General features: G+C 35.3%; 1 protein-coding gene across 2 annotated transcripts; it reads left to right on the top strand.

Annotated features, from left to right (window-relative positions):
* Positions 1-30387: 30387 nt before the first annotated feature.
* Positions 30388-114217, top strand: LOC149550700 (Amino acid dehydrogenase family protein). Of its 2 annotated transcripts, XM_089786264.1 has the most exons (18): positions 30388-32027; positions 32240-32572; positions 33417-33690; positions 33959-34045; positions 73894-74023; positions 74197-74398; positions 87851-87937; positions 88107-88166; positions 88257-88343; positions 89737-89808; positions 89976-90031; positions 90247-90332; positions 108614-108704; positions 108982-109139; positions 109248-109339; positions 113027-113098; positions 113339-113412; positions 113596-114217. In XM_089786264.1, the coding sequence occupies exons 1-18, from the start codon at positions 32016-32018 to the stop codon at positions 113669-113671; spliced, it is 2049 nt and encodes a 682-aa protein (XP_089642390.1). In that variant the 5' UTR covers positions 30388-32015; the 3' UTR covers positions 113672-114217. The 2 variants fall into 2 exon arrangements, with proteins under 2 accessions (XP_089642390.1, XP_089642391.1); XM_089786265.1 differs by lacking the exon at positions 33959-34045.
* The last annotated feature ends 29962 nt before the right edge of the window (positions 114218-144179 follow it).

Genomic DNA, 144179 nt, shown 5'->3' with positions numbered 1-144179 from the left:
CAAGCAACAACTTCCATTGAATTCCACTATCCATATGGATGATGACTCTTTTTCCTTACTGGGTGCTTTTATTTCAAAATCTTCAGTTTCCTGCTCATTCAGAGTATCTTCAATAAATAGCATGTAATCGCTAAATTCTATTTCTTGATAGAGAATTTGGGCCTTAGGGTCATCTAACTTCAAGACTATAAATCTTGCCTTGTCCTCGGGTTCCAAATTAACTTTCTTACTCCCTATAGGTATGACTTCTTGAGACCAATCTAACTTTATCTCACTCCCTAGATCTTTGCAAAAACTTCTGCTTAAGAGCATTCCATAGCTTACCAGAATATCTACAATCAGGATGGTCAACAATAGTTTCTTTTGCAGATGAGAAGCTAAGACTACTTGAGCATCTTTGATTTGTCCAAGCAAGGGGACTTGTTTGGTGTCCATAGAGTAACACCTTCCATGGACATTAGTAAGAGTGAGACCTAAGGCTTTAGCTATAGAATAAGACATCACATTATCTGACGCACCTAAATCTATGATGCAATTACTCAATTTGCATCCATTAATATATAGTGAAATATAGAATGGGTTAGGTTTTTTCCTAGGAGAAGTTGCTAGGACGGTGGAATCCTCTTGATTAAACAGGTTAGATGTCAAAGTTTCATCCCCTTCTTCAATGGTTACACTATGATTCAAATCTAAGTATTTTCTTTACAATGATCTACCAATATTTTAAACTTAGAGAGTTAAGATTTCAAATAATCTATAGAGGAGATTTGAATTTTTGACTCTTTACAGAATTGGATGAAATCAAAAGGGTCTTGTCCTTACCTATTTGAGATGTTGATGCTCCTTGATCAATATGAATATTATTTGATGAAAAGGTGGGGTTAGTTCCTGGAGCATGACTAGAGGATTGATTCTTGAGCTTTTGACCTCGAGTCAACATTGTGTATGAAGTTCCATCAATGGTTGCATAACATCCACCCTTTGGTTTGGAGTCGAATTCATATTCTAAAAATAAGTTTCTAGAGTCACCATTTGAGTATGAGTTTGACTCAAATCAAGGGGTTGTGGTACTCAATTTTTTGGTGGATAGTAACTGCATCATATGAGCAATTTTTGAGCATCTTTCACTATCATGATCCATTGTCAAATAGAACACGCACATGTTTCCTTTCTTTGGTGCCACTTCAATCGCTAATCTTAGCTACGAGCCTATAAGTTGTGGAAACTTTCCATCATCGTTCCTTCCTGGTGGGTTTTGATAGTTTTGTTGGTAAGAATTACTTAACCCAAGTAATTGTCTCTCTACTACCACTACTTCATTCGATAACTTTTGAATCAATTCATTAGATGAGGTGGTATGAGTAGAACTTCCCTTGTTTTGGAGTGCTCTTTTCCACTTTTTGGCAAAGATCAGGTCATCTTCAAACTCAACCGCTTTCTTTTGTGTATCTACTAAATCTATGGGATGAGACCTTCTTAGGTCATAATTGATATCTGGTAGCATTGCACTTATAAAGAATGTTTTCAAATTGCTAGCAGTAGGCCTATCTACTATCGAGATTTGGCTTTCTTATTAAAAGTTGCAACAAAATCCCTCATACTCATGGTGGGTTATTTTTTAATGGATGTCAACTGTGTTAACAAGACATGTTCATCTTCCACAGTCTTTTACCTACTTTCAAACATCATTCTCATTGTGTCCTAATTGGTAATTGAGCCATTATCCAAGTGATAAAACCAGTCTGCTACATTTTTTGTCAAAGTTTCAACAAATAGCCTTACAACTATGTCTTCATGAGCAACTCCTAAGATGTGAGTAGCTACAAAGAAGGCCTTAATATGTTGATATGTGGTAACCTTTGCATCACCTAAAAAATTTAGGGAAATTCTTCCTTGAACCAACTAGAAGCAGGTGATAGCCTGTTAGTGCCAATGGGCCTGTTGACGTGGCCCAAGGGGCAGCCATAATTGTTCTAGCAAGGTATGGCAGAAAATTAACAATGGGAGGAGTAGTTACTCCGTGCAAGGCCAATACCTAACAAGTAGAATGTGAATAGATTTGATTTCTAATGGGTGAACGTGGTCTACTCTGACTTTTCTTTTCACCTTTGCACTTAGGAATATCTAGGATGGGAAAACCAAGTTTTGTGAGTTTATCAAAAATAGGATCTTGCCCACCCTGTTCTTTGGTACTTCTGAGGAACGTTGTTTGTTCTAGGGTGTTAGTTTAATTTTGTCTTTGAGCTTCACATATCAAATGTCTTTCTGCCCTTTGTCTCTCCTCTGAATAGCTCTTTCTAATGCTTTCACTCTAGATTCTTCTTCTTCCAATACTTGGCTAGCATTCCTGTAGTGTTCAATGTTCCTCCTATTTCTCCAAACAAATGTATTAAGAGATGAAATTATGTCTTCTTGGTCATCTTGGAAACCAAGGTTAGATTGGAGCACTAGGACAATAATCTCATGAGGTACTACCATTTTCCCTCATGTTATAAGGTTTATTTAGTCAAGCGACTATTTGTTTCCCCAATAGAGTTGCCAAAAATTTGTTGGTAAACAGACTTTTTCTTTATGATTTTAACTCTTAGATGCCCTAATTCGTGAACAATAATTGATTACAACAATTGGAAAGTTTCTTTTGAAAAGACTAACTTTCCTCTAATTTATTATATACAACTCCCTATTGCAGATTTGCAATGAATTTGTTTATTTCTAAGTCTAAATAGGGTATGTTCTTAACTAGAGAACAGGAGAGGTAAACCAAGCTAAAACTATACAAGTTTCAACTGAGGCTAGAAATTATTTAGAAACTTAATTAAGTTTTATGGACTCACACATCTTATGAACTCATAAAATTTAAGTATTCAATGGTGCATGCCAACTGATGCTAAACTAAACTAATTAGAAACATAAAATGTAGAGAAACTAAGCTTAACTTGAAGGTAAAAACACTTAAAGGACCTCTTTGAATCTAAGATGACAATACTTATCACATTCAGATCATTGTTTCAAAATAGGGGAATGAAGCTCTGATCATTCCTTTTTTTAATCCAGACAAAAGAGAAAGCTAATAATTAATTACTAACAGAATGGAACATGAAATAATTGATACAAAATACCATTCAATTGACTCTGCAACATCAAGTACTTCACACCAAAAATTAGCCAACCTTTTACTAATATTTCATTTCAGTACATATAGGATTTTGAGATGACCATTACAATGGAAGTTTAATCGATTCATCACCTCAAAATGAAAAATGGCAAGGATCCAGTGCGTCTAGTACAATGATTACATAACAAAAATGGGAAAAGGTAGAATAAGAATCACTTCGCCTTCATTCCCTTTTCTGCCTTTTCACTATAGGCTTTGGCGGCAAAAATGATTGGAATTAGCTCTTCATGCTTACGGATATGCACATTTGTGTATCTCAAGAGCCACTTAGAATGTTCCTAGGCCAGATATTTAAAGGCACCCAATCGGTCTTGTAGTTCTTCCATGGCTATGTGCACACATCTACCAAGATTTTGAAGCTCAAAAATTCTATCTTGGTGACTAGAAGTCATTCCCATCAACTCATCTATGAAATTCATGAAGTTTTCCTACATGAAAGTTACTCCAATTATTGCCTTCCCTTGTCCACTAGACTGTGAATTAGTTTGCAATCCTCTTAGTAGTTCATAGTCTATGTCCTGCTCCTTCTTCACCTTGGCTTTAGTTTCTTTAAGTCCTTCTTCCATCGCCATAATAATTTTAGATTTCAACTACATGTTTTGAAAAACTCAACTAGAGGCTCATCTCCTTTGGGTAAAATCTTCACTTCAACGACCTCTTTCACTTTCATCTGGATGATCATTTTCAATAAAGACACACACATCATCACTCTTGACCTTTTCTGCAGCCAAGGTGGCCCTATTTGATGATATATTATCCATCTATGTTTCCAATCATAGAATGGAATTACCAATCTGGTCTATAATAGAGAGTCCTTCCACCTTGATCTTCTCACTCCATTGTTTATTGATTTGCCCAAAATGCTTATCTTCTTAAGGTTGAGAGATAAGTGCCTAGACGTCTGTAGTATTGGGATTTCTAGTAATGGGCATCCTAAAAATACTTGCCAAAGGGGTGGCTAATTGCCTTATGAAACTATTCAATTCCTATATTTCTACTTTCATCCAAACCTTTGACAACTTGAGGCTTTCTAGTTGTCCTTCAATCACCTTATTCGTGGACTTCCATAAGCTGACTTTGGTATCATGTCTAGGTTCCTCGAGATATGTTGAATGCATGGTGAAATCATTTGTAGTCATATCCTTAATCCTTCCTTCTTTGTTATGTTTGGCTATATCCATTTTTAAATGCCTTGTTTCAAGATCTTGCCCAAGAATAGACAAGGTCTTTTGTTTCTTGACCTTAGTCAATGCAAATTCGAAACAAATGACAAGGGATAAGGTATCCTTGTTGGGGTCACTTTCATCTTTCCTCTTTCTCTTCCTATCAAGAGTGTCTTCCAACCATGAATCTGTGACTATAACCTTTGAGGTTGTCCCAAGAGAATCAATACTAAACATTTTCCTTTTGACTGGAGTGATTGCTCTTGCGATCGAAGAGAAAGGATTCTTTTGAGCTTGAGAGAAAAGATTTGAGGACTCCTGGCCTTTTTTTGTCTCTGTAGTCTTCTTGACTACTTCATCTGAATCAGTGGACTTGCTATCACTACTTCCTCCATCTCCTAAGTCCACTACTTGCACATGAGGACTACTTGGGAGAAGAAGTGCAGGGCTTGTAGATAGAACTGGACTGCTAGCAGGTGAAAGAACCAAATTAGCAGCACTATCTTTTGGCTCATCTACTTTCTTCTAGATTTCTAGCTAGGCACCAATCACTGGGAGAGAACCGTCATGGCAAGTATTAGCTAAAGGGATTCTCTTATCAGGAGGCTAGTCACCTCTACTGAATGGTTGGGCTGGCCCTTGGGTAGTAGGTAGTGTAACAACCTATGTATCATCTTGTGAGGAATAAGGAGGGGCAGATGCTGAAGGAGCTTGAGTAGGGATGCTTTTACTTTGGCTTCTTTTTCCTGTGGTCCGTTCGACCCACTTCTTGATCCTTTTAAAAATTCAGGCCATCATAACCTCTAGATCATCCCTATCATCTTGATAAGGCTCTAAACTAGTAGGAGTATTTCTTAACTTTGTTAAATATGTATTATTATAAATGTTTTCCCATCATCTTCAATTCCTTCAACATCAAGGTTGATTTTATACATTTTCACTTGATCGACTATGAGCCTGATGAAAGCACGATCACGGATCTCAAACTCATCTCTACAATCTGCCCAATAGTCTTCAATAGTGGTGACATTTTTTATCACACTACCAATCTAGAGAACATCTCTTGCATGTCCATTTGGATCAAACATAGGTCGCAAGACCTTGTACGTATCTAATTGATAATTCATTTCGAACACCTTTAACATGTTCTTTGCATCAGAATGGGACTTGCAGCTAAAAGCTCCCACCTTCATCAAAAAATCGTAACCTTTCTTCTTCAGACTCCCGCTCAACACATTCACTTGGATGGCTTGCCTCATGATCTTGATCAACACAATCATATCACTTGGATACCTCAGCAGCTTCAAGGGGAACCCATCAAAAGTTGCAAGACATAAATATGAAAAAGATGAGAATTGGATGAAATATCTTTCAAACTAACTAATAGCTGCCATTGCTTCTAGATTGAATCTTCTCTCTGGGCATCCTTGAAGCTCCCTAAAAATTCTCATTGTAAATGCATCATTAACTCTTATATATTCTACATAATTATTTTCTAATTGCAAATATAGGTAGAACTCATAAGGCTTTACATCATCAGGGAAATTTTCTACCCTTAGGAAGGCTAGCCATAACTGCAGAGAAGCTACAATGTAAATAAGAAAAGAGGACATGTATAAGGTGTTGTAGAATTCTGTAGCACTAAGAGCATTGGATAGGTTTTTTCTTACCTTGTGAGCCCAGTCAATATATTGGGTATCTGAGTAGATAACTTGTACCAAAAAGAAATATTGCTGAATGAAATTTAAATCTTCTACCTCACCTTTCAACCTATGCAAGAGAACTAGGATGTCTATGATCTTGGGCTTGAGATTAGTACCAAAAAGGGACCTTACTCTTGGTGCTCCATGGCTTTTGAAACCATGAATGCATAATCTCATTTTTCCAGACCATTTTCTTTGCAAAAAACTCAAAGACGGCTCCACCAATTGTCAAATCTGAAAACTCTTGTTGCTCTAGAATTATGAGGCAATTTACTACAATTTTCTGATCACTGGAGATTAAGACTATGTCATCTGGCAATACAATTTGTCTTGTGTCCAGGTTATAACAGTTTATCATTCATATATCAACTCCGGAGCTTGAACTGCAACTGGAAAACCCACTGCTTCAACTAGCCTGCATCCTCAGAGCTTTTTAGTAATGGGATGTATAGGCTCTAATCTCACTCTCTTCTAAAAGTATTGCATATCAAAGAAATAGAGAGAGGTGTCCATGAAATTCTACAACACAGACTTGATTCCATTCAGCCCATCAAAATACACAAATCTGGTTATCATTCTGTTTAGAGATGAATTGTGAATGTAGAAAGCAAAAGGAATAGCAAATGCACAAATACTAGCTTTTGAAAAAGTTGTGCAATTTTAACAGAATAATAGTTCAAGAAATAGTGGTAGTTTTGTAATTTTTAATGTTTCCATCTATATAGGAACTTCAATTCATCCATTGATCTCTAGAGTTCGCGCCACACAAATGAATTAAAGGAGAGATCTATTGAAACAATAAATGCAAGGTTTTAATGGATATCTTGGTGTCTTTTCACTGTTCCGTTGGCCCAATGGTAACTTTCTATTCTCACATATTTACTTTCCCTGTTTCCTATTGAGTTTCAAAAAATTATGAACGGAGTACTCCGTAAGGAAATATCCACCAAATCAAATTCTACTTAATAGATTTTTCTCGCAGTAGTTAAATTGTTTCCATTATCATCTCAAGATGTTTTGCATACAATTTGTTGGTCCCATCTACTTACATACTTGATTTCTTTAAAATGCGAAAAATCATCCTCATGGGTTGAAAACCCACTGAGGAGAAGACAATTTTCATTTCTTTGCTCAGGCTTTCCTTTTGACTTTTCTTTCTGACTTATTCCTTCCTTTGGGTTCGAAGATATCCATAAGAAGTGTGGAGCTTCATTAGGGACCCAACTTTTGTTTCCTTTCTTTTAAAATTGCCTTTTGCGAAAAACAAACTTTATGGGTTGAAAACCCGCTAAGGAGAAGTCAATTTTGAGTTTTTTGCCTAGGAAAATTTTGAGAGCTATGATGAATCTTTAATACTTCCTGAGGTCGATAATCATAAATGAAATAGGAATTTATCGTAAGGTACCTCGTCATCTTCTTATTGTGGCTTGTATGGATCATTTGGTGCTCTTCGTAGGAAATCACCTTCATGGGTTGAAAACCCACCGAGGAGAAGGTGAAGTCTAAATTTCTGCAAGCTTCTCTTTTCATGGAGAAAATGATAGGCCACAAGAAAATATGACTCTTGTGAATAATCTTTGCATGCTTTGTGAATCTCCATCGGATTAGGTACTAGACTACCCGCAAAAACTCACAACACGAAGGAAGACCACTTGGCTATGAAATGTGGGGAAAGGGGAGATGAAAAATCTGATGAAGACTCCCTTCACTTAAGAGGACTTAGACTTAGACTATACCCAGGACTTTGCTAAAGCACAAATTTCCACTTTACAAATTAATTAGAGGGTGAAAAGTGGGGCAACATAACCCATAATCTTGTCAATTAATCTCACATGTGTTTTTCTTATGTTTTCTACACACACACCTCTCCTATCCCATGTAGCACCAATATTCTTCTCTACTTCTTTCTTTACAAGATTTTTAGCTACAGGTACAATATCAGTGTTACTAATTCCAATTACTTTATGAATGAGGTTATTGGCGATCATGATTGGACAATCTCCTATCCAAAACATGTTGTCATGATTTTTTCTTAGTACTATCCCAATCCACTCAATCCCATCAAACTCTTCATAACTCATGAATTCTAGAATGTTAAGGTTTTATAAATGTTCATATCCTTGTTTAAGTGACCTCTCCTCATAACAAAGTTTCTTTAGGTCTAAATAGATATCACTGTCTCTAGTAATTTTGAATTTACAGTGGATATAGGTTAATATATTTTCTACATGCAATACTCCTTCAGGGGTTTGTGAGAAAGCTCATGTAGGATCATCTCCCATAGAGATATATGGGGGCTTCTTGGTTGATAATTGGGTCTCTCTCACATGTTGAATACAATAGGGATTGTCATGATACCTAATCTCTTCAAGTAATTCAAATTCAATTCTTAATATGATCTCACAAATATGATAAATACATTTAATTGTAATGTGGCTAGGGTATGAATTGAATTGCTTCCAAATGCTCAAATTCTCCTCCAAATATATATGTGGGCTCTAAGAACAATTTGTTTGATCAAGTGGTGCCAAATCCCTTCGATTATAACCCCTTATATTCTTTCAAAATTGGATTTACATTAATTACATTCAATATTTTAACCAAAAATATGATCATGCTTACAAAACCCTTCAAATCATTAGTGGCCTTTTGTACTACAATTTTTTATTTTGCAAACTAAGATATAGATTACTCAGTACCTCTTATATTGTATCTAACTACGTGGAACTTAATTCTACCATTCAAGGGTATAGTAATTTTCTAGTGTAATATCCCCTATTTAAGTTAAATAATGACAATTCGTGAAGATGTAGAAGGTTCAATGCTTAGCACTACTTCCACCTTATTTTTTGAAGATTCCTTTGAATTTTCCATCCATACCTTTACATGCATTGAATCTCATTCCTTCACAAATCTCTTATCTAATTTTTTTACCTATGTTATGTTCACATTCTCATTCCCTCTTCTATTTTCACATTCCTTCTCATATTAGGTGTTATCATGTTGTTATTGAATCCATTAACTCTACAAAATCTTGTTGTGTGAGATAGGTTGTTCCAATTATGACATGAACCAACTTCATTCCAATACCCTGGGCCAAATTGATTGATCTATAATTTGCAGCCCCTAGCAATGTGTCCAAAGTTGTTGCATTTGTAACACATAACTCCATTGTTGATAATGTCGATCATTCCCAAAGGTCTGCTAGTTTCCATGTTATTCATTATATTCATTATATTCATCCTCATATTTGATCTTTGATTAGTCTTCCTATAGTAATTTGATTTATGTCCATAGAGAAAGAAAATGTAATAATAATCAGTAAAAGATTTTGTATTCAAGTTACCTCTACAATTTTTCTTTATATGGCCAAGCTTGTTACATGCAAATCATTTGTCATTAAATAGTTTTATTTGATCTCTTCATTGCTCAAATTGATTAATTACTTGCTTGTCCTAATTTGATGATTAATTAGGTTCTTTCTCATTTTCATGCTCTTATATGATTTTGTATTCCTTTGATGATTCCCCTTCAATGTGGCCAATTCCCATCATATCTCCTACTGGCTTTTGTGTCATTATTGCTCATCAAGTTTCTTTGTGCTTGTATATAACTTCTCAAGATGTTGCTTGGTTTGTACAAGTTCTCCATTTATAATGCAATTATATTTATCAAGTTCAAAAATTTTCAATTTAGTATCCTCTAGATTATATATTACCTTAGTAAGATGTGATCTCAGAACTGCATTTTCAGCCATTAGATATGTCTCTACTTTTTGTTTATCTAACATCAAACTCATCTCTAGTTTTTGGATCTCAAGTTCATGCCTTAGAGTATCATTCTCTCTTGACCTCGGTAGCTCATTCAAAATCCTTGATCTACTCATGTAGTTCCTTTCTCTTCAATTTTGAATTCTCAATCTGATCTTTCAATTCCCAAATGAAATCTTGTGCATTTATAAGCTCGAATTCAATCTATTCCTTTTATAATTATCTTGATGTAACTACTCAAGAGCTTCTTCAAGGTTCTTATGAAAATGTATTGAATCCATAGTGATCTCCCTCAAGTTGTTAGGCTCCTTCTTAGTAATTGTGCTCTGATTCCAATTGTTAGAAACAAGGAATAATGAAGGGGGCAAGTGGTGAGGGGTGGGCGGGGGGGGGCGTAGGGAGTGGTGAATCAATATCCCAAAACTTTTTTTCCAACTATGAATATCAATTATAAACCTTAAACTTTCATAAATGATTAAATTTAAGAGCAATAACAAGAATACAATTAAGAATGCCATATTTTGTGAACTAGGGAAAACCTCAAATGGGGATGGTACCCTACAAAATGATCCACTAATGAAAAGTACATTATGAAGGTGTTAACCTTGTTAGGATTCCATTACATACATATAGTATATGTGTTCTTGTTAGAGGACTAGGCCTTGTTAGAAGCCTCAACCCTATTAGAAGTTGTAATTTAAAAAGTGGTGATCCCACTACTCTTTACAATCATACACAACTTTACAAGTTGTATAGACGTATTCCAAAACCTTGAATATGTTGATATCTTTATATTGGACAAGTCCTTTGTAGTTCCTTACATTCAATCATACATATAATTGTCTGCTCTTCTCTAACCATAAAAAATGCATATAACCAACAAAAATAAAGCATGCAAATAACAATCATGTCATTATATACACTTGGCATATTTACTAAACAAAAAATCTTCCTTTATACTAAATTCTTCGATATGTTGGCTCTGCACTTAACCACACATTACCCAAAACATGATATCTCATTTTCTAGTTGAGGGTTACTATATAGGATGTTGTCCCTACCTTGTCAAGTTCTTGATTTGACAAGTGAAATTAATTCCTTGACCATATTTCCAATGCTCTATCAAGTGCCACATTTCTGCAATGTCAAATGTTTAATTAGAATATCTATCCAAATAATATGAAAGACATAGTATCAAGTTTAGCAACCTTAAACATATCTTCTACATTTTCTAAACTGTCGTCCCTCAAATTTGTAGCCTTGTACTTACTCTCTATAAAGCTTGCCAAATCAAAAAATATGACTATACACTATAAGTTTTCTTAATACTTAGAAATTTTTCTTCACTAACAAAATCAAACATAACTTTATCTTTTAACAACCTTACCCAAACATAATGTCGTCATTAATGACAACTCCTATCAACTTACCTCAGCCAAATTGCCAACATTAACAAGGTTAATGTCGCATATGCAACATTAAATCTCTTAACAAGAGTAGTCATAATAGGATGTTGATACAACTCACATTTTATTAGTCACTCTTCTTTGAGTGAGTCACTGAGAAGGTGACATGTTGTAAGATCTGACAATAAAATTGTTTCTATTGTAGTGAAGATGTTGTGAGTATCATCCCCCCAAAATGTTTCCCTTTGACCAAGAGTTTCTACGTGACCAATAAATTGTGTTCTGGGTGTGTGGATCTTTTATCTTTTATATTTTCATTTTTCATCATGTTGGTAATATTGAACACGTTATTTGTGAACTATGACATTAAATTATATGGTTGAAAAGTCAAAAATAAATACAAAATTTTTAGTACTAATTCATCCCCCCCCCAAAGTACATAACCTTTCCAATTAACAATTGGTATCAGACCTTAGATCTCTAGAGGGTAATATTAGCTTGAGAGTAGATCTAGGAATATGGAGAGGTATAGGAAATAAAAGCAAACAGAAGAAGCCCTGGATGAAGCATGTGCACAAATTAATGATTTGAAGAACAGGTTGAGAAAATCATTTGCAAAGAGGAAAGAATTATTGGAGAGATTAGAGATAAGTCTGGATAATATTGAAGAGCCATGAGAAAATAGTACCAACTTCGAAGAAGTTGAAGTTGTAGTTGTGGATTTGATGGAAAAGAACACATAACTGGAGGAAAACCTAATGAAGCCCAAAAGGAACTTGAAAGTCAAGCCCTAAGAATGACTAAAATAATTGAAAAAATGAAGACTATCAAGGAAGCTAAAGAAAGCCTAGAAATTGATAAGAAAAAATTGGGAAAAATGATTAAAGACGTATGACATCATCGCATGGCTACAATAGGAAAACAACACACTAATGAATATGCCAATGAGACAATTGAAGAGAACAAGCATATACTCACTAAAAATGAAAAATTGAGAAAGGAAGTTGAGTATATAAAGTATAATATAAAAGTTGAAAAGGAACTCAATGAAAGACTAATGAATTTTGACCTCAGTATACAAAAGATTGATGAGCAATTGAAAAGCCGACGAAGATCAGGATACATAACTAGTATTGGATACATTGGTATCAATAAATAACAAATTAGTGTATTATCTCAATCAGTAGTAGAAGATCGGCCAAATAAATCCAAGGAATCTAACATTGTGCAAGGTAAGAAACCTACGTAACCTACTTATTTTTAATGTGGAAATCTTGGTAATATGCCAAATATTATTTAAAGAAGATCAATAAACACTCCAAGCAACACACCTTTTAATGATTATTGCTACAATTTCAATAAGTATGGACATAAATAAAAAGAGTGCACATCAAGAAAAAATGCTATTTCACCATAAGGAAACTTTTTAGGATATTTCTATACATGCAACCAATTTGGTCACAAAGATGAATATTATAGATTGAGAACCTTGTCTATAAGGAAACCGATAAGCACCATATAGATACAAAGTTTAATTTATGTGTCGGTTCAAAGATTCAAGAAGAAACACAAGACCATGGAGATTAGAATGAATATCATGCTACATCTATTATAAGTATGGAAACACAACACAAAGCTGTAGGTATCAACAAGCTAACAAAGATAACTATAAAGGAAAAAAATTAGTGAATCAAGAACCAACCAGAAACAATATGAAGCAGATTTGGGTTAAGAATAAAGAAGGGAAGGCATCCATGAACAACTCTTCAAACTCAATTCGAGAGTATTCGTCATCAAACTAAGTGTTGGTGAATAGATTATCTTTCCCTTATGAAAGTTGAATAACTTGTTATATACCTAGGATGAGAAACCAATAAAGCTCACAACACTTGGCCGGTAAACTTTTCTTTAACTATTTCCCTTTGAATTTTAAGAGTAACAACTCCCTCTAATAGATTATAAGTGAATTTATATCTAAAGTGAAATAAACACATACATGCACTCTTACTAGAAAGTGCCTAAGGATCTCTCATGCACTCTTGGGTATGGAGGTAAAATCCACAATTTCAAATGTATAAAATGACTAAGAACTTTTAATAGAACTTTTAGGAAAAACTAAGATATTCAAACTGCATAGAATGAAGTAATAATTAAAAAGCATATGGACAACAATTTAAAATAGTAATCAATGTCATGAATAATTTGACACAATGGTTCAAAAAGTAACCACCACATCAAAGTTCAAACTCAAAGTCTTCAACTATAATATGTATTGATAGATATATAAATGTAACTAAAAGCTCAAAGTCTTTAAAGATAACATTCACATTATCATCTTTACTTTCCATTGATTACCATCAAAGAAAAACCTCAAAATAATACTACTACTAAGACTATTTTATCCCCATTTAACCACTAACCCTTAATCAATTTTATGCCCCAACATATATAGTTTTAGAATCTAGTAAGCCTCCAACCCAACCATCTTGGTTACAAACAATTATCAAACATAACCAGTTGAAACAATTTTAAAACAAGAAAACAAAAATAATAACTACCACATAACTAAATATTTTCATCAAGCTTATCATCCTCTGACTTAGCTTGCTTAATCAATTTCTAGCTCCAAAAAGCACTTGCAAACTCCTAGGCTACATGAGAGTGTGGGTTATTTACTCTAAGAAATTTTGATCTGCAAGCATTCTTTTACCACTTCAACTACTTAATTATTTTGCTCTATATAGGCATGAGTTCCTTGTTTAGATACAAAATATACTCCACATTGGCCACAATAGTGAAATCCTGGGAAGTAAGAGTCTTATTGTCCCTGATCTCGAACATGGTGCTTGGAAACTCTTTATCAAGGTTTCTGAGTCTGTGTTTCCATCCTCAAATTGCAGGATACTTGTAGGGTTAATTATTTGCATGTCCTTGAGGATTCCTTTATGCATCTCTTTGATCTCATTCTTGATCACCCGCATTTCCTCTAAAGCAGCTTTATGTAGAGAATCTTTCCACTTCATGTTGCTTTTCGATATGAAAAGCATACATGGATCCACATTTTTCATGGGTTTTTGGGAGAGAAATTTTGTTATGCGATATTTTTCCACCTCATGCACTTGGAAAACAATTTCCTAGCATTGAGTTTGATTTGTTTCCCACACAAGAATGAGAGTTTGGATTTTTCCAAGTAGCACCTCTCCCTCTATGTATGCAGTGGTAAAATTCGAGATGAATTTACATCCATCTTAAACGACAGACCCGATCCAATCATTCATTGCCTCTAGAAAAAAATCTCCCTCTTTGCATTTGTTTGACCATTTGCTGGCTATCAAAGGAGTTAGGATCAAAAGACTATGGAACCTGGATCAAGGGAAGTGTGCCAATGTTTATCAGGGAATTAATAAATTCAACCATAGTGATGACTAGTCATTTAAGCTCTTTATTCTCTTTGTTATCCTTTTCTAATTGATTCAACATGTGGCCAATCGAGAACTTAAAGATGTGATTGCTAGTGTCCTTGGTAAGGACTTCCAGATCCATGGTGGTGACCTTAAAATCTTCAACTTCCAACTCATACGAACCTTCTTTTTTCTTATAGGTAGTCACCTATATAGTTACCTTCCCTGTGATAGGATCTTTAGTTAGGTGAGCATAATTATTTACTTTCTTGTTCTTGGGAGTGTGAGTGACATATTTTGTGACTATATCTTTAATAGGCATGTAGACAAGCTTGAAGCTACGCTTCGTGTTCATGAAATTAGATAGCCAGAGAGGTATGGTACTTGCGACTATCACCCCTTTGCTAGTTCTAGGGGTAGTGAGGAAGCTTGACTAAATCACATTTGTGGTATCTACCAATTTTGTATCCATCTCCTGATTATCTAAAATTAGATCCATAAGTTTGGGCCCTTGAATTATCATTTGAACTAGTGTTGTAGACCTAATCTTGGACCTAGCTCTAGGGATTGTCAATTAGTTTGGTGATATCACTTCTTTCTTCCTCTTAACTTTAGAAACATAACTTGTATCATTGGATGAAAGGGGGATGCCAAAAGTCAAAGATTTAGAGAAAGAAACAGTCTTTGCAAGTTTTTCAACTTGCATTACACTAGTTGACTTGGTTCTCTTTCCTCTTAACCAATTATTTGTGCACTCAATGATGGATCTAGATCTAAGGTTTACATCATCTTCCTCATCTTAGTCCCAATTAACTTTGGGTTGAACATGTCCAATCATTTCTTTACAACATGGTTTAATGACTTCTTAACTATCTTCAGTAAGCCCTTCCAATTTTAACTTCAACTTCAGTGAGGTGATCTGAGAAAATGCCAACCTTGAGTGGTCTCTTCTAGTAACCTCTTGTTCACTGCTACAGTCTTCCCACAAATATTCAAGGTGAGGCACTGGTTGAACCTGATCTACTATACCAAGCACTTGTCTTGCAAATCCCTTTCTATCAAAACATCTTCTTTCTTGGTAAAACCCCAAATTGAAGTTCACTAGGTCACTCCCGATTGTTGAAGCATTGATCATTGTGTTGCAAGCTAGGGGGATTGGTTTAATGGGGAATACAAATTCCCATTTCTCTTGAGGAAGGTTATCCTTAACTATAGAGAATATTTGTCTGCATATTTCGGCCAAGATAAAGCAATCCAAAGCATACCTTGGTAACTTAATTAGCTCTTCTTTAAAACCCCTTATTCTCAAATAGGTGAATCTAGGGAACTAAATGTAAAAACTCCCATAGGTTTGAATTAATCTTTGAGCTTTTAGGGACATCCTCCACATGGGAGCTTTAGCAAGGCTAAGGTCTACATTTCCTAGAAAAACATCATGCACTTTCCTATAGTCCTCTAATACTTTGTCTTTCTTTAACAAGGGACAATATAGATATATTGTTATGCCTTCACTCCAAGGTTCATGAGGAATCGCAGTGAGATCACTCATGCATGCGAGAAAGTAAGTCAAATAGGAATACATATGAAATTATTGTTTAGAGGCTTGTGAGTGCTTAAGTTGATTCCTTAATGAACTAGCTATTAACTCAGCCCAATCAAGAAATTGTTTACTAGTTAAAATAATATCTATATAATGAAACATCCATTCTTCAAAAACTAGGACATCAACTGACCCTCTTACTCTGTGCAACAAACACATCAAGTCATGTATACGGGGTTTCATGTGATCCTTAGTGAGAACTTTAGGCAGTCTTGAACCTCACCTATAAAAGGTTTTTGTCCACTTCATGGCCATCTGGTTACAATACTTTGAAGGGTTTTCTCAAAATTGAACTAAAGAATAGGTAGTGTTGTAACTTCTAAAGGAACACTTTGGGAGTTTTAGGATAGACAAAATGGTCTCCTTGGTAATAGATAGTAAAGGTTCCTCACTTTTATTCAGTATGCTCTTACCTTTGATGTCATAATGTCTACACAATATTGGAGTAATTTTGGGCTTAGTAATGCAAGAGTGAAAATAATTGCTTTGAGAAGACCACTTGTTAGGATTTCCCAACATCCTTTAACCTCATCTTTCTCTAAGAATATTTCTTGTAATTTCTCAAATTCAACTCCTAGTACATTAATATCAAAGATTATAGGTATTTGGCACTCAAGACTAGAAGTGTTTTCGAAAAAAGTGAATGACAGATTTCATCTTTAACAAAAAAAAAAACTTCCCAAATCTTTCCTCTGAAAGAAAAATGACAATAACAAAGTAGAAAGGAAAGATTTTCTAACCCTCGCCTATAAGTCATTGAAAAACCAAAATACTTCTCTATCTTCTCCTGATATTTTGCTCTTGATTTCTTACAATGTAGGATAAAAAGAAATGAGCTTCAGACTTAATTTTTAAAGAAAAGCAATCACACTAGGGAAAGTACCACTAAATGATGAGGTTTTAATGGTGATATTATTGTGGGCTAGTACACACACTTCAAGAAGTTGTAATGTTTCTTCATTAAATGCTCATTTTAAGAAAGTTTCGCAACCATCATTAATATTCCACTGACAGTACGATTTAGCCTTCAATAAAAGATTTGACCTTTTCCACTTACGTCGCCAACTTGTTGCCCATACTGGGGTGATAATGATTTCAAGGAGATGCTTACATCATCATCAGGGCATCATCTCCTATTCCTTTGGAACAACTGTCTTGTTAGACACTGATTACATTCTTTGGTGCTAATTTTTAATGTTTGAACTACTTTGAACCAAGGTTCAAAGAGGTTTGAAGTAGTTCAAAGGTAAGCCAACGACAAATTTAGAAGGTCCCACCTGCAAAGAAAGAGTTAGTCCAAAAACCTTTGGTTGAACTACTTTGAACCAAGGGTCAAAGGCGATCAAAGTGGTTCAAGAGACTCATTCACAAGCATTTGGCAATAATGGTTAGACTTTATGTGTCTAAGTTAAAACAACCTCTTGAGGGGAACAACACATAGTTCAAAAAGGCAGACTTTGGCAAAGTGAAAAGAAAATAGAGGATAAATTATGGTGACTCAAAAACTAGGACTAACACTAAGCAAGTATTTTTAAGGGACCTATAAGGAATCACTAAATTTATTTATCCCTTACAAGAAGAATAGAATGAATATAAGCTTATGCATTAGTTCTTGTAGTTAATACAATACATGAAATAATGGATGTTATTGTCTTGCTAGGTTTTCAAGTATATAATTATTGGTGTAAAAGAATGTTTATCAAAAGTTAAGGAGAACTATTAGTAAAGAGAAATCACTATTAGATAAAGAGAATGTCTATCAACAAAAAAGTTACTATGGAGGAGCATTTATTACCAAATTAGCCATTTATGCACTTTTTGGTTAATAAATATATTTTAAGCTCATTCATTTGGTACCTTACTTTACTGATGCTATCATTTGAGCAAGAAACCTGGAGAGCTTAGAGTAATTATCTACCATGATCTATCAACGAATCTTACATAAGCGATCAAAAGTGTATTTGCGCCCTGGTTTGAAAAAATAGTTGGAAATTTTATTTTAGAAGAATTTGTTGGATTATCAAGTTTCATTGAAATATTTTGAATAAGTAGTAACTATAGTTCAAACCCTAGTGGTTTTAATAATTAATGATGAGCCATAACATAAATCCAAGTTATTCCTTTGAAAACTACAGAGAAATATGAGACATGAGCTTTGCCCTTGCTATAACGAAGGGTATTATTAATTAAAGATGTCATGTCTTTCATTCACAATAAGATATTTTTATTGGGCGGTGTAGAGATACAAAAGATTTATACCAAAGAACTATGTGAAAAATAGAGTGCTAAATATCAAGTTCAAGCACTTGGAAGCACAAGGTTTAACACATATGCTTTTCATGCCCAAAGTCTTTAAGAAGGAGTGGATTAAATATGTATGGATTAAAAATTAGAACTTATTTCATCTAGGTGATGCTCATATAGGTGAAGCACAAAGAATTCCCAAGAGGTCACTGATAATAACCTAGATGTGAACACTTCTAAGTCTTTCATTCATTCTCATGAGATATGGGTTAATGTAAACAACTACTCATGAAGTACATGTCAATGATATGAGTTAGAAAACTATACAGTTGAATCCTAATAAAAATATCACAATTTACAAGAAAAATAGGCCTATATTTGGACTAGGGAATTGTACTTAAAACACAACCATAAAAGCTAAAAAATGTTGTACGTCTTCCAAAAGTTTATTCAAGATGGAGATCATTTCGAGAGATTTTGAGTGAATCACTCAAAACTAAAAACAAAGGCCTAATTGGGATTAGTCCTACCAAGTTTGTTTTACTTGTTTTGGAATTTAGTGAACCTTGGGTTCAAGAAACCATCAAATTACCTTGGACCAACTACATTAGGAAGTAAGCAAGGATAATCCACTATTGAATGAGCTATTGGGGTAGTTGGGAAAGGGTTAAAAAAGCACATGGAGATAACCTTGGTAGGATTATTCATGTATACCTATATTAAATGGGAAGCTCTTGGAGAGATCTTGTAGGGGATTCAATTTACCCAAATATTGAAGAGTTATGTCCTTAGCATTGAAAAAGAAGCATAGGTGGTTCTGATCTTGTAGAGAGAGTTCAATAAATATTGAGTTCCTAGGGCCTCCCTATTAGAAAAAAGAATAACATTTTTATCCTTTTAAAATGTGAATAGGATCTCCATCCTAAAAGCATGCCATATCTGGAAAATTTTATAGGTTATTCTAGATGAATTAACAAATAGGGCCAAAGCCAAGAAAAAGGCTCTGGCCTAAAAGGCCTAAAATAATCATGGATCTAGAGCCAATATTGTTGAGCTCTTTTTCAAAACCAAAATATATGCAAAAGTATTTTTGGTTTCCCACAAAAAGAGTATATGGGGTCAAGGACCCCATGTGTTTGAATTTGGAACCTAAAGGCAACCCTACAAAAGAAAACACGAAGAGAAATGTGCAATCTCAGGTTCCATGGTGTCAAATCAAACAAAGAGAAGCTAAAGTCTCTAGTTATTTCCTAAGAAGACTGCAAATGTCATTGTTGGTTAAGAATGGTGATCATAGGTAAATGAGGCACTAAATATTGATAACTCATATTGGGTTTGTCATGAGAAAGATGAGTCCAAGGATACCACTCCCAATCCTTCTATCACAAACTAACATAATGTATACTGAGATTATTTAACAAGTATGAAGGCAAATCCAAGGCCAACATGTTATAAGTTTGTCAATCTAGGAAAGATAGACTAAATAGGATCAGTAGGTCCTCCCATAACAAGATGCTCATGGTGAATTTAGAAAAGAGGTCCTTTGGTGTTCTTATGCCATGTTTGTGAAAATGCAGAGCACTAACACCCTAGATATTAGCAAGAGAAAGCCTTTGCAAATTAAAAAGAAATGATCACTTGATATAATGTTGGTTCATGGGAAGCTCATCATGGAACCCATCTCTAGCCAATAGAAGCCAAGGCTAAACAACTTATTAGGCCTTCCAAATACTTTTGGAAATAAAGGTGCCTTGGATCTAAACTTGACCATTCATAATGATAAGGGTTTGAAAGCTAATCTCCTTTCAAGTAGGTCCATTAACCAAAAAAACCTAATGAAATACATTATTTGCAAAGAATTTTCCAAGCCTCATCACTGGGAAGAGATCGGATAACCCATTTGGCACAAAGAGATAATCCTTGTTTCTGAGTGGAGAGAATGCAAATCCCTCTAGAATCTTTAGGAAGGTAACAACTATCCCAAGAAATGTTGTGAAACCCGTGGTGGTCTACTTTAGAAGCTCAAAAGGAATCACTCAATAACTTCTCCAATTTCATGTAACAGACCTTCGAAGGAGCCCAACAGAAAGAATAATAAACATGTGTGACTAGTAGGACCTTGGAATGAATTAAAAAATTTCTAGCCAACAAAAGAGGCTTGGTGATCAAGTAGGTCAACTTCCTCACATTCTTAGCAAGCACTACGGTCTAGAAATCTATTAAAGAAGATATGAGGAATGAAGGGATGCCTAAAAAGTGAAAAAAAAATCTAGTTTGTACTTACTTCCATATGTACAAGAGAATACAAGGTAGAGCCAGAAGAAAGCATTTTTTGTAGCATTGAGTCCTATGTCATTGAATGACAAAACAAGAATCCAGGCAAAAGGTATCAAGACACTGAAGATCAACCTTGATGTCTTCCTCGTCTTTGATGAGAGTAAGAAGGGATTCACCAACAAAGTGGTCATTGACAAATTGAGTAGGTGACTCGAGTAGGGAAAATACTCTATCAAGACCAATAAAGATGACATTAGCAAGTAAGTATCAAAAACCTTCAACAACAAAAACATATAAGGAAGGGCCCAATGAGAAACCCTGGTGAATAGATTTGAAAAGGCCAAAGGCATATCACTACTAACCATTAGTAGTGATGCAAGCATAAGCATTACCAAAAGTATCTGGGCATACTGAATGGATCTAGGGCCAAAGTTGATGGCTTTAAGCAATGAAAGAAGGAAAGGCCACTCAACACAGTCATATGCTTTAGAAAAGCCAATCTTTAATTTTTATTTTTAGATCCCCTAGCCCATTTTGTTCTTTCCTAGAGAAAAATAATGTTGTCAAGGATGAACCTAGATTTAATAAGTCCAATTTTCTCTGGTCTAACAATTAATGGTAGGATATGGTGAATTTTAAGAGCCAAAACTTTAACAATAATTTTGTATGTGACATTAAGTAAAATGATGCATCTCCATTGCAAATATCCTCCAGATTTCCTGCCTTATGGATGAGTTTATTATTTCCCTTGTTGATAATGTCTCCTAAAGACTACAAATTAAAGGCTTCCAAATAGATATTATGAAGGTTAGGGCCAACACAAAACCAAAGAGCCTTGTAAAATTTATAATTAAACACATTACACCCAATAGATCTGTCATCCGTTGTGGAAAAGACAACTTCCTTAAGATGATCAGTGTAAGCATCTGATCAAAGAAGATATTTTGTTCCACAAAAAGTTATTTGGGCACCACTAGCATTAAGCACTCCTTCAAATCTTGGTCCCTAAAGAGAAATTTTTCGTATGCAACAAACACCTATTCATAATGTTGAATGAAGGCTTGAATAATGTCTAGAAGTTCGATGAGAAGAGACCGACCTTCCTTAATTCTCTTAATCTCCACCACAATATGACAATCTCTTTGAGCCAAGAATAATTCTTTAGAAGCTCTATCACCCACCTTCAACCAATGAAGTTTGGCTTTGATCTGAGCTCCTCTAATAGACTAACTATTAGGTGTCAAATACAGGCAAACCAAACTTGTAGATCCACATTGAAGGGATTTACAACCAAAGCTTCAATGATAACACATAGGTCCTTGGTAGTTGCATCATATGAGTGTTTGTGGTACATTACAAATTATCTACCATAAATGCAAAGAAACCTTATAGTGCAAGTGATGGCATCATTCCACCACTTAATGTAATTGGTGGGTTGATGTGGTGTGTGTTCCAAGTTCCAAACCCTTTTGAATGTGGACCACAATGAGCGACTGATTCAAAAATGAAATGTTTATATAGAACATGTCTTCGAAGGATGCATTTGATTTGGCTATCAATAGATGCATAATTTAATGAGAAAATGGTCTTACACATTACATTAACAAGATCAATGACATGCAATTACTGATCTTCATAAAAAAATAAAAAAGATTGAGTTGTGATCATAGTATGATCAAGCCTTTTAATTTTTTTGGCAATGTCAACCCTAAAACCAAACCAAGTATGCCAAACCCCATTAGGATGATGATAATTGAAATTAGGATAAAAAGGCATAATTTATTGCACGTAAAACTAGGCTCCTCTCTTGTTAGTTGCCTATTAAAAATTCAAAAGCCCATCCTTATCTAATGTCACCTCTACTATATTGAAGTCCCCACTTTAACCTAGGTTGCAAGTGGAAAAGAGTTCACAATCCAATGCCACATTAATGATCTCTCAACAACATCACAAGGAGCATAAAAAATAACTATCCAAAGCGATGATTATCCATGGACAACAAAACCCATACAATCCTCTACATGGGATCAAAACCTTGATGAATAATAGAAGAATGTGAACAAAGGGAAATAAGGGTGACAACTCCACCTTGACCAACATCGTGGTAAGAATAAAAGACAAGGCTATTCAACCAAATAACATGACATGTACCATTAAGCATAAAACCCACAATTTTACCCTCTTGGAGGCAAAGAACATCCAAGATAGCAACATGTTATCAAACATCTCTAACAAAATACTTGTTAGAGTAATTAGATATTTTCTAATTAACTCTATCATACTTAAGATAAACTTTAGGCATATAACAATTAATTCTTTTATTAATTATTATCATGCAACTTAGGTCAATTACCTTTTAGAGTTTTGGATATCCTTTTATAAGGATTGATTGCTCTTAGTAATTCACATTCATTCAATACAATTTGCAATTTTTTTTTACACATCAAGAATGTCCCATCTTCAGTTGATCTCTAAATTCAAGCCTATATAGTTTTGCTCCTCTCTTTCTGTGATAGGTGTTTGCATGTAGTGATTCTTGGGAGCTATGGGGTTAAGCTTTTATCAACTTCAACATGGTATCTCCTTTTTTCTAACGAATTGCATGCATTTGGAATTCAATGGCCCACCTTCTATGGACTTGGTACAATATGAGTGACCTCTTTTCCCCCTTGTGGAGGTCTCCTGCCACATTGATTTTGGTTCAACAATTTTTTATTTTTTATTTGTAAAGGATCCTCTTTTGCTTTGGTGGAGTGGATTTGAGGGTTGACCTCGCCTGTACCCATCCTCCTTGACTGCGAAAAGCCCTTTTTTGGGCACCGTGCACCACATACTCCATTCCTCATGCGTAGATTTTATTGGTGCATGTTTATTTTTGGAGTTGGCATATTAATGACTATATGGCATTTTTTTCTCAAAACTTCTCGACCCATATTTTAGGCTCTCCTTGATTACCGAGACCTTGGGAATTATTGCACAGTCAATGGCCCTTGCACATGTGCACCATTTTGTTCTTTTATATTGACATTTTTTGTGATTGAAAGGTCTCATTTTTTAGATGAGTCATAGATTCTTTTTTTGACACATGTCAATTATTATGGCCACTTGAATCTTTCTATCACTAACTACTCTTTTTTCCAACAACTCCATGCTTTCCTAACATTTGGTTTTTTCCAGTGAGTTTTTTTAGCAAGGAGACTTTTTGCTAACCCTTTTTTGCCACAAAGGCCATTTGACCAAAAGATTTGGGCTCCTCACTTGTTCACATTAACACTGTATCAACATGCCCTACAAGCCATTCTGGCTCAGTTTGGACATATCTATGGTTTTGTTTCCATAACTTGCTCATCTAGACTTTGTTTTTGGCAAATAAGGTATTGCTGAAAAGCTGGTTTTGAGCTTGTCATACTGTCTAGGTCATTTTCTGTTTTGATGCTTTTGTGACTACTTTTTTGCTATCAAATTTAGGAGTTCTATTTTTCACTCTGGGAGACATATCTTGAGAATTTGATCTTTGATTTGGGAATTCTTTATATCATTGGAAAGGTATTTCAGAGCTCTTTCTAGTGATGTTGGTTGTTTTTCTAAATTTTGCTCTAGGAACATTCTATTCAATTTTTTACTTTTTTGCATTCTAGTAGATATCTTCGTTGTTTCAGGTTTGGGGATCGATTTTGTTGCTTTGTTGTACTATCTATTTTATTAGCCTTATGTCTCTTATGGTCTTTGTAGACATCTATTGTATGCATTTTTGTAATCACACTAAGATAAAGTACCACATTGCATTTGTATTTTCGTTTTAGTTGTTTGCATTATTATTCGAGCAGTGTCATCTGACGACACTGATACAGATTACTGTATTATTGGGATTCACCACATCTTGTGCCTTATTATACATGTACTACTCTAATTAAAGTGCCATGTGGGAGTTGATTTTTAGCCTTTGTTTTCCATCTAAGTATCCCTTTTGTGACATTAGCCTCATCATGCATCTGAGATTGATCACAACAATACACACATATGTATTCTTTTGTGCATATTGATTGTGGTTCCTTGACATGCAGTTCTTTTGGCCCACTTTTCCAGTTTTCTGTCACCTCACCCTTGTCTGCATTGTGGGGGGGGTTCTTATATTGGTTCTTACACCTGCTTGGTTTGATGGAGGGATCTATGTATTTAGTATTTGTTCCTTTGTACTAGGCGGATGTAGTGGTTGGGTACCTATGCATTTTGGTTAGATGGATCATTTACCATATAGACACTTCTTTTTGTTCCTACTTTGGTTGTAGTCTTCCATGTTCAATTGATCAACTCTTTAGACCTTGGTGTTTCATGCCATTCGTATCTTTTAGTTCAATTATTCGCCTTTATGTGCCTCTTAGCTTGAGTAGGGTCTTCTGAAAGAACTCATGTAAATTATAGTCTTCTCTACCTGGTCAAGTTCTATTTTAGTGGAGGTTCTTCAGATCAACAATTACTTTTGATAGAGTTTTGCAACTTCTACATGGTGTTCTCCATGAGTAACTCTTTTGTTCCTATTGTTTGGGACATTCTCTAGTTTGGAGGCTTCTTCAGTCCTTCACTAGTTCTTTCAACATTTTTTTCCATCTATTCTTGGAGTAAGGTTTTTTCCCAAGTGGTATTCTTTATTTCTCCTCTTTTCAAAGATTTGGTTATGCTTGGGTATCTCATCAGACTTTGTTGTCGGGACCTAAATCTACTTTCAGTAGAAGTTTCTAGGTTTAAAGCTACTCCCTAAGTTTATCTTAAGAGGGTGTTAGAGTAATTAGATATTTTCGAATTAACTCCAATCTATTAAGCTAAACTTTATGCATCTAATAATTAATTCTTTTATTAATTATTATAATGCAACCTAGGTTTTATCTTTTAGGGTTTTGATCTCCTTTATAAGGATTGATCTCTCATTGTAATTTATACTGATTCATTCACTTTTGATTAATGAGTATTTCTCTTTTTGCTCATCAAGAATGTATCATCTGTGGTTCAGGGAATTCTATCCTCCATAACTTTTGCTTCTCTCTTTCTATATCAGGTGTTTGCATTTAATCACATCCAATGAATTTGAATTTACCTAAATATGTTCAATGTTCTTTGTTGTAAGCTCGAAGTTATTTACTTATTCATGACTTCCCTATTTTTTGATCAAAGGACCATCCTTGGTCTTGTGACTCTCTAAATGACACCTATAATAGGTTTTGGAGAGATTCAAATAAAACATCTTCTGGGTGATTGTAATGATCCCATCTTTTGGCCTTCACATTCTCCAAAGTCTAAGTGGAGGATAAGAAAAAATGTATATTAGTTGATTTACTCAATTTCAGGCATACTTACTATTTTTAGTAAGTCGGCAGGACACAATGCATGTCAATTTTGGTGATTGGATTCGATACTCCTCGGTGAGAGCTTTCCGATGAGCTATCACTCGCATTATTCAGAGTCTGATTGCTAATACATTTTAATGCTTGAAGTTTTATTAAAGTAACGTCTAATTTAATTGTAAAATATTAAAGTGTTACTTTAATATTTATTTTATGGTGATGTGTACCCAAGGGGGACATAAGGGGTATTTTAATATATGCTTTATATATTACACATCTTTTATCCCACATTGCCCATATGAGTTGAGCGGACCCTTGGGAATAGAATAAAAGGAAGCATTTGTGGCTTCATTAGACAGGTTGAATATGAGAAGAAATTGGTATGTGAGTTGCAGCTCCGTTCTTGGCATTTGAGGACGTCTATCCTCTCTTGTAACATTCTAGACGTCATTCCCTTGGGGTTTGGCCTTTGGAATTCTTTGTTATTGGCTTCATTATCAGGCAGTTTAGTTACATTTCCGGCTACAGGCAGATTTGATATTTTGCTCATATCTTCTTCACTACTTGTCCGACGCTTATGCCGCTTGGAGGGAATGGTATTATGAAGGTAGTGGACTGATTGGAGGACAAAGTATTGTAGCAGCAAGTTCGTAAGCATGGGCTAAAGTATTATGACAATATTGCTGAAGTAATTAGTGAGTTGATAAATCTGCCATGTATTTGGTTTTATGAATTTTGAAAATAACATTTTATTAGCAGTAGTTCATTTCCACTTTGCATATTATTGTAGTTTCTTTCTTGTTTATGTTGTATGATACCAATTCCATGCACAAAACACAACAAACAAATAAACGTTTGATTTCCAGAGTTATAAGGGGTTTTAAGAAGTTGAATGCAAACTGTTTGACATAATTCCTTTCAGCAATTTGGTTTAGTTTTTTGGACATCCAAGGGTGTCCATTACAGTGGTATCAGAGCTTGCTTACAAAGTGTTTCACGAAGTTATAACCAGTAGGTGCCTATTACAGTGGTATCAGAGCTTGCTTACAAAGTGTTTCACGAAGTTATAACCAGTACGTGCCCATTACAGTGGTATCAGAGCTATAAGTCCTGCCATCCTGTGGAGATCATATTGATAGCTAGATAAAGATGTATATTAGTCCAGATCAAGATGTGATGTTCAGATAGTTATTGGGTACATTAGAGAAGGGGCAACATATGCAACAGGAGCAGAATAGGCGAATGGATATGATGTTACAGCTTATGGCTAGACAGATGGGTGTCAACATTGATGATTTGTATGTTGCTCCAAAGCATAAGGTAGTCGATTTCTCAGGTGGGATCGAGACATGTATAGAGCCAGCCAGCTATGATGTTGGTGATATGGGTGTTTTAGTGAAATCAGTAGAAACATGTGCGCAAAGTCAGGAGACCACATACGAAGCTTTATCGGGAAATGATGCTACAGTAATAGTGGGATTAGGAGAACATGAGGATACTACCATATCAGCAGCCACTTCTATGTCAGTTGAACCATCCAATGAGGAGTTTAATGGTATAAATGCAGTGGTTGATGTATTTTCTAATGAAGCCACACATGTTGATGATTATGAGTTTTCATCAACTACAAATTCAGTTCAGTTTTCTGTTGCAGCAGTTAATGTTGTTCCTATGTCCATATATTTCGATGCGGCAACACCTATTGTTGATACAATTAGCATGAGTACATATGGTTCACCTACAGGTACATCTTTTTCAATGCATGATGGTGATAATATGCATTCCAGACCAATATATATTATGTGGATGGATAAAGGGAAGAAGACGTTTCATAGATCTTCTATGGAGTTGCCTTATGGTGACATTCTGACTTCATCAGCACAAGTTTTGAATGCTAGGCTATAGGGGTTGGTCTTGAGGATGCAGATTTGCAGATGGTTTAACTTCCATATGGATATCACCTATTGGGATCCAGGTGGAGGTTGGAGTCCATTATGTTACTTAATTGCTTGAGGACAAGCAATTTCAAGGAGGGCGGATTTGTAATGATCCCATCTTTTGGCCTTCACATTCTCCAAAGTCTAAGTGGAGGATAAGAAAAAATGTATATTAGTTGATTTACTCAATTTCAGGCATACTTACTATTTTTAGTAAGTCGGCAGGACATAATGCAGGTCAATTTTGGTGATTGGATTCGATACTCCTCGGTGAGAGCTTTTCGATGAGCTATCACTCGCATTATTCGGAGTCTGATTGCTAATACATTTTAATGCCTGAAGTTTTATTAAAGTAACGTCTAATTTAATTGTAAAATATTAAAGTGTTACTTTAATATTTATTTTATGGTGGTATGTACCCAAGGGAGACATAAGGGGTATTTTAATATATGCTTTATATATTACACATCTTTTATCCCACATTGCCCATATGAGTTGAGCGGACCCTTGGGAATAGAATAAAAGGAAGCATTTGTGGCTTCATTAGACAGGTTGAATATGAGAAGAAATTGGTATGTGAGTTGTAGCTCCGTTCTTGGCATTTGAGGACGTCTATCCTCTCTTGTAACATTCTAGACGTCATTCCCTTGGGGTTTGGCCTTTGGAATTCTTTGTTATTGGCTTCATTATCAGGCAGTTTAGTTGCATTTCCGGCTACAGGCAGATTTGATATTTTGCTCATATCTTCTTCACTACTTGTCCGACGCTTATGCCGCTTGGAGGGAATGGTATTATGAAGGTAGTGGACTGATTGGAGGACAAAGTATTGTAGCAGCAAGTTCGTAAGCATGGGCTGAAGTATTATGACAATATTGCTGAAGTAATTAGTGAGTTGATAAATCTGCCATGTATTTAGTTTTATGAATTTTGAAAATAACATTTTATTAGCAGCAGTTCATTTCCACTTTGCATATTATTGTAGTTTCTTTCTTGTTTATGTTGTATGATACCAATTCCATGCACGAAACACAACAAACAAATAAACGTTTGATTTCCAGAGTTATAAGGGGTTTTAAGAAGTTGAATGCAAACTGTTTGACATAATTCCTTTCAGTAATTTGGTTTAGTTTTTTGGACATCCAAGGGTGTCCATTACAGTGATGGTGTGACCATCCATCCGAATCTCAATAGTTTCTTTGAGGTCGCAAGAGAGGTTGAGCTCAACACAACCTTCTTTTGAGGATGAGTATAAAAAAGGTCAGTCTCAAGATAAACCACTTTGCCTTCTAATTGAGAAATGAAAGACCAATGAGGCAAGGGAAGACTAAGGAACTCAACCCACACAAAAACCCTCGTCTTTTTTTTATTTGAGACAATGAAGTCTCGAGACCAACATTGAAAAACCAAAAGTGAGGACCTAAAAGACCATAGCTCATGAGACATGATAACCTCAATATGGAAAGGGTTTGAAAAGAAAAAACCAAAAGAAATCCTTTCTAAGGCCTTAGACGTCATCAAGTCAAACTCCATGAGGAGTCTAAGCATTGGCCACCTATTCACACAACATGCTTTCACAAGGGATCTACCCTCAAGTAACCTATCAAAGTATATGTTTCTAACCACTCACAACCATTATCAAAATGTTGAACAAGAAGCACAACATTAGGTGATGACATAACTCGTGACTTTCAAAAATAAATAAATGTAAGGGCATTTGTTTGGGGAGCCACAAGCATTTGTCATAAGAACCCCAACACCATTATCAATTATTGAATCAAATTTAGTTAAAGCCATAAAAAACCCTATGAATCCTGTAATAAGATTTCAACTTCTCATCAATTACAGTCCACTATGTGAAAGCTGTTACTGCTATGTATAAATTGAACTACTATTGAGGTTCCTAATGTCTAGTATTGGATGACACATTCTTTACCCACTTTTTGACCTATACTCATGTAATGACTTCTAGAGAGTGGACCATTACTAATAAGAAGTAAAACCTTAGCTTTAAGCAAATAAATCACATACAAGAACAACCCAAAAAAAATTTGAAAAATTTCAACATCATTCAATACTTCAATTAAACATATGAAATTAACTATAACCACTACTAAATATCTTCGCCTCCTATATAAATTTAAGTTTTCCTTATTTTCAAAACCTACCTAACAAACATCCCCCAAACCCCACCCAAAAAAATAAGAAATAAATTTGAAACATGGAAAAACACATTTTGGGGAAGGAGGAAGGCACTCACAACATCAACAAAACAGAGCACCACGTGCTCCAATTAACATAAGGTGCAGGACCCACAGTCGCAGACCCACGATCGATCCCTGGCAGTATCCTCTCATTCCTATTTGCAATAAATCACGCAGACGCTCTAAAGCTATAGGCTATGCCTACGTCATTTCAATTCCAAAACATATAAACACGAAAAATTTCGGATTTATATCAGGAGCAGCTTCATACGAAGGGCAAATCTATATATATTTTAAAGTAGCAGCGGAAAAATAAGGGAAAATTCTCACCTGGGCTTGTTTCACATTGAAAAGAAGAGGACGTACTTAGAAGTAGCTTTAGTGGCGGCATTGACATTCTGCTGTTGAAGAAGATGAAATAGGTAAGACTATTTACAACCTTTCTTGAGAATTTATCGTTTGCTGTATATACGAAGACAGAGTCGATTGATTTTTGGAAAAAAGCAAGGGTTATTTTCTCGCATCTGCTGAGGGTCGATGTATTATTTTTCTGGGTTGATTTTAAGTGATCAGTTTTCCAAACAAGGACATTGGAGGCATTCTAAGGGTTGGAATTTGTGTTTTGCATCACTTGCATAAGTGAGCCCGCAAACCGATTGGTTCGCCTCGCAGTATTTTTGAATAAAAAAGAGCAGGGTTATTGAGTACACAACCAATTGCCCTGCCTTTTCTTCTCCATTTAAAATAAAAAACAGGCAGAGCTATCGAGGCCTCAGACCGATTGTACTGGTTGTTCTGCAACATTTTTGAAGAGCAGTGCATGACTATCGGCTTCGTTGAAATCGCAGCTCTTCGGTGAGAATTGAGTGTTTTTTCGTGCAATTTAGAGGAAATACTTACAAATAAAATTACAGGAGCACATGAGGTCATTGCCGAGAGTTGAGTTTTCTGGTATCTATTGTTTTTCCGTGGTGAGAATTAAATATTGTGGCAGATTTTAAGGAAGGAATTATTATTGGTAACTCTTTAATTCATATTAAGCTCGTTGGTGATATTTGAACAGCTTGCTAAACCTAGGATTTGGAGCAGATAGTTTAGCACTATGCCATATTTTAAGAGGGAGAGAGCTATAGGCAATCTTGAAGGTGTATCTTCGCTCATTGGGTAAGAGTTAAATTTTATGTGTAAGTTGGGAATCGAAGGAGTTGGTTGACTATTTTGCCACATATCAAGTATATTGTCACACATGGTGTGGCTATTTGGTGAGAATTGAGTATTCCGAGGAATTGGAGATTGGAAAGTACCGATTGAAAGAGGCAAATAGTTACAAATAAGGCACATGGTAGTTCTTTAGTGAGAGTTGAGTGTTCTGAGAGACTGGAGATATGGAGCTGGCTGAAGATTCTACCATATCTTGAGAAGAGGATTATAACGGATAATCTGAAGGTGCATCACAGGTCTTTGTTGACAGTGGAATATACTTTGAAATCAGAGTTTCGAAGGAGCTGGTTGATCAATCTGCCAGGTTTCAAGAAGATGATTATACAGCACCTCAAAATTCTATTTTAATTTTTGGTGAGAGTTGAGTATTCTATGAAGCCAGAGAGTTGAAGAAGACAGTCTAGTATTCAGCCAAATTACAAGGAGGAAATGACTATAGATAATATTAGAGATGAATTACGGTTCTTGGTTGAGCACTGAGTTTTCTGTGAAACTAAGACTTAAGGATTTTACAGAATCTGTGGTTTGAAGGATCCATTTGAGTATTCTGCCAGACTACAAGAACTACGTGGCTATAAATGACATTAAAGGTGCATTCTATTTCTTTTGTGAGAATGCAGTATTTTGTCAAATCCAAATTCTGAAGTAAATAGTTATAAATAATATTCTCATGGGCCAGAGTATTCTGTGAGATTTCAAGAAGGAAATGATTTTAAGCAACCTTAAAGTTGCTTTGTAGCTGTTTGGTGAGAATCTTGTATTCTCTGAGATTAAATAGTAAGTTTACTTTCTGTTTTCTAAGGTGGAGGAAGGTACGCTAAGGTTGATTGAGGAGATGAATTCACCCATGGATGAGATGAATCTTCTGCGCCAGGCGCAGAGGCATCATCATCTCATGGTCAGAGAAATGGGGGAGGAGATTGATCTTGAGATGGGGCCAGGGGACGATGATCCCACCTTTACTGCCCCAGCTCTTGTAGGCGGCCTCCCACAGGACCACCCAGATGACCACAAGCAATTGATCATGGGTGACCATGGGGACCTGGCTGTAAAGATTCATCAGCATCATCAGCAGCAGCAGCAAGGGCTTCAGCAGCAGGGCCTCCTTCAGCAGGCACAACGAAAAAAGAAAAAGGTTTCGAATAAATATTTGCAGCTCATAGTGTTTGTAATAACTTATTTGGGTAAAGCTGTATTGTAGTCTGTTTATTAAGTGAGGCTTACTTGGAAAAAAAGCTCAATTTATTTTAGGTTTTCTTGGTTTTTATAGTTCGTAATTAGTTCCTAGTTTTCAATTTGGTCTGCAGCCTACCGGCGTACAATGCCTTGCTGTAATTCAATTGTTGGGAGTAAGATTGAACCATGTCTAGATGAAAACAGAAAAGATGCCTGCTAACTCTTTTAGCAGGTTGTTGTCAGATATTTTGTCCCTACACAGTATAATTAATTATATTAAACTTTCTGTATAGAATTGTATACAATAGTTACACTTTTCAGGATTTAAATGCATTTTAATAATTTCTTGGATATAAATGTATTGATGTCTTTTAATCAAATGTGTTGAAGTGAAAAGGGCTAGGATTTTGGTTTTTAACAGCACACAGGTTATTTATGAATCTTTTGAATCAATCTGCATTGATGTTTTGCAGTCATGTCCAGTGAAAAAGTCAAATATTTGAGGCTTTTGTAGTGCAGAGTTTTTCACAAAATCAGTTCTAGATAAGACCTTTTTGGTTTGTTTTTAATTGTATATGTCACAGCAAAAGAGATCAAAGTTTTAGGCTTTTACAATACATTTTTTTGGTTCAGCTTTTGGGAGCAAATTGTGGTGATTTGATTTAATTGAGAATGTCTTAGTAAAAAATTTCAAGATCATAGCATTTAGCTGTGCACTTTTTTGTAAGAAATGTTATATAAGGCTCTTTTGATGCTTTCGGTTATAAAATTTTAGGCCTAACTTCCTGACACTTCTTCTGCAGGTTGTGAAGAAGTGGAGAGATGAGTGGGCAGATACTTATAAGTGGGCCTATGTGGATGTGTACGAAGGGACTACTAGGATTTTCTGTTCTGTTTGTAAGGAGTATGGGAGAAAGCACAGAAGAAACCCCTATGGTAATGAAGGCAGCCGGAACATGCAGATGAGTGCCTTAGAAGAGCATAATAATAGTCTGCTTCACAAAGAGGCCTTGCGCCTTCAGGCTGCTAGTAAAGATAAATCCATTTCTTCCTTGGAGAGGCCAATTTATGTGAAAGGTCGGTGCCTTTACACTTTGATCCTTTATTTTAAAGAGTGAAGTTCTAGTTACTTCATATGCAAAGATACTAACAATAATTTGCCCTGAAACTGAACAATGTAGAGCAAGTATTGGCTGTGAATGTCATTCATGGCACTTTAAGAAAATTGGACATCTCTGTATTCATTTAAGGAAAATATTATTAAATATATTTTGAGCCAAATTTCTGGTGCTTGTATTGTGCAAAAGGGATGTAGTGTGGTTTATAGTTTAGGTGTAATCCCCAGGTAACCGGGATCACCTGGCCTCCAGTGACCGGTGCGAAGAATTTCTCTGCAGCCGAGCTTTGAACTCAGGCGTCCTAATAAATCCAGGTTAGCCTTTGATTCACATTATTGAAACAACACTATAATAATATTTTCATTCCTTTGAAGCCACCTCATATTTGTACTTTCTTGACATTCTCGTTTCCCTGGAAAGCCTCGTTTCCTTGTTTTTGGGTAAATTTGTGTGCATCATTGGACAAGTGCTCCTCAATGAAGCTAGGACTTAAGTTGACAATAAATTTGCCCAATGTACAAACAATCTGTTGATTCTTGTCATTGCATTAGTGGTTCACTTCAATATCACTTTAAAAATAAAAATCTCAAGCTGCACTAAAATCCAAAATCTCTATTTGAACAGTTTGAATCAGATTTTGGCATTTGTTTCTAGTGGTAACAAGAAATATATGCAATAAATCTCCTTAAATTATAGAAGACAATAGCTAGGACATAGACATGGTTAGGCATATGAAAGGATCAGAGAAATGCCCAACCACATCAAATATGAAACAAAGCTAACAAACCATTTATGAGTGTTTTCCACCCCCACTAGGCCCTTTTAGTCCATAAAACACATTTGAGGCGTCCTTGGACATTTTACATGCCAGACTACAGCCATTCACAAACTTCGGAAGTCTTGCACAGATTTGGGTGGGTCTCACACATACTTTGGATGATTTCATAGACTCAGTCAATGGTTAAATGAACTTATTTATTCAGATTTGAGATCAGTTAGTATGTCTGGTAACTGTGCTATAAATGACACAACCGACTTTTTTGCACATGCCACCATTCTCATAATGCACCATTTTAGGATAGTCAAATTCAAAATTATTTTATTACATATTGAACACTTTTTCATACAGAGGTTATATATATCTTGAAATTGAAAAAGGCGCAAAACTATTCAAAAATCTTAATTATTTGGACTATCCATTCAACTTCAGATAAATATTACCATTATTTAATTTTTTCCGTTTGCAAGTTGAAATCATATTGTTTTTCTGAAGAAACATGTATTCCAGTGGTGAAATATTTTTTTTAAGGTACAACTGTACAATTACAGTGGCATAAGGGAGTGATAAAGGCAATTAAATTCAATAACAGCTGAGGTGATCACTTTGCTTTTTTTTTTTGTGTGGGGAAGTTAAAAATTTTCAGCTACCATTTTTTTTTGTCATGCCAGAATTTTATGGAACAAAATAAAAATATGAACATGGGCATATTATGTTAAGTGTGATTTGACCATGTTCTTCTCTTAACCGTTTTGCTGAAATATTATAGAACATAACACTTTTGTTAGCTATTTCATTTTGGATAGTTTTTAGCAAGAAGATTAGTGACCTATGCCAACTATGAAATTAATAGAATCTCAAGGGCCATAGCTTTCAAATTGCTCTTATATTTTATCCATTTATGAGTCAAGAGTTGTCATTGATCCTCAGTTGTTTGCAAATATGTGAGAGGGAACTAGAGACCTTGTAATATCCCCAAATAGCAAAACTAAGGCACAAGAATTCTGAAATTTTTTTTGCATGTAAAAATCTCAATTTCAGTCCTAGATATTGTGTCAGAATCATATCTGATTTTACCAACTAAAGAAATAGCTTTCAGATTATTTTCTGTTTTTTTAGAAACATACAACAATAACCGTACTATCAGCCCAGAAATGCTCAGTACTGAAATACATCTTCCCTTACATTCTGTGAGATAAAATAGAGGTAGATGCAGATTTTAATACCCAACTTGCCCAGAAGTCTGCTGTCCACAAGCGAAAATAAATTATAGGATTTATACATACCAAACATGCAAAGTTGTCCTTGAAATGATGGCCAAGTTATAACGCCCCAAATGAGGATTTCAAATCGCGGTGCAATTAATTATGAAGGCAAATGCAGCTCCAAATTTATGTGCTCAGGACTGCTGTGGAAGTGGCTAGGTTTTGCTGCTCCAAATGGTGAAAATGTCTTTGAACAATTCAGAAGTATCCGTCTTATAATCATACTCCAATCTTAGGCCAATGCCCTTATCAAATGATGATACAACATACAAGCTCACTGTTCCAAGGATGGTGAACAGGCCTGCCCCAAATCTGAAACTGAAATTAAACCCTAGGCTCCACAAAATCACCCAATTCACCCACTAAGACAAAGCCACCCTTGTTTTACAATGTAGCACTTCAAATCTAGGGTGACTCTAGGTAAATAAGAGCTGAACTCGCCAAATGAAGAAGCCCTAATATCTGATCTTTAAATCTGTTCCAGAATTTTTCTCTTTTCACCAATCAATCAACAATGAAGCATGAATAGGTCCCTGTCCTAACTCAAGCATATAATCAAGCTGAACTGCAGCATGTTGGTTCTCATGGCTATTGCAGTACTATATTTTTTTCACTTGTATGCTAGACTGAACTAAAGGATTTTTGTTCAGGTACGTCACATCCATTCCATAGCATTAGAAGCTTGGACTTAATCAAAAAGAAAATTCTAGCTTCATAACCTTCAAGAGTGTTGGATTTTGAGCCCAAAATATAAGATGATAAACAACAATAAGAAAGAGCCAAAATTGAAACAATAAACACCAGAAATACCCTGAGAAAACTCTTCTCAAATGAAGGGAAAAACCCAGCCACACAACAAAAATATCAGTTTATTGATCATAAATGTTCAAGTGTACAATGCCTTTTGCTAAATGCGATATATATAACTCAAGAGAGACTACACTTACAGTGAAATGTCTCTTGAAATTCTCAACAATACAACTCTGTATTACAAACACAACTCTTTGTATTTCCATGTCTTAATGCATGATGAATGTCACATATCATTATGTTTAGTATTACAATCATCGTAAATGTCCTTTTCAGCTGAAGGTGACTATAATGGAATTAACGCCCAGAGATAAAGATTTCTATTGCAGCTAGAAACTCTAACACTCCCTCTTAGCGAGAAAGAAATGTTTAGCTTAACAGTCACACAAGGCTGCAACCAAAATGTCAATGATAAAATGAAAATTTAATCACCTAAATCCTATAAAATCTCACGGAACCACTTGACATGAAAACCCTGCAAGAAACACAAACAACATTTATCATGAGGTTGTCGTGGAATCTCTCAACATGACACTACGAGAACAATATACTCATTTTTAATAATCAAGGAATCACTCAACATAATAGACTTGCCAAAAATCAAAATCAACTATTATCACGGATTCACTCAACATGATGTTGTCATGGAATCTCTCAACATGACAAGTTAGTAAGATTTACAACCAACATTTTATCACCGATTCTGTCAACGTGATCTATTGTGGAATCTCTCAACATGATATCCAACTCCCATCAGGGATACTCTCAATGTTATGTCATCATGGACTCTCTCAACATGATGTTCACTTTCCAGAGTGAAAGAGTTATCAGATTGTCCTTTCTAACTCATTATGAATAAGAACTCCCAATCAGCAAGAAATGCAATCACACCTAAGACTTGTTTCCATTAAGAGCCTCAAAAACCTACTATACCAAAATATTTACAACATATGTAAGAACGAAGGGGATTCAAAGACTCTTAATCAAGAACTACTTTTATCACCAAGAAGAGGTAGCAAATGTATCCTCCCTCTGAATCGCAAGCTCCCTTTGAATTTAACATCTCCCTTTGAATATGAAATTCTTATCTTGTTGTATCCTGCAACCAAGAGAGAGAAAAAATCAACACATCATATATATATATGCTCAAAGAAAACATCATTTCTAATGCAATCATGCAAGAAATAAACCTAGGATACTTATCTCTAGTTTTTTTCTAAATCAATAAACTTAGGATACTTTATTCAATCTGGTAGTTGACTTTCATCAGGTTGTATGAATGGTTTAGATTGTGTTAAGTTTGTAGCTTCAGTCGGATTGATTCGATCATAAGATACATTGTTGATGATAAATCATAATTTAGATAAATATTCTTATATATATATATAGTATAATAATATATTATATTATAATATATATATATATATATATATATATATATATATATATATATATATATATATATATTATTAATATATTAACTAATGATGATTAACCATAGAGACATGTCTCCTCTCAAATTTATGAGTCTTCATATCTGCATTTGGAACACACCAATAACAATGGCAATGTTATTACATTTTCAGAAAACAATCCTATAAAAATTAACATGGTATTAGAGCGGGACTGCAAATGTGAAAAGTGGAAGACTAAAATATAGGAAGAATCAAGTAGGAAGGAGACTTATTTATCTACTTCAGATTTATATAGTCATTGAATGTCTTGATACAAACACAAACCATTCAAAGCAGACAAGATGACTGGAAAGAGCGAAGACGAGATGTCCTACTGAATAATCAGTAAAGTTGTTTTTAATGTGGGTTGTAAGTTATAATATGGCGCTGAATAATATAAGAGCACACTCTTATTGAAAAGTTCAAGTTTCAAGCAAAAAACATTGCAGTTCGAAGATAAATATTTGTCTCGATAATAGTTCTGAGGTAATATTTTTATGAAGACATTGAATCAGACGAGCGTAGAAGGGAGGATCACAAATATCCTTTCAGTTATAATAATGCATGAGGTTTGATATTAGCAGAGAATAAAACACAGTGGAGCAAGAATTAGGGGATTATATGACAAGGGGAAAGATCAAATCATCGAACAAATTTTGAAGATAACGAAAAAGCACATTAATAGGCAGAACCACCATATCTGCAGAAAGTAGGAAGGTCACATCAGTTGTTTCAGATGGCTTCATTCCTTGTTGGAGCCCATCGCACTCTGCTCACACTCATCTACTAGCAAATATATAAACATAACATTATATTATTGTTCGATGGTATATCGTTTTGAAAGAGGCAATAAAACTAACTTGGGCAACTCATGGATTGATCCATTCTATTTAGAACACAACTTAAGGAGTTACAGATGGAAAGCAATGGATGAACAAAGGGAGAGAGCACGTCAGTCAAGGGGAGAAAGGCCATTCCACATTTCCTGGTCAAGGGGTGTGAGAATTTCTAACAGATTGACATAAGACAAACAAAAACTATTTAATGGGCTGTCGATGATTAAAACAATTTATTAGCAATCAATTGTGTGGGAATTTGGAGTACGAAGCAATTAAGACTACAATAAGAATCAAGAAGCTACAATTGCTAGTCATCCCAATGCTACGAAAAGACACCTTTTACACTAACAAAGCTAATGGAAGAGACATCATTCTTACCAAGGCGAAGTCAGCAATGAACCTAGTATGCAACAAGAGAACTTGAGGACGGAAAAAAGTAATGGAGTAATACCTATCCAATTCAGTCCTTACGCGGGAGAAACAATAAAGAAATATATTACCATGCAGTGAATAATAATTAAAAGGTCAATTAGACTTTGAAAACCAGATCAACGAATAAGGCTCGTAATAATAATATCCGAACAGCAAGTCGAGATCACATTCTATGGGAAGAAACATAACTCATCGTCATGCTCATCTTATGTCATACAATTAGCATCATGCAGTCAGTGCATTACAAGGGTAGAGTCACCAAGTATAAGGGTCATCATCTGACTTTCAGAATGATAGAGTAATGTTCAATAATAACATATAGGGCTAATTCCCGTCAGAAATGAATAACTTGGCCAACATCATTGAATACGAGATCAACAGCCTGCTCATCATTTGTTTACATTAGCACTTTGATCCAATTACAAATAACTAATACATTAACCCACAAGCTTTATGACAAGCATGGTGAGGAAACTTGGCAAGGTCTCGCAAGCATACCAGCAGATGTGACATCAAAGACCAATGTGGTAGGTAAAAACAACATTGATAGAAGATGGGAGGAAAATCAAACAAAGATTTGTAGAGAAAATGAGCTTTAATATATAAGGTGAAAGGACATCTACGTCAAATGAATATGTAACTGCACCACAATTCTCCCTTAACGTGAGGAAATATATAAGAGATCCGAAAATAAATAGTATCATTGATTTAAGAGAATAGATTATTAAATGGAATTGAGGATCAAATATGGAGGAAGCAAAAGAATCAGAATAAACGCCACGCATATATATCAAGATTAATCACGGAAACCATAAGCAATAATTGTAAGGGAAAGATTGAATTGTAAATGTTATATGACCCTGAACTTCTCAGAACAGAGCAACTTTCATATCAAAATCAAGACTTGCATTTAGTTCAACTTGCAGATTGCTATAATGGAAATCATAATTTAAAAAGCGTTCAATGCGGTGGATCGTTGCAATGGGCATAACTATATAACACACATGTAAAGTATGAATTTGGTAAAGCACCATCATTACAAGTTACATGGATGATTGATGTGACACTTTATTGCTATAAGAGAAATACAAGGCGGATAATACATATGATCAAGATTAAAAATTTCATAATAATGTCTTCAACTATCAACGAGTAACTATGGGGACATCACAAAGCTCGACTAAAATGAGGACATGGAATGGTGATTCATGTAGAACGCAAATTACAGTAATATGAACTATACTTAGATATTGGGGTAAAGATAATACTATTATATCTATTAACATATCATACTGGAAATAAATATGAGCAAAATGAAAGAATCCTCCTTCTAAATTAGAGAATTGGGTTGAATACTAAGTTATCCTCTCAAGGTACATTACAAAACGTGTCAGATATTATAAATTGGACTGCTTCAGTGAACACACATGCGCTGATTATATGTTATTAGGCGAAATAATATGAATTATGGTGAGGAAAGATTCAAGAAGGTTGAGGAGGAGGACACTTCAATTCTCAAATTCATTAGGGAAGATTAATATGTTGGATGGTGTTCTTGTTATTACTGAGAATATGGGTATAGAACCAGAGCAGGAACACAAGAACCATCCTGAGAGGATTGAATAGGAATATAATTATGGATTTTCATCTACAAGTGTAAGTGATCTTTTCAAAGCTCTTTGAACTAGGCCAGTTGATGGTTTAAATTGATAGCTCTATGAAATGAAATATGTGGGAATTTTACATTGCGGGGGGGTGGGCAAATAATGACCTTAACCAATGTTTCATTTCCATTGGAAGCATTTTCTGATTTGATGCATATGGACTTTCACTGGAGAAATTAGTATCAAGGATGTTGATGTACAAATAAGTATTTGTTAAGCATTGCACTTATTTATATATTATAGTCTCTTGCTTATATTTATGAATAATAAAAGTCATGTGCCTTGATGTACTCTTGTTCTATTCTTTTGTCTCTAGGGATTCTCTTGCATGAAGAGAAGAATGGTGCATTAGGTATGCTGCCAAGGCATTAGTGCAAGACTCAATATGAGTTTTTTTTTCTTCGGAGGAAAAATATCTTTGATGATTGGGACTATGTGAGATCAGTATTCTTCTATATCAGTATTCTTCTATATTAAGAGGAAGTTTTGACAATTTTTCAAGGCAACACAAGAGCATGGAAGATTGATATTCTGAGGGAGTCTGGAAATACATGTGTATGATGACATGATTTTGATGGGCCTACTCCTGTGTACATCACGAAGAAGCAATGACTTATCACCAGAAAGATGGAAGATCTATATTAGATTTAGAGGGAGCCCAACAGGCATCCTTGGGTGAAGAGAGCCTTTAAGGGAGTAACTCAAGACTAGAATCCCAAGGATCATTGTTTAGTGGGAGAATTTTGAAGTGCAATCCATTGTAAATGATATCTTCTCTATGAAGGAGAAGTTCTCAGTGAAATTCTTTGTAATGCATTCTCCTCTGTGAGAGAGAAGTTGAGGTGAAAGCCCTTGTTCACCCTCTGTTGGTTCATGGTGGTTACTATTTTGCATGTGTGGATTATGTCATGAAAGGTGATGATCTTTCATTGATTAATATTTGGAGGGTTGCTATTGCAAGGTGACAATGTTATCAATAGCTTGATCTGTTATCATGAAAAACTACATTAAGTTGCTGTCCTGAAGTGCTGGTAGTCATGGTAATGAACTTATCATGACCAAACTACATTAACTTGTTGTCTTAGAGTGTTGGAGATCATGATACTCGTGATGATAGAGTTCATGACATGTTGATTACTAGTTATTTGATCGACTTCATTAAGTTGTTGTCCCAGAGTGTCGGAAATCAAATAAATCATATGCTACTAGGACATAACATATTCTTTTGGTAGGCATCAAGGATTTGATGCCAGTGCACATACCGAAATAATATAAGTATGGTGACTATCATATGATTGATATTTCTTGTTGAAACATACATCGGATTATATTGAAATATAACATCTAAGTTGGTGGATATATGTTGATATCCTTAAATATGTCATTCCAAGAATATCATACTGAGATGATATCTATTCATATACTCGAGAGAATAATGTGTTCTATAACAATACTCCTTAGCTAAGAGGGAGTGTCAAGTTTGTAAGTTTAGTCAGATTGACTCGATCATGAGATACATTGTTGATGGTAAATCATAATTTAGATAAATATTCTTCTATATATATTATATTATAATATATATTATGTTATATATATATATGTTTATTTATATTATGAATATATTAACTAATGATGATTAACCATAGAAACATGTCTCCTCTCATATTTATGAGTCTTCAAATCTGCATTTGGAACACACCAATAACAATGGCAATGTTATTACATTTGTAGAAAACGATAAAAATTAACAAATTGAAGCGTATAAATTTAGAAACTTCTCATACTATGACAGGTGTTATTGTTGCCCAGAATCCAGTGACTTCATACGCTCAAATTTGCAAGAAAAATGGTCAATGACTTCACATTAGAATTAAATCCACGCTCAACAAGAAGGAAGCTGGCTCACTGAAACAAAAATTCCTGCCCTAATCAACACAAACCTAACTATCCTCGCCATTGCATTTTTCTTTAATTGTTACCAATCCCTTGGATTGAACCCTATTTGTTCCAATGAACTCGACTTGATCTGAGAATTTTGAAAGTCTATACTCCTATCGACTGCAAAAGATTTGCACTTGCTATAGATCGCTAGGCCAATTTACTAGAAGTTAGATTTAACAAAAATGAGAAGGAATGAATATAGGGCCCATCGTAAACAAGGAAGGCAGGTATAAAATGCACATTCATAAAGAAAGGGGAGTAGATGAAATTCCAGTGTTAATCAACTTGACGTCTTGCTTGTGATTGCCAAGGGAATCGTGATTGATATTCAACCAGATTACTTTCACAGTGGTAAAGGAACCTGACAATAAAGGTAAAACTGCTTCCAATTGCAAACATCATTGCCGAAACACGACATGGACAAATGTTAGCCAAACGAAGCTTAATCATCTCGATCCAGAGAAAACGAAGGTAGACCAGATCGATATAAAAAGATGGCAACCATAAAAGTTGAAGGCAAAGACAACTATCGGCAGTAGAAACCGTAACAAAAAAATCAATTAAAGAGGCATGAACAGTAAATGAAAAACCATGCACATCATATTATTTCTATGGGCACAACAAGTATACAAGGAAGCGACACAAACATCACAATGATGTTCCGTTTTGAAGCTTCCTTGTTACTTCACATCTATTGATTTCATACGTTAGCCACTGCAACATAAAGACGCAGTCATGTAACCCATGCAAATTAAAAAAGAAACAAAATAGCAATCAACACATGGCATCCATGATTATGATTCTTTACTTTGTGAGCCAAACTCATGACACTCCACCCCAAAAATTTACTTGCCATTACAAAGCAGCTATCAACACAAGTCACAACTTAGATTCGATCCAGAAAAAAAGGAAAAATGATCGCAGCAAGAATAAAGAGTGATTGATACAGAGATCCATTGCATGTAAATACACAAGATAATAAAAAGAACCGATGACAATGGAGGCACTTAAAATGTGAACCAATTTGATTATGACGAAGGATGCTAAACCAACGCAGATAAAAGGAATTGCCAGAGAAGCATAAGAACAATGCAAGCCCTGCAACATTGGTGCTTCGGCCATATACAATCAGAAAACAATGGAAGAGAAACTCCTGACATTCTTACAGAAGGAACGACACCTCCAAAATATAACCCGAAAAATGAAATTTAATAATACGAATGGAGCCAAGACAAATATAAGAGCCATGACATCAAAACAAATATAGAATACATAAGAAACATTGCACATGCATACACAATAAAAGAGATGAGAAAGCTCTTCCTTTGACAGATTTCAAACATAGAATGAACTAAGTCAATTGAGATTTGAATAAATTTCTCACAACATCCAGAATACAAGACAAATTCCTTATTGATGTTATCAACTAGGCTCTGATACCATGTTGGATTTGAGCCCAGAATATAAGATGATAAACAACAATAAGAAAGAGCCATGATAAACAACAATAAGAAAGAGCCAAAATTGAAACAGTAAACACCAGAAATACATGGGAAAAACCCAACCACACAACAAAAAATTCATTTTATTGATCATTAATGTTCAAGTGTACAATATCTTTTGCTAGGTGTGAGATATATATAACACAAGAGAGACTCTACACATTACAACGAAAAGTCTCTTGAAATTCTCAACAATATAACTCTTTATTACAAAGTCACTTTTCGTATTTACATGCCTTAATTCATGATGACACATGTCATTATATTTAATAGTAGAATTATCATAAACTTCCTTTTCAGATTTCTATTGCAGCTACAAACTCCAACAAAGAGCATCTTCAACATATGATGCATATCAAAATTCTATCTCTGATGCAGTGTGTTCACCGTGATCATCATTATCCTCTTCGAGAGCTAAATTAGTTTTTTCTCCACTTATACATTTACCAACTTAATTATCCAAATAGAACTACATATTAATATCAACGTTGTCTTTGTAGGCATCAAAATGTGGGAGTATACCAAATAAGGAGTCACATTCTTGTTCTTCAAATTGAAGACTTACTGTCAGTATCATTATTGTCGTAAAAAATGGATCCATCAAGTTTAACGCAAGTACTTATATTATAACCACCATCTACATGGCTATAGCAAGGTGTGAAGCATCCTTCTCATTTTCTTTGGAAATATATCATCAACATAGTCACCAGGAGTAGTGCACCCATTTAAGAGGAACCATCCTGCAGATCCTTTGAAACTGCAGAGATAATATTACGGAAATTAAAAGATGTCGCATAGACACTATGAAACCTCATTTCCATTGCTTACACAAACTTGATCTATTGTTTTAGCTTTTTAGGGTTCAACTCAAGCGGAATAAGGCTTGTGCTAGGATGGGGGGCATCACAAAATCATTCAGTGCATTCTTGTTCACTTAGCCTATGACAATTGGGTATGACAGTCAAAGCATCCATAAATGTTTGACAAAACATAGGGACCAACTCAGCATCTTTCTTTCTGATGCTTGCTAGTTCATGGACAAGAGAGAAATGGTCAACACAAAGTGAAAACCACTCATTGATGGGTGCAGCTAAACTATTCCAAGAAGAAAAATAATGACTGGAAATCTGCATGGTCATTTCTATGCATCTTTAATTAGAAGCTTGGCAAAAATAATCTCATCAATATTGTACTCAACATGCTTGGAGTCTCGGTATGTGTTTCCTTTTGTTAAATTTTTGAACCAGAATAGTATAAAACAGAAGTAATTTCTCAAAAACAGAGAATGGGTTACTGAAAAACATCACATACAAATTTACCCTGGGAAAACTCTCCTTCTCAAGGGAAAACCCAGCCACACCAAAAATTTATCACTTTATTGAATAAAGGAGTCTGAATATTATAATCCTTTTAAACTGAAATTATACTAAATATTCTCCTGAATCATTAAAGCACCTAATCACAACTATATAACATATACTAAGCAACAATGAATCTGCAAACTGAATGCTTTATGGTGACGATTCTAGCATCACTCAGCTGAAGATATTCACAATAACATTAAACATTATAGGCTACAGCAAAGACCCTTGCAATCAGCCCTCCAAAAATTGGAAGCTTAACCTGCAAAATCATATACTTGCATTCACTACCAAAAGTAAGCACTGTCCATAGACCCCAAAAAAAATCTACAGTTCAATAGACGTGTACAGTGAAGGAAAGGAATATGAATGATGCCGAATATTATATAACCATCCCGGAAACAAGAAAATATAATAAGAGTCACCCAAATCACACAATACTGGGCTCCACTTCACTGTCGCCGGAAATAAAAGACACTTCATGTTCTGTTGGTGTGCTGGCATGACTCTTTGGTATTAAAGAACTGTCAGCTATACACATGGGAGTCTCTTCAGATTCAAGGAGGGTGATGTTACTGTCATTTGATTGCCACACCAGCCACGTATACAGCAGTTACCAAAGACTTTTTGGATTTTAACAGCTATGCATCTTTGTTGTTACAAAAAGGAGACACTACCTTTTGTGAGGTTATTCAAATTTTAAAAGTCATTTACACACATGACATTAAGAATACCAACAATATCCAACAACACCCGCAGTCTAGCGGTGAATTGTGGTGACCTCCATGTAGGATGTCTTAAGTTCCACCCTCACCTATATATATGTGTGGCACGACCGATTGAATAGAGTATCCCAGCCAGCAAACAAGTGAAAACTCAGACACTGATTGAGATGACAATCTCCGATGGAAATAATATCACAAGTATGATAGATAGCTCCTGCAGCTACACAACTTCAACACGCTTTAATAAAATTGAGTTCATCAAACCTGGGCAATTGGAAGTGAATCTCATTTGTCATAAACATGGTAACAGATGAGGGGATGTATGGAAGTTTGCTTCTTTGGATTTGCTGACATATTTCTTCATGGCACTAATCTGTGATTCAGATTGCAGGCTAGATTCAAGCAGCTTAATATGATTCTTTATGCTGTCAAATAAGTTCATTTAAAGGTTCGATGATGAGTACGTAGGTGTGCATGGAAATTTAAACAGCATGATTAGGCATGTGAATAACAATATATAATATAATTATATATTCATAAAAGAATACAATAATGAAATAATAATACGAAGTTTTTAATAAATATCAACAACGAATAATAGTATATCAAATATCATCATTGTTGCAACAACACATATATATATATATATAATTAGTACAAATACTATATATTATATAATATAGTATATCATCATATGTTATAATATAAATGCTACATATATTATCATACAATAAATATTATCTGTATCAAAGATATTAAATATATAATTATTTGGTATGTCATCATAATAAAGATTTAAAACATATAACTATATTTTACGAAATACATATATTCGTATATATAACCAGCATAAAATATGTAATATAATAGAAAAGTTAATGTATAAACATGACATTTTGGAGTTCGCGAGTAAAAGTCGCAACCGCAGGGAAGCCATTAATAGCACAATTGCTCAAAGGAAATAGGGGAATAGGAATGCCAGATGGAGTTGGTAATCATCTATTAGTGCTGTCAAAGGAATTAGTGAGTTTTTGCAACCTGTTTAAATTGCTTGAAATTCCTACAAAAGATCATTGAGTGGACCATCATTGTTGATGGAAGAATCACAGCAAAGAAATGTGCTCTCTTCTCGCATGTGGGGTTTATACAGAGACAATAATAATATGGGCAGGATGCAGGGGGCATGACACCCAGTCAAACTTTCCAGAGACCACAAGGAATCATACAGTGGATGTTTTGAATTTGTAACTGTACAAAACAGGTATTATTGGGAGGCTTATTGTCAACCCCAGCAACAATATTCGAAACAAAGAAATGAAACCTAAACGGCAGAGAAATCCAATCAGTACCTTGTAAACATTATAGTCAGCAAGGAGATCTACACAGATAACAGCAGGATATGAACAAGAGGAGGTTGTCATAGCTACTCAGTAGCAGGGACCAAAACAAAGCACAAGGCAGCAGACATACAAATAAAAGTTATGCAGTCAGAAAAAAGCACACACAGCATCCTGATCAGCATTTGATGGAGTTATAGTCAGTGCATACACCATATAGGATAAGGATATAAGATATATTCATTAGACAAAACAACGAATGATCACTTCAATTCCAAACACAGTCAGCACTTCAAAACATTCAACTGGTAGTCTTACTTTCCAGTCAGGGATTAATACAAATTTACAGTCAGCCATGTACTATACAGAGAGATCCTATAATGTCTACAGTCAGGAATTAGAGAGCGATCAACAAGGAGGAACCAAAAAATACCATTCCCATATTTGGCGAAGAATATTGAGGAGATATCATTTACTGTCGATAGTTCCAGATTGATACCTATAAGTATCTTGCATTCATTGTGTCAAGTATTTAATGAGGTTGGTTAAAAGAAATCTCTCCTAAAGGCAATTACATTATCGTCATCTCAGTATAAAGAATTGAGATAAGAGATTCATATCAGAAATATTGTTGATAATAAAATTGTTGCAGACCAGTCTTCAAAAGTATTAAATATTTGCATTAATCAAAGTCCAAATTCATTGTATTAAGGATATTGATACCTTATACAGTTATGATATTCAGTAAAACATTTATCACATAAAGGGAGATTTTCTTGCAAGCTATTGATTGAGACAAGTCTCTTACCAGTTGGATTGTAATTTAAAGAAATAGTCCAAACCTTTAGTAATCTTTTAAGAGGGACGTTATAATTAATCAAGCAAGTTCATTAAGCAATCAGCTTGACTTTGAGGAATTGTGTTGCAGGAGTTGGAAGGATGAAGACCCTTTCATGCTCTAGGGCAGGAGGCCCTTTGATGCTTTAGGCAAGCTAATTCCGAAAGATTGGTCTGATTATTATCTTTAATTTCTGATGTTTGATACGTCATTGTCATCTTAAAGTAAGCATTATTGTTTAAGGTAAAGAAATCAGGAATATCCTGAAAGGATCTTTACATGGATTTGGTCAATTTTTTTTTGGCCCTGGCTTTGTTTTGGGTTTGCTCATACAACAGCATATAAAAAATATACACATATTTCACTTTCATTTAATCCAAATGCTCAAAATATCACCAAAATGTTTATATTTGTAATTGAAAATCAGAAAAATTCTCTCCTAAATAGATAAATTAAAAGCATATCTATATTTAGTATTCCTATATTAAATATCTTTCCTGAATAAACGGAAACACCTATACTGCGATAGTCTAAAATTTTAAATGTATCGAGTACTTTGTATAAAATCTGCCTAAGCTCGAAAGAGAGAAAGTTTCATATAAAAGTATCGAATACTTAGTACACATTGCATATGGTAAGGAATGACATCTTTCTGAGACTATTTGGTGTTAGCATTATTACATTTTGTTATTCTATGTCTTGCAAATGATATCTTCGTTTGCCTCGCACAGTTTTTGGCCAGTCTCCTAAGGGAGTAAACATTTTGGCACTTTCTTAGAACAATAATGACTCCCCACCCCACTCACCCCAACAATTCCCAATGTTCACATGCATAAACCCCCTAAGTTCACAAGGAATGTATCAAAGGATCTTGAGCGAGATTTTAAGATGTAAAACTATATGGTTGACAAGTGGTCAAATTGATAAAGATTATTGGCTAAGTTCATATCTTGTCATGTTATGGGAATAGCCATTAACTGTTTCTCGAAGCTGGAAGATGAACTCATAGAATCTAGGAGGACTTTAAACTCTTGAGGGGCGATAATGAAATTGTGGAATTTTTTTTATAACACCAAGCAAGGGAAACATCTAAATGCACGAACTTACGATTGTAGGCTCAAGGAATTATTGGGTAAGATTGAGAACTGACCAGCTTGTTGATGTAAATAAATATTCACTAATTACACTTTACATTGGTTTACGTAGGATAATGCAGTTTCATATTAGTTGTCATGTAGATGAAGGAGTTTACATTTCATGTTAGTACATGGTGTAGGAAAATCCACTTGAGAGTAAGTTGTATCTCATACCTTGTTGTGTGTGAGATACACCTTTAGTGCTCTTATCACATTTTATCCTCTCATTATTGCACATGTTGCATGCACTTTGTTGTACAATGAAAGATGATCCACCACCAGTGGACGTGATTACACGTTGTCTAGTTGATTAGTGTTGCCTATATAATCAGGCACATCTACTTTGTATTCTTTGATTTGTATCCCTTTATCATTTAATCAACTGAATCAATCATCTGATCATATCATTTTGTCTCTCTTATTTGTGCTATCAATTGAGCTTCTAGATATTGACATTTTTATTCTTTGCCTTAGGCAAATTCTTCCATGGAATCAGAGCCATATGTGTGTCATTGCAGAGCCATTAGAAAGCTATTTGCTTCAACTTTTCAAGGGTCACAATTCAAATTGGGATGTGCAATAGTTATTGGGAGTCTCTAGAGTAAGATCTGACCTCGTCATTGCATAGGGATGGCCGTTTTGATGAGTTTGTTAATAAATTTTCCTACATTGGGGAAAAGCCAAATTCGGTGCAATTCGAGCTTGTACAAACCGCTCTGCAAATTTGGAGTGCTTTGGGCCAGATCTAACACTACCATCATGATAAAAAAGTCCAAAAATCCAAAAATTGATTGTTCATTCGTGAAAATCGGATAATGTCTCTCGTAGCTTGAAAAATCTCCCCTCTATTCTGTCAGACAGATGCTACAGATTGGTAATTAGTTTTTATTCTTTTGGCTTTTCCTTTTCTTTTTTGGTTTTAAAAAATTGGAAAAAATTAAATCAAAATTTATTTTTTAAAGTTTCTCTTTTGTAACTAAAAAGTGTTTTTTTAGACCAGATTGGGTGTGGGGAGGGGGGGAGGTGGGCTTTCTATTTGTTTCGTTAAATTAGAAAAAGGTTTTTAAATTGCAGTTGTAATGTACCACTGTGCAGTACCATCTACGCACTGATACTGTGCAGTACCACTTGCACATTGCTAGTAGTGCTGTGTTACTGCCTGTGTAGTCATAGGGATACAATGGGTAGGTCCTGAGATTTTGTGTGCTAGTTTATCCACTAGCAATGACTCAATCATTGTTGCCCTCCCAACCATAAATATTAAACGCTTATTGTTCCCCTTCAGCACTGATGTTCTTAAGAATGCAAATTTTGTGTATAGGTGTTTTGTTATTGAGAGAGGAAGACACATTCTTCCTTTATACCCATCAGAGGTGCCCCTTCACAAAGAGATGCCACTCATCCAAGTTGGCCCCAGTAATTAATTATATATATATATACACCTGTGAATGAGTGTTTTGGGGTTTTAATCCTTCTTCTTCCTTGCCTAATGTGATTTGTTCGGAAAATCCTAGATAAGGGTGGTGAAAATGTAATTTTGTTGGGTCTTTAAAGGGGAACCCTAGACCTTTTGTGCACGATTCATTGGCCGCAATTCAAAGGCTGATCTTACTGCATTTTGAGGAAGTCGTCTTGTGGATGACACAAATAATGTGGTGGAAGTTGAAGCTGCTATCGTGGCAATCAGAGCATCCAAGAAGTTAGGGACCAAGAAACTGAACATAGAAGGTGATTCTCAAATTATTGTAAATGTCAACATCAAAGGTGACGCAGAGGCTTGTCATCTACAAAACCACATAGTCCAAATTAATGATGAATTGGCATCTCTTGCAGGCTTCAAGATATTACATGTCAGAAGACAAGGGAATTAAAAGGCTGACATCATGTCCAACTTGGCATTAAGCCTAAACATGTTCGAAGTTGTCGTTGAGCATTTCCAAGATGCTAGATTTGAAAGAAATCACAGTTAATTCCAACAATTATTCTCAGGCTCAATTTGGTTGCCACCATTCTTCCCCGTAAATGCATCATGCAGGTGATGACTTTGATGTGATGGGTGGATTGCATGTGGAGAGTTGGATGTGAAGTTTTTATGCCATTACCATCGACAATCATGATAAATGGTTGAGGTGTTTGCCTTCAACTTCAAAACATAATTGAACAACAATGACAAACCATTGAAGTTTTGGGTTTGTGTTTGAGTAGCAATGGAATCAGCTTTCATCTTTATCTGCCTTAGAAACAACATTCCTTCTATAGACACAACAAAATGGTGAGAATGGACAAAATGTTTGATTTTGTACATCACAGGTTCACCATGATCATTAACATGCTGCTGGGAGAATTTTTTTACAAGGTGGAAAAATCGCCACAGGACAAACATAGATATTTATTCATTGGTTATGGTGTGGGATTTGTAACTTGGAGGGAGTAAGGGCCCGTTTGGTTGCTGGAATACAACCGGAATAGGAATAGGAAATTAGAATATGATTTGTATTCTTTGTTTGGTGCGTGGAATAGGAATAGAGAATAGGAATACGTATTCTCATTTTAGCCCCAAAATGAGCTTTTGTCCATTCCAAAAAAAACCTGTAATTGGAATTGCTATTCTTGCATTCATTTTAACTTTCTCAAATTTGATTAAATTTTCAAATCCGCTTTGACCTGGGGTGATGTAATGTCCCCTTTTTAGCATTCATAGCATGATGTTGTCGTTAGCCTATTTCCCCACCGTCCCGTAGGCTAACCAGGACATTAAAGGGGCTTAGAGGTCATTTGTCCTAGATAGTTTCAGTTGTAGGTCTTTCTGAGGGGTTTTGAGGCAACTTTGAGGATACTTACTATTTATAGTAAGTCATCTTGGGCATGGGTGGACATCCAGTGGCAGCGGTATGTCGATGGTAATTGTTTAAAATCAGCAAGAAGACTTGTTTATCATTGATAAGATTTGTTTTGCATTGATAAAGCTATTTTATAAAGTTAAATTTAAATATTTAACTTTATTAATGCATAGACTATAGTTTGTGGAAAATATTTAAATTAAAAGAGTCCCCTTTATTTTATAACACATTGGAGACATAAGTTACATAAAGGGAGTTATGTTTTATCCCACATTAAGAAAACGAAGGATGAAGCTCTTGTGAGAACACTATAAAAGAAATGGAAGAGCTTCTTTTATTCATGGTTGGAAATATCAAAGAAATTGGAGAATTTTCCAGGAGGTTATGTCTCAATAGTTTGAAGGACGAAATCCCTTCAAGCTGAAAATCTTGACGCCATTGAAAGATATGGTCTTGAGATTCAACAGGGTAGCAATCCGAAAAAGCAGTCCGAAAAAGCGGAACCGAAAAAGCAGGCGGAAAAAGCGGAATCGAAACAGCAAGCGGAAAAAGTGGAATCGAAAAAGCAAGCGGAAAAAGCGGAACCGTAAAAGCAGGCCGAAAAAAGCAGTTCGAAAAAGTAAAGCAGAAGGGGCAACATTGAAGGAAAATTATTACAGCCATCTACAACTAGGTTCCTTTGTTAGTATTGTTTTTTTTAGGGTATTATAAGTTTCAGCTGTAAGTGTGCATTATACCAGTATTGTCATTTTGTAATCCATGTAAATGCGAAAGTCTTGGCCATATTTCATGAGCATTGTATTAGAAATTTGATTGCAATAAAAAAGATAACAGTTGCTGGTATCATTTAAGCAATTCAATCTCATTATTTATCAGCTAGAGAGTTTGCATACCAACTGTTTGCAAAAATGCCAGTTGGCTGTAGGTGTTCATTTCTCATGCTTAGATCATATATATGCATTGAATATTGTCAAATTTAGGAGCACACTCATGTTAGGTCATTGTGTAGTCCATTGTAGTCTTCTAGCATAAGATTCTCATTGATGCAAATTGAAGAAAAAGTCATTTGAAGCTAGCTGAAATACTATATCAGTCATATGTCCCTTGCATGTGAATTGTTTGATAAAATTCTTTGAGCTTTCATCAGCATTTTTTTGAGGGCAGATTTGAGGAGGGTTATTACAGTGGTATCAGAGCTTGCTTGCAAAGTGTTTGACGAAATGTCAAACAATTGAAGTATAAAGATTTTTGGTATTCGAAGAAGTTATATCCTATTGGGGTTATTATAGTGGCTTGCAAAGTGTTTGACGAAATGTCAAACAACTGAAGTATAAAGATTTTTGGTGTTTGAAGAAATTATAACCTGTTGGGGTTATTACAGTGGTATCAGAGCGGTTTCCTGCTATCCTGTAGAGGTCTTATTGGGAATTTGGATTAGCCAGATAGAGAGAAAAATGTTTGACAAAATGGATGCCAGTCCAGATCAAGGAAAGGAAAGATTCTTTCAATTATTAGACACCTTAGCACAGGGACAGCGATCAACAGAGCAAAGAGCACAGGAACAGAGTCAGAGATTTGAGCTTATGATGCAAATGATGGCTCGTCAAATGGTGTTGAATGCTAATGTGGTTGGAGAAAATAATCAAAATGGTAATAATTAGGATGGGGCACATAATGGAGGCGAACAAGTTGAGAACAATTTTGGTCATGCAGCCCAACAAACTAGGATAGTGAGTTCGAGGCCCATGGTTCCCAACATTAGAGCAGCCCGTACCAGAGCCCCAGATCACTGATATACAGGACCAACTGAGGAGAGATTGGGAAGCCGGAGGTCCAAATTTTATAGCTGCAATTACCTTTAGGGAGTATATAGATGTGCGGATGAAGCATATGCCACGTGGACATGACAAGAACTAGAGCTATGAGCTACGGAAGAGAGTAGGGAAACTTCAGTTACCATATTATGATGGCTCGGGGAAGTCTACGGCAAGAGCTTGGGTTCAAAAGCTTGACACATATTTTCAAATGAACCCTATGCCTGAGGAAGAAGCTATTAAGTATGCAGCAATTCACCTGGATGGGTTAGCACACAAGTGGTGGCATCATGGCATGGTCACTATGGGTCATGCACACATTACCTCCTATGTGAAGTTTAAGGAGAGACTGATTGAACGTTTTGATAGGCCTAAGGATCGTACCTTCCCTATGACAGGCAGAAATTTGTATGAGGAGTTTAACAGACATGTTGATTCAATACAGGGAGACATTAGCACATCTTCAGGTAATGATTTATTTGCATCATCTTCACAGGTAGAAGGGGTTTCAGATGTTGTGCAGGTTGAGCCAGTTGCATCAGAAGGTGATATCATAGGCACACCGGATTGTGTGATTGACACAAATAGTTATTCCAGTACAGTTGGGCTGGATGAAGTTATAGCTGTTGAGGATACCGTCATGTTTGAGGATAGTACAGTTGATCAGAAAGTGAGCATTTAGGACTTTGCAGAAAATGAGTATCAAGCACAGTTGGATGCTTCTTCACATGAGATAGAGGCTAGTAGCTCTTCACTTGGTTTGGCAAGCTAGCTGAAGACAGGGGACAAGGATATTGTCGTGGCTTTATCTCATCATGACAAGATGCATGGATTGATTGAGAATCACATTTGGATGATTCAACTGCAGGAGAGATAGAAAGGAGTCACAATAGGTTCTGCTTGTGATGACTTACAGCAGATCAAGGAAGGCATGGAGGCAATGAAGGTAAGTTACATACACCTACTTTCAGATTGCGATCATCTCCTTAATCTTGCAGGGATCTGTTTAGATGCATTGAAGGAGGAGGAGGTTGATTGACTTTCTCATGAGCTGGAGGATACTCGGAATTCCTTGGTGTGTATTCAATTGGCTTTCTAGGATTCTGAGAGATATGTGGATGAGCTTTGTCTTGAGGTGAGCTCAGTTCGGGAGTTGGCGCATATAGTAGGGACTCAGTTTCCTTTTACAATTAAGTCACATGTTGATGATTTCTCAAAGATGACAGAGTTTACAGGAGAGTCCCAGGATCTGAGTATTACAAATGATAGCTATTCTGAGGTTGCTCCTTTGGACAGTGTACCAGGGATAGAGTATAGGAGTTCGACCAATCGGCACAATCATGTGTCTAGTCAACTGAGAGTTGGCAAGCGAGACATTGCTATTGCGTGCGAACATTTTGATGCTGCTCGCCAGTTGTTAGCAGTTTATGGATGGGGTTCTCCTACTAGTGATGAGTAGGGAGGCAGTTATCTTTCCTTGACAGAGATCCACTCTTTATGGGAGGCTTTTGGATTTTGAGACAAAATTATATGCAGTTGGTAGTCGACAGAGATTATCTTATGGAGTGGGGGAGTACAGCATATGAAGCATTATTGGCCAAGGAAGATGAGGTGAGTGAGCTTACTCAGCAGCTTGAGGTGACTTCTGAGTTTCTTGAGAGTACACAGTTGGCTTTTGAGGAGTCACAGTTTCATTTAGCTGAGGTGACCGTGGATTTGGAATGACTTCAATCTTTACCAGATTCTGTACAGTCACTGACCGTGGTGTCTGGTGATCCGAGGATGTCCATGGTCGAGGTTGATAGAGGCAGTGGAGATGAGGATATATCTATCCATGACACTAGTATTGGCATATTTGGTCCGTTTCCACTGGAGGCAGGTTCAGCTGAGTTGGGCGCTGCAGCTGAGCATTGTGGTATGTTTGACTTGGAGGTCACAGAGACTAGTGATGTTGTTGTTGATTCTGCACTCTTGGGTATATCATCCTCTGACTTAGTTGATGATCAGTCACAGTTGGTCATATCACGTCTGCAGGATGAGTCTTTGACTGAGATCGATTCTTTTTACCGGCATTATACTAAAGGTTATGTTCATCGGTTTGCTTTTGATCCATGTGTTGAGGAGCTAATGGCAGACAGGTTTGGACTGGGCTCTCATTTTTGCTATCTACCGTGTAATGACTATTCACCATCAGTAGTGCATGGGTGTTATGGTTATGAGACAGTGGCCGGTAATCTGCAGAGTTGTGTTAACTGCAACAGATGTACAGTGTGTGGATTCTCTATATTTGGTGCAGTTTCAGGTGGGAGTGGTCACTATTGTAGCAGAGTTGGAGTGTGTATTCCACATAACACGGTGGGTTGTGTGGATGGTGTTTATTATGTTGACAGTTTGGGTGATCTACTCTACTTGGGGTCTAATATTTTGAGAGTTTGTGCCTCATGGATTCCTGATTGTGGCAGTAGTGGATTTGGAGTTCAGTTGCACCGTGATTCACGATTCATTTATGGATTCCTCTTGGTTAATTTTCACAGGTTGTTGCAGGAGCCTATGTTCACTGACAGCAGTATAGTTCATGACTACATTTGGGATCCAGGTGGATTGATTGGGTTGTTGTTCGGCCATTGCTTGGGGACAAGCAATTTTGGGAATGGTGGACTGTAATGTCCCCTTTTTAGCATTCATAGCATGATGTTGTCGTTAGCCTATTTCTCCACGGTCCCGTAGGCTAACCAGGACACTAAAGGGGCTTAGAGGCCATTTGGCCTAGATAGTTTCAGTTGCAGGTCTTTCTGAGGGGTTTTGAGGCAACTTTGGGGATACTTACTATTTATAGTAACTCATCTTGGGCATGGGTGGACATCCAGTGGCAGCAGTATGTCGATGGTAATTGTTTAAAATCGGCGAGAAGACTTGTTTATCATTGATAAGATTTGTATTGTATTGATAAAGCTATTTTATAAAGTTAAATTTAAATATTTAACTTTATTAATGCATAGACTATAGTTTGTGGGAAATATTTAAATTAAAAGAGTCCCTTTTATTTTATAACACATTGGAGACATAAGTTACATAAAGGGAGTTATGTTTTATCCCACATTGAGAAAACGAAGGATGGAGCTCTTGTGAGAACACTATAAAAGAAATGGAAGAGCTTCTTTTATTCATGGTTGGAAATATCAAAGAAATTGGAGAATTTTCTGGAGGTTATGTCTCAATAGTTTGAAGGACGAAATCCCTTCAAGCTGAAAATCTTGACGCCATTGAAAGATATGGTCTTGAGATTCAACAGGGTAGCAATCCGAAAAAGCAGAAACAAAAAAGCAGTCCGAAAAAGTGGAACCGAAAAAGCAGGCGAAAAAAGCGGAATCAAAAAGCAAGCAGAAAAAGCGGAATCGAAAAAGCAAGCGAAAAAAGCGGAACCGTAAAAGCAGGCCGAAAAAGCAGTTCAAAAAAGTAAAGCAGAAGGGGCAGCATTGAAGAAAAATTATTACAGCCATCTACAACCAGGTTCCTTTGTTAGTATTGTTTTTTTTAGGGTATTATAAGTTTCAGCTGTAAGTGTGCATTATACCAGCATTGTCATTTTGTAATCCATGTAAATGCCAAAGTCTCGGCCATATTTCATGAGCATTGTATTAGAAATTTGATTGCAATAAAAAAGATAACAGTTGCTGGTATCATTTAAGCAATTCAATCTCATTATTTATCAGCTAGATAGTTTGCATACCAACTGTTTGCAAAAATGCCAGTTGGCTGTAGGTGTTCATTTCTCATGCTTAGATCATATATATGCATTGAATATTGTCAAATTTAGTAGCAGTCTCATGTTAGGTCATTGTGTAGTCCATTGTAGTCTTCTAGCATAAGATTCTCATTGATGCAAATTGAAGAAAAAGTCATTTGAAGCTAGCTGAAATACTATATCAGTCATATGTCCCTTGCATGTGAATTGTTTGATGAAATTCCTTGAGCTTTCATCAGCATTTTTTTGAGGGCAGATTTGAGGAGGGTTATTACAGTGGTATCAGAGCTTGCTTGCAAAGTGTTTGACGAAATGTCAAACAACTGAAGCATAAAGATTTTTGGTATTCGAAGAAGTTATATCCTATTGGGGTTATTACAATGGCTTGCAAAGTGTTTGACGAAATGTCAAATAACTGAAGTATAAAGATTTTTGGTATTTGAAGAAGTTATAACCTATTGGGGTTATTATAGGTGAGTGCTGGAACTTTGTTTTCAATATTTTCAAATATTTCAGCGATTTTCCAATGGCGCCAATTGCATCTTCAGAAATATTTTCAAATGGCACCGATTGCAAGTTAACCCTATTCCAATTTAAGCTTGCATAACCAAACAAGGGATAAACAAGATTGGATTGCATTTTTCCATTCCTATTCTTCATTCTCCATTCTCATTCAAATTTTCTATTCTAATTCTCAATTCCTACGCCTGCAACCAAACGGGCCCTAAGGATTTTGTGAGGTTTGTAATGGTGAAACTGGTTCCTCAAGAGGCTTTGCGAGGAATGGATGATATTCTGGAAGCTTCAATCCTAGGAATTGGGACAAATTTGGGTGATAGACAAAGCAGAGTGGAGGATATACCCGGGACAAAGTACACACTTTATGTGGCACTTTGAAGAGCAACTTAGGGAAAAAAGATTTTGGGAGGCTAGGAAGGGATGGTACGCCTTGAAATTGTTGGTAATGCACCAAATCATTCATGAGGACAATGAACAAATGAATGCTAGTGCAGGTTTGACGACAAAAGATGAGATAAGGTTGCAAGAATTGATGAGTACATGGGTGGAGGCTGACAAAGAAGACGACGATTTTTCTTAGAGGCCCGAATCAATGCATTATTGCAAGAAAGGATTCAAGGCTTTGTTCAACAATCCCAAATCAATGCATTGTTGCATGAATGTGACTATGCAATTGAACTAATTGACTAAGTACGAAATAGATCATGAACTTAAATGATAAATGTATGCAATCAACCCAATTAAGATATGCAATTATGTTTAAACTGAAAGTTAAAATGAATGATAGAGTACTCACCTCGAAATGTGTAAAAAGAAGTGTCTTTTTGCCCCAAAAAGTGTGGATCTGGGCTTGATTTTGAAATTCCATTTGTAAATCCCTGAATAAAATAGAAAACCTAGAAAAACCCAGAAATGGTTTTTTCTGTTGAGGCTCTAGGAACAGGTGGACTTGGAGGAAAAGTGTCTAGATGCTGTTCCACGGAGTCACTGTGTTCCTAGGACCCTATAACTAGGTCGACTTGACAATTTCCAAAATCTCTTGAAGAGTTATTTCTAGTTTTGCAACTACAATTTCGTTAACCTATTCCTACACACATTAAATTTGATTTTTGTTTTTGGCTTGATGAGGGCTTGCCTTGGTCAAGCTCTAGATTGAAGAATCAACCTTGAAATGGAAATATAATGATAATGGAAATGCTAACATGTAGTAGGATCAAATATATCAATGAAAAATACAATTACCTTTGTAGGTGCAATTGAATTTGATATATGATTAAGTATGCAAATGTAATAGCCTTGACTCAACGAAACTAAAAGCAAAAACAAGAGTCAAAACCTCATGTATAGGACTGTGTGTGACATGCCATGATGAAGGGTGGAAGAACTTTCAGGATTTGGAATGATAGATCTCCTCCTTAGAAGCCAAACTCCACTACCACCTTGAATGTGTTAATTTCTTAAATCCAGTATCTAGGTAAATAGATCAGATCTAGATTTACACTACTAGATTTATTTAACAAATAAAGCAGCGGAAAACTTCGAAAAACAAAATACAGTTCGTATGCTCTTCAATCAGTTCATTATTCAAAATAACTTCAGAACTTACAAGAGCTCCCAGTACATGGGAAAATGGCTCTGAAACAAGTTACAAACAAATGACAAATCTGGAATATACTTGGTATTGCTTCCTTGTTCTCCTTTGCTGTTAACTGTTGTAAACTTTCTTCTTTCTGCCCTGCTAAAAATTAGAAATCTCTTCATTGATTTTCTCTCTCTTAAAGTCCTCCTTGAGAAAGATTATTGAATTTTGTTTAACCCTTAGCATCCTTTTATGATAGCAGTTGGGAATAGTAGAGTCCTATTCAAAGTCTACTTCCATAAAGTAGAGTCCTACCTGAAGTCTACTTTCGTAAGTAGAGTTCTACTTGAAGTATACTTCTATAAAGGAGAGTTCTACTTGAAGTTTACTTCCATGAAGTAGAGTCCTACTTGACTCTTCTTCTTAGGTGATTGCTTTAATTAGTTAGGTGGATGAAGTAGAGTTCTACTTGAACATTACTTCCTCAAAGTAGAGTCCTACTTGAACTCTATTTCTAACTTACCTTTAGAGCTACAATTATTAACGCTCCCTCTTAGCAAGGAAGGTATTGACCACCACTCCAAGTTTGTCTGGAAAGAAAATAAACTTCTCTTTTACCAAGGGCTTGGTGAGTATGTTTGCAACTTGTTCATCCATTGAAATATACTGAAGCTTAATTGCTCCCTTCAAGACCTTGTCTCTGATGAAATGATATTTGTTCTCAATGTGTTTTGACCTATCATGAAACACTAGATTCTCTGAGAGTTTTATGCGACTTTGATTGTCACAATTAATAACAGTAGGCTCCAAATCCTGATCAAATAAACTTGTAAGCAACTTACGAAGCCAAATTGCTTCACAACTTGCCAAACCGGCTACCATGTACTTAGCTTCAGCTGAACTCACTGCTGCTAAAGTTTGCTTCCTATTGAACCAGGAAATCATGGCTAACCCTAAACTGAAACAACACCCTTAAGTACTCTTCCAATCTATATCACTCCCTGATCAATTTGAATCAGAATACCCGTGGAACTTTACCCCATCTCCACAAAGGTTTTGCAAACCATACTCTACTATGCCCTGCAAATATTTGAGCACATGCTTTGCTGCAATCCAATGCACCTGCCTTGGCTCTACCATATACTGACTCAAGATGTTTACAGCAAAACAAATGTTTGGTCAAGTGTTGATAAGATACATCAGTGAGCCAATTAATTGCCTGTATTGTTTAGAATCTACCAATTTTGACTTTGCATAATCAACCATCTTCAAGTTGGTTACCATTAGAGTAGCCAATGATCTAGTATTCTCCATCTTGAATCTCTTAAGGATCTACAATGTATACTTCCCTTTTCTAGGAAAGATCTCTCTCAATCTTTGCCAAACCTCACCCAATGCCCTTAATCTCAAAATTTGTTCCAAATTTGACTTGCACTCAGTGATCAACTTCTTTGCTCCTGTAAGAATTAACTCATCCACACAGAGCACCAAGATAAGGATCTCAGATCCAACTAGTATCAAGTATAGGTTGGAATCTGCCTCACTCTTGGTAAAATCCATCCTCTACAAATAGCTGTCGATCCTGGAGTACCATGCCCTTGGAGCTTGTTTGAGTCAATACAAGGCTTTCTTAAGCCTACATACATGTGACTCCCTGTTATGTATCTCAAAACCCCGTGGCTGCTCTATATATACTTCTTCAATGTTGTCTTCACATCCATTTGGTGAATCCTCCACCTTAAATCTGAAGCAATGAATATAACAGCTCGAATAGAAGAATATCTAGAAATAGGAGCAAGGTCTCCTTGTAGTCTACTCCCTCTTTATGAGAGAATCCTCTGGCCACAAATCTTGCTTTATACTTCCCCACACTGCCTTTTGCTACATGTTTGATTTTGAACAACCATCTAGAAGTCACTACTGACTTCTCTACTAGTCTTTGCGCACATTCCCAAACATCATTCTTCATGATGGACTTATGCTTCTCCACTATGGCATCTCTCCACACCTGTTGGCTAGCTGCTTCCTCAAAGCTAGAAGACTACGAGTCTATGATGTTGGTTATCAAGATCATATACGTCGAAAAGTTCTGTGGAGGCCTATTCTCCCTGAATGTGGTTCTAGGAACCTCAACATGTTCCTAGGTATCTCTCAAGGTCTGCTCAAACCATCTGGGCCTCCTAACTAATTTAGAAGGGGTTAATTGTCCTTGTCTTGAAGTTTGGCCCTATGTACTAAAATTTTGTGAACTCTTCTCACCTTTTGAATATTCTTGCAAAATATCCTTTGCAACTGCCAGTGGATCATGAGTTTTCATGGAGGCCAAATTTTCTTCAAACCCGACATCCCTACTCACAATTGTCCTTTGTTGTGTTGGTATAAAGACCCTGTAGGCTTTTGACTCTTCACTGTATCCCAAAAGAATGCCCTTCTCTTCTCTACAGGCAAATGAATATAGACTGGACAACCAAAAATCCTAAGATGTCCCATCTCCAGTTTAATCCTTGTGAAGGCCTCCTCTGGGGTCTTGTCCTCTAAAACCTTGTGAGGGCTCCTATTTTATAAGTATACGGTTGTGTTACATGCTTCTGCCCATAAAAATAATGGCAAACTTTGATCATGGATAATGGCCTTTACAAAATTGATGATAGATATGTTCTTCCTCTCTGTAACCCCATTTCATTGCAGATTGTAGTTAACTTGTTTTCTCCCTCTTGATTCTTGCATCCTTGCAGAAATCTCTGAAATCATTTCAGGTACACTCACCCTCGCTCTCTGATTTCAACACCTTGTTTTTTTTCCCTACCCAATTCTCCACTTGAGCTTTAAACTCCTTGAATAGAGTGAAGGCCTCATGTTTGGTCTTCATGAAGTAGATCCAGGTCTTCCTGGAGAAATCATCAATAAAGGTCATGTAATAGGATGCACCATTCATTGATGCCACTGGCATAGGCCCACAAACATCATAATGTATTAGATCCAAGATCTCGTTGGATCAAGTTTCACTATTGGGAAATGAAGCTTTGACATTTTTGCCAAGAGCACAACCTTTACATATCCCTTCTTGCTCCAGACTAAACTTCGGAAGTCCAGTGACCATCTCTCTTAATATAGGTAGTGTTGTATGATGCAAGTACCCCATCCTCTTGTGCTACAACTCACACAAGCTCTCACTGTCATGCACGAGTGCCTGAATGGAGTTACCTTGTAGCCTGTAAAAGTTGCCTTCCCTAACTCCAATCCTCACAGTTGTGTTTGGATTGGCTCCCTCTAGGCATATAAACATGCCCTTTTGGACGTTAATTGTGTAACCCTTGTCCTCCATATCTAAGATGAACAATAAGTTCTTCAAACTAGGTACATACAACACTTCCTGAGCATCAATTTATCCTCTCGACTCAAGCTGAAACTACATGATTCCTTGTCCCTTAATTGCATATAAGGCATCAATGTCGAGATCCGCAGTGGTCCCTGATTCATACTCAGAAAGTTGACTGAACAATTCTCGTGCTTCAGTCATGTGATGGGAGGCACCATTGTCCAAGTACCAAGCACTTCTAACTATAGTTCTGGTAGAAAGATAGGCTACAAGGGAAAAACCATTCTGAAACTTTGTTGCTAATTCACCCAATAAGTCTCTGTTGTTGCTGTTGTTGCTACTTGTTGCGTCTTTCCTATGCCTTTTTTCTTCTTTGGACATTGAGAAGCATAGTGACCTTGCTTATGGAAAACAAAGCACTTGATCTTGCTTTAGTCTTTCTTCTTTTCATGATGACGTCCTTCTCCATAATTGTTACGCTTTTTGGTGAAAGATTTCCCTTTGCTTTTCTTAGTCTTGGTAATGAGGGCCAAGTTTTCATTACCACCTCCTTGATTGTTCGATCAAATCTCCTCATGAGTTTCCTCTTGAATACAATCATCCCATAGCCTCTACCAATTTGGAATGTTTTCTCGAGCACAAATTGCCTCCACAAATGCTTCCCATAACTTGGTAAAAACATTTAGAGTTACATTCACCATAGCTTCATCCAAGATCTTTTCTCCATCTGTTGCAAGCTGATCACGGATTTGTGTGATCCTCATAAGGTAATTGGTGACTGTGTGCTAAAATGTTGAAACACTTCTATGAATCATTATATCCAAGATTGCTCAAGAATGAGATCTCAAATGGTGATTCATAACTCTCTATTCATGGAGTACAAGGGTTTGTAATGAAGGCCCTCAATTTGACTTAGTTTGCGCCCATGCAAGTACACCATAAAATGAGAGATTCAAAGAGGAAAAGCAAGAGTGCTAGTCTCCATGATCATCAAATATGCATGCAAATGAAGATGCAAGCTAATCTAAATGATAACAATGCAAAACAATGCAAGAAAGGAAATCTAATCTATGAAAAGAAATAACAATGCAATATTAATCTATGAAAACAAATATGACTCTACACTAATATGAAAATGCAAGGATGAAATCTGATGATGGAAGCCATGGATACATGAGAGAAGAAAACAAGAAGAGAGAAGTTGCAATGAAGCTCCAATACCCAAACCCTAAGACTAAAACCCTAATGTTCAAACTCTTCCAAAATCGCTCTCCAAACTTGTAGTATAACAATACTATAGCATGTAACATCTATTATTCCTATTCTTCTTATGAAATGAGAAGGAGAAGGCTCCTTATATAGTCAACTATGGAGGTGGGAGGCTTCTCACAACCAATATGAGATAATAGAATTTGATTCATGTGAGACAAAATTCCACCAATGAGAAAAGATGAGTGTTTGAGAAGAAAGTGGAAAGAGGAAATTAAGAATCCCCTTTAGAAATATGTGCATTCAAGTCTAGAGAAAAATGATTTATTTATTTAATTTAATTCAATTTATTTCCTTTTTCCATCACAAAGAGATATTTAAATGGGGATTTTATTTAGTTAAAATGGAGCAAGTTCTTTTAATTGAATAAGAGCTATTTTATTTAATTAAAAGAGAAGTTTTCTTTTAATTAAATAGGAGCTATTTTATTTAATTAAAAGAGGAGTTTTCTTTATATGCGGAATTAAGTGATCCTTTTTTAACATCTAGAATGACCCTTTGTCCTTTAATGTCCTTATCCCGTGCTGCCTGAAGTGCAAGATTTGTTTGTAGTGGAAGAACCTTTTCTACATTCTCCCACAAGTCTTGCCCTTTGAGAAGTAGTATGCCTCTTGCCTTCCATGGCAAGAAGTTTGAAACTCCATTTTGCTTTCCTCGAACCTAAGACAGCTGGCTGCCATATTTGTCTTGTGCTTTTTTCTTAGAGCTTAAAGCTGATACCATGTTAATTTTTAAAATTTAGTATCTAGGTAAATAGATTAGATCTAGATTTACACTATTAGATTTATTTAACGAAATAAAGCAGTGGAAAACTTAGAAAAACAAAACACAATTCATATGCTTTTCAATCATGTTAAGGTCATGGATCTTCTGCAAATGTTTAAACTCCTATAGATGATCCTATTTGGGCAGATTGCTAGAAGAGCAGACTTATAGTTTTTGGTGTGTCTTCTAATCTGCAATCTAGCCCTTCCTTATACCAAACTCAAGGGGCATGTTCATTGAATGGACATGTCCCTCTCTAGGTTGGCCTATTTAACAACATAATTGTTTCCTCAAGATTGATGCCCATTCCAAGAGTTACTAATGGTTAGTAACTAACCAACCACATTAGTAAATAAGAAGGCTTATAGAAGCCACAGGGAAAATGCCGATCTGTCTAGAGGGGACAATATGTTCTAGTGACCAATGCTTAAAGGAACTCATGCATCTAGATCAGACTGATCTGAAAATCAGAACACTTGTCTTGTCAAAGTTACAAGGAATTATCACTTGCCTTTCACTTGATAAGTGATAGAGACATATCTAGCAACATCAATAGAGACGACTAAGCATAGATGTACATTCTATACCTTGATGAATTTCAAGCATGATTATCATTATACAAATGATACCTGAAAACACATCATATTACAAATCTTGTAATATAATTTATCACTGGAGCTTGTGATCAAATCACTAAGCATCGTTCGTGATACAAACTATCAAATCACCTAGGCTTGTAAGACAAGGTGTTTGACAAGGCTTGTGATATGAAGTATTACCTGAGCTTGTGATAATAGTATTGCATAGAATGCAATACTCAGGATAAAGACTAGAGAATAGTTAAATTCTCCCTTTACTCGAGTTGTGACGTCTAGAGTTTTAGAAGTGTCACTGTCACAACATGATCTTGATTTCGTCCAAGATCTAGATTCTACTAGCAATCCATTACTAGAATGCCTTACACAGGATAAAATCTGGAGAATAATTAAATTCTTCCTTTATCCAAGTTGTGACTCATAGGCACACAACATGATCCTAAATTAAGATTTGCCAGTATACTAGGTAAAATCCGAAGAATAATTAAATTCTTCCTTTATCCAAGTTGTGATTCATAGACATAGAAATGCCTCCATCACAACATGATCTTAAATTCATCCAAATCTGCCAGTAGTTCTCTAGTGGTTAGAACATTATCTCAGAGATCGTCACCTCTTATAATGTCTTCATACAAGTGTTCATTATTTCAAAGATCGTCACCTCTCAAATAACAAACACAAATGGTAAAGCCCCATAACAGTCAATATCTTGACAATAATATAAATTATCATAAGAATACAAAACAATTCAATCATACCTAGATCTTTCCTGAGATGATCACTCTCAGAGAGGTTTGATAAGAATACCTACTTTCTAATTTCCAGTACTTAAGGATAAAGTCTAAAGAATAATTAAATTCTCTCTTTTGTCCAAGTTTTGATTCATAGACATTGAAATGTCTCTTTCACAACACAATCTTGAATCTATTCAAGATTTGCCAGTAGTCCTCTACTGATTTAAAACATCATAAGTTCATTTGCTGTCACTGCAAATTTGTGCTGGAAGATTGTTTTCTATTACTACAAACTGATGCTGCAAGACTGTTGTTGACAAATGCTTCCACACCATGATGTTTATAAAGGTAGGCCCATTAGATGGTTGCTCACTTTAGATTTTCCTGACTCCTATTGGATATCAAATCTTCCCAGCTCCCTATTCAAGGTTGCCTTGATGAGATGTCTGACTCCCTCTGAATTCAAAAATTCTTTCCTACAAGAACATTCTTAAAAAATAAATCAAGGCATATACTCTTCTTATAAAAAATACAAATGAAAGATATTATAGACATAAGGTAAAAGAAGAGCTCAAGTACAATAGATACTTATCTTTCCATCATAACCTTGATGAAAGCTTTTGTACTTTATGAGTATACACCATCTTGACATGGTGCACTTAGTCTGAGTTTGTATAACCTAGATCCTGGGGAGTCAACTTGATCTTCTAGGTACTCTCTCTGACATATAACCTTCTTATAAGATGATACTTATGATTTCTTTGCTACAAATTTTTTATTACTCGGGAATCAATAAAGCATGGTCTACTCCCTTTGAGTCAAGATTCACCATTGAAGATCATTGAACTTCTCCTTTTGTCAGGAAGGCATACCATGCTAATATCCATGATCTTAGTGTCACAGCATGATGTCACTTTATTCGCTTCTTTCTAAGAGAACCAATACTAATAATCTGAATAGTTATAAGGTTATGTAGAATGCATCTTTTCGAAGTCCACAATCATTAACACTCCCTCTTGGACTTGAGGGAATATCATAAATGCCTTGAGTAAAATGTTTATCTTAATGATCTGTAGTCTCATGATGTAATCTTTATCCATGTGCATCTCATTAGTGATTCTATCCACGAGTGATCTTTATTGATGAACTCCCTCTCAAACAAAATAATTGAGTTTGTCTATGATGATAGAATCATTTGTTCTTATTCCAAGGTTCCCTTTCATAGTGGGTCAAACTTATTTTGAATGGGAGTTTCCTTTCAGTAGAGTGGCATTGGGCTTACTCACTGTAAATTCTCCAAATGTCTCCATATCCTATGATTAAAAAATTAGACTCTCTCTGATTCTGAGTCTTGACAGGTGCCAAGAAAACTTTCTAACTTGATGCCATCTCCCCTTCTGGAAGAACACGTAAGCAATTACCAGGAACTGACAAACAATTCCATATACTACTGATCACAGAATGGGATTCATTAATCAAACTGTTACGTCAATTAATCATTCGCACTACCACTTATCTTCAATCATCCTCTTAATCTAGTTGTGTTTTGTCAGTTTTGCTATGGATGTCGATTAAATGAGACCATTCCCACAAGTCTCACCGTTGTCACATATCAAAAGTGGTTCTCCTCTTTGCTAGTTTTCTTCATATCATAATATTGATTGTATTGACATTAATATGGCTTTTTAGTGGTTCTGTCAAACTATGGCTACAGACATCATTGGTCTTTATTCGGGTCTGAAGTCTCTCCATTAGTGTCTTCTATTTCCAACCAAACTTTGTTATAACAGATGGCTTTGGAGTGGTTCGTACAAGAAGGCCTTCTAGTCATTTGTCATTGTCCATATAAGTGTTGGCTTGCCAAAACACTATCGCTGCCTATAGAGAATTTTTCTTGCCTAAGCCTAGTATTTTTCTTTCATTTTAGTAATTATTTATATTGTCTGATTAGAGATGAATCTGTGTCTAAAGTTGCCTTATAAAGATCACCAATTATATCATTCATATGCAATCAATATTACTTCCTTGCACCGCTACCTTAGTAGATGACGATTCTACCATTTTCATTTTCTCCTTTCTTGCCAACATAACTGTATCACTGTAACCCGCGGAAGATGATCTAAGCCATTTAACTGAAACAAAATCTTTGTATGTCTTGGCTCTGCACTTAGGCCATTTTTTGACTTCAGTGAGGATGAACTACTTTGCGCGATTCCATTCTTCCTCTTTGGGTTCAGGAATCTTCAGATGATCATACTTGAGTACTTGCGCCATGTGTCCTTCAAGGTGGTAAAAGCTCCTTTCTCAACTTGCTAATTCGTGGATGATAATTAGTGAAAATACCTTTGCTACAGTTATATATTTTAATCGTTCTCATCAATCTCCAATGTTTTCTACATCTAATCCTCTTCGATATAATTGGGGATATAAACCCTCAGTTATAAATTGAATGTCATGTTCATGGTGTTCATGTCATCTTGCTTGGAATGCTAGTCTTCGCTGCCCACTTGTAACTGTTGATCGATGCCTTCTATTGGTGAAAACCTTTTCCAAGGGCTAAGACAAATCGGTCCTACTTTGCTTGCAGATCGATTTCATTTATTTATTTGCTTATTAATAGGTATTTTGATATATGCACTTGGACCAGGTGCATGTCCTTCGAGTTTGAACAGTCCGCCACCTGCAACACGATTAGTTGAATATGCATATCCCAAATACAAGAATTCACAACTAGCTATCTATCTCAACTTTAATGCACCCTTAGTTCGACATCTGAGATTTTCCCTATGCACCACTCAATCGCTATCCACTCATTGCACTTGGTCATATACTTTGCACGTACAGTCATCGAGAGCAGCATCAAACATTCAATTTGACTTGGGCTTTGGGGAATAGTCAAACCTCCATGCTCTCTTCTTGGCCACGAGATCCATAGCGACAATGATCACTTCCTAAGTGGCACTAAAGCCCGATCAGATCTGCAATTTCTTGTCATAGACGTCTAGCCTGCAATATCATTTGAGAAGCGTGCTCCCAACGACACCCAAGCTTAGGGGCCCCTCATAGAGATACAATGTCTCTCACCCCGCTGAGATCAACTTCCCAGAGCAGCTCCCTGCAGAGATCCAATCTAAGATTGTTGGACAAAGAATAGTCATAGATCCTTAATCCACATTCGTTGAAGACTAAAAAATTAACTAACAAAATTTGCATTGTCGACGGTTAAGGTTATTATTCTTCGAACGCGTATACCACCATTATTGGGTTTGAAGTTATGTCATATACGTTTGCAGCTTTGCTCTGATACCATGTTAAGGTCATGGATCTTCTGCAAACGTTTACACTCCTATAGATGATCCTATTTGGGCAGATTGCTAGAAGAGAAGACTTATAGATTTCGGTGTGTCTTCTAATTTGCAATCTAGCCCTCCCTTATACCTAACTCAAGGGGCATGTTCATTGAATGGACATGTCCCTCTCTAGGTTGGCCTATTTAACAACATAATTGTTTCCTCAAGATTGGTGCCCATTCCAAGAGTTACTAATGGTTCGTAACTAACCAACCACATTAGTAAACAAGAAGGCTTATAAAAGCCACAAGGAAAATGCCAATTTATCTAGAGGGGACAATATGTTCTAGTGACCAATACTTAAGGGAACTCATGCATCCGGGTCAGACTGATTTGAAAATCAGAACACTTGTCTTGTCAAAGTTACAAGGAATTAACAAATCAGTTCATCATTCAAAATAACTTCAAAACTTACAAGAGCTCCTAGTACATGGGAAAATGGCTCTGAAACAAGTTACAAACAAAACATAAAACCCGGAATATACTTGGTATTGCTACCTTCTCCTTTGCTGTTAACTTTTGTAAACTTTCTTCTTTCTGCTCCGTTGAAAATCAGAAATCTCTTCTCTGATTTGCCCTCTCTCTCAATGTCCTTCTTGAGAAAGATTATTGAATTTTGTTTAACCGTTAGCTTCCTTTTTTAATAGCAATTGGGAAAAGTAGAGTTCTATTTGAAGTCTACTTCCATAAAGTAGAGTCCTAGTTGAAGTATACTTCTATAAAGTAGAGTCCTACTTGAACTCTTCTTTTTAGGTGATTACTTTAATTAGGTAGGTGGATAAAGTAGAGTTCTACTTGAACTCTACTAACTCAAAGTAGAGTCCTACTTGAACTCTACTTCTAACTTACCTTTAGAGCTACAACTATTAATAGAACGAAGAGGCTTGATGCAACAAGATAATGCTTGAACTTGATGAACGCTAGAAGATGCTTCCTTGATTGAATGTACTCTACTTCTAAGTTACCTTAGAGCTACAATTATTAATAGAACGAAGAGGCTCGATGCAACAAGAAACTGCTTGAACTTGATGAATACTTGAAGATGCTTCCTTGATTGGATGTTTTCTTGCAGATGTTTGATACATTGGATGTGGATGAATATAAGAGAGTGGATGTTGAAATGAAGATCCCAAGCCTCCTTAAATACTAGTTTTCAGGGTTTGAAAACAAATCAGGCCAACTCGGGAGAAGAATAAATTAATTGGAAACCCCGAGGCATTTCAGTTCCCGTGACCCCAAATCTTTAGGGAGTTCGACCTCTGATTGGGAGCAGCTCATCCTAGGTCGACATCTTCTAGAATAGGCTGACCAAGTCAACCTATTTTGAGGAAGGGTACAAAAGAAGGCCCTTAGGGCCTTGGAGGAGGTGCAGAAAAAATCGAGAAATATTGTATCCACCAGAAGTTATGGCCAAAAAGGTGATAATGACGAGAGATGATCTAGAAATGTGAGCACATTGGGGGAGGGAAAAGAGGGACCAAAACCACACTAAGGAGGCTACAAGGTCTCAAAATGAGGTGCTTCCATTCTAAGATGGTACAATGTGTTATTCTACTGTTTTGGGCTTCTTTTTGTAATGGCTTTGTCTACTAAACTCTTTGTGTTTCTGGTTTTTGTGTAGCGAATATGAAATTCGATGGTTGGGTGGTGAGAATGAAAAAGTAAGTTGTCACTAATTGTCTGTATTTTTGAATGATGAAAGCCAACCTTTTTGAAGACACAAGAAACTTCCATGGCATGTTTGAAAATAACGATTTTGATTATAAGTGGAACATGGGTCTCGGGTTGGGTTTGGGGGAGTAGTAATGGCATAGTTGGATGCCCATTTTTGATGTCATAGAACTTGTTTTTAATTGTAAAATCTTATTGTAATGATTGTGAAAGGTCTCGTGGGGTTGGGGTGTTTTTTTGCTCAAGAAACATTTGATGGAGGTTCAAGCTGGTTAAGCTAGGGTTTTTATTGCAAAGTGTAATGTTACTTTATCTTTTAAAAAAATGTTATTACCGAGACAAAAAATGATATATATATATATATAAAATCGCAAATTGCAATAAATATTATAAATAATAATATTATCACTGCCTCTATATTATCTATGTCAGCCTGAAGGAATCTGCACATAGCTACAATAACATATATATATATATTATCGAAAATTGCAATAAATATTATAAATAATAATATTATCACTGCCTCTATATTATCTATGTCAGCCTGAAGGAATCTGCACATAGCTACAATAGCATTAACACACAGATCTGCTATATAATCCTCAGACAATTTGCATACTTCGAATATCTTTAATAACGCATTCATAAATATGCTCGATTATACGGTAAATAATTGCTCCAATTGATTTCAGCATTTCATACACAAGTCTTTCTAGTAAAAAGATTCAGAATTATATCGCAATGAATTGTTGTTTATTGGAGTGCCTAAAGACTCCTATATCTCACATACACCGTTTCCCAATGAACATATGCCTTCCAAAATACCTCTTTATCAACAGACACATCATCATAATACAGGTTGGTCAGCATAGGCAGAAATATATTTTTCAATTTTAATACCTTGCCCAAGGTAGGTGCTTGCTTCATGGTGGGGTTGACCCTATGTTAGGGGGTTCTGAAAAAAAATTAAAAAGTAATTTTAATTACCGTTGATAAGAGGCGGCTCCAAGAGGGGAGATGTCCAAAAGATAAAATATTTTTCCTTCATTAAGTGACCTTTGTCATGGGTGCCATAATTTATTATTGTGCAATTTAGTAAATAAATTGCCTTCCCCTTGATTTACAAAATCTCGATCATAGTGCAATAAAGATTTGACACATGGTAAATTGCATGCCACCGATTGGACATCAATGACAATAAACTGAACATAAGTGCTCTGAGATAATATCAGAGATTGAAAAGGTAAATTTAGGGAGAAAAAAAATAACAGTCTTTTCAGCGATTCTCTACATGGATTGGCTACAAGCCTACTAGTGATACTGTCATATAATTGGCAGTAAGATATTTAAGCAAAATCAATAAGATAAATGGCCAATCAAACTAAAATCCTTGGAGTGAACTGTGCTTGCATGATACCATATTTTGTTGAAAACACATTAGTTTCTGAACCAGATGGATCAATTTAGTTAAATGAGCATAAGGAGATTCATGGAACATGTTTCCTTTAATAGGATTATTGTGAAAGTGAGTTGCATCTCTCAATAGTAGTATAAAAGGCTATTATCTCTGTATGCTGGTGAAGCCTAGCTTCTATTAGATATATTTTCAAGGGATATTTTCTTTGGCACCTTCTTGTGGGAGAATAAGTGTGTTCTTGTTAAGTGTTAAGTTATCTATTGACAAATACTTGTAAGGCATCCATATTTCTTTGGATTCCATTTTTTATTATGGGATGAAAATGTTTTATTTATCTATTGTTTGATGAGGTTTACAAGTCAAGATATGAAGTGTTAAATATGTCTCATTAAAAGAATGTTTTTGTAATGAGATTTTAAACAGATACTGATATTTTTGTCTTTGAATATTGTGCAATTGAAGCACTTCTGTGTAAAAGTGCTGAATCAATTGTGGAGGCTGTGATTAGAAAAGATCCCCATGAAGTGGAGTTTATACAAGCAGTACAAGAAATTGTACATTCTTTAGAGCCAGTGCTCTCCAAAACCCCGCAGTAAGATCACTCAGTCACATCATGCATTCGTTGATCGGTTTTTGTCTTTTGTTAACTTCAATTTTTAGCCGGTAGGGAAAACTGACCAGTAACAAGGATTATTCATGACAAATAAATCAACATTATAAGTTGAGAGTACAACAGGTCTTTGCTTGATGGTGGTAGTCTTACAGGTATGTTCACATATTGGAGCGTTTGTTAGAGCCAGAACGGGTGATTATTTTCAGAGTTCCATGGGTTGATGACAAGGGAGAGACCCATGTTAATAGAGGATTTCGTGTACAGTTCAGCCAAGCGCTTGGTCCTTGCAGGGGTGGCCTTCGTTACCATCCATCCACAACACTTAGTGTTGCCAAGTTTCTAGGCCTTGAGCAGGTAATAGATGGCTTTCCTATATCAGACGCCTTTAATACTGTTGGGATTCTATCAAAGTAAATCTGAACTATATTGTTAAATCTACAATTTCTATCTTTTCATTTTATTTGAGTAAATTCCTTTTGACTTATATTCACCTGTGGCAGTACTTATATTCGAAAAAATGAATGTTTAAAGAGCTACTTGACATTGCTAGTGGTGCTAGTATTTGATATACTGTGAGGAGAGACTGAAGATGCCAGAAGACAAATTTAGAGCAGCAGCATTTTATAATTGTGAAAGAAATCTTTAATAGCTTCAGAGTTTCATTGTGCACCTAATACAGTATACTAGTGCTAAAAAGAATTGACTTTTGAGTCAAACCTTTTGGGTCATGCTGATAAGTTGTAGAATCTGTTAAAACATTTCAGTTTCATATTTTTTGATAATAGCTTGAAATTTTTTTAAAAGATTAACAGTACCCATTATTATTTTCTTAATAATTGATTTTTGTTTGATTTTCTTTATTGCAATATTTGTACTATTTTTTTCCATTGAGCTTTAATGCAAACTATATGCTACTACACACTTACAAGCTAAAATGCGTAGCTGATTCATTGGATTGCTACTGAAATCCAATATAGGCAGGCTGGAAATTTAAATACAATATAAATAAGCTAGTTGCCTCATACATCCAATAAGCAGATTTTAACAGGCAAATGTTCAAACATCATTGACACACCTGTCAGAATTTAACCAATAACAATTATTCGCAATGCAATTGCTGCTCGTCCCAAAGGTCATATGTTTTGGGGAAAAAATTCACACACCATGGAAGTAAATGAGATTGTGGGAATACTCACAATACAAGGATTGTATCCAGAAAAATCGGGAGAAAAAATCATCATGGAATGTGATCCCTCAGGGGCTTCATGTTGAGATCAATCCAAGTACAAAGTGGATGTAGTTTTGTGTCAGTGCAACTGGTTGAAATTAATTGTCATGTCACCATCTTCATTAAACACTCAACTGGAAATCTGGTGGATGACACTGCAATAGTAGGAAGTTGACATGTTTTGAAAGTGGTAAACCAGATAAAAGGAAATGTATACAGTTAAGTATGAAGACGCATAATATTGCAATACAAATGATTTTTTTGAACTTTAGAGTAATTTACATGAGGTTAATATTTGAGGAGAGAATTTATAAGTATTTTTATGAGGAATTTACAGTGTACAAGTTGAAAGGAAGCGATTTATCAAGGAAGCTGAAAAACATGCAAGAACCATTTGTCGAGGAATAGAGGGAATTCAATATGATATGAAACTAATGTAAACACCAAATTTGTTTTTCAGACATATAGTTATTTTCAACATTGTTGAATATTGGGATTTGGGAGCTCTTAAAGGCATTTTTTAGGGATCAAAATTTTCTGGCCAAACTGGATTACTGAAACAATTTATTATGTTGTAGTGACTCCTCTTTGTCCCTATATCTCTATGATTACAGGGTTCCACAGAAATAACAGACTATTACATTGGTGGTCATGGATTCATGCTAAAGTTTAATAAACATAAAATTTATCATAAAATACTAAATAAATTAAGTTTCATAAAACTTAATGGTACATTATAAATCATTAAAGCTTAATATAAATAGCGATTTATCAATATTGAATCTAACATTGTATCAAAATCCCAAAATCATGAAATATTGTAGGTTTTGATTGACTCCATTGCCATTGAAGCCTGATGTAGAAACTCGGAATTTTGAAACCCACCCTTGCTCTTATGGATAACTAGTCTAGTCTTGAGAAACTTCGCTCCATTCACAACATATGCCTATTGTCTCATGCATAGCGATGGCCAGAAAATAGAAAGGATCAGCAGGAGCTGGAGCATATCTGGATAAAAAGTAAAAACACTTGAAAGTGAAAAAAACTTTAAGCATTTGGATGGCCAAATTTGGACGAAAATCAATTATTTTTTGTTCCTGTGTTCTTGTTTGCCAAATTTCCAATTTCATGGATGAAAATCAGAAAATCTTGAGATAACATGGCTACATGTTATTTATCACTAAAAGAATGTTGGGAGTGACTTCATATCGCAAGCTTTGGGGGGGGGGGGGGGGGGAACAAAAAATCTGGTAATTTGCAAGTTCAATGATTGATCAGATTTTTTTTTTGTGATTTCCGCCCCTATACCTACGGCAGGAGGGCTGTGCACTGGTCAAACTTCAGCCATGTATAGCTGCACTCAGAGGAACTCACAAGACATTTTTAATAAAAGAAAATGTGAAATCCCTCCCTTTTTACGATACACAATGCATTTCGTGAGCCTAAAACAACTCTAAAACATTTGCTATCAATTAATTTTAGAAACACAAACTTACACAAGTACCTAACATCAATGAAAGTTGCCATTTATGAATTTTTTAAAAAGCTTGTTGGCATTTGTTTGAAGGTATCGAAAATGCTTACTAAGTGCAACAAGGGGAATAGACATTGCCGATAAAATTTATTGAATAAAGGTAGCATTTTTATGAGGTTTTCCTCGAGTTTTATAATTTTTTTAATTTAAGATACTCTAGGGTTACATTTCAAGTTTTACTTTTTTTTCCCTTATAACATCCTATTCAAGATGTTTGCTAATTCAGCTTCAATGGTCCTTGAGGCAAATAGAGTGTCTAATGTAATCAAGGGTCATAATGTGACGATTGAATAACCTTTAGGAGGTGGGGGCTTTTCTGTTGTGAAGTGGGGTTGAGAGCTTGTCAAGTGAAGACTCACCTATGTGCTATTATTGGCCATGTAATTACAGTTTGTTGATGCTGAAGCAAGAAAGAATTGCCAATGGAACAAATAATGACATATATTAGAGAACAAGAAGCTGATGCCACAAGAGAGAAAAATTAGAATCTCATCCTTAAGTAAAGGTAGGGTCAAAAAGGCCACTTGTATGGTCGCCTTCAATAGTGGCTGTGTCACATCCGTTCTTGAAGACATTGTCTATCCAAGAAGTTCCCTCTTTTTGTTCCTGCAAAAAAGGTCCATCGGAGAAAGTATCTTAGATTGAGGTGTGGGACATTATGTTTACCGTACTTGTCGCATTAATAGATTATAATGTAACACAAAACAAATACTTTATTCATATAAGCACATATGCAATTCCAAATACAATGATTCATAAATCCATTCGGACGATGTACATATATTTCTCAAAGGGGTTACTCAACCGTCACGATGCGACCTTTCGGATACCAATTCTACCTGTCGGCTATAATATAGTTTTTACCGACAACACATTATAGATAAATAGTAAAAACATTGAATGTTGCATTTATGCCAATGGTCTTTCTTCCAATTCGGGAAGAGTACCACATTTATGAGAAGTGGCGATGAGAATCACTCAAACACCTATAGTTAAATTGTTTTTGGTAACACATTTAATTGATGAAAAGGCTTTTCTGGTAGAAGCATTATTAATATCAGTCATGGATTCATGGATTGAAAGAAGAGTTTTTTTTATAGATGGAAAACTTTTGAAAATTGGTATTTAGCAAATGTCATTGCAGTTTGTTTAAAAGCTAAGTTACCGATTCGGATGCGGATTCCGAAGCGGATACGGGATGAGGGGATTTTTTTTTTTTTTTGGATGCGGATGCGGGAGGAAACGTGTATATATATATATATATATATATATATATATATATATATATATATATATATATATATGCAAAGAAATGCAAGAAATATCAAATATACTAATATATGTCTATATATATTAATATATAACAACTGAGATGAGTATTTAGTATTGAAGACCCAGTAAAGACATACAGTCTGCGTGAATACTTTTGGTCAAAGATTTTGATTAGCAGCAAATATTAAGAATCATACATCATAAGCAAAGTTGTATCTACATACTGTTTAATAATCAAATATTCTAGGCACTAGCAATATCAAAGTTTGGCATTTAAAGAAAACATATATGTATATATATAACAAAGATAAGCAGCGTGTAAATAACATGAATGCTGGAAAGATAAATAACATGAATGAGTTTTACACTTTTCATTCAGCTAGGCCCGTGGATGCTCCCGGATGCTTCTGGAAGCTCTGTGGATGCTGGCCGGAAGCCACCCGCAGGCTCTCGGACGCGTCTGGAAGCTGGATACTGGCTTCCAAACGCATCCGGGAGCCTACAGGTGGCTTCCGGCCAGCATCCACAAGGCTTCCAGAAGCATCCCGCATCCGTCCGCATCCGATGCGGAAGCCTCTGCATTTCCAGATGAATCGGTATCCTAGTTTAAAAGGATAATCTTTTTGAAGAAAATTGATTGTGAATAGCAAATGAAAGATGCAGTCCTTATTTCCAAAATTCTCATTGAGGCTAAAGAGATGGTTAGTGTTAAGACTATTGTCTAGATGAATATGGACAATGCAACAGATCATAAGGTAGTAAGTGCTTTGGTCAAGAAAAGGTACTATTAACTCCTTTAGTGTAATAAACCTTGCTAGAGCTGGCCCAAATCTGCCCTGAATTTTTTGATTTGGTATGTTTGGCATTTCGTCAAACACTTTGCATGCACCTGTTTTTTTTTGTGTCTGCTGATTAGTATGAAGTTTTTTTGATGTTTGAGTTTGTTTGTTTAATGCCAAAAATGAATGCTTATGCGCAACAGATAAATAAAAGTTATGCAAAATAACGAACTTAAACCAATGAAATGAACTTCAATTCCTCATGCATTAATTCTTATAACTAAGCTTTAATTACCTGAGCACTTAGGGCATCGTATCATTCAACCTTTGATAGGTTGAATCTCTTCAATCACTAATGTACCTTGGGCATCAACCCCACTAGAAAAAATCAGCACCCATCTCAAGTTAAAATTAGCCTCCCATTCACTAGAAGATCCCAAGCGTTAGATCCAACAACCTGTTATAAGTTGTTGTGCCTCTCATTTGCATGGGCGTACGGACTGACTTCATTCATTGAAGCTAATACCATGTTAATTCCATACCATGGGAAGTGGATAGTGCACACATAAATTTGGTCCTAGTTTTAAAGAGCCTAAATTGAAAGCATCCAATGAAAAAAAAAAATCTATTTAAATTTACAAAGGACATACTGCTGAAAATGTGAACGAGGAAAGCAGAATATTGAACTCCCAAACTTGCAACTGTGTCGATTGACTTCATTCATTGAAGCTCAGACATGACACCCAATAAATTATAAAACCCTTCCACTCCTTTCTCTAGTAGGCTGCAGTCCTTTCCATCCACAAAAGCCATGGAAGTTTTCAGGTTTTCACTTTAATACCATGTAAATACCATACCATAGGAAGTAGATTGTGCACACATAAATTTGGTCTTAATTGTAAAGAACCTAAAAACAAAGCATCCAAGGAAAAAAAATATTTATGTCAATTTACAAAGGACATACTGCTTAAAATGTGAATGAGGAATGCACAACTCCCAAACTTGCAACCGCGTTATTACTAAATTTGAAAAGAATTTTAGTGCACAGAATAGAATATGTAGAAAAGAGAACATGCATCATTTTTAAAATCAGAATGTGTTCTGTCAATAGACAAGTGCTCCAAGAATCATAAATAAGAGAAACTAGTAGTGTTGAGTAATGCCTGAAGTTAAGCTTGCAACTTATTAAAGTGACAGCTAGATTGACTGAACAGTTGATCACTTTGACTAATGTATAAATCTATTCGAACAATTAATAGTTCCCAATGAAAGTAGTTGAAGTATTAAAATCGTTCAGGACAAAAATCAGATATGGAAAAACATTAAAATTTGTTGAACAAGAGACAAAAACTACTTTTATTTTGAAATCTAAGGTTATTTCCATTGCATAGAGATGTAGAGAGGAAAAAATTAGAGAGTTTAGTCCATGAAGCGTCCAAAAATAATGTTTGCTTAATTTAGCAGAATGCAATGTAGCATGTTAGCTTTTGCTACTAAATGATTCTTTGGTAACTCATGTATAAAGTTGATAAAGTTATTGCCACACTAACAGTAAAACAGTTCACTAATTTACATGCAAGTAAACCTCTAGTCTTCTTGTATGTGAGTGGAGGGTAAATTGTTACCACCAACATTGCTTTCCAAATTATTATCAAAAGAGTGTTAAATCATAGAAACTGACCTATTACAACAAACTCTAAAAACTTTGAAAACTTAGTAAGACCTCAAAATAAATGCAATAAACATGTTTGAATCCCAGTAGGACGAAAGAAAAAAGATTTTTATCACCATGAATGTCCCAGGTAGGAAAATTTAAAGAATATATCATACAAATAAAAATGTAGTCAATCAATGGAAAATAATTCATGACAAGTTGAGACAAATGGGCATGAATTATACATTTTAAAAGATTCTAGGTACAGAACCAAATTACATTAAAAAGCTTTGCTACTAAACCAAGCCTTCAAAATGAGTTTAAAGTACAGACTCATAAAGTAGACGATCGACATAAAACACATTCAGAATAAATATGCATCATATAGCATAGAAAATTACAATGACCAAGATTTTTGATGTTCCAAAGCTTGGACATCTTGGTGCAACATATAAACATTGGGCCAATGTTTTATCTTTTTATGCATTCAAGGGTTTTTGTACTACAATTTGAGAGAACATTAAAATGTTACAAAGACAAAGATGACCTACGCATAACATTACCTCTTCACTTCTACTAATGAGGGATACATATAAACATCAGACCAATTTTTTTATGCATTCAAGGGTTTTTGTACTACAACTTGAGAGAACATTAAAATGCTATTAAGACAAAGATGACCTACACATAGCATTACCTCTTAACTTCTACTAATAAGGCTATTTCAGAAAAATGAATTAATAACAATTTCATATTCATCAAGCGAAACAATGATATGAGAGAGAATGTAAATAGCATTAAATCTAATTCATTTAGCCATATGTTTTTTTCCCACTAACTAATTTACAAGGCTATTACTAGATGAGAAAATGGATCGTCTAATGTTTTATGGACCAAATAACCAACCAATATTCACAATAATAATTTAGCCATGCAAAAAATCAAGATAAGTAGGCACAAAATTAAAAGATGATAAAGTAGATATAAAATATGAAATAGACCAAAGTAACAAGAATCGGAATCGGATCGGAATCGGCAAGGCCGAATCAAATCGTGAATCGGCCATGAATCGGAATCGAATCGGCCATGAATCGGAAAATTTAAAAAACCCTTGAAATTTAGTGAGTAACTTATTTCATAAACCCTTTATCGCTGATTCGATTCACCGATTCACAAAAAATCGTTTGGCTTGAATCGAATCGCCAAATCGCGTGAATCGCATGAATCGCCGTGATTCTTGGAACTATGAAATAGACACAATGATATAATAGACACCTCAAAATGTAGACCACTCACCTGTCATAACTGTAAAATACTCTCTTTAGAGGGAAGCCTCAACAACATAAAATAAATTTAGGGCCAGGCATTTATACTATGCTCCAGAAGAGCACCCAAACGTCTTGGTTCATTCAAATTGAAAGATCATTGTGATGTGCACATTAAAAATATTATTTAACATTCAGCACGGATAAGAAATAGATACAAAATTAAACCACTTGTCTGTGCATTTGACAGAAGTCCTAGCATCTAGATATAGATAAAATTTAACCATGATAAATAGAACAAAATATAAAGTATGAATAGCGAGTGCAGATATAATCTCCGATTATAGACCATTCTCTTGTCATTCCTTTTAAATAATTTCTTTTGGGTGGTTTCCCAACAAAAATAAGATAGACTTGACGTTTTTTATTTTGATAATTTAAATTGAAAGATTCTTGTGAATGTTCAACTTGAGATTTTTTTCTAACAATTTATTCATCTATTTCTATGCGTTAGTTGAGCTTTGTTTAAATTTTATTTTATATGGAACACAGTTATAGGATGTATTTGTAGTAGCGAGGGTAGGCAATAATTATCTACCTTTGATTCAAACTCTCTGCTTCTTGACTGCATGTGTATTTGCAACTAGTTGCTTCTATGCATGTTCGGATGAGTCCCTACTTATAGTTGTGCCCTAAAAATATTGCACAACTATGCTATTTGTAAAGGGTAAAATATTTTGCCATTTTGCAGATTTTGAGGGTTTAAGAAGCTTGTGAGAGATTGACCGAGTTGTTAGATACAATTTATGTGATTTCAATGAAAATAAAGTTTGACAACTGCAGCCAATATTTTTTTCTGTTAATGGATTCGTACTGGCACCCCCGTACTCGATGCAGATCTGCAGCCAAATGCAGTCCGGATGCTTTCCAAACTATGGATGCACATCAACATGTGTGGATGAGCATCCATACAACATTTGGAGAGCATTTGGGCACATCCAAGTCCCACAAGGATTTTAAAGTTTTCTTTTAATATTTTTTCCATAAAACCCTAAACTGGCCCTTTATGCAGCCACTCATAGTAAAAATATATCATCTTTGAACTATCAATTGAGATTATATATTTGTCTTTGGCATTGATCAATGCTGAAGTATCATACTATCAAATGATTTAATTCTGCACTCTGGATGCTGTCCAAATGTGCATCCATAGTTTGTGGGTGCGCATCAACATGTGTGGATGAGAATCCATATAACATCTGGAGACCATTTGGGCACATCCGAGTCCCACAAGGAATTTTTCACTTAAAAACAGATTTTAAAGTGTTCTTTTAATATTTTTAATAAAACCCTAAATTGGCCCTTTATGAGGCCATCCTTAATAACAATATCATTTTTGAACTATCAGTTGAGATTTAATATTTATCTTTGGTGGTTATCAATTCTGAAGTATTATACCATCAAATAATTTAATTCTGCATATTTCTCTAAATTTATGGTGTATATACTATACACGCGCGCATAGCTGAAAACATGTACCGAAACCCAAAACTTCTTTTGCTTGTATCCATGTACCAAATGCCATACCTGTATCCACACCCAAATCATCATTGGTAACCTAGGCTTTTTAAAAGATGGGGATTATATTGGGAAGAATTCATTGGTGGAAAAGATTTGCAAAAAATCAGATTTTTTTGGAGATTCTGCTTCTCCCAGTTGAGACTTAGTTAGATCCACAAGTTGCTTAGGTCTCAAATAGGTAATTGGGCACTAATCTTAAAGAAGGGCACCTAAAAAAATCAGCCTTGTTTTCTTATACATCTACATCCTCTCCTTGCTATTCTCTCTGCTGTGCACATGTCTGGATCCATTGTTACGGTTATGCCTTTATTAGAGAATGCCAGTGAAAGTAAAAACACTGACATCCAAACATTAAACCCAAGTGTGGACAAATAGCTTTCTGTTCGTATATTCCAAAAAACATAGTTGGTATCATCAAATAGACGTGCCCCATTAGAGAAAGATCCTTCAAAACTAGTCAAGATCTACTGAGAGTGATTAAGTCTTTCCAAGCACTTGGCTCTTATAACAGTCGCAGAACACAATTATGCTACTGAGAGGCGGGGTGGCAGGGGGGCTTGGGGTGAATTGATTGTATTTCAAATTTTTAGTTCCTTAATAAATTTAGACTTTTGATGAACTTTATGAAACTTCACTATGAAAACAAAAATCGAAGGAATTGAAACTGAAATCAGAAAAAGATGCAACCTCACAATGAAGACAATGCACAAGAGTTACGTGGAAACCTAGGATGGGGAAAACCACAGTGAGGAATGTGGCTAGGATTTACTGTCCTAATCCAGCCTCAGGAATAAATTCATTTAAAATATTTAATGCACCAACCCTAATGAGTCACCAAACACCTGTTCCAAGAGTAGCAACTCTTTCAAATATGAGCACCCACTGAACAGTTTGGGCACCAACCCAATACCAGTTACAACTTACAACTGACTTTAGCCTCAAAGGCTCAAAACGGTTTGCTCTTTCCAATATCAGAAATAGATGGGCAAGTTATTACAATTTGAATATTGTCAACCTTAATACTATTCTGTGTGGTATTGGTTTTTTAATAAGAAGACTCTGCAAGAAACCTTCTGAAAACTAAATGCTGTCAATGGTACCAAGAATTCCAAAGGAGAACTGAATTCTTTTTACTATCATATCATTAAACACTTGCAGAAAAGTACCTAGAACATATATGTTATCATCATCCTTAAAAACACTTTCTACTCAACTTCAGAATATACTTTAAAATGCAATAATGATTATACCTGATCACAACAGTTATCTCAAGCCACTGCACTTCATACTAGTTCAGACTTCACTTTAATTTCAGAAACATTTCAGCAGAAAGTGATGTTCCTTATCCACAGAAATGTTTACACCAATAATGAGGAACCTTAAATCTTAGAAATGACGTTTTCTTCACTTATTACCATAGTCAACAGTCAACCTTATTTAGATTTATCTTCTTGCTGTTCGATACTCCAACACCGCTCTGCACGCGAACTCAAAAAGATGTTCGCTTCAGTCTTCACATAATGAAATTTTCTTCCAACACTCCTACATTGGAATGCCCCATACAACCCCTTTGCTGCCCAGAACCCTGGTACGACCACCCCATTTGTCTTACCTCTGTGTGGCACCTCGTCTCTCCCTGTACAACCTACGACACTTCCCTGAACGGTCAATACCATCACACAAGGACAACAGACAAGGCACATCCAGACACAAACACAGACACGGACGTGAATGCAAACACAAACACGGATGCGGACGTGGATGTGGTTACGTTAAGGGACTTAATGCTATCAATTTATGCCTAAATCTAGACACAATGCTCGATAAATTACCCAGTTATAATCGAGATAATCAGACAGAGTAAGAAATATAGAATTTCACACAAAATGTCTGTGATTACAGTAACTGAGATTCATAGGTAGAATAGGGTGAGGGATGATTCCAACCGAAACTGCAAAAGACCAGAGTAGGGAGGATCTTGTACCTTTGAAACAGCAGGCAATGCTGAACTTTCAATTGGAGTTTGCAAATCCAAACAAATATCAAGTTCACCATACCTACAACTATGACAAATTTGGCCTTATAAATGGGTTTTGGGAAGTTTCCCAAAGGCTTACAAATGGTCCAACATGACCAAAATTTTAACTAATAGATAAAAAGGGGCCTGAAAGATATTATTTAATTTCAGGGCCATACAAACAATTAATTTAATTGAACTATTTAATTATTTCAGGGACATTACATACATCGAACTTGCAAACCTAATATATCTTAACTGCAGTTTGCAGCAGTAATACTCAATCTATTAATTGTCAAGCCTCTGCATTCTTTAATAGACCTCTCTATATCTCATCAAATGACAGAACATCTGACAACTGTATGAAGACAGTTTACAGTTACAACTGTTTACCAACTTCTCACAACTCGATTCTTGTTACTTCTAAATAGATACATCAAATCTAGTGTTGCATCACATTCAAACTTCTTGCATTACTTAAAAGAGTATTCCTGTGCTTGCTTTTTTGACTTCTCTAATTGCAACTCTCACATCATTTCTTCTTTTTATAAGAAGAATCGCTGTCTTTTTAACAGTTGGTCATTCTGAATTTTGTATATTGCTGACTTAAGCAGATGCTGTTCTTATTTCAGCCTTTCCATTCTCAATTGAACCACTAATCCTGCTTACCATCATTTGTTTACATTGTACAAAGGTGCTTGAGAGATTCATGCTCGTTACTGCTGAAATAGTTTGCTTCATAATAGTTTTAATGAGTTGACCGTAAGAATGGAGTTGTTGTCTCTTACAGATTGTTCTACTTGCCACATTCTATCTATCAGCTCCAACAATATAAATTGTGGATGAGAGTGTTCCGATTTATAAGAGAAATTGTCAGGGTGTTGAAAGACAAATATCTAACAATTACATGCAAATCTTACAAAAATCAGAGGAATAAAACACACACAAATAAAATTCAAAGACACAAAGATTAAATGTTGTTCATCCAATCTTGGGCTACGCCCACAAAATAGAGTCCAAAATAATTATCCACTGAATCAACCTGATTACAATCTGCAATCCCTTGCAACTCAATACTGCTGCAAGAAGCTATGTAATTCTCATATGAAAAATCCCTATCTGTAAGCCATTCTAACAAGATCTATTTTGGTTATAAAATTAGGGTCAGAATATGTCAGCCAATAGATAAGATAACTTTCGATGCCTTCTATAATAAAAAATAAAATTAGGGTCAGAATATGTTAGCCAATAGGAAAAATAACTTTTGATGCCTTTTACAATAATAAAGTCATTTTTGGCTTTACAGGGTGCTGTCCTCAACCCCATCCTGTATTTTGATAGAGAGTGCATCAGGGCCTTTGCCCTTAAACACCATAAGGGACGCTACAACTTGATCCCTGTAGAAAATTCTGGCAGGAAACCGTGCTGATAAAAGTGGGGAAAAATAACCTCAGAGTTTGATTAGGCTCCATACAACCACAAAAATGCTCGATTTCTGATGTAATTTTAATACAATTTGACTTGTCTTCTATTAGAAACAATTTGTGGCACAGAGCTTGCTGTTCACCTTACATTCGCATAATATAGATTGTGCAGATTAATGAATTATTGTTATTCTGAAAACTCCATTAATCAATGCAAATCTCTCTATAAGCAAAACAGGTAACTCTCAAAGGTGTGTTCCGCCAATCAATCTGCATTGGCATCATATCTGATAGCCTAATACATTTTGACATCAATGACAGTGTAACAAGTTGTTGGTCCTTCATTATAAATTTGTGTCTACATAATAATTAGATGCTTCTTTTCATAAATATATCTTTTGCTTTATAAAGAAGTTGCTGGTCTTAAGATAAATTTGTCGCACCACATAAGTAGATCTCTTTTTTGACACCAGTTATAAACTTCTAACAATCTTGTCCATACATCAATGGTAATATGCTGGGAAAATGAAACCCTTTTTGACATGACTTTGACGTCAATGACAACTCATCCAACATGATTGTGATCCAAAATTTAAGAAAGATCAACATGCCATTTTTTTAGAAGCTTAGGATTTCATCCAAAGAAATATGAAATTATCGTGTACATTAAATTTGAAATGACTACAAATGAAGACTAAATTTATCAGAGTTGTTGAATTAATGCAAAAGAAGCCAGCAATTGCTGCAACAGGAATGCTGTAGAATGGAAAAGGAGAAACAAAGATCACTTGAAGTGCATACAATATTCACTTGGTTTCTTTTGCAGTAATTTGTCTTTCCTATCAATTTTTCGAGCCATTCTTCTTGGGAAGTGCTAGACAATCGGTTGACTAAATTTCTTTTTTTCATATTTTCATCGGTGCCACTGCATCGATTGACTAGATTTCTTTATTCATATTTTCATTGGTGCAACTGCAATAAAATATTATCTATTAATTATTCTTTTACTGCATTGATGATATTTTCCTTAACTGAGACTTTTTTGTCAACAGACTTTTAAAAATGCTCTCTCACGATACAGATTTGGCGGTGCTGCGGGAGGAAGCGACTTTGATCCAAAAGGAAAAAGTGACAATGAGGTTGGATTTGAAATCATTTCTGCAAACAACTCAATCTTTGACTTTATATATATCAATTTACAGATTTTTGGGTAGCTAGTGCATTTTCTTTTATTTCATTTTAGAGGGTTGGATGATCTGTGCATATGGTTTTTATCTCATTTCAGAGGGTATATATCATGTCAACCAGGTAATGCGATTTTGTCAAAGCTTCATGGAAGAGATTTACCGTCATCTTGGTCCTAGTCAGGTGATAATTAATTTTGCGATGTATATTTATTTTACTGAATAAACAATACAATATACATTAGACTGTGCATAATACTCACTTCTACTATAGGATCTGCCTTCTGAGGACATGGGTGTTGGTCCTAGGGAAATGAATTATCTCTTTGGTCAGTACCGACGTCTGGCTGGCCAATTTCAGGTATATACAATCTTGTGCCAGACTTTTATATAGAGATAAGAGCATCCGCTGTTGGTTTTTCCTTTTTTGTTTTTGCTACAATTGCTTTATACTTGTCTCATCTTTTGGATTCTGTGAGAAAAGCTGCAGGATATATATGATCATGATTTTGAGAACACATTTTGCTGTTACTTGTCTTCAATGTCTTCATCAATGTTTTGTTCTGAATTTCCTTAGGGATTATGGTTGAGAAAGGAAATTCTCATGAAATTTAACTTTCGGGGTTTTGTTTCTTAAAGCTATATCCAGCTTGTCTGTTTATAGGTCATGTCTCTAGAACATTTTGATGTTTCCTCCCTTGTTTGTTGATGAATATTAAAATTGTTGTATTGTTATTCCTTCTGACTTTGGAGATACAGAGATTTGTTAAAAAATAACTAGTACCCAAGCTTGAGAAGCTTTTGGAGATTTGGCTTTAGAAGGTAGTCCATTGGAGAATCTTGGCTGTATGGATTGGCACACTGTTTTGGGGATTTAGGCATGACCTGGTGTTATTGCCTGTTCAAAACAATATCTATATTTACCGAGATATTCTATTTTTGAGAGGTTACACGATGTGAGACTATTTGATATTCAATTCATCACTTTGATGACTATTTTCTATAGAGTCTGTTTATGTAACCTTTTTGTACATGGTAAAGGTACCACCTACAAAGCACATGTTTAGGAGAGAAAAAAGCCCTAACACATCATTCTGAGAAGTTGCAACCCAAGTCATGCCTCCCATTTCATTAAAACGAGTCTTCAAAAGAGATGAAGCACACTAACAATTATTCTGAGAAATTGCATCCCAAAGTCATACCTCCCATTTCATTAAAATGCGTCTCTTGGAATACTATAAATGTTAATGTACACATTTTTTATTTTTGGCATGTTGCCTTCACCATTCAAATACTGCTTCGTCAAACAATAATTGTACAACAATATGGATGGCTGGCATCTTGTCTCAGTGTTACAATATATTCAATTGAGAAATTACTAGCAATAAATTTGGCATGAGAGAATATAAATTGGCTTGCTTCGAATCAGGTGGACTACACTCTTTGTGAGATTGTTTGGCCAGCTGAATCTATTTTACTAGATAGCAGAACAAACAGTACATGGATTTTGTAGAATTGACGACAAATTCATAATGTCAACTTGGCAATTTTACTTTGTAATGGTACATGGGCTTTGTTGAATTGAAGACAAACTCATAATGTGAACTTGGCAATTTTACTTAGTTCATTGTTAATACCCACTTCTATGTATTTATCTCTTGTGACAGCACATTTATTTACAAGGTGTGTGCAGTAAATGTTGAGTATGCTTATCATAGCCAGACACTCATTTCCTGTTGTTTGGCTACGTGTAGGGTAATTTTATAGGACCACGGAATTGCTGGACAGGCTCGGCTTTACGTACTGAAGCTACTGGCTATGGATTGGTACATGCACTTGTAGCCAAGCTATAGTTCTATAGGAATATGGTTTAAGCTTCGTAGTAGGCTTAGCATTGCTCCTGAATATAGTATCACTTAAGATACAGTTTTGGTTCATGTTTATTCAGAGTAAATACTATCTTGATTAATCATTACTTTTGCATCCATTGCAGGTGTATTTTGCACAAATGATGCTTCTCCATATGGATAGACAACTGAAAGGCTTGAGGTTTATAATCTTTCTAATACAGAATACCAATTTGCAGTGAACATCTTTATTATGTCCATAAATAGTTGTAGTCAAAGCTTTTATATATTAGGCAGTTGAAAATAATAAACTTTTTAAGGGAGATTTTCATTTCTTATTGTGATTTGACATCCCCGTGCAACTTAAAGATGTAGATGAAGATATTAATCTAGTTGACATTTACTTTCTACCTGCAGATGTGTTGTTAGTGGGGCTGGAAAAATAGCAATGCATGTTTTGGAAAAGCTGCTTGCTTTTGGGGCTGTTCCTATTACAATATCAGGTAGTGGCTTGGTCCTAGATCTTTACCTCCAAGTTAATGAACATGTATAGAAATGTAATTTTCATATTTCTTTGCTTCCTTTCACTGATAATTGATAGTTGATAACACAGAAATCCAAATGCTAAGTGAGACCAGTTGTTATGCTTATGTTTTCTATTAAATGTTTTTTGGCATTTTCAAAGAACAAGAAAGAAACCTAGAGAACTAGTTAGTTTGATATGTTTTTGCATTTAGCATGTGACAACCACTCTCGTGCAGAGCACCTAGAGGCATGAATGGAGACCTTGGGCATTTGGATGCTCATGAATTTTTTATTGTTGTAATAAGGTCTTGTATAGACCATTTCATAGTTTGTTAGTTTGTAATAAGGCCAATTGAGCCATTTGTACCCTTGTAATTCACTAAGGACCTATATGGTCAACTTGGTCAGTGACACCCAAATTGTGTGAACGGGGGTCAGATGTAGATCTTAGGTGTTCATGATCATTTTTGGTCAGCTGGTCACATTTACAAGGCAAAATGATGGGGTTAGTAATGTTTTGAGCAAAAAGTTGCAAAGTAGTCAAAGAAAATTGCTTTTCAACTTTTTCAATTGTGAGCAACTTTGCTCCTAATTAATGGCTGACTGATTCAAAAATCAGTTGGGGCCGGTTGTTTTGGTTATGGGAGGTTGTTATAAGACCAAATGGTCAAAAGACATGTATTGATGAAGGTTTTTGGAGATATGAATAAAGTTTGCATTTGGAAGGTTATGTTTCTAGTGTTTTGTTCCGATTCTTGCAATTGTACGGATGGGTATTGAATGGTTGGTTGGATCTGTGGACATGGTAAGAAAGATCTGCATTTTATCTTTCATTTGCACTTGGTCTGATCAATTTTGGTGAAGGAATAAGCGAGAGCCAAGTAATTTTGTGTAGATAGTATGGAAACCCTACAAACCCTGGGCCTTGGAAGCAAATGGGCTTTCCCTAACATTCCATTGTGGGATCTGGCCAATTATTTGGGGAATGTTAGGTTTAAGCATGTACTGTTTGATCCAAACTGTTTTTGATTGGTTCGTGCAATTTGTGATTTTTATGATGATGCCCTAGGCTTGGCATTGGTTTGTGACAAGCTAGGAAGAGTGGAAAAGTGTCCTTGGCGTTTAATGGATCTCTTCGCCAGTCGAATTGTCCTATTGAGAGGCTTTTTGTCTCATCTCTTCCCTTATCTAGGGATGCCAAAAACAACCATTTGAACACACAAACACCTTTGTTTGACTCCTCTGCACTCACTTTTCCACTCTTCCTAGCTTGTCACAAACCAATGCCAAGCCTAGGGCATCATCATAAAAATCACAAATTGCACGAACCAATCAAAAACAGTTGGGCACTATTGTGTTGACTGGGTCAACAACAAAAGCCAGTTACAGATTTGTGACATTCCATAGAGAAGCCAAAAGGGTATTCATAAGTGGTCTTAGGTTGGGCCCTTGTTCAGGGAGTTTGTTTGTGAGTTAACGGCCACAAAGTCAGCTTGGAGGGCTGATTGCTACTAGGTCTTTTATGCTAGTTTTTGAAGTGGGTAACTTTTGTTAGGTCCAAGGGTTTAGAATGGGTCAGATAAGAGTGTTGAGTACATTTACACAAGTCCCTTTGCAAGTTTGGTGTCAAGATCCTAATATGCTAGGGGTAGGTTACAAGGAATGCCTAGGCGAAGTAAAGATTTTGATGTCAGAAGTTGTGTCTCTGAAAGGTGTAGGAGTTTCTCAAAGGGGTTGGTCACAAGGGTGAGCCAAGAGCTAGTTCAAAGGGAGATTGTGCCTCTTGAGAAGGTCACAAGAGTGGAGCATTGGATGGTCCCAAGTTGGAACAAAAATAAGTGTGAGATATAAAGGATTCTTGAAGTAGCCTAGGCCCTTTGCATTACACTCTTAGGTTATTATTTTGTGGGTTGTAGCTTGTAATTTCCTTGAAATATGTCAACATCTTATCTAGGTGATGAGTGGATTATTTGTATAGAAGAAGTGGGTTCATGAAAACACATCATTGAGCTCCACAAGCTCATAAGAATGGAGCGCCCAGAAAATGTCATTTAAATATAAAAAACTAGAATCTAATGAAATCTGATCAATAGTGGATCGATGATCACACAAGTAACACTGCAATTAGGCTCAAATGGTTTAGGGTTTTTTATTATCTATTGCAGACTAATATAAGAGATCTTTAAATAGAAAAAGTGAAATAAATTTGTGAAGAAATATTTCTTCTCAAGGATTGTTACTGGTTTGATTGGTAATATAGGAACACACCTTTTTCAATAGAAAATCAGAATATATTAGAGCTGGAGCTACTGGCATTCAAATAAAAAATGCTTGAATGATTTTATTTGTTAATACTTTTTTAGGTTTGTACTAAGTGTATTTTATTATTTGTCCCTTGAATGGAGATTCTAGTTTGGCTCATTAGCATTATTTTTGTTGACTTTCTTGATTGGTTGACTCGTTGTGTTGCATTTGTGTTAATATTTCAACTCCTCTAAGTTGAAATTTATATTTTAGTCATATCATGAGCTTTTCCATGAGTTTGAAAATTGTTTCATATCTCCTGTACTCTAGGCTTGTTTTTATTATTTGCTTTCTTTTAGACTGTGAGGTGACTACAGATGTTGCATCTTGTTTCATGCCAATTGGATTTGTTTTTACTTAAGCATTTGAGGCCTTTTGACGATTTTTCATAGAGTTTACAAGAATGCATTTTCAAGTCAGGGGTATCATGACATCTGTTAAAATTTCTTCTTTTGTCTTTCTTGGTTCTTTCTTTTGAGACTTGTTTAGTTGATTAGCATAGGCGAGATTGAGACAAGTGTCTCTAGCTCAAAATTAATTTATGATGCAGTCCCCAGTTGGAGAGAGACAAAATTTTCAGTCCGAATGTGCATCAAGAGTAAACACAATGGAAACAAGTAGTAGACAGAAAGAACCAAGTGAGATCAACATTCACTCATAGAAAATCAGATGTACAAAGGTTCGACAATTGGTGTAACTAACGGTTTTTTCATAACAAAAACAAAGACAATTTATCAAGAGATTTTCCCAACATTCATTGAATAGATAACTGAATTTCATTGAATAGATAACTGAATTTCTTTTCGTATGACATTAAATGTTTTAACTATCAATAATCAACTGAAAATAACTAGTTTAATGATTAACTGAAAATAACTGTATCCATGATCAATTGAAATAACTAGACTAACGATTAACTGAAAATAATTGTATCCATGATCAACTGAAATAACTAGATTAATGATTAATTACAGATAACTATATCAACAATCAACTTAAATAACTAGATTAACGATTAACTATCTTTTTAATATACACGTAAATTCTTATCATGGAAAGAAGAAAAGAAACATACAAGTATCATCTGGTAGGTCTTTAGCTGGTTGTGCAAGCCTCGACTTTCGATAAGAGGAGAAGCATTGACTTAGGCTTAACCTCCCAACGTCGGACCATACTTATCCCAACACAATCTATTGAATTAGAAAGGCCATCTCTACCTTAGGATTGGTCTTGGGATACTTTGTCTAGCCACCTGAGCATTCTGGTGTTTAGGATGTCCACACAGTTATGGACGGACATGTTTGCATAACTGGCACCACTGACATCAAGTGATTGATTGATAGCAAACATGCTTTTAGATTACCTTGGCTAAGGTTTTTCTGATGGGATCAACGACCTGATCACCACTGTTTGACTTGAAAATAGGAAACATTTATAGGGACGAGTATGAGCTATTAAGTAAGATTATTTAATTAGATTTAATGTATCATGTTTGATTTCACTTTCTTTATTCTTTCAGATTCCATCTCACCTCTTCACCTTTTCCATGGCTAAACAACCGGTGAGTCCTAGGTGCTTGGAATTTTAGAGCAAACGACTCTTATTGATTCATGATGATTACATACTTCCAACATTTCACAATCTGTGATTTAAAAGATTATATTCTTTAAAAGAATAATTGCAGAGATAATTATCATCCGATTCTGATGTCTATTGGCAAAAATAACTTATGATTCCATGTTATAGATGATTTACTATGCTTATTGGTAAGCAAGTCCCTAGAGTTATTTAGTTGTGAATGAGGATAATCTACAACTTGCTGCTATAGAATCAAATTGTAATAATAATGGAATATAACATTAATTGGGAATGATTTACCACATAACCTGATATAAATCCGAAACCGTCTGGAGTTTTGCTAAACGATTTGTATCAGCTCTTCTTCGGTTTTCTTGTAGGCGTAACCACAGTGTATAAATACTACTTAAATCCTCAACAAGGAAAGAATATATACGACAGATTGCAATAGGATGGCACTGCTACGAAATGAAAAGGTCTTCGAATGGACTTGCAGAAATTCAATTAGTTTTTTTTAGCAGAGAATTGGTTGTGGAGGAAGCCGGAATGAGCAAGGAAAATACGATAATAAAAAGGAAATCTAGAATGTGTTCTCTTGAGTATTTCGTCTCTCCTGACCCATGATATAAAAAGGATTAAAAGGGACTCTTTGGCTTTTGTAACTTAAAGAATTATCTTGGCTCTTTGAGTGCCAATTAAATGCCAGGTGTTCAGTTGGTTTTTAAAAAGAAGAATAAAAAGATGGAAAAGAGTTGGAAGGTTATAATTCGAAAAATATAATGATTTATATTTATCTACGTACACGTAGATATATTGGTGAGGTGGCATCATTTTATTATAAGAAAATAATATTATAATGTCACTTACATTTTTATATCTGTGTACGTACATAGGTATATATTATAATAATATGGTGAAAGATCATTTAAAATCATTTGAGCTATGTATTAAATTATTTTATGTTTCTTAAATTATTTATTTAATAGCTCATGCGGGTGCTACAGATGTTTCCTGAAGTTCAAGTTGTTAGGTCCTTGCCAAGAAGTTTAAGGTCATATCTGTCAATCCTATTGATTGGACTAAGCTGGTATCCCATTCCGTTGATCCCGTTTAGCAATGCTTCCCCCCTTCATCTTCTCTTGCAATCACCTGTGAAACACTTCCATCATAATAACATGTTCCATAATAATTTTCATATAAACATTTAAAAGACTTTAATTATTAACCATAATTCCAAAATCAAGCAACTGCTAAACATCATATAACAAATAATGGTTAACGACCATCTTCATTAACAATTAATACAATAGATATAAATAACTAACTACTTCACATGATTATGAAAGAAAAATCCGTTAAATCCAACGGCTATGAGCAATTTTAAAATTAGGTCAAAATTTGGGATGTAACAATTGGCCTTCTTACATACTAGGCACATACATACCTGTTTGCTTACAATCTTCGATTAGAAACCTTAGATCGAATTTTAAAGAGCTCAAATCCTCCTTGGCAAATTGATGACTATGCTCTTAAGATCCATTTCAATATATATGCATCGCGACATGTAGGTTGACCTTAAGATCCAAACATTCCCCAAGAGCAAAAACATATTACAACAAATAGGTTCCCAATTCATAAGGAATGAGTGACATAACACGTTTGAAAACTTGTGGTTCTAGATTTAGGTCCTCACATGATCCAAGAACATGGTTGAGTGCATCACCGAAGATTCATGATCGTAGATATCCATCACAAGATTGAAGTTCACTGATAGTCATGAAATTGACAAGAACATGTTACCTGAGAGAGAACGGACCATAACTCGAGCAACAAAGAACCATACAAGTTGCAAACCTAGAATAAGAAGCAAACTAGGTCTAGATCATAGTCCAAAAATCACAAATGTAGACTCGAACAAAACAAGGATGGATGAAACAATCAACAAACTGGAAAAAATGGAAAACTGAACATAAAACATTTTTTTAGTTAATGAAAGATTTGCTCCAAATGCAAGATGCTCTTGCACAAAACCTAAGGCTGATAGGAACGTGAGTCTTTCAATTTGATGACAGAAAATAATCCATAAGGTCCACCTCAGCTTGAGAAGTTCATGAAGAATTCTCCACTAGTCCGTCTTTCCACTTGATTGATACTCTTGATATTCCTTACCTCTTGTACTCCTTCCAACTTTGCTCTTCAATACCTTCTCCATACTACCCAAATGCTTCTTAGGTTATTGCTGCTTGACATTTTCTTTATCAGTCTAACTTCCTTCAGCCTCATGATACTCATACAAATCTGAAATATTGAATATAGGTGAAATATCCAATCCTTAGGTAACTCAACTTCATAAGCATTCCCGAAATCGAATCTCTTCAAAATACTATAGGATCCAAACTTCCTCATCTTTAATTTGTTATCTGTCCCAACTGCAAATTTTTCTTTCTTCAAATGACCAATCCTAATGTCTTCTAGTTCTATAGACTTCTTAAATATTTGATTCATACTTTCCAAATGATGCTTATTGTTATTAACAAAATCTCAATTACCAGGCTTATCTCCAATCAAACTCCTTAATAAATTACCTAAACTCCTATTCACCACCTCTGTTTGTCCACTAGTTTGTTGATGAAAAGTAGAATTGAACTTCAAATCAATATCCAGCTTCCTTCAAACCTTTTGTCTTGTCAATACCAAAGTGTCTCGCAAGTCCTTGGCTATGTTTCTCCTTAATCCAATTATCTCTCATTGATCCTCTAGGTAGACATAACTGAACTCCTTTGAACAACATGTCATCCTGAGTAAAACAATCTAGCCATTTGCTTGAGTCAATTGTTATTGACTTCTTACAAGCTTTCCCTGCATCTACAAAATTATGATTTGTCTCATACAAAGTCTTCAATTCATCAAATCCAAGCACTTCTATCCTCATTTATTTATTTCCCTTGGTTACTCAGATATTGCAATGCTTTATGATCAATGTATAACACAAATTCCTTAAGGCAGCAAATAATGTGTCCACTTCTTCAAGGCTTGAATAATGGCATAGAACTCTTGATCATAAACCAAATACTTCCTCTTGGCATCACTTCAACTTTTCAATGTTAAAAGCAACAAATCTACCTTCTTGACTTAACACAACTCCAATTGCATTAAGATCCACTTGAAATACCTTATTGAAATCTGGTAAAACCAAAACTGGTTGTTCAACAACTCTCTGCTTCAATAACTCAAAAATTTCAGTCAACTCTTTCTCCGTCTGAAATTCTTCCGATCAACTCTCATAGTCTCTATCATAGGGTTTGCACTGAAATTTCTGAGAAAATTTCCTTAAGGCAGCAAGTAATGTGTCCACTTGTTCAAGGCTTGAATAATGGCCTAGAACTCTTGATCATAAACCAAATACTAACTCTTGGCATCACTCAACTTTTCAATGTTAAACGCAACAAATCTACCTTCTTGACTTAACACAACTCCGATTGCATTCCAACTTGCATTAAAATCCACTTGAAATACCTTATTGAAATCTGGTAAGGCCAAAACTGGTTGTTCAACAACTTTATGTTTCAATAACTCAAAAACTTCGGTCAACTCCATTTCTCCGTCTAAAATTCTTCTGATCACCTCTCATAGTCTCTGTCATAGGGTTTGCACTGAAATTTCTGAGAAAAATTCCTTAAGGCAGCAAGGAATGTGTCCACTGCTTCAAGGCTTGAATTATGGCATAGAACTCTTGATCATAAACCGAATACTTCCCCTTGGCACCACTCAAATTTTCAATGTTAAAAGCAACAAATCTACCTTCTTGACTTAACACAACTCCAATTGCATTCCAACTTGCATTAAAGTCCACTTGAAATACCTCATTGAAATCTGGTAAGGCCAAAATTGGTCGTTCAACAATGTTTTGCTTCGATAACTAAAAAACTTCGGTCAACTGCATTTCTCTGTCTGAAATTCTTCTGATCACCTCTCACAGTCTCTGTCATAGGGTCTACACTGAAATTTTTGAGAAACAAACAGTAAAATGTAGCCAATGTGATATCCCTTCAATTGCATTCCAACTTGCATTAAAGTCCACTTGAAATACCTTATTGAAATCTGGTAAGGCCAAAATTGGTCGTTCAACAACGTTTTGCTTCGATAACTAAAAAACTTCGGTCAACTCCATTTCTCTGTCTGAAATTCTTCTGATCACCTCTCACAATCTGTGTCATAGGGTCTGTACTGAAATTTTTGAGAAACAAACAATAAAACGTAGCCAATGTCAAAACAAGATCTATATAATTAAAATATAAATGAATAAATAATAAATAAATAAAACAATAATAAAATAATATTAATAATGGTTTAGTTATAATTTATTATAATCATATTATAATATTGCATAATATATTAATATTTAAGTATGAGAATGAAATATTATTATAAAATGATAAAATATAATATTTAGATTAATAATCATGATATATAAAGTAACGTATATATATTATGCATTATATATTAAAATATTAAATTAAAAATAATATTAATAATAAATAACAACATAACAACAATATTAATGTTAATAAATAAAATAATTAATTAAATAAAAAGACACTTTTTCTCATAACAAGGTATATAAAGAAATATTAAATCACTCAAAAAGATAACCAAGATAAAATTAGATATATAGAATTTGGTATGCAAAGGCTTAATGGAGAAATATAAAACTAAATTTTTTAAGATCTTAGCAGGGGGCATTACAACCAATCCATGAAATGATCTAACTTCATCAACATTTTCCAATGTAGGTCATTCCAAAAATTTTAAATTACCTTAACCTTTTTCAGGGTCCATCTTCAAACCTTTAGCTGAAATCACAAATCCCAGATACTCTATCTCCTCACTCAGAAAATAACACATCTTGATATTGATCAACTTTTCTTCCTTCAATCTTTGCAATGCTCTTCTCAGATGCATCATATGCTCCTCTTTACTCTTGCTGATTATCCAATTACAAAATTACAAATTCACCCCAAGAATTTCTTCAATACCTCATTCATCAACTCCATGAAAGTACTAAGGGCATTTGTCTAACCAAAAGGCATTACCAACCATTCATACAAACCTTTATTAGTCTTAAATGTAGTCTTCCATTCATGTACTAATCTAATTTGATTTGAGGATAAACCACTTTTCAAATCAATCTTGGTGAAATACTTTGCTCCACTCAAACAATCCATTATATCATCCATTCTAGGCAAAGGAAATCTATACCTCATTGTGATTTTGTTGATAGCTTTGAAACCAGTACACATTCGCCATTCTCCATTCTTCTTAGGTGCCAATACTATAGCTACCGCACAAGGACTCAAATTTTCTCTGATTAGACCTTTCCTCAACAATTCTTGTACTTGTCTATTCAATTCCTCATTCTCTATTGGGGTCATTCGGTGTGGTGCTTTGTTTGATAAACTTGCCCTCAGAACTAGATCCGTACAATGATTGATACTTCTAATATGAGGTAATCCATCTAACACATTTTTTGAGATTGTGTCTTAAAACTCTATCAATAACTCTGTTATTTCCTTAGGATGTTCTTCTATCATACTCAAATCAAGTTTCTTTGGAAACAATGCATAACACATACTTTCCTTCTTTATACCATCCAAGAATTTCCTACCTTCAACCAAACAAATCCTCACTATGGTGCAGTTTCCATTCTTAGGACAATTTTCATTCTTAGGATGTCCAATTGAAGGTAACAATATTTGCTTCATCCCATTTTCCATTATAGTACATCTATTCAGAATTTTCGTCTCCCATCATGTATAGCTTGTCTATCATACTACCAAGGTCTATCCAACAAGATATGACGATGATCCATCGACATAATATCACAAAGAACTTCATCTAGCAGGATCCAATTTAAATTTTATAACACATTGCTCACTTACTAGTACCTTATGACCATTTCTTATCAATGCAATTTGATATGGCTTTGGATGCATCATCCATTGTCATTGCAACTTGGTAACCAATTTTTCTGATGCTAGATTTTTTGAACTCTCACTGTTAATGATCACCTTGCTGCATTTTCCTGCAACTTTACTTTTGGTTTGAACAAACCTTAGTACTAGTTCTTGATAGGGTTCCTCATTACATAATGTACTCTTCATTAGCAAGGCTTCTCCATCTTCGCATTGATTAAAGGATTCAGGAGAGTCTTTCTTCATAAATGCATTTTTGCCATTGCTACTAGTTTTCTTACTTGAATTTCCATTTGTGCACTCAAATGCTCTATGCCCCTCTTCTTCACATTTGAAACAAGTATGTTTGAACAAACTCCTATCTTCTTTCCTGCAACTACCTCTAGGGTAACCTCTTCCTATTCCCTAGTTTGAATTCTTTCTTTTCATTGTGATTTGCATTTATTTGGATTTGAATAAGATCTTCGTCCTCTGGTAAATGTCATAGCTCTTTGATATTTGCCACCTCTTCCTTTTTCTCCATGTTTTTGTCTTTTGTTCAATCTTTGCTTAGCCTTTATGTCAAATTGATAAGCTTCCTCAATACTTTCAATCTTGACCAAACTAATCTCATCGTGAATAAATCTCCTCAAGCCATGAATATACCTTGTAATTGTGTCTACTACATCATCCATATGCCTAGATTTGATATCCAACCTAGAGAATTCTTTGGTATACTCCTTTAAAAAAAACTCCTTTTGTTTTTAATTCTGCATTTTCCTCAACGAACTAACTTGATAATTACGAGGCAAGAATTTTACCCTTCAACTTATTCACCATCTTATCCCAAGACTTGGATCTTCTATTTTCCTCTCCTTTATGTATCAGTGTGCAAATTTTCCTACCATAGTGATGCATGTCCTTTCAATTTGGTATTAGCAATTTTCATCTTCTTATCTGCATTTGTACTTTCATACTCGAAATACTCTTCCATTTCAATAATCCAATCAAGCAATTCATTCGAGTGTAGCTTACCATCATAATCAAGAGAATGGAAATGTGGTCTTGCATTAATTCTAGTCAAGGCTTTTAGAAATCTTTCATCTCCTTGTACAAGATTAGGTTCAACAAAGGAAACAAAGGCTTCCTAAGTAGATTTACAAAGACAATGTTTGTAAATGAAATAATCATGAATTGAAGGTAGAAAAAGTAACTTCTTAAACTAACTATGATGACCATTGAAGAAACATCACATTTAATACCTTCCCTTAATAGTCATTGTTATAACAAAAGACATAATTTACCGATCTGTTGGTCACAAATGCATAGAAGACCACCCCTTTCTAGTCACAAATGCATAGAGAAGGCTTCCTCTTCAAAATTCTACAAAATGAGCTTGCTGCTAATACCTTTCCTAAATTTGTAAAACTTCTAGAAATGACCTGATTACCATGATTTTGAGGAGAAAATCGCAAAAAACCTTGTGTAGTTTGTTGCTTTAGCAACTTTAGGTGCAATCAAGAACATCTGCAAGAAGCCACAATTTTTGTAGAAAAAATCGATAAAACCCTCAAATGATCTTTTATTTGGAAAAAGAGTAACGAATTGTGAGACCAACAATGCCAGTCATGATTTTCCAGTCATGATTTTTGAGGAGAATAAAAAACACAATTTGGAGGAGAAAAATTGACAAGAACCATTTCTAGAATATGAAAGACAAATTAATATAGAAAACTTTGTTTTTGAGGAAAAATGATAAAATCCATCAATTGTTTTAAGGAGAAATTATTAAATCCCAAATATAGTTTTTTAGGAGCAAGTTATAAAACCCTCCTAATTTTTTTTAAGGGAAATATTATAAGAACACAACTAATTTTTTAATAGAGAGAAAATTAGGAAAACAAATCACTAATTTTTAGGACAAAAATTAGAAAACCCAAAAACCAGAGATTACTCCCCATTTATGAAAATCCAAACTAGGGCATATAGGAGCAATCACTTCTTTGAAAATCGCTGACAAAGCTGCTCATAAATAAAGCTCTCGTTGCACTGAGCAAATACCAATTGTTGAAATTTGATTGAAAACAAAGGGAGTAGCGACGTCTACAAAGCATGCATGCATAAGAGCGACTGTTAGTAGATCCATGTGTCAAAAATGGAAGCAATGAAATGCTTAGACACGATCTCAAAAATCTCAGAAATATTGGAACAAATGCACAAGGAAAGCATGAGCACAAACATTGGAAAAATGCCAGAATTGTTGGAAAAAAACTAGAGCTTATGTCTTCTAAATAATGCATTGTGTGAATGGTGGATCCTTAGAGATGTGGATTTATAGAGCAAACAAATGATGCCAAAAAAACCTAGAAAAGGACGTGCCTACAAGGGAGAACCAAGTCTCGATATGTGTAGAGAAACCCTTGACTTCACGCAAGTAACATGAATGTGAGAAAAAGAAGACATTTGGGTGTCAAGTAGAGAAAAAAATGATTTCTTTGTGAGAACCCACGAAATCTCCAACAGTTTCAAAAATCTCCAAAAATACCTCCAACAATTTCTATTTTCTTAAAAAATCTACAAACAATTTTTTTGAATTTTTCTTAAGAAATTGTCAAATTTTACAAAATCCCATAGACCCACTTTTACTCCATGTTATGGTAATTCAATGTATTAAACAAAGGAAACAAAGACATCTTAAGTAGATATACAAAGATGATGTTTCTAATTGAAACAATTGTGAATTGAAGACAGGAAACAAAAACTTCCCAAACTAAGATGACCATTGAAGAAAGATTAGAATATTTTAATTACGAAAACAAGTTATTTCTCCTTTTTGTTGTGTAGTGGTAATAATAGCATATTTCTAATAAGGGGGTCCCTTCTCATCGATGTTCACAACATTGTGATAGGAGACCTTTTATAAATTTTAGTATGCTGCAATAACATATGCATAGATAAAAAATAACATTTATGATTTATTGTTGAACTAATATGAAAAGTTTAGGATTTGCAACTGTAAGACTAGAAACTTGTTTGAAAAAGATGCTAAGGGTTGCTCAAAAAAAAGTTAAATACATGTAGTGTTTGTTTTTTGGTACATACTATAACAAATAGAAAAGAGACGTAAAGGGAAAATGAAATTTTGGTTAAATGACAAATAATTTCAAAATATAATTACCTCTTAAATTTGGTTGAAATCAAATTTTTGCACTTCCCAATGCTTTATAGACTTTTCTAGATGCACGAAAAGTTGCTATAGACCTACCCAAATGTGATTCAATCACCGTTTTTCACTCAATCTCCTTGCTGTTTTCCCTAGAACTCTTTTTTCCTTTCCCTTTGGATTAAAATACGAGTCAAAATAGAAACTTGAATTGTCGTTTTTATGTTTTCATTTTTTACCTTTTGCCCAAACAACTACTGCTGAGTCTTAGTGTTGAGACTCACTTGGACTTAGTCAGTTTGGCAAGTACTCGGTCGTTGTGCCTCCAAACTCGTTGAGGGTGGCTTGCCTTGGGCCTTATGGAGTCTTAAGCAAGTATGGGCGAGTTTTGTAACTTTGGTGTGAAGAGATAGATACACTTAAATGTTTATTTACAAGTATAACAACCGCCTTGTGTCTATTACTCTAAACTGGTAGTATAACAATAATATCAATAAGCTTTGTGCCTTTTGGTAAAAAAATCAACAATATCAATGTTATAATAGTAGACATTGAGGGGAGATTATGAAATTCAATCATGGGAGTTGTATGACAACAAAAAAATTTAATCATGTCAATAGTATACTCTTAGTCTATGTTGCAAGGTTTAATTTCAGATCCAAACTCAGCAATAATCGAATTCGGTGAAAGTCGATGAGGAATACATTAGGAAACAATCAAAAATTGATTTGCCTTATGTAAATTTGAGAATATTAAAATAAAACACTAATACATTTAAATCTTTTAATTTAAATACTATAGATACTAAATATATTAAGTGAGATATATTAATATAATAATATTAAATATTTTAGAACTTTAATTTTTAATTAGCCAATAGGCTATTATATCGGGTTTGGTTCCAAGTTCGAAGTTCGAGAATCGGTTCCCAAGTTCATCAAAATTTTCGAAAGGGGTTTGGGTTTGTTAGTACAAAAACATGTAAAAATTATTTTATACATATATACATATGGTTCGACATCAAAGATTCAAAACATTTAAAATAAATCATAGCATCAAGTTCAAGTATCATTGTTTTATGTTCATTGTTCAACTAATGGAATAAAAATCTATTAATATTCTAAGTTCTTCATATTCTTCTTCTTCTTCTTCTTCTCCCGTATTAGTTGAGCTAAGGCCAATAAGATTAGCAGGAGAAGCAACAATGGTATTGGCATCAAAGTCATCAAAATCATAAATTGTAAGCTAAGCAATGGAAGCACCCAAGTCCACAATCTCTGCACCTATATCCTACTTCTTTGTATTCTTTACTCTTGAGTGAAAGAAGGCGCAAGTTGTAATGCACAAATACCAAGTTCTCTGCTTTTTTTTATTGCAACCTATTCCGCTTCACCGAATGGATAATATAATAGGTGCTTCAATCTCTTTCTAATGTAGAAGAACTAGCAACTTATGAAAACAACACATGGTAAGCAATTAAAAAAGAATTAATTCATTGTTATAAAAAAGTAAAATTACTTTTTAGTTATGTTTCTTTTAAAGATAAAGTGAGCTATTTAAAAATAAATAAAACTTTCTTGTGATATAAATTTGATTGCACAGGGCTGCAATGTTTGGAATCTTTGGTCATGGAGGTACTACCACCAACCATGAGCATCCTTCCTGAACCACTGATGAAGAGCATTGTTACTTAGACCTCTAGCATTCACAAACTTTATGAACTCATCCATGATTACATCTCTCGTATCATCATCAGGAAATAGTCTTCTAAATGTTGCGTGGTACCCATGACACTTCCATATCTGTATATGGTAGCAAAATTCTTGGTAGACTACAATATTGAGAGCTATAGTATTTGGGCGTCAAGCCATATGTAAGCAAATGTAGTGGAGTGGTCATTTTGTTCCATCTTTCAACAATAATTGCTTGCAACTGTTTGAAGGTCTCTAGCGAATACTCAAGCATTGAGTCTATGCCATCACAAATCTCTCCAAGGCAAGGCCTATCCATGTCAGTGTTTCTAAGCATGCTCATAATGGGCTTGGTGATCTTAAGGAGATATTCCACACGTTCCCACCATGAATCAGCCAATACCCAATCCTTTATTTTGTTTTCCCTATTAGTTTTCTTTTGCTTCCATACACCCCAATTGTGGCTGATTACCATACCTTGAAGTGCTTCTTTCACTTGCACAAGTTGTTTCAAGATGATTATATGTGATACAAAACGGGTCTTAGCAACTTCTGACATAAAATAGAGCAAAAAAAAAACTATTAGATACATATTTTAGAAAAGCATATACATTGCACAAGCAAAATATGAAAAATTAGAAATTGTCAATTATTAAAAATTAAATTACTAACTTGAGTTCAAGTTCATTTACCTCTAGTAGCTCCAATTTTGAGTGGTTTCTGAAAAGAGATTGAGTCATGTGGTGGATTGTGACAAACATTTGGATATCCTTAGCCTCTTCTGACATTGTTTTGTTCCACTCAATTTGGTTCCCAGTCTTCTCTAACATAAGATTGAGTGAATGGACCGCATAAGGTGTCCAAAAGATATGCTGATATTGCTCTTCAATCAACAATTCTTTGCGTTGTCCGTTATGACTTGGACAATGTTTCTAGCACCCACTTGTTCAATGGCATCAATTAGGATATTAGCAATAAATGACCCATCTTTTATTTGGCCCTTTCGAGGACACTGCAAGGACATTGATCAAGGGACGATTCCTAAAGTCCTTCCACCCAGCTGAAACAATTGTCATCCCTGTCTCAACCCATGGGTCCTTTATGGACTTGAATTGGTCTTCAATCTGCTGGACTTCTTGATCCAAGAAGGTGGTGTGCACTTTCTCAAACCTGGGGCCACAATACTCTCTTGGAGCTTCATTGGCACCCCTCAACACGTCTTTCCAAAATGGAGAGCGAACACCATTAAAGGACAACCCATTTGCATACAAACATCTTCCCACCTTAATGTTTGCAATTTCCCGATTCTTATTTTGAAAAGTAGTTTCTAGTTATCCCTTTCTTTTGTGTCTAAGTGGTACAGATTCAGTCTCAGTCTTTGCTGCGGTACTAAAAAGCGGTGGTCTTGTACTATAGCATTTGGGGGGTGGGGGAGGTTGCATTCCCTTTGCTCTTTTCTGACATTTATTGCTACTAAGTTGGGTTGCCCTATGTCTTCTCTGTTCTGCTGCCTCATGCCCTTTAATATATTTTAACACAGTTTCATTTGGTATAGGGGCACCTTTTTTGCGAGGGCATTTCTTGACTCCTCTTCCTGTGTATCCACACAAATGACCTACCACACGATAATAAGAACTATTTCTTTCTACACCACAACCCCGACATCTCCAATGGAATGCACCAGCTCCTGGAAGGGGTTTTATAATATTACATACTTCCATAGAGGAGAATCAGAGTTGGGTTCTATTCTTTGTCCGGTAATGCCTGCCGATGAAGAGGTAGATGCCATTCCTTTTCCTACAGCAAGAAATTAGATATGTGTTCATTTTGTAATTTATATGCAAGAGAATCAAAAAATCTGAAAAAGATGGAAAGATCTTATGAAGAATGAAAGAGAAATGGAAAAATAACAAAACTAGATAAAAAACAAAAGCAAATGGAACAAGAACTTAGCTTTTCCAGCCATTGTAAGCTTGCAAATGTGTATGAATGATGCACAAACACTTGAAGAACACCCACAAATCAATCTTCAAACTCCTTGGACAACCGAATTCTTGCCCAACCACTTATGTGCTCTTCCTTAAGACAAAATAACCTATTTGGAAACATAAAAAGACAATGAGAGGCCACCAAAAACAATTCATAACAACCTTTTAGGGTTGCGGACGCCAAGCAACTGTTAACATTTGCCAAAAAAACATGTTTTCAGCTGTATGTGGGACCCAGTTCGCAACAGGCTCAAACTTGGTTTGAGTTTTCTGGATTGGTTTGCCTGGGTTTGAATTGGTTTTGAACCCAATCGTACCTGCAGTCGAAAAATGGGACCCTGCTCGAACCAGAGTTCAAACCGGACCCAAACTTTGGACCAAGTCGAACTTCTGCTGCCCCCCGGGGGGGGATGTACCATGGTAACTTACGTATTTATTGATTTGATTAGTAATATTATATTGATTAATCAATTATATATCAATTAATAATATTATAATTATTTATGAATGATAAATAATATGATTAATTTAAGGATTTAATAATATTTGAACTAATTTATATGCATATATGCATCAATAATGGTTGATGACACTTCCAAATATAAGAAATCTGTATTTCCTCATCTCCTATATATTTATGTACTTTGATCAATTCACTCATCATTCTGCCTGCAATAGCTCTCAAATGTTGTCTCAATCTTGGTTTGATTTTCCTACCTCATTTCACATGGTTAGATTCCCAGTCATTGGCAGCCATTAATGTTGATTATCCTCTGTTACCAATGATAGCAATTTCTTCAGATCCAAAGGAAGGTGACAAAGCAATTATTTTCATGACCATAAGAAGCAAATACAAACCGTTTCTGCTTGTAATGCATTGAAAACTCCTTGTTTTCTGTTGTTCACTAGGCTCTGGATGAACATGTGTTTTTGAACAGGACATATTTTCTGCACCTTCACCCATACTTATACCTATATACGTCATGTAATTTTATGGGTTGAACTGTAAAGAACAAAATCAAGACAGGTTTCAGAAGGTCAAGAATGGTTCATCTCACAGAAATGTGTGGTTGGAGGAGGATGGGTTATGAAATATTAAAGGTTCAGGGATTTCAACAGGTGAACAACTTCAATGGGAGTGCTGTTGAAGTTTAGGGAGTGCAATGAATGGTTTTCATCTGGGAAACAAAAAAAGTGATGTGTATGAGTATCTTGTTTCAACTCAATTTTCTAAACATGTATTTATCATTTATTTAATTGGAAAGCAATAGATGTGTAACTGATTGCTAAAAGTAAATTGACAAATGCCCATGGTGAATATTTCATTGATGCCCATGGTTAATATTTAAAGTTATTACTGATCTCTATTAGTAATTGCTTTCCATTTCCTTTTTTATTGGAGACAAATTGCAATTGCTACGTTGTTTAAATTTTTTTAATAGTTATTATATAATTTTAGTGTACCCAGATCAACTATAATTATATTCTTGATATTCCATTGAATGTTTAGAAATCTTAGTTCTTCCTCTAATTTAGGAAATTTCAATCAAAATTGGACTTGAGTTTTTAACTTTGTCTTAACAGATTCTAGAGGATATTTGCTTGATGAGGATGGATTTGACCTTGTCAAATTGGATCTTTTAAAACAAATTAAGGTCCAGCAGCGAAGCTTAAGGTGAGTAATTCCCTGTAGTAAGGTTATCCTAGTTATTGTTTTTCTGAGGAATCACCTTCATTTATAATATACTGCTAAATGTTTCTTTCTATTGTCATAACTTGATTAGCTCTATTTAGCCTCTTCATGACATAATGATCTATATTTAATCAGTCTTGGAAGTTGTTACTTTTAGGATCCCAGACTTGAAAGTGCTTCGTTAGGCTTTCTTAAACATTTTATACAGATTTCAATTTTCCAATTTAAAAAATAAAAAATATAATGGTTGGATTTTTAGGGAGTATCTCAAAACATATACAAGAGCCAAATACTTCGATGAGGCAAAACCATGGAGTGAACAATGTGATATAGCATTCCCATGTGCGACACAAAATGAATTGAATCATGCTGATGCGTTGAATTTGGTCAATTCGGGGTGCCGAATTTTAATAGAAGGTATTCTTTGAAGTTTGAACACATGCCCACTTTGCATTTTACTGCTTTGTCAAATATTGGATCATATATATTTATGGAGACAAGTGTATGCTGCTAATTTTTCACCAGGATCAAATATGCCCTGCACAGCTGAAGCTGTGGACGTTCTCAGGAAATACAAAGTTCTTGTAGGACCAGCGAAGGCTGCTACAGCTGGTGGAGTAAGCATTTTTTATACTTTCAATGCAGTAGAGGATTGGTTTGGATAGTATTTTGATTTCAATGATAAGGAGGGTGTGGGCAATAAATATAAGCTGTTTCAGGTTTGGGTTTAAGATTTCCAATTCAGTTGGGATCTGTTCATTAAAAATCATTACTACACACACACACACACAGAGTTTTTGTTAGATCTAATCCCATTATATTTATACTTTATTTTTTAAACCTTAAAAGACATTAATAAATAAATGCCTAAATAGCCTTAACATAAAAGCCCATTATTAATTATAGAAAGCTAAAACTAATTAAATTTATTTTCTAAATTTAAAATTTGAAATAATCAAATAGACCAGATAAATTTATTAATGTCCAATTGAAGACCACAAAGGGTCAAAGGGACTGCCTAGTACAACAAGAAGGGGCCAGCCCATAGGAGGGACCCCAAATGATGTCCAAATAAGACAACACCAGCAGAAACAAAAGGAGAGAGAGTACTAGAGGAAAGAGAGAACCCTATCAAACCAACTTAAGGGTTTTGAGCAACCGCAAAGAACTTCTGAACCGAAAGACAATCAATAGAACCAGCCAAATCCCATAGCTGCATCAGGGTGATCTTGGGAGAAGAAGGCTGCAACATATAGGGGACTGTCCTAGACCTCATAGATCTAGAAAGCAGGTGGTGCCAAACGACCGCTTGGTACCACACATTGAATGATTCCCTGTGGGGAAGTAATAAGCTGACAAGGTGGAGGCGTCGTGGGTCAATGTTGGATTGTGTGGTCCCAAAGCCTAAGGACTTCCTGAAAATACATGGCATGACACCTCTGGGCTGTATATCTGAAGGAAATGAGGAGCAACCGCGCCTCCCTAAAGTGGTAATAAAACCTCCCTCTGATCTTGAAGTATAGAGGACAATGAAAGATGAAGTGCACCTCATACTCAACCTCCCCAATACTGCGAAGCTGCCAAATCCTGTGCTTTCTATCCATAAGGTGATGGGTCTCGCAATGGAGCCTATGTGAACCCTTAGAAGGCGCCAAGGGGGATCCTGAGGAAATGAGAATAGTGGAGGGATAGGTAGGAAGGGCAGACAAATTTGTCCATCTCTAGAAAGTACTCTGCATAGAAGGCCATCTTAGGGCATAGGTCCCCGTGGGGATTAAGTCAAATAGTATGAATAACCTGCCTGTAAATGTCATCTCTAATGTAGCTATTGAGCTCCTGGCGGGGAGGAAGAAGCTGGTTGGCTGCATCAAGCAAGTACTAGAAGGGGGCAAGGTGATCCAGCTCAATCCCAATAGAGCTAAGAAACAAAGAAGTCTCAACAAACCAACAATGAGCCCCAACCAGAAGGGAGAGCAGAAGCAACAATAAGCTTTGAAGAACAATAGATCAGGTGTAAGTATCCATGTTTACCCTTAGACGAATTAGTAAAGCCTTGAAGGTGGTAAAGGTACCAAACCAGATCCAAGATGGCCTCAAGCTTGAAGACATGGGCACCAAACTCTGCAGGAATAATGCTGTGCGAGATGGATTGCTTGCATTGGATAATGCACCAAAGGAGGAGAATGTGGACCCGCTCAGCAGAAGTCCAATTAAAGTCCCTACAAAGGACCCCACACAACCAAACTATAAAGGGCAAGTCTTTTGGTAAAGAAGAGAATGAGATCTCCACCTCCAAATCCTTGAAGAAGAAATGGAGGTGATGGGTCTTTGGAGCATTGAAGACCACTTCCCTAAATTAATTGACAAATGTCGTAACTTGCAAACAAATGCAAGATTGTTCAGCTATCTCTACAAACCCTCTTAGGAAGAAGCTAAAAGAACGAAATTATCTGCGAACAAAAGAATAGAGATCATAACTTGGTGAAGAAGACAACCATCCCCGGGAAGAGTGTGGTCCTGGAGATACCTCTCAAGCTCATGAATGTAGATACCAAAAAGGATGGGCGATAGGGTGCAGCCTTGGTCAACCCTGATAGTGCTCCTAATGAAGTCTGAAAACCTAGAAGAGGCCCAAAGAAGACCCAAAACCATGTCGTAGAGTGTCATGACAGTTTTTGGAAGAGTCTCAGATCTACCAATATCCCAAAGCCTTTAAAAGAGGGCAGTCCTAGAGACAAAGTCAAAGGCTTTGCGGAAGTCAACAAAGCAACACTACACCTTTGAGGAGCAAGGATGCATGCCTCCTCAATAATGCCCCGGAGCTCAAGATGTGATCCATAGTGTAATAATCCCATCTGAAACTGGCCTGCCCCTTGGCAAAAATATGATGGTGATTTAAGTCCCATGAAAGAAGAAGACAAAGAGGGGTTGTGTACAACATGGAGAACGTCTGCCCAACCATGATGGTTCTTTTTAATTGGGATCTGATGTAGGACCTTCCTTGTTATCGGATGAATGATGTGTGACCAAGAAGGGGGGAAAACCTGTACAAACCACCTGGTTGAAAGGATCAGCCAACTAGGACCTCGAAACAGAGCACATTTTTTTCGGAAGTAAAATTCACTGGTGCACACACCCACATATTTTGGCAGCTTAGCATACAAGAAATGTGTTTTCATAGGTTTGTGGCTGGAAGAATAGTGATACAAGCAGAGTGTAAACACATCTTTCGTATTCACCAATGAAAAGTCACTACAAAGGCTGTCTCCCGTTGCCTGTCTTGGTCAGTGGTGTTGCTGCAGAGCAATTACCCAGTGCCATTTTTATTTAGTAAGATGTGAAGACAATAATAATGAAAAAGATTTTTTCCAAAAGTAAATGCAATTTGCAGAGCATTTGGGCAGGGCATGTGACTTTGGGCCCAGGTTCACCCAAAACGTCCATCAGGTTCTCCTAGGTTCTCCATGGGCATGCCCTGGCTTGTCTAGGACAAACCTAGAGCATTTTTGCTACTTCCCATGTGAGTCCCTGGCCACTTCTCACTGAATCCTCATCTGGGTTTGTATCAGAGTTGGATCCTGAATCACTGCTGGACAAACTGGTAATTTAGGCTTTTTCTTTGTTTAATTCAGATTTGTGAAGTTTCCACACTTCATAATAATCAATGTGATTTCTTCTAGATCAGACCTTGTTGGTTTTTGGTTGCCAACATTTCGGATCAAACACTACAATCCATCATCATGGCAAATATCAAAAGAAAGGAACAAAAAGAATTGTCAGCAGACCAAGCAGAATAAATAGATACAGAAGAAAGGAAAAAGGAAAGGATGAATGGAAATAAGGTAAAGGGGGGAATAAAGAAATTTTGAACAGGAGAGACATTAGAATGATATTTATAAATTAAATTATAATAAATTCAAAAATAATAAAGGCAATAGACTACAACAGAACAGTAACATGTGAGTCTCTCATTTGTGAGGTCTTGGGTTCGTGTCTACTCAAGCTTAACAATTAATAATTAATCTTGGTTTCAGCCTATTAGCTATAGAAAAAAATTAAGAATAAAAAAATATAAAAAAATAAGGCATATATTATATATTTCTATATAGAGCATATGCATAGTAGGTTATCATATATATCTCTAATTAAGGAAAACTTTATGCAAAAAATGGAATTTATAAGATTTATAACATAGAACGAAAATGCAGATCATTTAAATATATAAATCTAAGATTTAAATAAAACAGCTATACCAAAGACTAATTTCTTATTATCTGCACGCCATTCAATTCTGTGAATCTTAGGTGGGAGTAGCAGAACTTGAGGCGTATCAGGATGGTAACTTAATTCATTGTTCACCTGAAGAAATTGTACAGGTGATTATTTCAAGTTTTTTCAATGTAACTGATTTTGTAACACGGAAGTTTAGAAATAATTGTCTCATTCTTAGCATTTTGTGATATTTTGTTTGAATAGCATACTGGGAAAAACAAAATGTACTCTTTTACTTATATATCAGATCCCATCTCTCTGAACATGCATCTAAATTTTTTTATTTGGTTGCAATATTATGTGTAGTTACTCATTAGATTGGGGCTTACAATTTTATTTTGCAGGAATCTATGAAACATATTTATGACCTTTCCATAAAGACAGCCATTGATTATGGATTTCTTAAAGAGAATCCAGAGTATGTTTTACTGCTTTTTGATTCTTCAATTTGTCTGCTATTTAGTCATGTTTGGGAAGAAGATATGGTGCAACTCCGCATATTATTGGAACTGAGAAACATTTATGATTCATGTCTGTGTAGATGGCAGATATTGCAGACATTTATGTAACTGAACTTTAAATGCCTTGTACTCTGTGGCAGGTGCTTAGGTCACGGTGGGAATATAGCTGCTTTTTTGAATATTGCACGGGCCATGATAGATCAAGGCTGTGTTTAAGCTTATATTAACAAAACAAAAAGGCAGGCCCTTATGCCCTCCACAATATTCTTTTGCCAGACCGAGGATGCTAATGCCATCTGGTAATGAAGTCTTCTGTGCAAGCACCATAGCTGCTTGGATGTGTTCCTTTTGTCATTTATGTATCATTAGTATTACAGAGGACTTCCTGAGATCCAGATGTACCAACTCCAATGGGAGGCTCTGCCACAGTTCGCATTGGTTTTATAAAATGCTGTAGCTCAAGACTCATCAGGGTCTCCCATTGAAATGCTTTGGTCGGTCATGTATATTATGTTCTTCACTGGGAAACTAACATCGGGTTGAAGAGCACATTATGTACAAAATGGATGGATTGCATCAGTTCATTTTGACTGTAGGGGGTCAAAAGACCAAAATTTAATGGTAGATATGGGGAAGAGTGAAGTATGTTTCTGTGACTTGAGAAATGGCAAGCTTCAGTCATATTTCAGTGCCTACTTGTCTTAGAAATCAAGTTGGCTGTATTAATCTTTTTTTCTTAATTATTTAATAAGTTTATCCATCCATGCATCTTGTATGGTACTCTTGTGTCGGTGCAATGTCCTCCTTTTCTGTTTGTGCAATACTTAAGCAAGAAGGGACTTATTATAAACTATAGGATACATCCTCCGACTCATGGGAGTGCGCAATTGTTACTTATAGATTACATCTTAAAATCCAGGGTTGTTGATAATGGCTATCTACTTATAAAATTAAAGATACAAGTTTGATCCTTTCTTGCTTGTAAATTATTGTTGAATGTTATGGTTTGGAACTAGTGTTGATCCTAATACTATTGTGTATGTTCTATATTTATAAGGAAAGAAACAAGAAGGTGCAATTAGGCATCCAAAGACATGCTAGTGTTCAAAGGATCAAGGGTGTCATGCTTCTGCAGATGTGAAACAATCCTGTTTTCTGCCTTCAATCATGATGCCTGTTGGAGTACAAATGCTTTGGCAGAGAGGAAGCATCCAAAGACAAGCTTCAGAGGCATAATGGAAATAAGAGGACGATGAAAATGCTTTGAAGTTTAAAAGTAAGGCTAAATATATGTACAAAAACTCATTACAAAAGATGATATTCATGAGTGACAAAAGATGAACATAAAATATATGTAGCTTAACAATAAACAGCAGCTAAACTTGGAGAGTTGTAGGAGTGGGCATGCTATCTTGGGAATGGGCATTAGCCCACTTAGAGGGCTCACTTGAGGTCAGATTAGGAATCGTGTATCTATGTTGAGCCATCCTTAATTGCACGAGGCACGAGCACACCACCTCCAAGTGGAGAAGGCATGATGATACCAATGTCAATGCCACATTGGTTTCAAGAGGTCCATCCAAAAGGCTTAATGGTCTTGCTATGGTATCTCTTAACCATTTGTTGGGAAGGTGAAAAACAATTGCATGTATGCTAATGAATTTTGTTGCATAGGCACAAGCAATGTGTTGGTAGATTGTATTCACAAGACAAGACATTTTGATGCATGGGCACTCGGGTTTCAAATGCCATTTTGCATCATTTGAATAGATTTCTATTTTGTTGTGGTTTTAAGTTATTTTTGGAGGAAATTTTGAATCAAATTTACTGAGCAAAGATTGTGTCTTGTTAAGGCCAATAGTTTGAATTTGGCAAGATTTGGAGAATAATATGCCTAATTGTGGCTAAAGCTTATTCTTATTCCAAGAACATGTAAAAACTTTTATGCACTTATTTCCTAATTTCTAAGCAAAGTCAAAATCCCATATCTTGTTTTCAAGTTTGTGGAGGATTTGGTGAAAATTGCTTTAGTATGGTGAGTTGCATGTTAGCTTTGAGTAGAGAACTCATAGTTGGAACAACAGGTTCTCGGTAGTACTGGAACTCTTGATTGGTTCCACTTCCATGAAATCTTTGCGATACACTTCAGCAATTTCTTTGAGTTGTAGAGTTTATATCCTTTAGTTGAAGTCATTGATATGAGAGTTTGTGTTTTCATGGACACATCTCAAAACTTAAGCAAGTTCTCAGTAGGAATGAAACCCCTAATGGTTTCCAGTTACTTTATAATGCTCAACAACCATGGCTAGACAAAGAATGGCAAGTTCAGATTGAACTTGAGAGTTTTGGGTCCTCATTTACTTGATAATAAGTAAAGAAGGCAAGGGTAACAATTGATGGTCAACCCTCAATTCCTAGTAATTTGCAGTGGGCTTTTAAAGAATCTCCTTCTTGATAATGGGTAAAGCATAGGTAAGAGTTTGAAGTTGGTTGATTGCTTATTTGGAGATTGATAGCAAAAAATGGAAATGTTGGCCAAAGGCTTTAAGCAAAAGTGGGTGTTGAAGCAAGTCTTGACATTCATAACTATGCATGTTCCTATTGAGCTTGTCTGATTGGGAATATTCTTGGTCGCTATTGCATCAAGTAGTACTAGAGTGAATATCGAGTAATTGGGTTTTAAGAAGTGGGTTTTCTAAGACATTGTCATGGTTGGAAGAGTGCGAGTATGCAAACCTACAACTATAGGGAACATGTGAGAAATCGTCACATAGAGGATATGTTTGTAGAGGAGCACAACAAGGTGGTGGTGCAATGATTATGGAGATGTTAGGAGGAATAAAAATAAGATGAAACTATAGAAACTATGTAAAGAAGGGGTGCACATAAATTGTGTTAGTGAATAAGAAGAATTAGGATGAGTTGAAGCCAACTAAAGAATATTGGAACAAAAATGAAGAAAGATTCTTGAAGTTCGTCATGATTACATATATAATTCATTTATTGATCTCTTGAGTTACAACAAAAGACTTGCTATTGGAAGTCTTGTTGAAAGGTTATGAGAGATGGGAGATGCTTTGATTTTGAGGGGTATTGAGGATGGCATAAAGAGCTAAGTTGGTACAAAGTTGAAAGTACATGATCCCTACTGAGAGAACATTTGCAAACAAACATACAAAGAAAAAGAAAAGAAATTTTAAGTTTTGAAGACGATGGAGTTTTGTTTGCGAGTCAATTAGCATTATTCCTTATTCTAGAAATTATAGAAACTGAAGTAGTAGGGAACATAGGTTGAAGAATATATTAAGGAATTCTACTTATTGAAAATAAGAGGGAGACATCATAGTTGAATTGTGGAAAAGTACCAAGGTATATAAATCGCCTACATATGTCAATACAATTTTGGTTAGGTTGCACAATGTGGAAGAAGCCTACCAAACTATCTTGAAGGCATGAAAGTTGAATAGGAAAATGTAAAACAATAAAGGGGAGTGTTTAGGTACTAGAGGACAAATAAATAGTGGAGTAGGTTGTACCATGAAATAAGATATCAAATACCTCTCTACCAAGCTCTTACACTCAAGAGATTGGAAGTAGAGGAGAATAATTTTAGAGGAAGAGTTGACGATTCCAAAGGGAGATAAAGTTGTTTTTAGGGAGGAGATGAAGGTTTTATTGTTACAAGTGTCCAATGTGGAGAGGTAGGGACCAAGGGTGTCCATGATACAACAAAGCAACAACTAAGGTAAAGCAACCAGAATGTGGCCAAGCCAAAGAGAGAAGTGTTTCTTCACCTAACTATGAGAAGATCAAGTGGATGGTAAAGTCCTTGTTAATAAGAAGAATTTTACTAAAACCATTAAAAGGAAAGGAGAAAGCAACACAAAGAAAGAACTTATAGTATACCAAATGCAATTTTGAAAATAAGTGTTGCAAGGTTATAGATAACCTAACACAAAGATTTAGTACTAGAAGAGATGGTACAAAATTTACAGTAGAAGATGATAAAGCATTGTAACCCCTATAAAGTGTCATGGTTGCAAAGGGGACTCTCGTAATTGATCTTTGAAAAATGTATTGTGAGTTTTTTCATAGAGGTATTTATAAGGATGAAATATCATGTGATGTGATGCCAATAGATGTATGCCACATCTTGTTGGGTAGACTTGACAATATGATAGACATAATATTTTGTGATGACAAGACAAATTTTAACACAACAAAGAAAGTTCGAAGAGAGTATACTTTGAATCCCATGAATGATGAAGTAGAGGTAGAGAATTGTTAAGTTTTCTTGGCAAAGAGACGACACTTTTTTGAAAGTTGGAAAGTAGAAAAGCCTACTACATTTTTTCTCCTAAACTTGCAAAGGTTAAGATAGTTGAGAAGAAAGAAGAGGTTCCAATGAAAGTACGTGAAAGCTTGGAAGAACTCTAAATATGTTGATGGAATTGCTAAATCATCTACCATCAATTAGAAGTATTAGTCACTTGTTTACTTAATACCAAGTACTAGCTTGCCTTACAAGGCTTCTTATAAGATCACACCAATGGAAAATGAGGACTAAATAGACAAGTGCAAGAGTTGTTTGATAAAGGCTATCAAAGAAAGCTTAAATTTGTGTGTTGTTCTACTATCACCCACACCAAAGGACAAATGATGAAAGATGTGCATTGAAGTGTAGATTCTCACTGCCCCAAAACGAATGACATGATGAACTACTTGAGTGGAGCTAAGTACTTCATGAAGACATATTTAAAAGTGGCTACCACCAAATACAAATTTAGTGATGTTGTTGAAGTTGACAAATGCCCCAATTATCTTCACAAGATTGATGAATGAGGCATAAAAACCTTTTGTTGTTAAATTTGTGATAGTGAATATTAACCATGTTTTAATTTTCAAACAAACAAAAAATATTTTCTACAAAGGAGGACAATTTGGAAGAGATAAAGAGAAGAAAATTTTATGATAAAATTGTAAAAAAGTGTAGTTTCGTGAAGAAATAACTAGTATATGTGGGTTTCTTGTGTCATAAGAAGGATTTAAAGTGGATCAAGAGAGGCTTCACTAAGAAATTTGTTTGAAGCCATACGTTTTAATTGCTTAGCAAGATTCCATAGGAAGCTCAGGATTTGTGTTCCAATCATAGAGATAGTGAAGGAGGTCGGTTAATGAGTGAGAAAGTGGCCAAACAATTATTGTTGAACTATTAAGTTTTGGGGAAGTTTTTGAAGTTGACATTTGTGCAAGTAGAATAGCTGTTACACGTCTTTTCATTCAATGAGGTAGACCTATAACATACTCTAGTGAGAAATTCAACGAGTATAAGAAGAAATACATGGTATGTGATCAATGATCATATGTCATTATGCATACATTGAAAAAATACACGGTATATGTTCAATAGGGTTATGCCATTACACGAGTGTTAAAAAGATGAAGACATTATATTTTGATTTAGGAGCATCATGGGTGTAAGGGCAAGCTTGCATCAACACAAAATATTTCTATTTCTATTTTTGCCTTTTCAATAAAGGATATTTCAGTGAAGAGTTGTTATTTATGGAGTATTGCTATTTTTAGTAAGTTGGTCATGTTTCTTGATTTCAAAGGTGGAGGTTCATGTTAGATATATCAGCTTGCCAGACGAGTTTCATTTCATACCATATGTACTAATGAAGTTATTGGGGATTTTTTCACATGAATTTTGGTATCAAAACTTTAGGCTTAGTTTTGAAGGCCTAAATGGCTCCAAAATGAGGTTGAACTTTGGTTGATGAATGCTTGCGCATATTATAATTGTAGAATAGGAGTTGTCATTTCTGAAAATGGGTTATAATAGCCAATCAAGTCAATCATTTCTAAGTTATGGTCTCCAGAATTTGGGCCATTCGAAAATGTAAATTGTAAATTGTCTTGAGCCAATTCAACATAATAAAACATAATAAAATAATATAATTTGAGGTCGGTCAGCCTCAAGAGTTAGGGAGAACTGTCTAGAACCTTTTTAGGTGGTGGAAAATGCCTATATAAGGAAGCCACGCAGGTTGTCTAGGGTAGTTTTGAGTGGTTGTTAACAACATTGTCTTGCAGGATATTGTAAGGAAGGTGCTCATGTGGATTTTCATATTGTATTTTAGAAATGTGTAATTCCACACTAGTGGAGATAATAAGAAGCCTATTTTTAGTTCTTATACAATTATGTTTTTTTCTCTATTTTCCATTGTGTGTTTGTGGTATTAAGGGAAGCACCCTTCATCAGTTTTTCCCAAGGAGTAGATTTTTAATGTAGTTCATCATTCTCTATAATTCATTTACTACCACGTTAGTTGAATCATAGACATGAAGTGTATCAAATTTCTATAAAACTGTTATTTTGTTTTGAAATATAGAAGTGGCCAATTTAATAGGGTAGTTGATGCTTTATTTCGGTGTTTGTTATTGGACAAGTTACATCTAAATGTTTGGGATCTTGAGTCTCTGTGGGAGTTTTATGAAGAAGAAATTAATTTCTAAGAAGCTCAGATTGCTTGTAAGAGTTCAATAAAGAGAAATTGGACCATGTTGTTGGAATACTTCATCTAAAAAGGCACGTTGTTCAAAAGGAACAAAAGGAAGAAGCTATATATTCCCCCAAGGGTTAATGAGGGAAACATTAATAATGGAGCAACATAGTGGAGGTTTGAGTGAACATCTTGATGTAGACAAGACATTAATGATATTGAATAAATAATAATCTTGGTTGGGAATGATTGATGATGTGAATATGATAGTACAAAGGTGTAGGATTTGTTAATTTATCAAATGAAATAGTTCAAATACAAGATTCTACAAACCTTTACCAATACCAAAGAGGTTGTGGGAACACAATAGTATGTATTTTGTATTGAGATTGTTGTGAACGCAAAGAGGTAATTATTCTATTTTTTAAATTTTTTTTATAGCTTTTCAAAAAATGGCATATTCCATCTCATGCTAGAGTAGTGATGTACTCAACCTAGTCAACTTTTTTCAAGGGTTTTAGGCCATACAAAGATATACAGTTTGTAGGTCATTTTCTTGTAGTTTGTGGAGTAGATTAGTAGCATAGTTGGGTTTTGGTTTATCCTACCATCATTAGACAAATGGAAGACAAAATTTGTGTATACGAGATTAGGCAATCTGATGAGGTTTCTAATTTGCAACACACTTATCTTGTGAGATTTGACATTTGCTTGGACAAAATTTTCATTATGGATGGTTGTAGTGTAGGGTTTCTATATGAACACAAGCATAAATCATCCTTGGTATGAAAGAGTGTTGTAGTTAAGGGCCTTAGTGATTGCATTTGTGATTTGCACAAGTGTGAGGGTTTGAATAAAAGTGCCACCAAATATAATATTTATCTTGATACACACATGAGAGACCATTGATTTTAAGTAGAGAGTTTCATTTTGCGACACTCAAGAAAAATGAGGTTCACATAAGGAGTATATATGAAAAAAAAATGGAAGAAGATAGGTCCATGTTGAGTCTTAAGGATTTTTTTAGCCAATTCTTTCAAGATTGACCTTTATGATTTTTATCTTCACAAGCATAATGAATAGGAAACAAATGCACAAGAGTCTATGTGCAAATCTTCAAGATACATTAGAATGGCATCAAATACCTAAGAAGAAAGTCTGAGGAAATTGATAGGCTGATAAACTCTCATGTATTAAAGAAGACAAGAGAGAAAGAGTATGTATTGTGTTTGGTCTATTGGAAGGATATTGAAAAAAATGAGGTATCATGGTTGAAAGCTACAAAATTATCCATGTGTGGGATCTTGATTCCAAACCTATCAAAGTGTTCATCAGGTACATAATTATGGAAATTTTCTTTTACTTGGCATATCCAATGCAAGAGCATCTGAGTTCACAAGTGACTACTGAAATTATGTGTGTTGCACACATTGCATAATATTGTATTATTTAATTTTACTATGTAATGTTGCACCTACAAGCACCTAGATGGGTATGCAACATGGATAGATTCCTATGGGATATTCTTGATAAGTTGTATTGTAACATTGTGATAATATTTGATATAATTATTCAATATTGGGGAAAAAATAAAATGTCCAATATTAAATGTAGGTTAATAGGGGTTTGGTAGCACATGGTTTATGTAATACCACTTGGTGGTTTTGTGGGACTTTCTACTATATAAGCAACCACAACGATAATTGCTAGTGTGAGAAGGTAAAATGGAAGAAGGGAAAATTGAGCAAGACAAGGTTTGTTAGGTTAGCCAAGGAAGCATTTGTGAAAGTTGAAAGCATGGCATGGGATGTGTGGATTCATTTTTGTTCACAAGGATTTCTTGGTTGTGGCTATGGCTTTGAAGGCTTTCATGGTTGCATTGCAATTGTATTTTGATGAATAATACATGGTGGTGGATGCTTTTGGAGGCTATTTTTTTCATCAATGAGGGTTTACCAGGGTATATCTTATGTCACATTTTTGTGGGTATGTTGTCTATTCTCTTGCATGTGGATTTTGATTGCAAATTTATTTAAGATTCATTATAGGTTATGAGGAAATAGTTATATTTTTTGTTGCAAGTTTCCTTACAATGAAAATTCATCACACCAAAATATCAACATTTTTTCTATTATTTTATTTGATGATTTTTAAATAAGTAGTTGTAGGAGGAATTTAAATGAAATTCACTAAGTGCACATTCAATCTAGCTAAGGAGCCAAGTGGATATCTAGAGTTAAAATTTGGAATGATTTGGAGTTAAATTAACCAAGTTATGGCCAATCAAATATTATCATTTTTCTAGGAACACATGAAAGCTTTGATAGACTTACAACTCTATTTCTTAGTGAATGTTAAAGTCCATTTCTTATAATGCATAACATATTCCTAAACTTGGGGAATATTAGACTAAAATTGGTGAAGTAATGGTGAATTAAAGGTTCTCTAGCTATAACTCAACAATGCAACGGATTGAATGCCTAATAAGGAAGTGTAAGAAATTGGCAAAGAAGTCAAGTCTTGTGTGTGTGTGTGTGTGCGCGCGCGCGGGCGTGTGTGCGCGCACGCATGTGTGTGTGTGTGTGTGTGTGTGTGTGTGTGAGAGAGAGAGAGAGAGAGAGAGAGAGAGAGAGAGAGAGAGAGAGAGAGAGAGAGATTAGAAGTTATGTATTGATGATTGTTTTCTTTTTTTGTTGAAGGTTCAATCTTATGACTAGCCTCTTCAGTTAAGAAGGACTTGTTAAGGTCGTAGCTTTTGTCAAATATTGAAAAATATGAGGTATCATGGTTGAAAGCTACAAAATTATCCATGTGCGGGATCTTGATTCCAAACCTATCAAAGTGTTCATCAGTTACATAATAATGAAAATTTTCTTTTACTTGGCATATCCAATGCAAGAGCATCTGAGTTCACAAGTGACTATTGAAATTATGTGTGTTGCACACATTGCATAATATTTTATTATTTAATTTTACTATGTAATGTTGCACCTATGAGCACCTAGATGGGTATGCAACATGGATAGATTCCCATGGGATGTTCTTGATAAGTTGTATTGTAACATTGTGATAATATTTGATGTAATTATTCAAAATTGGTGAAAACAAAATGTCCAATATTAAATGTAGGTTAATAGGGGTTTGGTAGCACATGGTTTATGTAATACCACTTGGTGGTTTTGTGGGACTTTCTACTATATAAGCAACCACAGTGATAATTGTTGGTGTGAGAAGGTAAAATGGAACAAGAGAAAGTTGAGCAAAACCAGGCTTCATAGGTTAGCCAAGGGAGCATTTGTGAAAGTTGAAAGCATAGCATGGGATGTGTGGATTCATTTTTATTCACAAGGATTTCTTAGTTGTGGCTATGGCTTTGAAGTCTTTCATGGTTGCATTGCAATTATATTTTGATGAATAATACATGGTGGTGGATGCTTTTGGAGGCTGGTTTTTTCGTCAATGAGCATTTACCAGGGTATATCTTGTGTCACATTTTTGTGTGTATGTTGTCTATTCTCTTGCATGTGGGTTTTGATTGCAAATTTATTTAAGATCTATTATAGGTTATGTAGAAACAATTATATTTTTTGTTGCAAGTTTCCTTACAATGAAATTTAGTGAATTTCATTTAAATTTGCAAATTTAAATGAAATTCACTAAGTGCACATTCAATCTAGCTAAGGAGCCAAATGGATATCTAGAGTTACAATTTGGAATGATTTGGAGTTAAATTAACCAAGTTATGGCCAATCAAATATTATCATTTTTCTAGGAACACATGAAAGCTTTGATAGACTTACAACTCTATTTTTTAGTGAATGTTAAAGTCCATTTCTTGTAATGCATAACATATTCCCAAACTTGGGGAATATTAGAGTAAAATTGGTGAAGTAATGGTGAATTAAAGGTTAATGGAATAAATTTTATTAATTGCACATCCAATCTCGTTAAGGAGCTTCATGGGTACCTAGAGTTCCAATTTGGCATGATTTCGAATTAAATTAACCAAGTCCTGGCCAATAAAAGGTTATAATTGTTCTAGAAAAATATGGAAGCTTTGACAGGATTATGCCTCTTTTTCTTAGTAAATTCTAAAGTCCCCTCTTGTAGGAGATCATAAAGGGTAACCTATTTCTAAACTTTGGTAAGACTAAACTAGAATTGATTAAGTAATAGTGAATATGAGGTTATCTCTCTATAACTCATCACTATAACAATATTTTTTTGCATTACTGGAAATCCTAAGCATTTCCAGTTATACAAAACCTTGTTGACACATGTTTATTTCTTTAACCTATTTGAGTCAATGGATGAATGAGGTAGTGAGAGACATGAAACACCAGAAAATTCTTCCTTCATGAGAAGTCACCAATATGAGACATATTATTTGTGTGCATCCAAGTTGGACTTACGTAATTTCCTAGCATGGGTATAACTCCCAATTGTTTTCAATTAGTTTAGAACACTTGACAACCATGAAAAGTTAACATTGGTAAGTTCATATCAAAGTTTGGGTTTTAGGTTCACATTAATCTTATAACATATAAAGAAGGTAAGGTTCATCACTAATGACAAACCCCTAAATCTTAGTAAGGTGTATCACATTGGATTACTTTTATTGATGTTGAACCATTGTGATTAAGGTATTTCTTGAAAGAGAACATAAAAAAAGAAGAGTGTAAATAAATATATGTAGTAGATTAATACCAAAGATAAAAATAGATCAAAGTTATATAAGGACATCCTTATGATTAACCTAGGATACATGAGTACCCACTTTGACAGTAATTTTCTTCTTCTTCTTGGATCCCTCCAAAGTAAGGATAATTCTCCTTGAAAGGAGAACCCATATAAGGCAATAAAAAAAAGTATTTTTATATTTTCATTTTGTGTTGGTAGAACTAGAGTTTTGAGCACTCCAATGCAAAGGCAAATAAGATTGAATCATAAGATATTTTTTGCTAGATGGCCAACCTCATTTTAGGAGGTATAACCATTGAGTAAAGACACCTTGAAGACATATTCCTTGAAGTACCTTTTTATAAGAGCAAATATAAGAAACAAATAAATAAAAATTTATTGAGAAGATTTAGAAAATTATATGAGCTAATTTTTGACATTGAATCAATATGATTTTGAAGTCAAATTCGTGAGAGTTTTTGAAATTAAAAGTGACCAAAAGCAAGGGGGTCGACCCTTAATAGTCAAAAGGCTGGTAACCAACACATTACCAACCAGTAACAAAAACAGACAACAAGAACAGGAGAACCAACAGTCAAAGACAAGAACCTAAAACCAGAGAGCTAGAACCAGAAAGGAACCCTAGCAACTAACCAAAGTCCAACGAGGCACCCAGGCCTAATAAAAACTTAATTACAGCTGATAACTAGCAAAACTATAACTGTCATAATAGTATATAAAGTCTTTGGATCCATGGACCCCATAACTGAACAGAAATAAAAAAAAGACTTAGATTTCTTTTTTCCCTTTTCCTCTTGCATGAAGAAGAATTTGGGCCCAGTCGTCAGCAAGGAACTTAAAGAGTAATTTATTTTCCTCCATGTCCAAGCCAACTTCCTCCTTCTGTGCCAGCAATTGGAGGGTAGTTGCAGCAACATGAGTAACTTTAAGTCCAAACTTGGAGAAGGTGAAAAACCCCTCCTCCAAAGCTTTGACTCTTTCCTCCAGGTTTCTGTAATGCTCCTCTACCGTCACCGTCTCCTCTTTATGCTCCTCGACCTTCTTAGCAACAACCTCCTTCATTTTTTGTCCCTTTGGTTTATCCTGGAGCACCCGTGGGTTAGAAAAAATCTTCGAATTTTCCTTAACAGGGGAAGAAATGGTAATTGGGTAATTATCCTTTTTTCTCGTCTCATCACAAAAAGTAAAGGGTTTAAGTGAGAAGCTAGTTGAAACATGGGTTGTCTCAGTATTCCTTTCTTTTCCATTTGACACTTGAGTTTGAGTGTCATCCATCAAAATGTTCCCAGAATTGAAACTTTTTTCCCCCTCCTCATTACCATCATCCTTTTTAGAGTTGGAAATGCTTTCCTCCTCCCTTCTGTCACTATTATTGTCTGAGCTATCTTCTTCAACTTCCTCAACAGGGTATCTAATTGACTTCTGCTTACCTCTAGCCTGGGACTGAGCTAGCCTACTAGACCTTCTTCTTGCTTTTCCCCCAATATCTTCACCAGAATCCTCTCCAACAACCTCTACCACCTTATCAACTTTTAATTTCTTGTTTCCCTTTTGTTCTATGGCTATGTCAAGTTTTTTCTTTTTCTTAGTATCCTTACTAGGGGATGGCCTAGGAGTATGGATTTTCGTCCTTGTATATGAGCTCGGGGGGGAAATCCTACTATGGCGACCTGGTTTTCCACAACAACCTCTCTGGGGGGACATAAAGCTAATTAAGTGGAACTGATACAGATGGAAAATTAACCCCTGGTGAATAATGGTGAAGTTTAGGCCTTTACTTTTTTTTCCTTAATATCCTTAATCATATCCTCAAGCGAATGTAGAAGAAAAAACGGAATGGAAATGAAATCCCTATTTCTAAAATGATTCAACAAGGGAAAATGATAGTAATAGCACACTCCAAACCTGCCTTCTAGGGTGAGATACTTCATCAGGACTAGACACACATCATCCCAGGGCTCAGGTAGCTTATCCCTTTTAAACCCTCCTCTGTAGCGAATCGGTTCCTCATTCTCCGCAAAGAATTTTCTCATGCTATTCTCATCCGAGACTTTGGTGACTTTCTTCCATTTTTTCCCCTTCATTGTGAGTCCTATTGCCATGGCAATAACCTCCTCCATGACTTGAAAAGTAATGCCATTGATTGTGACCTTCCTATCATCCCAATTATTCACAAATTATAATGCACAATTTTCATCTTGCCCAGCCATGGACAACATATATGGAAAAAAACCCCCTTCCTTCAGGAGATACCAGGTTGCCATCCTGTCCTTAAAGTTCTCAAGTCTCTCCCATATTAATTTCACCACTATCCTGCCTCTCTTCCTCATAAATACGCATCAAAACTTTATCGCTTTCCAATTCTCTGTGGCTGCTCTCTTGCTTTAATCCTTTGGGGGAATAGGGATCAAAATTATAGACCTACGTATGATGAGCACTAGAATCCCATAACATCTTATTATGAGATTCGTGGGTATTTAAAAACCTAATTTTCTCTCCCCGTCGATTTCTGACATACCAATCCATAATATCTATCGTACTTCCATTTGGGAAGCGATTTGAAGCTTGCCCCAAGTTACCATAATTGTGAAAAGATAATTTCCTTAATTCGTAATTACTCCACTTGTAATTTGTACGACCACGTTTGTCTCTTATTTCCAAAACACTAAAGTTAAATTTAGCAACAAAGTTCTCCATCTCGCCAAAATTGGCCTTACTTTTAAATTTAGTGGTCATCATTTTGAATTCTGCCACCTTTTTCCTTGAATATCAACATCCTTAGATTTTCATTGATATTAACTAAATTTTCCCAGCACGTGATTGCCCTAACATTAAACCCCATGGCAGCCACAATGTCTACCACTTGATTACCCTCCCGGTAGATATGTTGTAGGTGGACCATTCTCATTTCCTCCAATATATTTTTAATATCCAAGATGATATTTCTAATCTTCCACCCCAATTTTGCCTCCCCCTTTACCCAATCGATCACCAGTTTGGAGTCCCCTTCTTTAGTTAACTCTAAAATGTTTCTGTCCCTAGAGAGTTATAGACCCCATAACAACGCCATAGCTTCTGCCACATTATTGCTACCAATCCCCACCTGGCCTGCATAAACCAATAGAACATCACCATTCCTGTCTCTCAGCACACCACCAACCGCTCCCTGTCCTCCTTTCGTAGCTCCGTCAAAATTCAGTTTATACTGTGTAATGGTGGGTGGTCTCCATATTGTCAGTTGTCTCCTCCTCCTAGCAGAGCTATCAAAAAGGAAGAAGTCCTCTTGACAAACCCAATTCTCAGCCACAATGCCTTCAAGTCGTCTGGGTTCCTCCTTTGGCATCTTGTATTTAGCTACTCTTATATTTTCCTTCAAGAGTTTGTTCTACACTCCAAAAATCACTTCAACTGTCCTATTTTCTCCCCTGAATATCCTGTTATTCCTTTCTTTCCATATGTGCCAGCATACATATGGTGGGATAAACTTCCATAAGAGGATTAGTCTTGGATGATGGAATGGGCAATCCCAATTATCCACAAACTGTCCCAAGTTATCTTTCATGACCCATACCACCCCCAATCTTTCCCAAACCTTAGTCTAGATGTCAACTGCAAATTGACATTCAATGAAAAAGTGGTAAATACTTTCTTCCTTTTGTTCACAAAGGCAGCAACAATTTGTTATGTAGAATCCCCTTTTTTTCAAATTATCAATTGTTAGGATTTTTTCATGTTGAACCATCCACCAAAAGAAATTAATCTTAGGTATAAGGTTACTAATCCATACCTTACTCCACGTAGTTGGGCATAATTCCTTACTGAACATTAGGGTATAAGCATATTTGACAGTGAAGTTCCCAGTCAAAGTTAAATCCCAAGCTAATACGTCTTCCTGTGGCAGCACTGGGATCCTCTGTTCCTTTATTAGTTCTTCCAGTTCCTCTATGAGAATATCTACCTCCCGTGGATAATCCTCCTTCAACAACTTCTTCCATCTCCTCCCCTGATCAATGTAGTCTCCCACTCTAACCCCTATGTCCTCCTTAAGGAGTTCCTTTAAACCACTATATTTACTTAAAGCCAGCGGTTTCCCCTCCGTCCACCTGTCTTACCAAAACCTTATATTGAAGCCATTACCCATAATCCACCTCAATCCTTCTCTTAGTAGTCCTCTATTTCTAATAATGTTCTGCCAGATCTTTGAACCACTCGGGAGGTCATTATTATACAGGTTCCACCGGAAGGAGGTATTAGACAAATATTTAGCTTTCATAATATTTCCCCACCCCGTGTTTCCTTCTGCCAGTCTCCATCCAATTTTTGTAAGGAGAGCTTTATTAAGGTCTTTCATTTTTCTAATCCCAAGCCCCCCCTTAGCTTTTGGTTTATACACCTCCTCCCAGTTGACCAGATTCAATTTATTTTTCTCTTCAGTCCCTGACCATAGGAAATTCCTTTGAATTCTCTCAATTTTCTCAACCATATTAAGATTAATCTTAAATATGGATAAGAAATAAATAGGGATTCCCTGAAGGGCAACAACAATCAGTTGAAGTTTTCCTGCATTGCGTAATATCTTTCCTTTCCACCCTGCAAGCTTCTTTTGAATTCTTTCCACTATCGAATTCCAAAATTCATTAGACACCTCCTTGGTAGTGAGGGGGAGGACTAAATAAGTGTTTGGGAGGCAAGTGGACTGGCAATCCAAGATTTTCCTAATCCTTCTTCGAAGTGAAGGATCAATGTTAAAGAAATAAATCTTGCTTTTATGTTAGTTCACCCGTTGCCCTGAGCTTTCTTCATAATTATGTAAAATCATTTTCCAGGCTTCAGCCTCCATGATTGAAGATTCTCCAAATAGGAAGGTGTCATCCACAAATTGTTGAATAACCTCAGCTTTAGCATTAGTGGCTGGTTTCACACCTTTAATGCAGCCTGAATTAGCTAATTTACAGAATGACCTTCCCAAGACTTTAGCAACCATGATAAATAGGTAAGGTGAGAGGGGGTCACCCTGTCTTAAGCCTTTTCCTGCCATTATGTTACCCCATGGGGACCCATTTAGTAGGACGGAGTACTGAACTGAGCTCACCATCAACATGATCAGGTTTATAATCCTATTGTTAAATCCAATTCTTTCTAGTACATCCTGAAGGAAGTACCACTTGACCTTATCATAAGCTTTGGAAATGTCTAACTTGAATGCCATTCCAAGTTGCCTGCTCTTTTCCATTGAATGGATAACATCATGGGTTGAAATAGCCGCATCAAAGATCTACCTTCCTAGCACAAACCCCTTCTGAGGACTACCAATAACTTTTTCCAAGAAAGGCTTTAATCTGTTCACTAAAACCTTGGCAAAGACCTTGTAAATAGTATTACATAGACTTATAGGTCTAAAATCATTCAAATTTAGAGGATTGGAATTTTTAGGAACTAGTGCGATAAAGGTCTTATTTATGCTCCGTAGTATTTTGCCAGTTCTGAAAAAATCCCTAGTCACCCAAATAACTTCTGATTTGATCACCTCCCAGAAATGCTGAAAGAAAGCAGGTGGGAAGCCATCGGGGCCTAGGGCCTTAAAAGCTTTCATTGAGAACACTACCTTTTTCACTTCCTCTTCCGAGATCTTACCAAGGATCCAATCATTTTCCTCTTCTCTTATACTCCTTGGGATTGAATTAATCAGACTTCTCCTGATCACCTGGTTCCCAGCAAAGTTATCTTCCTTAAGCGCCTTACTGAAGTGATCAACCACAAGTTTCCCCATTTCCTCCTGCTCTTTCAATACCCTTCCTCCTTCTTCACTTATTTTTGAGATAGTGTTTCTTCTTTTATGGTTAGAAGCAGATTTGTGAAAGAAGGTGGTATTTTTATCCCCTTCCTCCAGCCATTGGATTCTAGATCTTTGTTTCCAAAAAATTTCCTCTTTTTGCAGGATCTCTTTCCACCTCCTTCTAAGTTTTTCCTCTTCCTGAATATTCTCCTCCGAGTTATTCCCTTCTGCAATAGCCCCTTGGAGTTTTTTTAGCTTTTCCTCTACTTCTCCTTTACCTTTAAACAGATTCCCAAATGAACTTTTACCCCAAGCTCTGACATTTCTTCGAATATTATCTAGTTTTTGGGTGATTCTGTACATTGTAGTACCCTCTATTCTTATATTCTACCACTCATGGATCTTATCTTTGAATTCTGGATGTGATTCCCACATTATTTCATATCTGAAAGGTTTCTTTCCCCCTTTATAGCCATCCTCCCAATGGAATAAGATGGGTGAGTGGTCAAACACCGTTCTGTTGAGATTTTCCAAGTAGGAGTTGCCCATGCTATTCCAATTCCGTGACAGTAATAATCTGTCCAGCCTAACCTGAATGAGATCTTTGCCTTTCCTATTATTAGTCCAGGTGTATGGGTTACCCCTCAACTCCACATCCATGAAGTCCAGCTTCCCTGTAAATTCACTTAGATCTTGCAAGCTCTCCTGACATTCTCTGTTGCCTCCCCTCTTTTTCGAATGGTAAAGAGGGGTATTGAAATCACCCATACACATCCATTTCTCCTCCAACATAGTTTCAGATATTCTTATCAAATTGTCATACATTTCCTTCCTCCCTAATCTGCTATTAGGTGCATAGATATTAATCAGTTTCCAGCTGTGACTACTCGATTGGAAATGAGTAATTATAAAGTTTTTTTCCTTCCAAATCTCATAGCCCTTCAACGAGTTTAGATTCCACATGGAAGCAATTCCCCTCGAAGCTCCATCCAAATCCCTATGTATATACCCCGCCCCTAGCTAGATATAGCTAGCAATTTTATCAAAATTTGAGCTAGATATTTTTGTCTCTTGAATCAACACAGTCTATTTTTTCCTGAGATATTAATTGCTTGAGAGCATATTGCTTCTGGGGATATTCAATCCCCTTATATTCCATGAAAGGAGTTTCATTTCTTACCTTTTGTTACTGTCTCCAGTGTAAGCTATTTACCACTGACTACATCTCTAGCAGTTTGCTTTGTCCTGGTAACTCTGCTTGATGGTCTTCCTACTGTTCCTGAAACTCCAATATGTGGTTTTCTCCCTCCCCTTTTCTTCTTCTTTTACACTTCCCATTCCCCATTATACTCTTGAGGTGAAGAGGGGCTCATCTCCTTATCCATATTATCAATGTTTTCCATTACTCTCGCTACTATCTTAGCTTGCGAGGCCTTTACTATCCTCAGAGGGGAGCAAACTAACTCCCTTATGTTTATAGTCCCCCCCCCCTGTTGTTGACGAGCCCATGAAAGCGGGGGTTATCCCTTTCCCCTTAGAAGGGGTTTCAAGCTTGCTCTCCCCAAACTGGATTATTGTCAAATCGTGTATAGTGTTGGTTCCTTCTATTTCTCCATCTTCCAAACACTCTTCCGCCGAAGACCTCGCCAAAGGTGAGCCCAGAAGATCCTCCAAATCTCTTTTGAAAGGGTATTCCTCATGAGCCTTCTCATCTTCCTTAGTCTCCTTACCCCTAGGACTCATATCCTGCGTGGAGGTAATAATGGGCAAGGTCATAGGAGGTTTCGTTACTGTCTTCTCAGTCTGTACAGAAGGTTCCCCAATGTTCTCCATAACTATCCCTCAGGAGCACTCCTTTTGTTTTTCTTTTTGCATTTTAGCTTTGCAATCCACAATAAGGTGACCGAATTGCCCACATCTTTGGCAAAACAAGCCAACATTCTCATATTCTATGGGCTGAACTCTCTCACCCCATTTAGTTTTTAAAGTGACCACAGTAGGTAGTGTTCTATTCAGTGCTACATTCACATAGAATCTAGCATAGACAAGTCTCAATTTTTGCATTGTCACTTTGTCAGTAGTAACAAAATGACCAATAGAGTTCCCCACCCATCTTAGTATCCTTTCATCCCAAAATTCCAGAGGGAGGCCAGGTAATCTTACCCAAGCTGGGGCAAGTTTTTTTGGCTCCAAACCAGCATCAAATCCCAGATGCCATCTAGTCAGGGCTAGACAGTGCTTCCCAAAATACCAAGTCCCAGACAGAACCAAAATGAGATCTTCTTCCATGGTGAATCTGAAACAAAAAAGACCACTTGGCATGGCAGAAACACTTACAGTTCCTTTGACCTTCCACTTATGGTCCACCCATTTCCTTACCGTCTCGATAGAAGGGCGAAAAACAACAAATCTGCCAACAACACAAAGTTTGAGGCCAGAAGTCACATTATCCATCATGCCATCAAGGAGTGCAATCAAAGGACCTTCTTGTCCACATGTTACTGTGGGATTCTCCATGATGGGGCTAGACATCTTGGAACCCACGAGTGCATTCTTCCATCCCGACAGAGAACCCACAACCAACTTTTGGGCATCTCCATGCTGACAACCGGTAGAACTTCCTCCCACCTGCTTAGGGATGTCCACACTCGACCGTCCATCCTCCAAAGCTGGCTTGACATACCCCGACCCATCAAACACCATGGACCCACCGCCAAACAACTGGTCAACATCCCTACTCACTACAAGCACCAGTTGCAGGTCCGGACAAGAAGGCAGATCCAGAGGTTTAGGGTCCTCCATCATTCAAAATTCAAAAAGAAAATGGGCGGCAAAGTTGCAGAGTAGTTTTTTTGTAATTATGATAGATATAGTGAGAGTTATTGTGAATATTATATCATATATAGTGAAAATTTTTGTGAAGAAATATATCAAATTTACAAGTATTATTTTAAAGATTATAATTCATATATGAGTGAGATCTTTTAGAGAATATTCTAAAGGAGAATTTGTAAGGAGTGGGTAGATATTTAAAGTCCTTCAAGTGATCTAGGACATATTCAGAAACATCATAATCACCTTACGTTCTACAAGTCTGTACCTTCTACTTTGTGAGACCTAAGGTTGTAGCCATTAATTCAAAACATTGGAGTCTACTGTTGATTTTGTGCCTAGTGGAGGGGATTGGTGTCTCCTATGGGTTGCTACCTATGAAGTGGTAATAAATTATTCATAAAAACATTATTACAAACATATTGCTTCCACAATCCATAATGTTAGAATGTAAAGATTCTAGAAATTGTTTGTGTTTTTTTCCTTGACATTTTGAATCAAGCTCCATATTCCATCATAAAAAAATAGATAGTCAACAAGAGAGCATAATAGATCACAGATCATGGACTTGGACCCAAAACATCAAGAATAAAACACAGTCAAATCTAGAAGCCTTGCATTCAAAGCAATATTTAGTCTCATTTTTTACTTTTTGCAAAGTTTTCCGTGAAAAATCATGTATGCAACTTGCTAGTATTTGTGTTAGAAATTATGTTAGTTTTCACATGGGTAAGTATGATGTTATGTACTATATTGAAACAAAAAAGAGCTATAATAAATATCAGATAGCTATTCTAGGTATCATATTTAATTTCTATATTAAGACAAGTGCCAAGTAGTCATGAATACTTTCCTAAAGCTATAATACAAACATTTCTCTTAATTCTTAATTATTAGCAAAGTATACTTAGGAATTTTAAATTATAATTATACTATAAATTATCAACTATAACTGTCACTTTGGTAAAATAGGAGAAAAAATTCATCATGGGAGGAATCATCATTAGCCTATTAAGAGTCATTAGAGGAAGAATCATAAACCAAGACAATCAAGTGATCACTATTAGCATCCTCCCACCAAGTGGAACCACCATTATAGTGTGAGAGAGAATAATATGTGGCCAAGTGGCTAATAGAACACCACCAATGACATCAAAGTAGAGACCCTCATTATACAACAATTGATCCCATGTTGTATCACAAACCATGAGAGCCACATTTCCAAGAAGAGGTATGTAGATGTCAATATCAACCAAGATGCGTGCAAAATTATAAAGACTTGTGAGACAATGATATTGTGCACCTTCAAGAAGGGATTGATAGAGATGCCAATGGCCTAAAAATAAGTATTCTTTCAAAAATGTTAGGGAAGATTGGGAAGAAAAAATCACACTAGCCACACACTAAACGATTCAATAAGAGGGTTAAGGAGACTGTCTAAGGTTTGACCTAGACAAAGTGATTCACCCAAGCCCACAACTTACTCAATACCAAGTCTCAGTAATAATAAAAATTCCCCATAATATAAGGGAAAAAATTAGTGTTACCAATAACTAAGGACTTCAAAGAATCCATCACCCATCAATTTAGATCCAGAGAAGGTCAAAGACAGATGAATCTACACGCCAACTCGCTATGTTACTAGAAATCCAAATTACCCACCACCATCATGACCACAAATAGGAGAGGTCTTGGCACAAAAAGTGGTCGATATTTCCCTTTAGGAGGAAGAGAATCAACAAATATGGAAATGTGTATTTTTTTTTAAAATTCTTGACCTAATTTTATTTTATCTTCTAACTATAATAATAACATAAATTTTTTTGGTAAACAAACTAAAAGTTCTAAATCCTTCGCATAGAAGGGAGAGATATTGTGTTAAAAAGGAAGCTTCAAATGTCAATATTTGGGACAAATCAAGGAGCTTTTCAATGTACCTATTTGTAATTTCAAGATAGGTAGCTATCTATATTCATCTAATGTTCATGTTTAGCCATAGGTGGCTTATTGTGACCTCTTAAGGCTACTTTCATATTTATAGTAATAAATTTTCAGACTCAGTTAACACTGTAGTCTCTTTAGGAGTTTCATCCTCAATGGAGACTATCTCTATCTATTTTACCTTTTCTTGAGCTATTTTTGTGCCTAGTTAGAACAAGTACAAAAGCAACAACAATAGCAAGCACCACTACAAAAGAAACCCCCATGCCAAAAGAGACATTAGCACCTAAGATAGGCATACCTTCAAAACTAGTAGATTAAGAAACCCCATAGCCATCTATACCAATAATAGAAGTCATTTGTTGAGGGAGAACATAGCACTCAACCACATTTGTGGATGTCCTAGGCAATAAGCCTTAAAATCCCAAGGACAAAAGACCTATCATGCTTAGACAATACAACCTAAATAGGTGAATTCAAACCTACTGAGCAAGAGGGAACATTAACCATTGTAAAAGACATCAAGAGCCTATTTGGTTGCCGGAATATGATTTCAAAATTGGAATTTAGAATTCTAGATTTAGAATTCATGAACTTGAAATTTGGGTTATGATTTTCAAAATTTAGTTTGGGATTGTTTGGTTCAAACCTAAAAATATTTGACATACAAAATTCAGTATTCTGAGCCTATTTGGTTCAAAACATAGTTGCCAAAATTTACAAAAAGAAACACAATAATAAATGGCTTCCACCAGGTGAGGACTGTTGACATCAAATCCTCGTGGGCACAAACAATGTTTGCTCTTCATGTGATGTTGTTTCTTTCCAAATGAATTGTTGCCCCACTTTTTATTGACCTAGTTGAGGTTTAATGCAACGATAATGTTACAATTAATCAACAAGTTCAGAATTTTAAAGTTAGGAATTTCTTGGAGTGATGGATAATGGAAGCACATCAAATGTGTAGCTTCTATCAAATACACCATACCACATATCCTAGTCGACAAAGAGAAGTGAGAAAGAAAAAGGTTTTTGAAGATATTTTATCAACTTCATTTTCTCTAGTAAAAATTTTAACAATAGAAACCCGCAACAACTTCCTTCATTCAAAGAAACATCAAAATCACACTTATACTCTTTACTTATATTAATAGCCATGTCACACAAATCATGCACAATATAACACAACAAAACATGCATAGTATAACAAATGGAACTTTTGTTCTCTTCAAGCACACATAGATTATCCAATTGGTGTAAATAATTGAATGCAGTATCAAACCATTCTTTTCTTTTTTAATCACTTTGTTGAGGTTGAATGCATATTGTAGGGAAAAAAATGTGAGCACAACAATGACAAATTTGAAGCCCAAATAGGTCTGGTGGATCTCAATAGTTTTTTAATTTCAATTCATATGTAATCTAAGATTTTGGCAAATTAAAATTATAATGGGAATTGAAGCAATTCCACCTATTTAGATGGAAGATTGAATCCTAGATTTGAGGGTAATGGGGGTTCCAAATTCTTATTTTTTCCAATTGCAATTCTGATTTTGTGCACCATAACAATAGATTAGAAATTTTAGGGCTCATTTGATTAGTGGAATATGATTTAGGAAATGGAATTTGAAATCGAGATTACGATTTTTGGAATTTAGTTTGAGACCGTTTGGTTCAAATCTAAAAATATTTGATATTTGAAATTTGTTATTCCAAATCTGTTTGGTTCAAACCCAAAAATTTGGCATTCCATATCAGAACAATTGAATCTATGGAAGTCCAATTGAATGAAGTCCAAACCCAAGTCGATTATACTAAGCAGGTAAGTGAGATTCAACTATCTACATCGACATGCTTACATTTCTTTACATGTTACAAGGGATTGTAGAGGCTTGCAAGAACACAACTACTACATATAATGTCATTTTGTTGTTGTTAAACAATCAATCCGTTCTACATATTATATAATGGCATTTCAATTGGCAAATTCTTATAATCAATATGTTATTCCTACACAAGATTCAAATGTTATTACAAAGTGCAGGCAAGGTGTCATGTCTTGTCTTGTGATGCACCTAGTTTCCTACTTATGTGGCGACATTGCCGACCTCTAATTTGGCCAACTACATTTTGAACATTGATTAGAGAGATAACTAAAGTTAATTATCTAAATCTTGTGATTAATAGAACTATGTGATGCATTAATAAATATGATTAAAGATGTTTAAAATTAATGCATAAATGTATGTTAGAATCATGATTATAATGATGGATGTCATTATTTCATTACGATATATGATTACGTAATGATGATTTGGGTGGATTAATGTTAATTGATAAATATTAGGTAAGAATGCATTACCAATTAACGATTTCATGTATGAATACTGACTCATTTTATGTTTGAGCATTTGAGTGGTTGCAAGGATGCAAGATGAGAGTGTGGTCGAGGTAGAGGGGATTATCTCCTCGAAAGGGGATGGTCAGATATTTGGTTAGATTGTACACACCTCATAATTAGTTTTGATTATAGAGTTGTGTGTGTGTGTTCTTGACTGTAGTATAATTTCAATTTAAATGTGTTCCTACTCTAACCCCATGTGACAATTATATAGAGATAGATTCTATTTATTATGTTTCATAATTTAGTTAGAATTTTTTTTAAAGAATTGGAAATAGTAAATGAAATATTATAAACTTTAGAATCATTTGCTAATGTTCATAATGATACAACGATTTCTTATTGCAAATTGTAGAAAGTGATAACCTAAAAGAAATGTGTATTAACCGCTTCCTATGTCCACTTTATTTATTATGTTTATTTTGTATTTATATACATATATTTAACGCTAGAGATGGACATTATCTTTTCCTCTTTCTTATGTTGGAACAAAAGTAAAATCTGGGTCAGTTATGCACCCAAAGATTAGGGAAATTAAATACAATACCTGAATCTTGAAAGAAGACCATAGGCATTGGTAACTGGACGAAAGGAATTTTGAGCACAATGATTTGCTTCAGGTTTCCCTTTCTATGCAACTTAAATTAGTTTATACTCTTAGTTAAGAATGGATGGGTTGCTTCTTTCAATTTGGATGTTTCTTGATGAGCTACATTAAAATTATTTTGAAATATTTATGTGTGCATTTACATTCTAGGTGTATGATGGAACTTGGTTCGTTTATCTACTTGTCTGTGTGTAAACCTTCAACTGAGAACATAGAGCAAATAGATTTGCTCCATTATCAAAATGATGGGGAATACGTTTAATGGTAATGTACGCTTGAGTAATCTGAACCACATTTAATTATCATATGGTATACTATCAAAAACTAGTTAGCATATCAGTACGTACCAATAATGGGAACTTGCATATGATTTCATTTTCTTATGATTGTGGGCAACCTGTGACTATATCTTATACTCCTTATTACCAATTTTTTTATCCTTGGCGAAGCAATTTATTTGTTGATTTGTGTGAAGAAGATTAGAACCTTACTTGCATATTGGCGAATGGCTGTTTCTCATATCTATTTCACACTTTAACACATAACAACTATGAATCATATTATAGATTGTTTATGTGTCACTGTTGTATACTATTGATATAGAACATTCTGTCGCCCCTCTATTGTTTGGAATATTTTGTTTTCAAACAAATTATTCATTTGTTATAATTCATTTGGATTTTCTTGTTGTATGTGAATCCAAGAATGTTTGTGATTCAGCTTAATGGAATATATATATCTTATGCAGATAGAAATGTTGGTCACTTGTCTTTGAAAGAAAGGATCGATGTTGGTTTGGGAAAAATGTTTGGTGTGATTAATGATCGATTACTTTAAATTCTGATTGGAAGGTACCAGCCAATTCCTTCAAGAAATTAACTCTTTTATTTTGAACTACTTGATATTTAATTATGAACTGAGTCAAGCTTATTTAGGGTAAAGACAAGTCTTATATTTCTGACCTGCCAAATGACCCTTGAAGGTGCATGGTAACTATCGAACTAGTTGTCTTCTATAAGATATTTTAATTTCTATATTTGTAGCCAAAAGTTCTGATTACTTATTGTCAAAGAAATAGGAAAAACCATGTGAGTCTTAGAAAACTATGACATTCAATGATATATAATGTGAACATAGCAACACATGTGAGTGGATGACAGATAATAGTTGGACGTTACAGTTCTCAAGAGTAAATATTAAAATGAATTTCATGTAGGTATTAGCTAGTGCCATTGGTGATGTTTCTCCATTGACTTGGGAATATTGGATTCAAATTGTAATTCTGTGTATGAAGATATCTTAAATGTCTTATGAAAATTGGAACTTGCAAATTACCTAGAGTTAATGGGAAGATTGAGTAATCTGATTAGTTTCTAGATCTTAATTGATTGATGCAAAATGTGAACATTGGCATTTATGCATTTTTAACTCTATTGTTTATTTACTTATGTTGTAGTAGATCTATATTAAAGAATATGTCTATGTATTGATTATGATGAAGTTGTAAGTTAAATCTTGAATGTATGCTATATCACTATTTGCCTTAGCTGGGATACGAGGAGCTTAAGATCACCCACCCTAAATGATGCATATGAATACTTAGAATTTTTGTTGATATCCTACTTGGTTGTGTTTATACTTCTTTATGGGATGAGTGTAATGTGACAAATTGGGAGGGATAGAAATTGATACAGCATGCTTTGTTTCTTTCCATCTGTCAGTTCTTATTAATAATGGACACAACTGGTATATTTTATCTCTTTCTATAAGTAAATATGGAACAAAGTGCTTTTGATTATGATGAAGTTGTAAGTTAAATCTTGAATGTATGCTATATCACTATTTGCCTTAGTTGGGATATGAGGAGCTTAAGATCACCCACCCTAAATGATGCATATGAATACTTAGAATTTTTGTTGATATCCTACTTGGTTGTGTTTATATTTCCTTATGGGATGAGTGTAATGTGACAAATTGGGAGGGATAGAAATTGATACAGTATGCTTTGTTTCTTTCCATCTGTCAATTGTAATTAATAATGGACACAGCTAGTATGTTTTATCTCTTTCTATAAGTAAATATGGAACAAAGTGCTTTACCACATATGTGTAGATATGTTGTTGTTTAATTTCTCTATCACATTATGTGATTAGGCTACTTAGACATATGTGGAAAGTAGTATCTTTCATGGCTACACCAAATCCATCCTATTAGCATGAATGTTGATGGTATTCCTTTGGGGGAGTATCCTAAGAATTGGTGAGCATGTGGCAGCATTGATATGTTGCATACATGATTGTGTTTGTTATTGATGTCAACATAGCAGTAATTATGTGAAGACTGGTAGAGTACCTCTATTAGAGATCAAGGTCGTATAGACAGAGTTTTGATTGTTAGGTGATGCGCAAGTGAGGACATGTTCCACGTTGTGTCCCGATGACAAGGTTACATGCACATAAAGTAAGTCGAAGACATATGGAAGATATGTCTAATTTACAATGAGCAGTATAGAGACAAAGTACTTGAGAAGCAATTTTTGGTGATTGGGTTATATCTTTTAATAGAGATATAATCTAGAGATGCGTAGTTAGTCAATGATAGAAGAGAGTTTGATGGTGATGTCAGTGAATATGCAAGCCCTAGTGTTGCACGGATGATAAGTTGTATAGACTGTGAACCGACGATGCTATTGTTATTACAAAATAATTAATTATCTTATTATAATTAATTGGAAAAGCATCAAGGTCAACTCAAGGAATTATTTTGAAGATACACCATAAAGGAAATATATTTTCCTTGTTTGTAATAATTGTGATGAATGTATTAAATGTGAAGTAACAAGAAAGTACAAAAAGGAGCAGAGTGTTTGGTGAATGCGAGTAAATGATCAAGGGCTTATTGGATGTAAAGTTTGTGATTTGGTATTAAGATTAGAAGAAGCAGAGGTCTGGTTGAAAGGATAGAGAAAGAGGAAGGAGAAGTACAGTTTAATTCTATTATTCTACAAGGAATAATACAGAGATAATTTGGACAGTGGGTCCATCTTCCTTCTACAACTCCTAATAGAGTTGGAATATTCTAACAAGGATTTAAAGTTTCCTAACAGGGTCTGATATGTACTGAATGATGTTATAGACTCCTAACATGGTCCATCCTCTAAGAAGGAATAGTTATATTAGTACATCATCTTGTAGGTTCCATCCCCACCCGGGTTTTCCCTTTGATCAAGGGTTTTCCTAGTTAACATATCTAGTTTTATTGTGCATGAGTATCTTGTTATGCTTTCTAATTACATTGCTCACATGGTTAAAAGTTTTATTAGGGTTGATAATTATGATAATAGTTGGATAATTGATTCACCCCCTCCCTCTCAGTTATATTGGTGGACTATATATTCTAACACATCCAATCCCCTTATTCCAAGTTGATAGGCTTCTTATGCCAGAGTTGGGGAATTCTTCATGTCAAGAAGAACTTTGGGTGAGATAAACACTCCTTGGTTGGCATGGTAAAAGAGCCTGGGCCAGACTCCCATCTCAAATAGCAGATGGACGATGTCTGATGGCTATGGAGATTGAGACTTGCAAGTGAACACATGTTCGAGACAAAACTTTGATCGTGACTATTCATATGTTGTAACTATCTTATATTGGAAAAATTGATGTAATCATTGTACATTGGATGCTAGGATGTAATTGTGTACATGGTATTGATGTATCCAAATTGAATATTATACAATCTAATGTATGGCTACATTATTATGTCATGGATGTATGACATGTAGGTCAACATCATTGAACTGACATCAAAATTGCTTTATTAATGAGTAATTATTATTCATCTTTAATTCTAGTTATTGACACGGATAACTTTTAGTTAATCTTGATTATGGCTTAATTACTTGAATGGTTGAATAGTCAAACTAGAGTTTCTCTTTTGAATTCCATATTTCTCACACATTGGATGATGTGGCTTTTCTTAGCAGGACATGGATCTTACAGAAGGAGAGCATATTTTTCCCCAAATCATAAAGAATCTGGTAGTTTTAATGTTGCACATTCCCAAAGATGGATCTAAAAATAGATTTTCATCTATACATGTTCCTTTACAATTGTAACTTGACAATTGAATCAAACATATAATTTTGTCAATAGGGTATGTCCTTCACTAACACTAGTAGAATATGAACACTAGTTGGAATTTGGACAAATCTAAACCCTCACATCACTAACCATAAAATATCGTTGGTATTGTTGCTTTTTTGAAATATTTTTTTACTGTGGTCCTCTAAATTCTACTCCACATATTCAATCAGAAATCATAAATGACAAGACCGTGGGATTGAAAGTAATGAATCATTGGCATTGCCATTGGAATGTACCGACGATGATCATGCACCCCTAATTTTGAGTGCTCATCGGTGATTGAGTATCTAGAACAATCGATTTAGCATTTCCATTCTCGTGCTTTGCACGAAATTTGCTTGAACATTCTATCTTCATTTGAATTTGTTGATCATTCAACAATGACAATGAATGGTTTGAGCGATGTGACTATGCACACATTTTTGCTACACACTCCCTTGTGGTCAATCTAAAATGCAAGCACAAAAACAACAACAAAAAATTGAAAGGTCAGATGAACGTCAAAAGTTTTTCATTTCAATTCATATGTAATCCAGGTTTTTGGAAAATTGGAATTAAAATGAGAATTGAAGCAATTCCACCTATTTAGATGGAACACCAAATCCTAGATTTAAGAGTAAATGAGGATACCAATTTTTTATTTTTTCCAAATTTCAATTCCAATTTTGTGCACCTAAACATTAGATTAGAAATTTTTAAGAATTACAAATGCCCATGTTTGTCTAATTTTAGCAACCAAAGAGGCCCCAAAAGAAGACTTCTCTTTCTTTGTTACTATAAAAGAATAATATCATTAGATTTTAAATATAAAAATATAATTAGCCGACAAGCTATTATAAGAAGAACTTTGATCATGAAATAAGATGTCTTACCCGAAAAGTCATTTAATTGTCAGAAAAGGATTTCACTGAAATTCCTCATGACTAAAATCAACTTCTCATGCAGAGGATAAAGAACGATAAATAAAAAAATTTCATCGGTATGATGGTTATCTTGGTTATGTTTTTGTTTTTAATAGACAACATTGCCAAAGATTCCTTACTTTACCGTCATTTTTGTCACTACTAATATATTATATTTTTAACTGAATATTAGCAATCTACATTTTCCCTAGTGTCGTTGTAGCAACACCAAAGGTTGTTGCAGGCTACCTACATGTGGCCAACCCCCCCATGTTAAAATGAGTTTCTTTATGTATTATTTTAAAAAGCATGATATTTAGTATTAGTTATATTTAGTTTAGTTTAATTATATTTTTAGTCATAGTTTGATAGTATCAAACTTGATTACTTTTAAATTGAATTTAATATTTATTAAATATGAATATTATCTGGTACTACTATAATCTTTTTTTTAATATTTCTAAAATATGGATTATTATCAAAACTTTAAATAAAATTAGTTATCCATGTGAATGTGATTATCTCAAATAAATACTAAATCTATTAGGAAGGGCACATACACTTAAAATGGGAAGATTCAAATATTAACTTTTGATCAAGCAAAACTTCGAAAACTATAACCACTGGTGAACTTTTGAAAATGAAAACCCCAACTATTTCTCAAAATTGAACTTTAGGAAATTATAATAGGAAATTACATGGCTGAAGACTACATGTGTTCTAAGTGGGGTTCATGATGTTGTGTTTTGTCTATTAATGGGTTGGTTGGCAAACATGGTAGTTGACCAAAATAGGATTGTTTACCAGAGGCGAGGAGTTTTGTGTTTCAGTAACTTCTATCAAGTTTGATTTTGTTTTTTATGTACTTCTGTGACAAGATCATGTCTTTTATGTGAGCAAATGCATTGTGAGA

The sequence above is a fragment of the Cupressus sempervirens genome, chromosome 6, assembly GCF_028749045.1.
Source record: "Cupressus sempervirens isolate cs-2001-9-10 chromosome 6, ASM2874904v1, whole genome shotgun sequence".
NCBI lineage: Eukaryota > Viridiplantae > Streptophyta > Pinopsida > Cupressales > Cupressaceae > Cupressus > Cupressus sempervirens.
The sequence above is the reverse complement of the archived record's forward strand: the minus strand, read 5'-3'. Positions and strand labels throughout refer to the sequence as shown.

Coding starts and splice junctions, on each gene's coding strand:
- LOC149550700 (XM_089786264.1), top strand. Junction 33,691..33,958: donor GAGGCCAATTTATGTGAAAG/GTCGGTGCCTTT, acceptor TGTAATCCCCAG/GTAACCGGGATCACCTGGCC. Junction 113,413..113,595: donor TTTCTTAAAGAGAATCCAGA/GTATGTTTTACT, acceptor ACTCTGTGGCAG/GTGCTTAGGTCACGGTGGGA.